At 38.2% G+C, this 144,179-nt stretch overlaps 1 long non-coding RNA gene across 1 annotated transcript; it reads left to right on the top strand.

Moving 5' to 3' along the window:
• Positions 1 to 50,634: 50,634 nt before the first annotated feature.
• Positions 50,635 to 132,704, top strand: LOC139439890 (uncharacterized). Its single transcript, XR_011649993.1, has 4 exons — positions 50,635 to 50,699; positions 53,254 to 53,320; positions 93,343 to 93,474; positions 132,511 to 132,704. It is a non-coding gene; the product is annotated as an uncharacterized lncRNA (long non-coding RNA).
• Positions 132,705 to 144,179: the final 11,475 nt, after the last annotated feature.

Below are 144,179 nucleotides of genomic sequence, written 5' to 3'. Positions count from 1 at the left end.
CAAAGATTCTAGAGCTGATAAACAAGTTCAGGAAAGTAGCAGGATATAAGATCAACACGTGAAAATCAGTAGTATTTCTGTATACTAATAATGAGCAATCTCAGGAGGGAATCAAGAAAAAAATTCCATTTTCAGCAGCAACTATCTAGGAATAAGCTTAACTAAGGATGCAAAGGAGTTGTTCATAGAAAACTACACACTGTCAAAGGAAATTAATGAAGACCAAATAAATGAAAGAATATTCCATGTTCATGAATTGGAAGGCTAAACATCATTAAGATGTCTGTCCCATACAACTTGATTTACAGATTTAATTCAATCCCAATAAAAATTACCACAGCATTTTTTTTACTGCATTGGAAAATCCAATTATGAAATTTATTTGGAAGGACTAGGGGCCTGAATAGCCAAAAATATATTGAAAAAGAAAAATGAAACTGAATTGAGAGTTCTGCTATATATCCTCACATATGTAGTCAATTGATATCCTGCAAGGACACCAAGCCCACTCAACTGAGGCTCTTCAACAAATGGTGCTGGGAGAACTGGATATCTATATACAAAAGAATAAGAAAGGATCACATCTTATACTCAAGATGGATCCAAGAACTAAATATAAAAGCCAAGACCATAAAGCTCCTAAAAGATATTGTAGGGAAGCATCTATGAGATCTTGTAGTAGGAAATGGTTTCATAAACTTTATACCCAAAACACAAGCAATTAAAGAAAAAATAGATAAATGGGACCCCCTCAAAATTAAAAACTTTTGCACTTCAAGGAGTTTGTCAAGGAAGTGAAAAGGCAGCCTACTCAATGAGAGAAAATATTTGGGAAGCACAATTATCATAAGGGTCTAATATCCAGAACATATAAAGAAATCCCACACCTCAAAAATAAAAAGATAAATCATATAAAAATGGGCAAGAGATTGGAATAAACACTTTTCCAAAGAGGAAATACAAGTGGCTAAAAAGCACGTGAAGAGGTGCTCAACATCATTAGCTATTAGGGAAATGCATATCAAAACTACAATAAGATATCATCTTATACCTATTAGATTGGTGGCTATTAAAAAAAAAGAGACCTACTAGTGTTGGAGAGGATGTTGAGGAAAGGGAACCCTCATCTACTGTTGGTAGGAATGTGGAAATTTGTAGCCCTTGTGGAGGATGGTTTGATGGTTCCTCAGGAAGCTGACTATAGAATTCCTCAAAGTAGACTATAGAACTGCCATATGATCCAGCAATCCCACTTCTGCATATATACTCAGAAGAATTAAAAGCAGGGATACATGTACACCAATGTTCTTAGCAACATAATTTACTATTGCCAAAAGTTGGAAGCAACCCATGTGTCCATCAACAGATGAAGGGATAAGCAAATTTTGTTATATAGATACAATGGAATATTACTCAGCTGTAAGAAGGAATGCACAATTGATACACATGACAACATGGAATCTTGAAGACCTTATATTGAATGAGGTAAGCCAGTCACTAAAGGACAATTATTACATGACTTCACTGATATGACTTAAGCACATTGAGCAGACTTACCGAGATAGATTCTGTAAGATAGGTTATCAGGAGACAGAAATGGAGTGGAGTGGAGTGGGCTGATGCCCCATATGGGCATACCATATGATAAGGTGAAAGGGTTTGGCAGTGGATGGGGATGATGTTGGTGCAGGAATGTGAGTGGATCACCTGTGCTGCAATGTGATGGTGAGCAGGGGGAGTTGGGTTGGACTATCCATGGAACCGAGGGAAGGGCCAGAGGAAGGAACAGGAGAACACTGGGCATTTGTAGGTCTGTGGTTGAAATTATAATGGTGGAGATGTTCTTTTGGCAAATATGGTAGGGGAGGGTCACTGATGCAAGATATCAGTGGTATGTAGGAATATACATATATATATATATGCTTTCTGGAATATGAAAGTGTTTTCATTAGCTCAGTGGTTGGAGAGACACACAATAAACAAGAAAATATTAAACTCCCATCCTGGAGAGTCCTGCTACATTTTCAAATGTAGGGGCAAGAATCTCTTGAGTATATAAGCAGTGCCTAATTAAAGAAAACAGACCAGTATGTTAAGCCCTCAATATTAATGTATTAATTATGAAATTTACTGTTGAAAAGCAGATCCACGGATCTGTGCAGTGCATCAGTGGTGGGGGTTGTGTGGAAAGGATGGACCTTGGTCATGCCTCTATGGAATATGAATGTACTTATGACAATAACCAACAAAATATTAAATTCTCACCCTGGGGAATCCTGCCACATTCTCTAATAGATTGGCAAGAATTTCTAGAGTACATAGACAGTGCCTAGTGAAAGAGAACAGATCAATACACCACGCTCTTAATACGAGTTACCTACTGAAAATTTTGTTAGTCAAATGTGGCCTCTCTATAAGCCAAGCCCAGCATGGAACATGACTCTTGGGGATGGACCTCCTTAGGCAACAAGGCATTATTATCAAGCACCAACTAGTGACATGTTTTTAAAAAAGACCTTGACCAAAAGGGGGAAATATTAAATGCAAGTGAGTTTTTAAGGCTAAGAGATTTTGAAGTGAGTAAGGAGGTTATTCTAGAAGTTACATTTATATAAGTCCCAGGAAGATTTCATTGACTGCCACAGTAAACAGTGCCTCAAGCAGGGGGTCTCCAAGGGCTCTAGAGCCATCTGGACTCTATAGGCAGGGCAGATAACCCCAGGGTTTCAGCACCCCATCGGTGCTTGAATTATATGATACCTTGAATTATAGGAAAATCTATCTTCCCAGTGTATGAGAATTAGACCTGTTTATAAAATTTCCTATACCGGGCTCTTCTGCCCTTTTTGTTTGAACCTGTAATTAGCACTATATCCATTAAATATATGTGCCAGAAACTTAAATATTTGTTCTTTTCATATGCCAGTTGAGCCCTGAATCTCAGTAGAGTTGCCACCAACATGTACTCTTTAGTTCATTTGACTCACCAAGGACAACTAACAAAAGGATGATGATGGACAACACCCATCCCCCAAAACAGAGTACCTACAACCACAAGAAGGTAAGTTCCATCCATCTGCTCCATGGATCTAAGCTCCCTCTCAATTGGAAGCCTAGTGGGCATCACCACTGCCAAATCCTCAAGACTGAGGACTGAACAAACCTAAGGGGGAATGCAAGTATGGATCAATGTAGCCATTATTATTCTAGTAATGGAAGAACTTATAACACTGATATAAAGACAGTGATCTCCTGAGGTTCTGATGGGAGGGAGAAGAATAGGTGTAACATGGGGCATTTTGTGGACATTGGAATTGTTCTGCATGATATCGCAATGAAGGATACAGGCCATTATTCATTTTGTCCAAACTTATAAAACTGTGTGGTGCAAAGTTTAAACCATAATTTAAACTATAGACCATGGTTAGTGGCAATGTTCAATATTCAACAATTGCAACAAATGTACCAGACTAATGAAAGATGTTGTTAATGAGGAAAATTGTTAGAGGGTGAGGAAGTGGTGTATATGGGAATCCCCTATACTTTCAATACAACTTTTGTATAATCTAAAACATCTCCAAAAATAAAGCTTATTATTACAAAAAGTTACTGGGTGTTATTAGATGATGCCACATCATTTGCTTCAAATTGAGTTGGAGGTTTGCAGGGAAAAGAGGCATGAAGGTTTAAGGAGTGAGGATAGCTACCTACTTCGAAAAGCACCACTATTTGATAAGGCAGCAGGAGAAGACTTTCACCCATGAAATAAAAGTGAAGGGAATGTAGCAAAAACAGTTGAAATGACTTGGGGAGTGGTGTAACGTAAGACAGACTAAGCGTTTTTATGGTCCAGTGGAAATTTCTGGGAGCCATGGGGGAGGAGGAAGATACAGTGTGTTTTAGTCAACTTTTGCTGAATTATTTTATTAAAAATAAGAATATGCATTCGTTGAAAATAAAAATGTCTTCATTGCCTTTTAAAAAAGAAACTAGAATTTTTGCTTTTAAGAATTGTATATTATTTTCTATGATATTTTCAGATTGGTTTTGATGGTGATGAGGAATGATATTAATATTTGTAAATTGGTTTCAGATTCAGTGATAATGATATAATCTTGTAATAGTTTGTCTCTGATTCTTCTGAATTTTCTGTGTAAATTAAATTTTCTTCAAACTTAGAGATCTGTCTCTTCCTTTCTAATATTTTCTTTCATTTTTGTTTCTTATTGTTTTGAGTAGAACTTCCAATACTGGATTAAAAAGTAATAGTGACAACAGGCAAGCTTGCCTCATTAACAATGTCAAAAGGATGCAATTAAGTTTGTCCAATATTGATGCTAATTCCTTTAGTTTTTTGATAGTCCTTTCAAGTTAAGGGTATATCATGTTTTTCTAGATTTCAAAATGTAATTAATAATTAAATGTAAATATTAAAATCAGTCCAATGTTTTCCTTTTTTAATTTTTTTATTAGAGAAGTTGTAGGTTTACAGAAAAAAAATCATGCTTAAAATACATATTTCCCATATATCACCCTAACATTAACATGTTACATTGGTGTGATACATTTCTTACAATGAATAAAGAACATTTTTATAAATGTATTATTAACTATAGTCGATAGTTTATATTAGGGCACTGCTTGCCTTTTACAGTCCTATGGTTGTTTTCTTTAAAAAAAAATATTCAAATCACGTATCTACAACATACTATTTCTCAGGGCAAAGCTTTAGTTAACTTCTCTTGCTTTTTCACTGTGGGTGGGAAAGGCCTTGACCCAGCCCAAGAAGGTGCCTATTATTACTAATAAGTACCTATACCCTCGACTTGATTTTATCTTTGTAACATCCATTGTTAAGTTTTCAAAAGGGGCAGTTTCTGTGTGTTGGATGCTGCCTGGGGACCCTGGGAGGGGTTGGTTTTAGTGCAGGTGTGGCATTGGCTGCTAACGGTGCTGCAGAGTGAGGCCATCTGGGCAATGCAGTAATATATTCTGAGCAGGGCTTTTGAAGCAGTTTTTTTTTCCAGGTGGGTGAGCTGGTGGTATTTTTGAACAAGGGTGTAGGTGGCCCCCTTTGGGATGAAGACTCAGCTATCTGGGAGAAGCCAGTTTCCCCCTGGGGTCTGGTGCCTTCCTTCTCTCTTTGCCCACTCCTGTTTTCCCCAGGTATAATTTAGTGTTTCAATGTGTTGCCCTAAAAGGGACGTGTGAGTTGCTGGTGGTGGGGCTTGCAGTTTGAGGACTTTTTGGCTGCCTGGTGAGCGACTTCAACAGCTAGTATATTTTTTTTAGTAACTGCATCCATTTTTTTCTGATGTCCCTGACAGTGGATGATGGTGGCCCTGCTTGGCTTCCAGACTGCCTCCAGTAGTTGAAGGATTTCTTCTTTATTTTTCATTTCTTTCCCCCCTGCAGTTAGGAGTCCCCTCCCCTTATAAATTGCTCCATGGATATGTACAGTAGTGAATGCATACTTAGAGTCAGTGTAGATGTTTACTGTTTGCCGGTGGCCAGTTGTAGGGCTTGAATTAGAGCTCACTGTGCAGACCACCTTTAGGTAGGAGAGCTGCTTCCACTATTGTTCAGCCATGGTGACTGCGTATCCAGCCAGCCTCTCTTCACCTCTGATAAAACTGCTGCCATCTGTGAATAGGGCTTGGTCTGGGCAAGGAAGGGGCCTGTGCTGGAGTTTGGGGCACCTGGCATACACTTCTTCTGTGTCACTAGCCAGCAAGAGCTTATCTGTGTACTGAAGGAGAGTGCAATTTAAGTTCTCCCATGGGTAGGGAGCCATTTCCATCACCAGGGCTTCTCCAAAAAGGATGGGGGAGTTTTTGGAGCCCTGAGGGAGTCAAGTCCAAGTTAATTGAGTCTTTCATTGATTTTGGGATTCCCTCATTTAAAAGCAAATAGGGATTGGCTCTGGGGAGCCACCTGCAGGCAGAAAAAAGCATCCTTTAAATTCAAACAAGTAAACCAGGTGGCCCCAGGTGATAACTGGTCCATTCAGGGGTATGGGTTAGGGGCCATGGGGGTCCTGTTAGGGTTTTTACTGGCAGCAGCAGAATGTTCCAGGGTGAACTAATCCTTTCTCGATTAGTTGGGTCTGAATTCTTTAAGGCTGCTGCTAATCTCGAGACCTTGCTTCCCTCTCAGCAGTTTTGTCCTGAGTGATGAATGCTTTGTTTGTGACTTTGAGGAGCTGGGAGATAATTATCTCTGCAAACCTGTTCAGCTTCTGAAGTTTTTGTTTGATGTCTGGTGCCACCTGGGCAAGGAAAGCTGTGTTGACCATTCTCTGGCTTTCCGGAGCTTCTGGGTTCAAGGAAGTGTAGATGCTGAAGGCTTTGCAGAGTTGCTCATAAAAATCTCCTGGAGCGTCTTCAGGCTTTTGGGTGACGGATGCCATTTTGGACATGTTTATGGGTTGCCTCACTCTTTTCTGTACCCCTCTGAGGCAGCTTTTTCAATACAGCTAAAGGGCAGCCTGTCCCTGACCAGTGTTTAAGTCCCAGGCCAGTTGAGCTTCCAGTGCCACCTCTTGGGCCCATTCCTCTGGCTCCAAGACACCTGCAGGGGCCTGTTTTTGCAACTATCTTCTGGCTTCCTTGAGGATCCAGCATCTCTCCTCTGTACTGAACAGGGTTAGGAGGAGTTGGCAGCAATCATCCCAAGTGGGGCGGTGGGTTTAGAAAATGGACTCAGTGGGGTCAATATGAGACTGAGGCTTTTCTGAATATGAAGGGGCATGGTGCTCCCAGTGTGAAAGATCTGTAGTTGTGAAAGGCTGATAAAACAGGATTGGCCTCCCAGGTTGGGCCGTCCCATCTGCACTGATCTGGGCTGGACCCAGTGTTTCATGGAGGGGCATCTGAAGTGCAGGCTGTGCTGATTGAAGTCTTCTCACCAAAGAGGCTTCAGGATCCCCCTTGAGGGGGTGCTGATAGGCCTGGAGAGACTGAAGGTGCACGAGTCTCAGGGAGATCTGCTCATGGAGGCTCTGGGACAGATAGATGCCCTGGAATGGCTGGAACCTACAGTGGGGGTAATGGGTCTTTTTCCAGAGATCTTTGTAGAATAATAGGTTTCCAAAGTCCAGCTGTTTGAGTTCCTAGGACCCTGCTCTGACCCTTCCTTTCAACACAGAATCAAAGCTAAGGGGGCAGGGTTTGGAAAATTTTTAACTAGGAATCGATGTAGGGAAACTGATCAGGGTGGCTGGGGGTCCCAGTGACCGCCTGCCAAACTGCACGAACCTTGGCTACCTCTAGGGTTCCCTCTGAGGGCCAGTCAACACCAAATTTAGGCCACTCCAACTCGCACAGAGTCTGGAGAGTTCTGAGGGACATACAGACACTATAATCCCCAGAAAAGCCCTTCTTGAAGTTTTTTAACATACAATTTAAGAGTGTGAGTCTGGATTGTGATGATCCATCCTTGAACTGGTGTCACAGGACAAATAAAGGAGGGGAGCCTCTCACGAGGCCACTCAGATGCCCGCCTGTCTGTGTCTCTCATGAGAACTTGGGCTCGTCTTAGCTAAGGTGTCCGTGTAGAGTCCAGATTAGCCATTATGCCATATGGCATAGCCGTGGAATGCAGGTTGGGGCCCACTCAGACTACATAGCACAAGCTGTGGAGCCGCAGACTGGATCAGCAGAGGCAAGCCTCTGCAGTCCCCATTCATTCACTCAGGGGTTATACAATCCCACCCAAGGAACTGCCCTATCCTGGAATCCCAGATCTCGAGATTTTGGGAGGTGACCAGTCTCCCCTTCCATCCAGAGAGGGCCTGACTGGGACTCAGAATGCCAGGGTCTTACCTTTCTGGCATTTTCTGATGTTCAATCCACCTCTCCATCGAGTCCGACCAGGACAGAGGATGCGGCCCACAGGAATCCTTCCCCTGAAGGAGACCTTGTCAAGTGGACAGATGGCGCTACCTCATTTGTGTGGAGATCACCCGGCCACGCCTGCCAGTCCCAAACTGGATGCTCAAAGGGCCAGCATGGTTGGGTTTTCCAGTCAGGAAACCACATGTTGCAGCAAAGCCAGGAGTTCTGAGTGGCAGAAAAACCCAAATGGGACTTGGAGAGGCAGAGGAACAGATTTATTATATGCAGGCTCAGAGGAGAGTCAATCTCCAAATTCTGAGAGCCCCATTTCTCAGTTTTCATAGGTTTATATAGGATTTTATGTGGTACTGGCATGGCTCTTGCTCATTGGCTAACGCATTGTTAGGTGAAATTCTGCAAGTGGGGTTACAGAAGCAGAAGGCAGGTGAAAGGTCATGCTTTCCTGGGCTGATTTACAGAAGCAGGCAGGAGTGTCTTGTTAGATAGTTTTGCAAGGTTATGCTTTTTTATTTCTCAACACTAGTGGGTGTGAAATGGTATTTCATTGTGGTTTTGATGTTCACATCCATAGTGAATAATGATGTTGAGCATCTTTTCATGCGCTTTTTGGTCATTTTTTATCTTCTTTGAAGAAATGCCCATTCAATCTTTTGCCCATTTTTTAAATTTGGCTGTTTATCATTTTTCTTTTTGTTGTTGAGTTGTCATATTTCTTTTTATATTTAGGATATTAAACCCTTATAAGATATGTAGTTTCCACATGTTTTCTCTCATTCTCTAAGTTGTCTTTTACTTTCATGATGAAGTATATTGAAGCAGAAATGTTTTTAATTTTGATGAGGTCCCATTTATCTATTTTTTCTTTTGTTGCTTGTGCATTGTGTGTAAAGTCTAAGAAACCATTGTTTAACACAAGATCCTAAAGATGGTTTTTATAGTTTTGCTTTTATATTTAGGTCTATGATCCATTTTGAGGTTTGTGTGTGTATGGTGTTATACAGGGGTTTACATCTATTCTATTGCATATAGATATCCAGTTTTCCCAGCTGCATTTATGGAAGAGAGTATTATTTCTCAACTGAGTAGAGTTGGTACCCTTGTCAAAAGTCAATTAGCCATAGATATGAGGGACTATTTCTGATCTTTCTCAATTGGATTCAGTTGGACTATATGTCTGTCCTTGTACTAGTATCATATATTTTGATCACTGTAGGCTTGTAGTAATTTTTAAAATCAGGGAGTGTAAATCTTCCAACTTCATTCTTCTTTTTCAAGATTGACTTGGCCATTTAGCCAAAAGCCCCTTACTGTCCCATGTAAATATGATGATTGGTTTTTCCTTTTCTGCAAAGAAGGCTGTTGGAATTTTAATTTTGGATTTCACTGAATCTGCAAATACCTTTGTGTACAATTGACATCTTGACAATATTGGGTCTTCCAATCCATACCATAAGCATGGTGTATCCTTTCCATTTATTTGGGTAGTTTTTATTTCTTTTAGTAATGTTTTATAGTTTTCCTTGTATACATCATTTACATCCTTGGTTAAGGTTTTCTCAAGATATGTGACTCTTAGTTGTTATTGGAAATGGATTTTTTCTTAATTTTAGCTTTAGATTGTTTATTACTAGTGCACATAGAAACACTACTGATTTTTGTGTATCGATCTTGCATTCCATTTGCTGAATTAATTTACTAGCTCAAGTAGCTTCCTTTTATTTTTTGCTGTGGATTTTACATGCTATTCTGTATATAGATCCATGTCATCAGTAAATAGGGGAAGTTTTACTTCTTCTGTTCCAATTTGGATGTCTTTTATTTCTTTTTTTTGCTTAATTGCTTTGGTTAGAACTCAGGTAAAATGTTGCATGACTGTGGTGATATGGACATCCTTATTTTGTTCCTTATCTTAAAGGGAAAGCTTTCAGTCTTTCACCATCGAGTATCATGTTAGTGGTGGGTTTTTCATATGTGCCCTTTATCATTTTGAAGAAGTTTTACTTCTCTTCCTATTTTTCTATGTATTTTTTTATCAGGAAAGGCTGCTGACCTTTGTCAAATACCTCTTCTGCATAAATAGAAATGATAATTTTTTTCCCCTTCTCTCCATTTATGTGGTATATTACATTAATTGATTTTCTTATGTTGACTCACCCTTGCTTATTTCAGATGTATCACACTTGATCATAGTGTACAATTCTTTTAATGTACTGTTGGATTCAATTTGCTGGAATTTCATAGGATTTTTGTTTTCATATTCATAAAAGATGGTTCTCTGTTGTTTTCTTTTCTTGTTGTATTTTTATCTTGTTTTTGTATGAGGGTGATCTTGGCCTCATAGACATGGTAAGGAGTTATCCTTCTTCTTCAGCTTTTTGGAAGAGTTTGAGCAGGTTTGGTGTTAATTTTTTTTTTTAAGATTTATTTATTTATTTATTTCTCTCCACTTCTCCCCCCACCCTGCCCCGGTTGTCTGTTTTCTGTGTCTATTTGCTGCGTCTTCTTCTTTGTCCGCTTCTGTTGTTGTCAGTGGCATGGGAATCTTATGTTTCTTTTTGTTGCTTATTTTGTTGTGTCAGCTCTCCGTGTGTGGGGTGCCATTCTTGGGCAGGCTGCACTTTCTTTTGTGCTGGGTGGCTCTCCTTATGGGGCACACCCCTTGCGTGTGGGGCTCCCCTACACGGGGGACACCCCTGCGTGGCACGGCACTCCTTGTGTGCATCAGCACTGCACATGGGCCAACTCCACATGGGTCAAGGAGGCCCGGGGTTTGAACCGTGGACCTCCCATGTAGTAGATGGACACACTAACCACTGGGCCAAGTCCGCTTCCCTAATTCTTTTTTTAAAAAAAGATTTATTTATTTCTCTTCCCTTCTCCCTTCCCCCAGTAGTCTGCTCTCTGTGTCCATTCGCTGTGTGTTCTTCTGTGATTGCTTCTATCCTTATCAGCGGCACTGGGAATCTGTGTTTCTTTTTGTTGCATCATCTTGTTGTGTCAGCTCTCCGTGTGTGGTGCCATTCTTGGGCAGGCTGCACTTTCTTTTGTGCTGGGTGGCTTTGCTTAAAGGGTGCACTCCCCTACACGGGGGACATCACTGTGTGGCACGGCACTCCTTGCGCGCATCAGCACTGCGCATGGGCCAGCTCCACATGGGTCAAGGAGGCCCGGGGTTTGAACCGCGGACCTCCCATGTGGTAGTCGGATGCCCTATCCATTGGGCCAAGTCTGCTTTCCAGTGTTAATTCTTCTTGGAACGTTTGGTAATATTAACCCATAAGAACTTCTGGTTCTGGGGCTTTTCTTTCTTGGAAGTTTTTGATTACTGATTCAATCCCTTTGGTAGTTATTGATTTGTTTAGATCTTCTATTTATTCTTGAGTCAAGATAGGTAGTTTTATGTTTCTAGGAATTTGCCTATTTCATCTAAGTTATCTCATTTTTTGGCCTACAGTTGTTTATAGTATCCTCTTATAATTCTTTTAATGTTGTTTGGTCAGTTTTAAGGTCCCCCATAAATTCATTTTTGATTTTAGTTATTTGTGTCCTTTCTCTTGTTTCCTTTTCAATCAGCTAATGGTTTGCCAATTTTATTTTATGATATATTCAGAGTTCTAACATTTGGTTTTGCTGATTCTATTTTTTTATTCTATATTTCATTTATCTCTACTCTCATATGTGTTATTTCCATCCTTCTCAGTTTAGGTTCAGTTTGCTGTTGTGTTTCTAGACCTTCCAGTTTTGAGATTAGGTCTCTGATTTGAGGTTTTTTCTTTTGTAATGTAAGTATTTAGAACTATAAATTTCCTGCTTAGCACTGCCTTTGCTGCATCCCACAGGTTTTGGTATGTTTTGTTTTCATTTTCACTTTCCTCAAGATATTTCCTAATTTCTCTTGTGATTTCTTCCTTGACCCATTGGTTGTTTAAGACTGTATTTTATTCCCACATATTTGTGACTTTTTCATTTTTACCTGTTATCAATTTCTATTTCCATTCCATTGTGGTTAGAGAAGATACCTTGTATGATTTTACTAATTTTAAACTTATTGAGACTTTTTTGTAAAAAATGGTCTTTCCTGGAGAATGATTTATGTGCATTAGAGAAGAATGTGTATTCTGCTGCTGTTGAAAGGAGTGTTTTATATATGTCCATTTAAGTCTAGGTGTTTTGTAGTATCTTTCAAGTCTTCTATTTCCTTATTAATCTTCTGTCTGGATGTTCTATCCATTATCAAAAGTGTTATATTGTAGTCACCCACTGTTAATGTAGAACCGTCTATTTCTCCCTTCAAATCTGTCAATATTTGCTTCATATACTTTGGGGCTTTGCCATTAGTTCATATATATTTATAATTATTCTATCTTCCTGTTGAGTTGAACTTCTTAGCTGTGTATATTGCCCTTCACTGTCCCTCAAAAGTTTTTGACTTAAAGTCAATTATATCTGTTATGTGTATAGCTACCCTAGTTCTCTTTTGGTTGCTATTTGCATGGTATATATTTTTATATCCTTTCAGTTCCATCCTACATGTATCTTTGAATTTAAGTTGAATTTCTTGTAAGCAGCATCTTTTTGAGCTTTGCTTTTTTCACCTCTATTCTGCTAATCTATGTCTTTTAACTGGAAATTTTATCCCTTTACATTTAAATCTATTATGGATAATGCAGGACTTTTTTCTGCAATTGTGCTATTTTGTCTTTGTAAATCTTATACTTTTATTTATTTTTTAAATTTAAAAATAATTCTAAAACTATGTTTGAAGCCTCTGCGGGGCTTCGTGGGGTCGCAGGAGGCGAGGACGACCCAGCCCGGCTAGAGGAGACAGACCACGGGGACTGGCTGATGGTGAAGATCCGATTTATTGAGGAAGTGTTTGACAATATAAGCCCGAGGGAACGGGGGTGGGGCTAGTGCGGGGTGAGAGCTGATTGGTGAGCACGGGGTTTTTGCCTTTCTATGGTATGGGAGCTGAGGCGCTGCAGGCCGGCGCGGGGAGGGCTATTGCTGGCCCCGGCTCCCTATTGGTCCAGGCGGGCTGAATGCCCTTATAAGGTCAGGCGGTCGGCTCGGCAAGCAGGGGGGGCATGAGATGACATGCGGTGGGAGGGCCGAAGGGCAGGCCGAGGGCGGTGATGCCCGTACCAGCCACCCTTACCCTAGCGGAAGCGATACCTACTTCGCGCCAGAGCTGGCCAGAGAGGCAAGCCAGACTGTTTATCTTTTATTAAAGCAGTTGTAAGTTTACATAAAACTCATGCAGAAAATTCAGAGTTCCCATATACACCCACACACAGAATTTCCCTATTAACTTTTTGCATTCGTGTGTTAACTGTATTATAAGTAAAGAAACAATATGATTGTAACTACATTGTTTACTATGTCCATAATTTACATTAGGGTTTACTCATTTTGTGTTGTACAGTTCTATGTGTTTTTAAAAATTTTTATTCTGGTAACACATACACAACTTAAAATTTTCCATTTTAGCCACCATCATGTGTATAATTCAGTGGTGTTAATTACATTCACAATGTTATACTTTCATACTTTATACTTTTAATGTGTTTTTTATACTTAATGCTTTTCTTGGCCCTCAGTTCTTCCATTGACGCCTACTTCCATATTTACTTATTTATTTGGTATTTTTCCATTCTGAGTCCCTTCTCATTTCTTTCTTAAGTTATTTTTTCATATGTTTTATTTTTGGTTTCCATTAGGTTAAAATTTAGCATCCTAAATCTGTAATAATCATATTTGATTTGATATCAACTTAACTTCAAAAGCATAGGCATACACAATTCCTGTACTCCTCTCTCCCCACATTTAAAAAATTATTACAAATTATGTCTTTGTACAGAATTGTCCAATACTATAGTTTCATCATAAATTGTTGTGCATTTGCATTTTAGCACCTGTAAGAAGTAAGAATTGGAGTTATATATTGAAAAATGTAATACAATAGTACTGAAGTTTATAATTACCCATATATCAGTTTACCAGAATGTTTATTTGTTGCTTCAATCCACTGTCTAGTGTCCTTTCCTTTCATTCTGAAGAAATGCCTTTAGTATTGCTTCTAGGGCAGGTCTAGTGGCAATGAAATCTCTCAGATTTTGTTTATCTGAGAATGTCTTAATCTCTTCCTCTTTTTTGAAAGAAAGTTTGATGGAGATAAAACTCTTGGTTGCAATTATTTTCTTTCAGATTTAAATATTGCCTGACACTTGTCTTCAGGGTTTCTGATGAGAAATTGGCACTTAATCTTCTTGGTATTCTTTTGTACATAACTTGTTGCTTTTCTCTTGCAGCTTTCAGAATTCTCTCTTTATCCTTGGCATTGGACGGCTTAATTTCTATGTGTCTGGGAGGTATTCTATTTGAGTTTATCCTATTTGAGGTTTCTTAGACTTCCTGAATGTCCATATTTCTGTCTTTGTTTCAGTTTGGGACGTTTTCTGCCATTATTTCTTTAAATATATCTTCTGCCCCTTCCTTTCATTCTTCTCCCTGTATGCATGTATTGATATGGTTGATGGTGTCTCCAAGGTGTTCTTAGGCTCTGTTCATTATTTTCTATTCTTTTTTCTTTCTGCTTCTCAACCTGAATCATTTAAATTGTCATGTCTTTGAGATCACTTATTCTTTTTTTCTGCTTCTTCAAATCTGCTGCTGAAACCATATAAGGAATATTTCATTTCAGTTACTGTGTGCTTTAACTCCAATATTTCTGTTTGGTTCCTACTGAAAATCTCAAAAAGATTCCCATATTGCTCATTCATTGTTTTCTTCATATCCTTTAGTTTTTTCTCTTGCTTTCCTTTATGCTCTTGAGCATTATTAGGATAAATTTTTTTTTTTTTTTGAGTTACTGGAACCAGGGGTTGAACCTGGGACCTCATATGTGGGAAGCAGGCACTTAACCATTGAGCCACATTGACTCCTCTGAGTTGGCTCCCTTGTCTGTTTTGCTCATTGTCTGGTAGTTGTTTTTGCTCATTGTCTGTTTGCTTTTCTTTAGGAGGCACAGGAAACCAAAACTAGGACACCCCCATGTGGAAGGTGGGTGCTCAACTCCTTGAACCACATCCACTTCCAGGATCACTTTTGTATGTCTTTATCTGATAACTCCAAAGTTTGGTCATCTTCATTGATGGTTTCTGGGTTTTAATCTTGTTTCTTTGAATGGGCCTTCATTTTCTGTTTCTTTGTCTTATAATCTTTTGTTGCACACTGTACCTTTTAACTTTTAAAGCATACCTATGGGAGTTTCTGTTTCTTAAGTTTATACTCAGTGATATGACAGACTTTTTTGAATGTCATGAGCTAATCAAAACAAATAAAGCAGGGCAAAAAGCACCTTATAGTCTTTGCAAATTGGCTCAGCTATGGCTGGCTATATCCTTCAGAGTTTAGTCCTCCTTCAAGACCATGCATAGGCAAATGCAGAGTGTAGGGCTTTCTCTACCTTATCTGAGCCTTGATGGAGTCAGGGAGCATGCTTCTTTTCCTGGGCCTGTGCTTGTGTGTGGCCTTGGAATTGCCCTGTTTGTAGTTTACACAAGTTCCAAGGACACATCCCCACTTACTCCCTTGAAGCAGACTATCGCCCCTCCTGGTTGTTCTCTTATGTGACTTAATATTGATAGTCCTTTGCCCAAGATCACTATTACTTGTTTTCCACACTGTCCCTGCTGTCTTAAATCACTTTTCTGCCCTCAAGACAAACGGAGGGTTATGAGCTGAGAGAAGCTCCCTGGCTCAGTCCTTCAGACTTCCACCTGATAGTTTGTCATTGACATATATATATATATATATATATCACCCAGTATGTATGCAGGGGCCACTCTGCTCCCTCTGGAACTGGGTGAAGAACCCGTGATGGCACCACCCTGTATTGTGTATGGGTTAGGGGAGGGACCAGCAAGTGCACCAGCAGTTTCTTCTACAGCTTTTGAAACTGCATTTCCTTTAATCAGTGCTTGTCGGGTTAATGCAATCCTTTCACTGTAGTTTGAGGAAGGTGACAGTCTTTAAGTTTCCTCTGCTGCCTTTGTCTGAGAAGGCAGGAACAATGGCTGCCCTCTGAGCCAGGCTCCAGGGATCTGGAGTAGCAAGTCAAAAGCAATGATCAGTGATCAGAGCGCCCATCTCCAGAGTTTGGAGGACTACATCCATCTTTATGTCCCATGCTGGCACCAGCAAGCTGCACCACAAACCCAAGCTGCAGTCCCCACCACTGCCCACCATGAGACTGGGGGATGGGAGTTCATGCCAACTGCAGGGGGGCTGGGACTCACGGTATTTACTGCAATTTACCAGCCTCTTCCTCCTGCTCCTTCCTGAAGGCTACACAGTGTTTCACTAGACTCCAAAGTTTCAAAATAGTTGATTTAGACCATTCCTGACAATTCAATAGTTGTTTTGGTGAAGGACTGGTACCTGAAACTTTCTACTCTGACATCTTCCCACAATATTCTCCTAATATATTTCTACATCTGTTGTAGTGACTGCATAATTTTTAATTCACAGTTTTATTAACATAGTGAATAGCATAAATAGTCTCTGTTATAAGAATCTTTGGATTTTTATGATAAATTCTAATTTATCATGACATTATTTTTAAATGCACAAATGGATTCTGACAGCAATATTTTATTTAGGATTTTTTTCATCTATATTTATAAATAAATGATTCATAATTTTTACAGTATTTTTACATTGTTTGAGGGTATTCACATCTTTCCTTCTTTTTCTATTTTCTGAAATCTTTTCATTGGGATACAGATTATATGTTCCTGGAAGGTTTTGTACTTCTCATTTGTGATTCATCTTGGCTTGGAGCTTTTTCCATGGGGGAAGACTTTGACTATTATTTGAAAAAAGATTATTGATCTTTTCCAATTTTCTATTCTTGTTCAAATCATTACATTTTAAATTATACCAGAAATGCATTCATTTCATTTAAGTTTTCAAATATATTTATAGTTTTACACAACATTTTATATCATTACCTTAACCTCTATTATAATAGTATTTATTTACCTACTTTAATTTTGTATTTTATTTTATCTTCTTTCTGTATATATATTAGTCTGCCTTTCCAGAATTTTGTCTTACTTCACCTTTTTAAAGGAAAGAGATTTTGACTTTTGCAATTTAAGTGATTTCTAAACTACCTTTACTATTTCATTATTTGCATCTTTCTTTAGGTTTGCTCTGTTGCTTTCTCCCCTCTAGCATTTTAAAGTGAAAGCTTAGCTATTGTTTTACAATTATTCTTTTTAAAATATGATTGCGTTTAATGCTTTTATGTCTGCCATTAGTGTTTAAATATTGGAAGTAAAAAAGGTTAGCCAACATAATCAGTGTACGTGCCTAGACACTGGTAGCATTCTCCAGGGGACAGATGAATTGAAGTTTCCAAGCCCCACAATTGCTGAAAATGCATTGATGTGTGAGCTTCACATCCAAACTTCTGAGCACAAACACTGCCCTCCTGGGCTCATTCTTTTATACATATGACTTGAACATATAGGCCAGTTGGAATGTGTGCTATGTTCTTCCCACCTGGATGAGAGATACCCCTCTCCATCAGTCACAGTATTATACAATATCATGTATATTTAGTATACATGATAATAATTTATGATACATTAAGGTATATTCATCCTTCTCAGGATAACAGAGCCTGGCCCAAGTACATTACTAGATCCAGTGCTGAATACTTGGAACAGGAGTCCATTACCAAAATATCTCTGGTCCTTAGATCAGCTTTGGGATCTATTCTATAAACAAAACAAATTTTCCTTTGGGTAAACTATAGCTTCATAACAGAGATTCTAATAGTCAGTTAATTACCATTTATTCATGACTAATTCATTGATAAAAACACTTATTTTGCAATTTCACTAAAATTTCTCACTGACTTGAATGCTGTCTAGCGGTGTGTTTCTCAATACACAGTCATGAGATTTAAAAAGCTACTGCATTACTATTTATTTTGAATTTTTACATATAATAATCAGAGATTGTAATCTACATGTCACTGATCCTTTGGAATTAACTGAGGTTCCTTTAGTTGCTTGGTGTGTTTGTTTTCTGTGAACCATGTATATTGCACATCTTTTAGTTGTAAATGTCTCTATATAGTTAGTTTGAATTTAATAGTCAAACTTTTCTATATTTGCCTATATTTTGGTCTAATTGCTCTATCAGATTCTAAATGGGTGGATGTTCCAATATTCAGCTACAATTTTGTTTTATCTTTCCTCTACGTATTTCTGTCAGTTGTTTCTTTAAATAGATTGAAACTATACTGTTAGAGTTATATGGTTGGTCATTAACCCTTTACCTCCTGCAGATTTTAGTAGTATGTTACATCTCTTTTTTGTGACTTTATGTTGTTTTCATAATATCCTTCACTAGCTTACTTGAGGTTTGTTATGCTTATTTTGAATTATTATTTTCACTAGCTTATTAGTACTGCTTAAAATAATGTAGGCTGTTAAATTTGCTGTTTTGATTTTATGATATTTGTATTCTTTAGATGTTTCATAATCTCTTTTTGTGAGTGAATATTCCCTTGGAGATACAAGCTAGTTTGATGGATAATATCTATCTGCAAAGAAGAATAAAATTTCATGGGATGCAGCCCTCTTTTACTCTAGACTGTCAATTCTGTCACCAATTCCCAGAAACACAGACATACATACACTCAGACAGGTAGGTATAGACATACAGACACACATATTCCACCATAACCCAACTGTCTCTCCTGGAATGTTTCATAGATTTTAGTTTAGTATCTAGGATCCATAAACTTCCTTATTAATTCTCTGGTATCTCTAATTAAGTGTTCAGGAAAAGAGAAAAATCCTATTATTTCATCATCTTATGAACTAGTTGGAAGTAAAATGTCTTCAAATACATATCTGCCTGTCTTTTTCTTATACATCCTGTAGGCTGGAGAGTACATATTATTCCTGTTGAGTACCCATATATAAGCACTCTGTAATCACTGAGTACAGACTTGCCTAGTGGAGAAATAAAAGAAACATTTTTAGAAAAGTCTAATCCTTAGGGAATGCAAACACAAACTTGACATTTGTACAAGTCAACATGATATTGATTAACTGTAATATGTCAGAAAGGACATTTGATGAATGCTCAGTATCATTTCAATCTGATTGCCCAAAATCCTAAAATAAATTAATTTTTTTCACTCGTTTGGTATGGTAAGATTGGCATAATTCACTTGGATAATTAAAGATTTTTAAGGGTAGAGGAAGAGGGTTATCAAGAATTATCCATAGTTATCTATAGCTACTTTATAAAAGAAAACTCAAATGAATGTATTTTTAAAAAAATTTTTATTTTTGAATGTATTATTTTGGATACTGCAGGTCTATTTTAGTTAATTGTCTGCAGTTATGTGTTTATTTTTGCCTTTGGCTTTCCCTCTACTTTGTTCCTCCATCTTAACTGGGGGCAATTTTGTCCTTTTGGCAATGTCCTGAGGCATTTTTGGTAGTCACAGTTGGAGAGGACGTTACTGGCATCTACTGAGTAGAGGTAAAGGATCCTACACAGGACAGCCCTCCTCCCCCATACAAAATATTATCCAGTCTAAAATGTCAATATAACCACTGCTGAAAAAACCTTGTCTACAGGACTACTGATAGCTTAGCTAATTCCTAGCCCTGAGCACCTCTTGTTGAATTGACTGTGGTAGTGAACTCAAGAAAATAACTTTCAAGTATCCATTGCTATAGAAGTTTATTTGGATTTCAATTTTAGTTACTAGAAGTTTATATTTATAGGGATACCTGCAATCCACCCCCCACACACACACATGGACACACACACGCATGCACACAAACACACAGGTGTCGGTAGGTATTGCAAAGATACCAACTTGGGTTGCATGGAATCCGGAGTCATTGTAATGATTCCACAACACTGGTTTTCAGTCCTTTCTAGGGTGTGGCTTATTTTCTACATCCAGGTTTTCTTTCTCTTGACCACTGAGTAACTCGCCTAAGATGTTCTTGGGCACCATCCATTTGTGGGCCTTCAGTGATGCACTTTATCAAATGTCACTGCATAAATGTCAAATATCACCTTATCAGATCCTTCTTGACTGTGTGGGTTAAAAATGGTCCCATCCTTTCACTTTTAGTCCTTAGCCTATTCTAGTTTTCTTCATGCTAATTGTTCTCATCTGGCATATGCTTGTTATTTTATAATTTTCTTTCTCCCTCCACCTCCGTGAACTTTAGGAAGCACCTGTTTGGTTTACTACTCTATTCTAGGACCTAGAGAACATAACAATTGCTCAATATCAGGTGTCAGCTTCTGGTGTACATGCAAAAGTTAGTGGGCCATGGTCTTTGCTTATGGTTTGGAGGAGGAGATGGATAATTATAAGGCATCAGGATAAATACTATACAAAATGAGTATTCAGATGATATCACTGTCTTTACCTAGCATAACTAAAAAAGGGATTCACAGAGGAGGGAACTCCTGAAGTAGACCTTGAGAGATACATGGGATTCACCAAAAGGTGGAAGGGGAGACAGCATCTTGGGTACTGGAATATCATGTTTAAGTATGATAGTTTTGAAAGTGTACAGAGTGCTTTAGGAATAAAGGACCTAGCACTGCAAAAGTAAGCCTGGTCCATGTTGTGAAGGACATTACATGCCATAGGAGCATAGGAGGAAGGTTGGATTTCATAGTGTGGAAAACTGAGAGCCCTAAAATATTTTGAGCAGTTTTTTGTATGAAAATGATAATGATAGTAGCACAGTGGAGGCTGGATTTGATAATCAGAAGGTGGTGATGAAATTCCATCATGGAGGAATTTAAAAATTAATTCAGAGACTCATTTATTGCCTCCTGCTGAGGCCATTTATTTTCTGTGACCTTCTCTTTCCTCCCAGATGATTTACTTTAAAGCCCAATTTCTTGTACAAACTACTTTTTGATTTCTAAAAATTATAGTCAGTAACCCTATGGTCAAGTATCTGATCAATCATTTGACACATTTCCAATTCATCTCATGCATTGCCATTGGAATAGATCTAGCTTTGACTCTCTTCAGGGAAATTCTTAGTTCTTACAGTCAATGTTGATTAGAGCTCAGTCTTAACCATCTATCAAGAGCTTCCCAGTTAATTTTGCTGAGCCTCAAAGTCATTTATAATTACAGTCCTGTTATCTGAATATGTCCTCCTTATCTTTCACTAACCCATGCTTCATTCTTGGTTCGACTACTGTGGATGCTATCTTATTGGTAAGCCATGGTCTGGTAGTGTTTAGCTCAAATTGATTAACTACTGCTCTTCTCCTGTTATATAGGATGTGACTAGCATTTGTATTTCTCAGATAGAGTTTCTATTACATATATTTATTTCCTTTAATATTTCAGGAACAGCTCCATCTGCACAGTCAGAATGATAAGATTTCAGTGTCAAATCTGATAAATGATAGTTCTCTTTTCTGGCTAATCTACAGGTCTAGACACTAAAAGAATTAAAAATCATCTTTATCAGTCTCAGTGGTTATTTGCAGGTCATAGTGATGAGGAGGAGAAATCTGTAGCTCTTATTTGTCTATAATTCATATTCATATTAACGAGCATGGGTTTGAAATTTAGCTTATCTAGAAGATTATGGAATGGCCTTTGAGTGATTTGATTAAGCACTTTGAGCCTCAGATTTCTTTTATTTTAAAATGGTAATAAAAATGCCTATTTCATTGGGTTTGAGGATTAATGAGACAATAGAGGTGAAGCACCTAGTATGTTTTCTCATCCATAATATGTGATTAATAAATGCTCACCTCCATTCAATTGAACATGTATCTTATGAGTCTTATGTGTCAAATTCTATGGTAATTGTTGGTTATATAAAAATATATAATATAGAAATCCCAATTTCAAGGAGATTGTAGCCATGGCAGAGACAAGTATATAACAGATAAATGCCATTCTCCATATAGGATAGAGATATACAGTGGAGATGAAAAAGAGTTGGTGGTTATTTCCACCTTGGTGAGAAATCTCTCCATAGTGGGTGACAGGGGATCTGATATTTGACTGGTATGTAAGAGATCACCAAGTGAACAGGGATCTTGATATTTGGATGGGATTGGTGGGTTTGAGAGGCAGTTGGAGAGATAGAGAATCCCAGTGTAAGGGGATGACATTTGTGAAATGTATTCCTCCTTTCCTTTCCATTATTCCTCCTACTTTATGATAAAATTCTCTTATAATAATTAATTGTATCATTAACTATAGACCCAATGGCTTATATTAGGGTTCACTATTTCTGTTGTAAAGTCTTGTGATTTTATAAATTTTTATTCTGGTGATATATATATATACACACACACAACCTGAAATTTCCCATTTTTACAACATTCAAAAATATGATTCAGTACTGTGAATTATGTTCTTAATGTTGTGCTGCCGTCACCACCATCCAGAATTTCTATTTGGGGTGAAGGAAGAGTTTTGGCATGGATGTTGGTGATGGACTATTTATTTACTTATTCATTCAGCAAAGTTATTGCCTACCTACTCCATGTGAGGCTCTGGGTCAATGTAAATACAGATGACTTTTAAGAACTTAAAGAAAAAAGGAGGGCTATAAATGAACCAACAAAGAATAATAGTTATCAATTACTGAATATGTATATGTTCCAGGTCTTCTGTTACAAGCTGAACATATCCTATATCATTTTATGCTAAATAATTCTATGAAATATTTCCATTTTACAAACGATGAAGGTGAAGCTAAATTACTTACTCAATTCTAAATTCTACTAAACATGGAAGTTGGCATTAAGAATCATATCATATCCTACTTAATGTATGAGGATAATTTGACCACTTGGCATCACAATTCTAAGATAACATAGCTTCAGGAATAATACTCTTGGGTTTCTCGCCTGTGACAGTTAGAAGTTCTTTTATGAAACCTCAAAAGAAAAAAAAATTATGATTTTGAACTAATCCATTCCTGTGGGTGTGGGGTACTTTTGGTTAGACTATGGCACTGAGGCATGACACAAGTTGGGTTTCCACCCTTTTTTTGGGCCTTATGTAAGTGGAGACACAGAGGGAAGAGATACACAGAGAAAGGGAGGTCTGTCATTTTGCACTACCATGAGAGAGAGTTCTCCAGGCTTGCCTACAGCTGTAGAAAGGCAGAGAAGCCCTGATAGGTTGAGAGAGGTTCTGGAGTCTGGAGTCAACAGGACACAGATGCCTGGGAAGTGGCCCCTCAGGGCTGGGTCCAAAGAGCAGCTAAAGGCTGAGGAGACGAGCTCTGCCACATGGCAGGACACCAGGGTCACCAGTAGCTGATTTTGGTGAGAAAACATCTCTGATGGTAGCTTGATTTGGACATTTCATGGTCTTAGAACTGTAAGATTTTACCATAAATAAAATTCCCATTATAAAAGCCAACCCATTTCTGGTACTTTGCATTTGTAGCCTTGTGGCAAACTAAGATACTTACTCAGGCATGAATATCCAAAATGTTCATATCTAATTTGTTAATAGATACTGAGTCACTGTGTTAGACAGGAGATATTTGTTTTTGACAGAAACTTTAAATTAACTAGCTTATAGAATTTGTTGGCTTGAATAATATAAAATTCTAGAAGAAGAGTTTGGGTACGCCTATATTCAATGAACAAAAGGTACCACAACAACTCATTTTCTTTATTTTTTCCTTTGTTTCTTTCTCCATCTCTTGATTCTACCTCCCTTTATGTTAGCTCCACTTTCGGAAAGGGTCTCCCCTCAAGTTTTTAAGATGGTTCCAACCTACATCTTTTCAAATCCCAGTATAGAAGAAAGAGCCAATACCTTTTCTCTGTCACTCAAGCAGAGTCCCCAGGATCAGCTTGTATTGATCTAGATTGATTTGGCTTAAATCATAAGCCTATCTGTATTAGTGGGGGTTGTCCAGAGAAATGGAAGTCAAAGGATATATATATGTTAAATATTATAAGGCTTATGGGAATTGTTGGCTCACACAACCATTAAGATTGGCAAGTCCAAATTCCTTAGGGTAGACTGCCAGCTAGGAATGCCAATGACGGTTTTGATGAATTCCTCAAGAGAAGCTGGCTGGCTGAAGTAGAGATAAGATTTTCTTCTTTCTGATTGCTGAAATCATCAGTTCTCCCTTTAAGTCCTTCAACTGATTAGATGAGACTTCTCTTATTGTTGAAGGCAATTTCTGTTGACTGTAGATGCAATCAGACATAAATATAATCAGCCATAGATGCCATCAACTTGCTGATAGTTTAAATCTATGAAACCATCACAGTAATCAGTAGGCCAGTACTTGCTAGACCAAATAAGTGGACACCATAACATAGACAAGTTGACACATGAACTTAACCATTGCTCTATCCCTAGATAATGCTGGGGTCAGGGTAGACTAGGTTCCATGTTTGATCTACATCTGAATCATATTGACTATCTATGAAGTGTGGGATCCTCTAATGTAAATCAGAGTGAGTGGATTCTTGGTGTCTATTGTCTATGTTCTCTGAATATGAAGGGTTTTGAACAAAATGTACCATGATAAAATTTAAGGCTCTAAAATCTAGAGATTGACAGAAAGAGACCAAAACTTCTTTTTTCCCAAAAGAACATGACCCAAGAAAGTGGAGCAGTGACATTTAGGTCTAACATTCTATTCTATTCTATTCTATTCTATTCTATTCTATTCTATTCTATTCTATTCTATTCTATTCTATTCTATTCTATTCTATTCTATTCTATTCTATTCTATTCTATTCTATTCTATTCTATTCTATTCTATTCTATTCTATTCTATTCTACTCTACTCTACTCTATTCTATTCTATTCTATTCTATTCTCCGTTTTTAATCTTTTTTTTTCTTTTTGTGTCTCATTAAGACACTCAGTCATTCTAAAAACATCTTTTATGGAATGAAGACAACTTCCCATTCATGACAAGATTGATCTTTTCAATTTCCAGTGCTGGTGAGGGTATATCAAGCTTTCAAATAAGACTGAAGCTACTCATTTCTTTTTATGGATAATTAATTCACTCTTATGAAATAGGATTTATGCAAAGTAAGGAATCTAATTCTGGGTGTAGAATCATTTTCTTCAATGGACCGATATTAAATTTCTTCTCTTTCAACTTATGGTTTTTAAAATAGTCCAATAAAATATTAAACTCTGTAGTGTGTGATTGCAAAGAATAACCAGAAAATTTAGGGGCATGAGAGTTTCTGTGGCATTTGCTCTGTTCCTGAGGATGTTTCTTTGGGACACTATCAATTGTATTATTAAGGGCCTCAGGAAAGGCCAGGACCTGGATTTTTTTTTTTACTTTAGAGAATGGTCAACCTTTTTACACATATGCATCACAAAAGACATATTAAGTTGCTCAAATGATGGAACATCAAATTTAAAAAGGACTTCACATTTCTGCTCTGCATTTTTTTTTAAAGTATAACAAATAATATGGGAATATATTCATTCACCATTCAGGATGAGTTGTGTATTGAACTAGATAGATGGACATGTTCCATGAAGATTTTAGAGACCATTTTGTTTAGAGTTAGGTTTGGGATTGCAAGATTGAGAATCAGGAGATACATGTTTTAATATCAATCATTTTTTATCTTTAAAATAGGTTCGTAATGATAGTTAAAATTTATGTCACAGATATGAGAATCCCATATATTTTCCTTGTAACTTTTCTGTAATAAAACTCCCTTAAAAATAAAGTTTAGGGAAGCTGATATGGCTCAACTGATAGAGCATCTTTTTACCATATGTAGGGTCCCTGATCCTCAGGGCCTCCTGACCCATGTGGTAAGCTGGTCCATGCGCAGTTCTTCCATGTGCAAGGAGTGCCCTGTCATGCTGGGGTGCCCCCGTGTAGGGGTGCCCCATGCACAAGGAGTGCACCTTGTATGGAGAGATGCCCCATGTGAACAAAGTGCAGCCCACCGAGGAGTGGCACCACACACATGAAGAGCTGACACAGCAAGATGACACAACAAAAAAGAGATGCAGGAAGTGGGGCAAGATCGCATCTGAGTGAGTGCACTGCATAATCACTCCCACAAAGGACCAGCTGGGTAGGGTTGAAATCTCGCCAGAGTGGGCTGTTTTGGGGGTATTGCAAGACAGGAGGTGTTTGGACATCGATTTGGAGAGACTGCGACAGAAGTAGTGCTTGCTAAAGGTAGAATTGTGGGTTTCTAGCACTGAGGTCGGAAGTTGAGGGGAGGTGGGGCCCCTCCCCCTAGGGCTGGCTGCTGCAGCATTCCCTGAACTGTAGGTAGTGCAGTGGCATTCCCAAGCCCTGTGTTCCCGAGAAGCGTGGTCCCCAGGTCCATGACCTCTAAGCCCCTGTAGCCCACGTTCCACAGACCCACATACCCTGAGTCTGCAATATCCCGGACTTCCCTCTCCCAAATCCAGCTCACCCTGAGGTACAGGATTACCCTAGCCCTCCAGTTTTGGACTGACACTGTGAGTCAGAGGGATTTAGTGGGATGTGCAGAGCGACCAAATGAGTGTGGGTTCAATTTTCTGGTCCCCACCCCCCTGCTCTTTTTTGTTTTGAGCTTGGAGGAGCATACCAGCTGGCTTGGGAAGAGCTGGGGAAGACAGGAGAGGCAAATCTTCTGAGAAAGCCCAATTTGCCTAAATGCCCTGGGATAGGAAACTTGGTCTGTGAGAAGGTGGAGTCAGAAAACCAACTAGCCTTCCTGTAGCAGCATACCTAAGGGAGAGGGATGTAGGACATGTTTTGAAAACTTCCAATAGCATATTTGGGGTTCCTGGTGAGGTGTGGGTGCTCTGTCTTTGGAAATTAAGAGTCATTGTTTTCCTTGGTGATTTGGGTCACTAAGGACCCACTTGAATCTCCTACTGGACCCCTCACACAGCTTTCTTGCAGCCCTGGGAGAGAAGGAAGTGAGAAAAGGAGAGCAGGGGAAGGTCAGACTCCTAAGCATTTTATTTAACTGCAGAGAGGATTCCTTGCTTGAAATGTTGTCTGGTCTTTTTTGTTGGTTTGTTTTCTTGTTTTTCCTTCCTCTTTATCCCCCCATGGCCCTTTCTTTGTCTTCTTCTTTTTTTCCCTCTTTTTCTTGCTTGCTTTCCACCCCCCTTCCCCCCCCCCCCTTTTTTCTTTCTTTCTATTCTTTTTTGTATATTTTATAATAGGTGCTGCAGGGAGTGCTCCACATTTGCTGTTTCCTCATCCTTGATTTCCTCTTTTTTGTGTGTATTGATTTTGGCTACCAATGCTAACCCCTTTCCTCTACACCTTTCTATCCGCCATCATTTATTGTTTCTCTTACATTCCACCTCTCTTTGTTTAGTCCCCAATTTTTCTGACTTTTTATTTCTAATACCTTTGCACTGTTTTCTGTCTTACATTCACTCTCAATATTATTGTCCTTTCTTTTCCCTTTCCCTCTATCCTGACCACACTGGTCTTTTAATTCATACTATATTCCTCCCCATATTCAGTTTACTGTCTCATAATAGGTATTCCACTTTTCTTAATGTTATAACTCTACACAGCTTACATGAGTCTAATATCCTTTCTCCTAGATCTCACATGGTTCTTCTGTTAATGTTTGCTATCAATACTATTATTATTCTTTTTCTTTTCTTACTCCTTTTGCCTTCTCTTGCCCTAATATTTTCCTTCAAGTGAACTTAGCTGACAATAAGGAGATAGAATAAGAAGAACAAAGTGACAAAGAGAAGATTTAACACACACACAAAAACAACTAGCTAAACCTTGAGACTAGACAAAGAAGCTAGTCAACTGAATAAACCCACCAAGATAAAATGATGACCAGACAACAACAAAGAACTACAAACCAAATCAATAATCATGAAAACATGGCCCAATCCAAAGAAAAAAATAAAAACCAGGAAGAGCAGAACATCAAACAAGTAATTAAAGCTCTGAAAATATATATTAGAAACCAAATGAATGAAGAGAAGGAAGAGATTAAGAATATGAAGAAAACACTTAGAGAGAATACAGAAGAAATTGCAATCATGCACAAAAAGATAACAGATATGATAGGGATTAACAGCACAATCCAAGAAATCAAAAATACCCACACAACAAATAACAGCAGCTTTGAAGAGGCAGAGGAAAGAATTAGTGATGTGGAAGATAGTACATCTGAAATCAAACAGATAGTAGAATTGATTGATTAAAAACATAGAAAAAAAATCAAGCAGGGACTTAGGGAACTGAATGACAATGCAAAATGCACAAATGTATGCATTATAGGCATCCCAGAAAGAGAAGAAAAGGGAAAGGGAGCAGAAGGGGTGTTGGAGGAAATAATGGCTGAAAACTTCCCAAACCTATTGAGGGAGATGGATGTCCATGTCCAGGAAGCACAACACACCCCAAATAGCATAAATCCCAATAGGTCTACCCCAAGACATATACTTGTCAAATTATCCAATTCTCAAGACAAAGAGAAAATACTAAAAGCAGCAAGAGAAAAGAGAGCTATCACATATAATGGAAGCTCCATAAGATTAAGTGCTGATTTCTCATCTGAAACCATGGAGGCAAGAAGGCAGTGGTATGACATACTCAAGGTACTAAAAGAAAAAATTTCCTACCAAAAATACTCTACCCAGCTAAACCAGCATTAAAAAATGATGGAGAGTTCAAAATATTCACAGATAAACAGAAACTAAGAGAGTATGCCAACAAGAAACTTGCCCTTCAAGAAATACTAAAGGGAGTTCTGCAGGAGGAAAGAAATAAACAGGAGAGACAGAGTTGGAGGAGAGTGTAAGAACAACTAAAAAGACAAAAAAAAAAAAAAAAAAAGAAAAAATCAAACAAAATATGACAAACATAAATCCAAGGAAAATATGGCTAATGTAAGTAATTCCTTAAAAGTAATAACACTGAATGTCAATGCATTAAACTCACCTGTTGAGAGACTCAGACTGGAAGATTGGATAAGGAAATATAATCCATCTATGTGCTGTCTACAAGAAACACATCATAGACCCAGGGATTCAAGGAGGTTGAAAGTGAATGGCTGGAAAACATCTTACAGGCAAATAATAACCAAAAAAAGGCCAGGAGTAGCTATATTAATGTCAGACAAAATAGACTCTAACTGCAAAACAATTGTGAGAGACAAAGATGGACACTACATATAAGTGAAATGGATAATAATCTTTCAAGAAGAAAGAACAATCATAAACATTTATGCTCCTAACAATTATGTAAGGCAAACACCGGAAAAATTAAGTGAAGGAATAGATGCCTCTGCAATTATAGTGGAGGATTTTAATACACCACTAAGACCTTTGGACAGAACTTCTCAAAAGAGAATCAATAAAGAAACAAAGACTTTGAACAAGTTATTAGAGGAACTGGACCTAATAGACATATACAGAACACATCCAAATACTGCAGGATAGACATTATTCTCAAGTGTGCATGATTCATTCTTCAAGATTGACCACATGCTAGGCCATAGAGAAAGTCTCAAAGAATTCAGAAAGATTGAAATCATACAAAATAATTTTTCTGACCACAGCAGAATGACACTGGAAATCTATGAGGGCCAGAGGCCCAGATTTGGCACCAAGATATGGAAGTTAAACAACACACTCAGAAAAACAGTGGGTCAAGGAGGAAATCTCAAAAGAAATCAATAACTACCTTAAAATGAATGAAAATGATAACACAACATATCAAAATTTATGGGAGGCAGCAAAAGCAGTACTGAGAGGGAAATTTATAGCCATAAATTCATACATCAAAAAAAAAAAAGAGAAAGAGCTAAAATTGAAGAACTAACTGCACACTTGGAGGATTAGTAAAAAAACCCAACAAACTAAAACCAAAGGAAGAAGAAAGAAATAACAAAGGTCAGAGCAGAACTACATGAAATAGAAAATAAGAAAACCTTGAAAAAATAAACAAAACCAAGAGCTGGTTCTCTGAGCTTCCAAGAGCTGTCAATAAAATTGACAAACCCTTAGCTAGACTTAACAAAGAAAAAAAGAGAGAAGATGCAAATATACAAAATAAGAAATGAGAAAGGAGATATTACCATTGATCCCACAGAAATAAAGACTATCATAAGAGGATACTTTGAAAAACTATTCCAACAAGAAGGACAATTTAGAGGAAATGGACACATTCCTAGAAACACATAAGTAACCTACATTGACAAAAGAAGAAATTGATGATCTCAACAATCACAAGTAAAGAGATAAAATCACTCCAAATTTATAAGAGCCCTGGATCAAATGGCTTCACAGGTGAATTCTACGAAACTTTCTGGAAAGAACTAACACCAATCTTGCTTAAACTCTTCCAAAAAGTTGAAAGAGAAGGAACATTGCCTAACATATTCTATGAAGCCAACATTACCCTAATACCAAAGCCAGACAAAGACACCACAAGAAAGGAAAATTATAGACCAATCTCTCTAATGAACCTAGATGTGAAAATCCTCAACAAAATACTTGCTAATCATATTCAACAACATCTTAAATGAATTATACACCATGACCAAGTGTGGTTCATTCCTGGTATGCAATGGTTCAACATAAGAAAATCAATTAATGTAATATACCACATAAACAGATTGAAGGAAAAAAAATCACTTGATCATATCTATAGATGCAGAAAAAGCATTTGGCAAAATACAGCACCCTTTCTTAATAAAAACACTGCAAAAGATTGGAATAGAAGGAAACTTTCTGAACATGATAAATGGCATATATGAAAAGTCCACAGCTAACATTATTTACAAGGATGAAATCCTAAAGTTTTTCCCTCTAAGATCAGGAACAAGACAAAGATGTCCACTATCACCCCTTCTATTTAACATTGTGTTAGAAGTACTTCCTCGAGTACTGAGGCAAGAATCAGACATAAAAGACATCAAAATTAGAAAGGAAGAAGTTAAAATTTCACTATTTGTAGATGATATGATCCTATACATAGAAAACCCTGAGAAGTCTACAACAAAGCTTCCAGAACTTATAAATTAGTTCAGTAAAGTTGCACACTATAACATCAATGCACAAAAATCAGTAGCATTTCTGTACACCAATAATGAGCAATCTCAAGAGGAAAGCTAGAAACAAATACCATTTACAATAGTAAATAAAAAATCAAATATCTAGGAATAAATTTAAGTAAAGATATAAAAGACTTATACAGAAAACTGCACAACACTCATCAAGGAAATCAAAGAAGACCTAAATAAGTGGAAGACTATTCCCTGTTCATGGATAGAAAGACTACATATTATTAAGATGTCTATCCTACCAAAACTGATCTATACATTTAAAGCAATCCCAATAAAAATCAACACAGGATTCTTTAATGAACTAGAAAAACTAGCTATGAAATTTATTTGGAAAGGAAAGAGGCCCTGAATAGCCAAAGACATTGAAAAAGAAAAATGAAATTGGAGGACTCACACTACCTGACTTCAGAACATACTACAAACTACATTAGTGAAAATGGCATGGAATTGGCACAAAGATAGACACACTGACTGATGGAACTGAATTGAGAGTTCTGATATAGATCCTCATATATACAGTCATATGATATTTGACAAGGCCACCAAACCCACTCAACTGGGAGAGAATGGCCTCTTCAACAACGAATGGTGAATGGAGAACTGGATATCCATATGTAAAAGAATGAAAGAGCATTACCAACTTACACCTTACACAAAAATCAAGTCAAGATGGATCAAAGACCTAAATATAAGAGCCAAGGCCATAAAGACCTTAGAAAGCAACATAAGGAAACATCTATAGGACCTTATAATAGGAAACAGCTTCATGAACTTCATACCCAAAGCATGAGCAGTGAAAGAATAAATAGATAAATGGGACTTCTTCAAAATTAGAGCCTTTTGCACCTCAAAGGAGTTTGTCAAGAAAGTGAAAAGAAAGTTTACCCAATGGGAGAAAATATTTTGTGCCATATATCTGATAGGAGACTAATACCTGCATATATAAAGAACTCCTATATCTCAAAAATAAAAAGACAAACAACCCATTCAAAAAGTGGGCAAGAGACTTAAACAGACAATTCTCCAAAGAAGAAATACAAATGGTTAAAAAGCACATGAAGAAATGCTCCAAACCACTAGCTGTTAGGGAAATGGAAATCAAAACTACAATGAGATACCATCTTACTCCCATGAGACTGGCAGCTATTAAAAAAACAGAAGTCTACAAATGCTGGAGAAGATGTGGAGGAATGGGAACATTCATCCACTGCTGGTGGAAATGCAGAAGGATCTAGCCATTCTGGAGGACAGCTTGATGGTTTCTTAAAATACTAGCTATGGATTTTTCATATGACCCAGCAATTCCACTGCTGGGTATATACCCAGAAGAACTGAAAACAATGACACAAACTGATATATCCACATCTATGTTCATAGCAGCATTATTCCCTATTGCCAATAGTTGGAATCAACCCAAATGCCCATCAACATGAATGGATAAATAAAATGTGTTATATACATACAATGGAATACTACTTAGCTATAAGAAGGAATACAATACAAACACACGTGATAACATGGATGAATTTTGAGGACCTTATGTTGAGTGAAGCAAGCCAGGCATTGAAAGACAAATACTACATGACCTCTCTGATATGAAACAAGCAAACCAAGCTGTCTCAGAGAGCTAGAGACTGGAAGATAGGCTTAAAGGAATTTGAGGGGGAGAGGAAGGTTGCGAGCTGACATCTACATGGGTGAAGTCTATGATAAGCTGGAGGTAAGTATTTATACAGGGAAGGGATTAGATGGGGGCATAGGGATACCTTTGGGTGGGGCTTTGTGGATTTGAGGGACCTAGGGTTGGGAGGATGGGTCAGATGGTCCAAGGAAGTGGGGGGAGGGATGGGGGAACAGTTGAATGTGGGAGGCTCTTAGATATATGGTTGAAACTATAATGTTGAGAAAATATAATAAGGAAGGATTACATGTCTGAGGTGCTTAAAGGGGGCATCTGGTACAGGGGCAGGCTTCTAGGAGTGTGTGAATTCTCATCTTTTCATAGTGTGTTATATCACTTGGTGTAGAGCCATACAGTGAGTGGGAATGTGTTGAACCACCATCCTGGGGAGACCTGATATTCTTAAACAGTGGGAACAGTTTAATTCTCTTGAGAGAATTGGTGGCTCCCAAAGGGGGAGGACAGTCTAGTGTGTCAAGCCCTCAGCATTGTTGCAAGTACCTGTGAATCTGGTCCTTCAAGCAGTGAAGCTTGGTCGTCACTGTGGGTCCTGAGGGGAGGGGGGAGAGGAATTGAGTAGATGGAAGAGCAGGTAACTGGGGGGCAATGGAAGTGTTCCACAAGATTATGCAATGATGGATATAGATCATGTTAAATTTCACCAAAAATTTATAAAAGTGTATAGTCTAAAATGTAAACCATAATGCAACTAAAAATTTAGAAAACTGTACAGTCTAGAATATAAACCATAATGTAAACCAAAATGGAACTGTGCTTGGTAGCTATACTTCAATATCTGTACATCAGCTGCAGCAAATATAACAGGAACATGTAAAAAGATCATTGCTAGAGAAGGGAGAAAAGGGTTTGATGTTGTATATATAGGAGTCCCCTATATTGTATATAGGACTTTACTGTGATCTAAAAACTTTTTTGAAGACAAAATTAAAAATTTTTTTAAAAAGGATATAAACACTGAGGAAGGAATGAAAGAAATTGCCCTGTCACTGTACATACAGGGCAACACCTATTACAGTGATGAAAGACAAAACGTCAAAAACAAAGGTTTATGATATTTTTCATATTTTAATACTCCAATTTATTTTCTGCTTATTTTAGTTTTTCTAAATTATTATGTATTCTTTTTCTAATCTTTAAACTTATCATTACTATTTCATTTATATACTAATTGAATTTGGCAATATATTAGGCTTCATTTTTGAAGATGGTTTGGACCACAGAGGGGTTCAACTATGGCAGGGGAGGAACACTGGTGTGGGGTATTACTGATGGGGAACACATGGGTGGTAGGGAGTTCTCCATGGCATGTATATAGGGTATATAAAAATGTCCAGATATTCATTGGGTATTTTCATAGTAGTTACATTCACAAACAACAACTGAGGTAGTTCTGAGTTTCTAGCCAGGAGAGCTCTGTCACATTCCCCAATGGAACAGCAACACATTCCCAGGTGCCAGGGTAAAGATGAGTGAAGAAAGATTGTCCAGTGATGGACCCTTGATACTGATGACTATGCTTATGAGACTGTGTGCCTGAAATTTCAACTGGGCTTAGAGCTGCAGGGTGCCTAAGAGTTACCTCCTGAGAGCCTCCATGTTACTCAAATGTGGCCACTCTTTAAGCCAAATCAGCATGTAAATGCATTACTTTCCCCCCAGCGTGGGACATGACTCCCAGGGATGAGCCTCCATGGTGCCGAGGGATGACTACCAACCACTTGCTGGTGATGCAACTAGAAAAGACCTTGAATAAAATGGGGATAATGGTTAAGATAAATGAGTTTATATGGCTAAGAGTCTTCAACAGAGTTGGGAGGTCATCAGAGGGGTTGCACTTACACATGTCTCAGCAGGATCCAAGAGACAGCCAAAGTAGATGCAACCCCAGGTACTGGTGTTACTTAAGGCTACAGAGACTTACAGCTTCTATGGTAATGGCAGATGGCTCTGGAATTAAGTGCCTTTTCAGTGGGCCTACTTTGGAATTTGTGCTCCTGAGTGTGATGGAGTTGGACTCAAATGTGACCTTTCTACACATGCCTCTTCTGTCACTTTTACTGAACCTGTGTTTGATACTGGGATGATGTATACTTGGGAGACCTAAGTCTCTGGACTGGTTCTGTGTCAGTTGGGCCCTAAGCTACAGCATAATTGCACCTCTTACTCTCCGTTTCATTGGACTTACCCAGGTCAGCTAACAGGGAGGTGAAGATGATCAACCACCACCCCAGGGAATGAGAGTGCCTACAAATGCAAGCAGGAGAATCACAGCCATCAACTATGTGGGATCTTAGCCCCTTCTCAATTTAGATGTGGAGTGGACTTCAGCATCCCAGAATCCACAGGATGTAGGAGTAAAGTATGAATTAGAGTGGACTTACTGATATTCTACAATAGAACTGTTGTGACTCTAGCAATTGAAGAAACTGCATCATTGTTATGGAGACAGTGGCCACGGTAGTTGCTGAGGGCAGGGAGTGGGAAGAAGAGATGTGATGTGGGGGCATTTTTGCGATTTGGAGTTTTCCTAAATGATATTGCAGGGACAGATGCAGGACATCATATATCCTGCCAAAATCCACTGAATGGACTGGGGAAGAGCATATACTACAATGTCAACTATAATTCATGTGGTGCAGCAGTGCTCCAGAATGTATTTACCAAATGCAATGAATGTGTCACAATGATGAAAGAGGTTGTTGATGTGGGAAGAGTGGGGTGGGGTGTGGGTATATGGGAACCTCATATATTTTTAACATAATATTTTTTATTATCTATGTATCTTAAAAAAGACAATTAAATAAAAAGAATTTAAAAAGTTACATGATAATTTGGGTCTTGCTATCACCTGTAATTGCTTACCTAAAACTATCATTAAGTCAAATTTCCAGCTTTTTCACCACAAACTTCTCTTCCTCAAGCTTTAATTCCTTACCCTATCACCATTCTTCAACTTCAGAAAGACCTCCATTCTGTTTGTTCTTCATTCTCCCAACTGTAACCCCCCTTTTCTCATTCAGTTTTGATTCCAAGCTGTCACTACTTCAACAATACTTTTGATAATGGTATAAATTCCTTTGCTCTTCTAAATTTTATCACATCCTTCTGGCAAAACACAATCCTGGGTGAACCTAATCATCTGTTTTCTTCATGCCTACATCTGAGCAGCTAGATTATCCTAGAGAAATTCCTACTACAGACAGACTCTTTTCTATATAAATTTAGGATCCTTGGTAGTCTGGGGCAATCTTATGTTTTTCTTGTCCTCTTTTCCACTCTCTATAATGGCTATTTTAAACATTCTCCTCATTCCTCAATTCTCTGAATATATGCTTCCTCTCCAAACACTTTCAGCTAATGACTTTAGCTCCCATTTACAGTGGAAAAAGAATAGGATTTATGAGAGTAGGGGTGTATTTTTTTTGCCAATGCCAGATACAAACCTTCATATATCTGTGTGTATCCCACCCATTTCTTTTCTTTTTATAGTAGAGGAATAAACAGTCCTCCTAGTTTAGACCAATCCCTTCATTTATGCTTTATGTTCCACCTCTTCCATTTCTCAAAAACTTTATTGCTTATCTCCTCTTTATGTTCAACCTCACTCTCTGCACTAACTCCATCTCATTAAAAATAACAATAATAATAAGGATAACTAACACTTAGATGACTCATTGTGCTAGACAATGTCCAGGTTATTTCATATATTTAACTCATATCTTCATAACCACCCCATGGAGTATTATTATTTCCTGCCTTTAATAATAAAGAAACTAGGGGTACAGAAAGGTTAACTGCTTTGCCCAAGGTCTTTTATGGTAAGTGATGAGCTGGGATTTGATATCTGCCATTCTGGTTCCAGAGTCTTTATTCTTAATTACCATGATATGCTGCATTTTAAAGATCCCCAAATATCTCCTCCTTATTTATCATCCTTATTCTCTTTTAGCTTTGTCTTATTCTCTTCCATTTCACTGGATTTTTTTTTGTCGTCTCTATTTCCTTACTTTCTACTCCTTCGTCAGCCCACTCCAATTTGGTTCATCATGTCACTGAAACTGCTCTAACTAAGCTCACAAATTATCTTCAGGTTGCTTTATCCAATGGGTCTTTTCCAATCCTCATCTTAACTTCTCAGCCATCTCAAAAATGGTTGGCTGTTTCTCCCTGAAATATCCTCCTTCTTGACTTTTTTGATAGGGAAGTTTCTTTGTTTCATTCCTACCTCCATCACTCTCTTCCAATAGTCCGATATTTTCTGCCCAGCATGCTGGGCTTCCTCAAGTATTGGCCCTAGGACTGTTGCTCTCCTTATGTTTTTTCTACAGGTGACTTGATTAACAGCCACAGGTTCAATTCTGTTTACTTGCATATAATAGACCAATTTAAGACTACTCATATTATTTCAAGATCCTTATAATCCATTGCTTACTTGTAATCAACTTCTCTTTATTCCAAAGGCAACTCTAAGTCAGGGTTTCCAAACTGAAACTAATGATTATTCTCTTAACTTGGTTCTATCCTAGTCTCTATGTCAACTTTCAGTGACCGAAACTAGAAAATCAGGAATTATCCTTGACATACCCATATGCCCCATCACCTACTTCCAATCTATAATCAAGTCTTACTGGATTTTCTTCCTAGATATATTTCAATTGTATCCATGACTCTTCATATAACATCATTTAATCTAGTCTAATTTCCAATTTTCATTCACCTGACCATTATAATAATTTCACAACTGATCTTAATTCATATACTTACAATTCTAACCTCTCTCTACTTTGTGCCTATAAAGAAATGTCAAAATATCATGTTATCTTGCTTCAAACCCTCAGTGACTTTTCATTTTTTTAAAGTAATGACAGAAGGCCAAGACTTTGCAAGATCTGAGCCCTACCAGTCTCAGTTTGTACTACACTTCCTCTCCTCCTCTGTCATATCGGCTGTCTTTCAGCTCTTCCTATTTACTCTGCTGAGAGGCTCATTCCTCTCCTAGTCACCTAATGAACTAATCCTTCAGCATTCCATTTAAGTTTCAGTTCCTCAAGGGGGGGTCATTATAATGTGGTCCAATCCTTCAGTTAGAGATGCATGGCTCTGTGTACCTCTCTGTGGAGTTGCTGCTTGGTGCTTAATGGGAACACAGCATCAGGCACAAAGATTTTCAGTAAACAATTGTTTTATTACTTACACAGTGCAAAGGGGATTGTGGCCCATCCCCTGGGAAGACCAGCTGCTCAGGTTAGATTTGGTGGATGGAAACTCCACAGTGCTGCACTTCACATCAGAGAGAAGAGAGCCTATACTGCTTGAGTATTGAGTTATTTCTGCACCCCACGGAGAGGGCCCCTGCCCCTGAGCAATAAGCATGTATTGAGAAAGTTTGTGCAGAGTTCCCACTCTTGCAAACAACTGGGGCTGGTAGTTCTTGGTTTTGGGTTCAAGCTATAGCCCAGTGGTTCCATTACTTCTAACATCTCCTCTGAGTTGCAGAATGGAAACATATTGAGACATCTGTACCAAAGAGAAGGAGGGGAATGGTAAGTGAGGATTGGGAGAGTCCCTTAGGCATATCTGCGACTTCCCCAACACTCCTGCATGGACACTGTCATGGTTAAAAATTTGCAATTATTATTGAGATTATATGATTAATGTCTCGCACTAGAATGTAAGCATCACGAGAGTAGAGAATCATGTCTGCTTGTGCTGTCCATTTCTTTATATCTAGTTTAGTGCCTAGGACATGAGGAAAGCACTCAATAAATCATAAATAAATGCGAAATCTGCATGTAACATTGAAGATGCAAAATAAAACAAGATATAGTTCCTATAATTAGGGAGATCCTAATCAAGGGTATGGAGGCCACCACATAAACAAAATGAATTAAGTCCTAGGATATCTATTTGGGAGTATCACAGCTTTGCATGTCTTATTGTATATTGGAAGGTACATGGCTGATGTAGGACTGATAAAAATTACAAAATAAAAAACAAAACTTCAATGATGTTACATTTACATTGTTTTGAAGGAAGAAAGGAGTTTAAAAGTGAGTTCTCATCCCTGGGTCCAGTCCTGCCAGGCTGAAAATTAGAGAGAGATAAAGTGATCAACTAGAATTAGAAACCAGAGCCCAACTGAGGATTTGATGAAATTTTATGCAAATAGAGTATCAGAAGAAACAAGATGTTATAAGCTGAATAATAATAGAAACAAGGCAGAAATAGGGTAGTATAATACAAAATCTTTCTCAGAGGTCAGACCATTTTACATTTCCATCAGCCATTAATGAGTGTTTGTTATTTCTCTCCACCTCTCCAACACTTGTTAATTTCCTTTTTAAAGAAAATATTAATTCATCTAGTGGGTGTGAAATGATATATCATTGTGGTTTTGATTTGCATTTCCATAGTGGCTAATTATGATGAGCATCCTTTCCTGTGCTTTTTGACTATTTGTATATTTTCCTTAAAGAAATATCCATTTAACTCTTTTGTCTATTTGTCCTTTTTTTAATTGGGATGCTGTCTTTTTTTGTTGTTGAGTTATTATATTTCTTTATATTTTGGATATTAAAATTTTATCTGATATGTGTTTTCCAAATATTTTCTCCCATTCTGTATTTTTACTTTTATGAGAAAGTCCTCTGTAGCACCAAATATTTTAATTTTGATGAGGTCCCATTTATTTATTTATTTATTTTTTCCTTGTTGCTTACGCTTTGTCTGTAAGTCTAAGAAATGGGGTCTTGGATATGCTTCTCTATGTGTTCATCTAGAAATTCTACCTAGTTTACATTTATTTTTTTGCCTATAACTTATTTTTCTTTTTTTTTAATTTAGAAATTTTTAACTCTTTTTTTAAAGATACATAGATCACAAAAAATGTTACATTAAAAAATAGAAGAGGTTCCCATATAACCCACAACTCAAGTGCCTACTCCTCCCACATCTTCAACCTCTTTCATCATTGTGGCATATTCATTGCTTTTGATGAATACATTTTGGAGCACTGCTGCACCACATGGATTATAGTTTACATTGTAGTTTGCAATGTACAATGTGGTTACCGCAGCACCAACCATAGGTTCAGTGAAAGTAACAGAAGCGGCATGTGTAGAAAGGTCACTTCTGAGTCCACATCTGAGTCAGGAGCACAGATTCCAAAGTAGAGCCCCCTGACAAGACACTGAACTCCAGAGCCATCTGCCATGACCATAGAACCTGTGTGTCTCCTTAGCCCTCAGGAGCACCAGTACGTGGGGTGGTATTTACTTTGGCTGTCTCTGGGATCCTGCTGAGAGGTGCCTAAGTGTGACCCCTCTGATGACCTCCCAACTCATTTTGAGCCATATAATTTATCTTTACTATTTCCCCATTTCGTTCAAGGTCTTTTCCTAGTTGCATCACCAGCTGGTGATTGGTAGTAATCCCTCAACACCAGGGAGGCTCATCCCCAGGAATCAGGTCCCATGCTGGGGGAAAGGTACTTTTGGGTCTTTGACCCATTTTGAGTTGATTTTTGCATATGATGTGAGGCAGGAGGTCCACATTCTTTGTTCTCAATATGGATGTACACTTTCCCTTACACAATTTTTTGAAGAGACCTATCTTTCTCAATTGAGTGGAATTGCACCCTTGTCAAAAATTAGTTGTCTATAAATGATTTCTTATACTGATATCTGAATTCTCAATTCAGTTCCATTGGTCTGTCTGTGTCAGTACCATGCTGTTTTGATTACTGTGGCTTTGTAATAAGTTTTAATATTGTGAAGTGTGAGTTCTCAAAGTTCATTCTTTCTTTCAAGATGACTTTGGCTATCTGGGACCCTTACCCTATCATATAAATTTAATGTTGGCTTTTCTGTTTCTGAAAAGAAGGGCATTGGAAATTTGACTGGAATTGTATTGAATCTGTAAATCATTTTGGGTGGAATTAACATATTAAAATATTTTATCTTCTAACCCATTAATACAGACTGTCCTTCCATTGATTTAATTTTCTTTGGTTTCTTTCAGAACATTTTGTAGTTTTCCGTGTTTAAGCACAACTCCTTACATCCTTGGTTAGATTTATTCCTAGATATTTGATCTTTTAGTTGCTATTGTAAGTGGATTTTTTTCCCTTGATTTCCTCTTCAGATTGTTCATTACTATTATATAGAAACACTACTGATTTTTATGTGTTGATCTCGCACCTCATGCTTTGCTGAATTAATTTATTCACTCTAGTAAATTCGTTGGGGGTTTTTCAGAATTTTTTGTTATAAGATCATGTCATCTGAAAATAGGAAAGGTTTATTTATTCCTGTCCCATTTGGTTATCTTTTTTTTCTTTTTTCTTTCCTAATTACTCTGGCTAGAATTTCAGTACAAGTTTGAATAACGGTGGTGAAAGTAGGGAGTAGTTCCCAATCTGAAAAGCTATCAGTCTTTCACCATTGAGTATCATGTTAGTGGTGTTTTTCTCCATATATGTCCTTTACTATGTTGAGGAATTTTGCTTCTATTCCTAGTTTTCTAAGTGTTTTTATCAAGAAGCATGCTGGGTATTGTTAGATGCCTTTTCTGCCTTTACTGAGATGATCCCATGGTTCTTTTCTTTCATTTTATTAATATCGTATATTATGTTCCTTGATTGTTTTATGCTGAACCATTCTTGCATACTTGGGATAAATCCCACTTGATCATGATGTATAATTCCTAAAATGAACTGTTGGATTCAGTTCGCTAGTATTTTTTTTTTATTTTTGCATCTATATTCATAAGGGATATTTATCTGTATTTGTTTGTGGTATCTTTATCTGTACTTGATATTAGGATAATGTTGGCCTCATAAATGATTTAGGGAATGTTCACTTCCTTTCAAATTTTCTTTTTGGAAAAGTTTGAGCAGTGTTGGCTTTAATTATTCTTGGAACATTTGGTCAAGTTCTCCATTGAAGCCATCTGGTTCTTAGCTCTTCTTTTTTTGGGAGGTTTTTGATTATTGTTTCATCTCTTTACTTGCAATTGTTCTGTTGAGATCTTCTATTTTTTCTTGAATTACTGTAGGTAGTTTTTGTGTTTCTAAGAATTTGTCTATTTTCTAAGTTATCTCATTTTCTTGGCATAAATTTATTCACATTGTCCTCTTAAAATCCTTTTTCTTTTAGTGGGGTTAGTAGTAATGACCTCTTTCATTTTTAAATTTTAATTATCTGTGTCCTCTTTTATTCTCTGTCAGTTTAGCTAAAATTTTTTTATATTTTCAAAGAACAAACATTTGTTTTTGAGGATTCTTTCTATTGTTTTTATATTTTCAGTTCGCTTTTCTCCACTCTAATCTTTTTCACTTCCTTCCTTATATTTCCTTTGGTTTGGCTTGTTCTTCTTTTTCCAGATCCTTCACTGTTGACATTAGGTATCTGATTTGAGTTCCTTCTCTTTTTTAATATAGGCAGTTAAAACTATAAATGTACTTCTCAATTCTTCCTTTGATGTATCCCACAATTTTGCTCTTTTGTGTTTTTGTTTTCATTTTTCTCAAGATATTTACTAATATCTCTTGTGATTTATTCTTTCACCCATTGGTTGTTTAAGAGTGAGTTGTTGAAATTCTACATATTTGTGAATTTTCCATTTCTCCCTGTTATTGATTTCTAGCTTCATTCTATTATAGATACTTTTTACGATTTAATATTTTTTAAGTGTATTGAGACTTGTTCTGTGACCTAAGTTATGGTCCCATGTGTACTAAAGAAGAATGTATACTTTGCTGCTGTTAGGTGATGTGTTCTATATATGTGTGTTAAGTTGCATTGTTTGAGAATCTTTCAAGTGTCATACTTCTTCATTGATTCTCTGTCTAGAATTTCTATCCATTGTTGAAAGTGGTACATTGAAGTCTCCTCCTAGTAATGTGATGTCATCTATTTCTCCCTTCAAATCTGTGAATATTTGCTTCATATGTTTTGTGGCTGTGCCATTGATTCATATATATTTAAAATTGTTATGTATTCTTGTTGAATTGACCCCTTTATTAGTATTCAGTGAACTTCTTTTTCCTACGTGACAGTTTTTTATATAATGTCTGTTTTGTATGACACTGGTATAGGTAAGTCTGCTCTATCTTGGTTCTGTTTATGTGGTATAATTTTCTATCCTTTCACTTTTTTATTATTTTCTAAATTTTTAAATTTAAGTTTATCATTCATATATAAACAAGTTAACAGTTGTGGGTTATGACCAGGGCTCCTTTACTTGCTGCTTCAACCTCTCTGCTTCCTACATCATTTCTCAACTATCTTTAAAAAGAGAGTAATATAAAAAGTATGTATATTTTTATATTTTTTGAATATAATATTAAAAAAAAAAATGAGAGGGGAAAAAAAAAGCTTCAATAGAGAACATTTCCTAGTGCTATGGAAGTGTAGCAGAAGCCAGATCAGGACAAGATTCCTAAAGGAGGCCATCTATCAGAACAATTGTCATTCTACCAAGTAAGTAGGTATTTGCTGCCAAGACTGTCCCTTAAGCAGAGCCTTGTACTACTACCCCATGTTCCTGAATGGTCATTGAGATTCTATCAGTGTTCTCTTTGTCATCGTCACAAATAAACCACTGCTCTTCCTTTCTGCCTTTTTATATTTTTAAATAAAATTTTATTGAATTATATCATTCATGCATGAACATACATAGCAGTAAGTATATAGTAAAAATTATGAACTTACAAAACTAACATATGTATCATCATACAGGGTGTTCATACATCACCCAACCACCAATACCTTGCATTGCTGCGAAACATTTGTTACAAACTATAAAATAACATCATCAAAAGATTACTACTAACTACAGCATGTATCTTACATTTGGTGTATTTCTCCTCAAACCCACCCAGTTGATAAGACCTTGTATTAATGTTATATACTTGTTATATAAAGAGAGAATGTTCTCATATTTGTCCTGTTAAAACACGATCCACCTTCCACCACAGGATTCGTTGTGTCATACAGTCCCAAGCTTTGAATAATCCATTGAAAGTATACACTCAGTGGCTCTCATATTCATCACACATCCACTCCATCCTTTCACTTTGAACCTACTTGTATCATTGTACACAGCACATCATTGGGTCATGCTTTTTATCTATTCTAACAATCTTTGCATTTTGACTCAGGAGCTTAATCAGTTTCCATTTAAAGAAACTACTGATACGGCAGGACTAGCTTTTGCTATTTTTCTATTTGCTCTTTGTAATCTTATGTCCTTTTTACCCCTCAATTTTTCTATTCATGCTTACTTTCATATTTATTTGAGTTTTTGTAGTAAACCATTTTGAGTCATTTCTCATTTCTGTCTGCAAATATTTTTCATACTTTTTCTTTGTGGGTACCATGAGGATTAAATTTAAGATCCTAAGTCTATAAAAATCATGTTTGATTTGGTACCAACTTAACTTCAGTAGTATATGCATACTACTCTGTTGCTATAATCCTCCATCCCCTCACCTATTTGCTACTCTTGTTACAAATTATATCTTTATATGTCGTATATCTGAAATCATAGATTTATCACTTTTCTTTACACATTGCATTTTAGAACCTGTCAGAAGTAAAAGTGAAGTTATATACCAAAATATAAAATACAATAATACTTAAAATTATACAGAAATTTACCTTTACCTGAGATCTTTATATCTTTATGCCACTTTGATAGAATGTCTATGCTCTTTCTTTTCAGTCTGAAGCACTTTCTTTAGCATTGCTTGTAGGGCAGGTCTAGTGGTAAAAATCTCCCTCAGATTTTGTTTATTTTGAAATGTCTTAATATTTCCTTCAGTTTTGAAAATCAGTCTCTCCAGATTTAAAATTCTAGGTTGATGTATTAGTTAGCCAAAGGGGTGCTGGTGCAAAGTACCAGAAATCTGTAGGCTTTTATAAAAGTTATTTATTTGGGGATAAAAGCTTGTAGTTACAAGGCTCTGAAGAGTCTAACTCAAGGTAATTTTCTCACCAGTCTATGAACACATGTTGGAGCAAGATGGCGGGCGATGTCTGAGAGGGTTCTTCTTTCTCTTCCCTCTTAAGGTTCCATGGCCCAGTTTCTTCTGATCTCAGCTGTAGGCTGGCACAGGGCTTAGCTACTCTGTTTTCTTAGTTGCAGTCTAGTAGGCAAAAGGCTCATTTCTCCCTGGGGCTGCAGGATTAAATCTCTCTTCTCTTCCATGTCTATGGAGTTCTCTCTCTTCCTCTGTGTATCTCTTTCTGTGTTTTCCTGGATTGAATGTCCATTTATGCAGCCTACCCAGGGGGCAGAGACTCAACCCTGCTTGTCCTAATGACATGGTCAAATCAAAACCCTACTCTTGGTTGAATCAAATAAATGTAAAGTCTTTGAATTTAAATTGAAGGGTATCATGCCCAGAGAAACAGACCAGTTAACAAACATAATCCCTCTTTTTTTGGATTTCATAAATAATCTCAAACTGCCACAGTTGGCAATTGTTTTCTTTCAGCCATTGAAGTATTTCCTCCCACTCACTTCCTTCTTGCCTCTATGGTTTCTGTTGAGAAATTTGCACTTAATTTCATTGAGACTCCCTTTTACACAACATCCTGCTTCTTTGCTGCCCAGCTCCAAAACTCTCTTTTATTGTCCTTGTCATGCAACAGCTTGACTTTTGTCTGGACATGTTTTTCTCAGAATTTATCCTATTTCATTTGGAAGCTTGAATGTGTATATTCATGTCTTTCATTAAATTTATCATGTTTTCTGCCAGTATTTCTTTGAATATTCCTTCTGCCCATTTCTCTCTTCTATTTCTGGAACTCTCATAATATCTGTATTATGTGTGTGGGATACCATTAAGAATATACACCTGATGGTGTCCCACACGTCTCTCAGGCTCTGTTCACTACTTTTTATTTTTCGTTCTTTCTGCTCCTCAGCTAGAATCATGCCATTTGTTCCATCTGAGATAACTGATTCTTTCTTTTGCCACATCCAATCTGCTATTGAAACCTCTCTAGCATATTTTTCATTTAAGTTATTGTGGTCTTCAACTCCAGAATTTCTATTTGGTTCCTTTGTAACATTTCTAACTCCTTACTGAAATTATTGTACTCCTCATTCCTTGTTTCCTGATGTCCTTTACTTCTTTCTCTGGGTTTTCCTTGATCTACTTAAGCATATTGAGGATCATTTTTGAAATGTCTCTATTTGGTATATCAAAAACCTGATCTTGTTCCTTGATATTCTCTGGATTTTTATTTTATTCCTTTGGATGGTCCATTATTTCCTGTTTCTTTGTTCATATTGTAATTCTCTGCTGTATACTGTAAATTTTAATACTTTAAAGTGTTAAATCTGGAATTTGGTACCTACGCTGTCTGTTCCTTAAGTTTGTATCCACTTAGTGATATGGTACAAGGGTCCTTTCTGTCTTTTCTGAGTCTGTCTCTTGTCCTGGTCTTGTGCTACTTTGAGGCCTTAGCTATTCCTTCATTTACAGGAATTCAAATGTCCTCTCTACTCCCTATGAAATACTCTTTCCCCCTCCCTGGTACTTTATTGTGTGACTTAATGCAGGTATTCCTTTGCTTCAGGCCACTTCAACTTGATCCTTTCTTGCACTGCTTTAGCTATACACAGGCAGCTTTTGCATGCAAGCCAAGTTCTTGGAAGGTAATCCAAGTGGGGTTTCTGGTTCAGGCTTTCAGGCTGCCACCCAGTAGATTGGCATCGACATATTGGCACTCTGTATGTGCATAAGGTTACTGTCATCCCTCCATGACGGGGCCTGGGAGCACAGACCTGCTCCACCATGATGGCACAGGCTGTCTTCACATCTTGCTGGGGAGGTGGTAAAGGAAGAGCCGGCAAGGATACCACAAGCTTCTCCTCCTGTCTGCAAATCTGTGTTCTTGATTTGGCATTCACCCAGTTACTGCAAACCTGTAACTGTTTTCCAGAGCTTGAAGGAAGATGACTCTACCAGTTTTTGTAATTGTTCAAAGACTGTGGGGGAAATAGCACCATGGAGTGTCTTATACCACCATTTTTTCCCCTTTTACATAAGATATTGCAGAAAGGGCCCATTAAATAATATACCAATTTTCATATAGTTCCTTTCTTTCAGTATAACCTTCAAACCCACTCCAACCAGAACAGTGGCATTTATTGATGTGAACTGTGCCTATGCCCGTGAATCCTTTCTCCAATATGTAACTACACTTTTCAAAATTCTATGGGCTCATTAATCTGTTTCTGATGAGGACCACCCACTGATATCAGCATGACCTTATTAATATCCACTCCATTAGTATCGAGGCAGAGAAGGAATGAAGAATTGCTTCCTATTTAATGAATATCATTAGCAAGTATGACAATAATATGGTATAAAATATCACCTTCAAATGACAGTGAAAACATAACCTACAAATGCCATCTTATCTGCTTTGTCAGCCTTCTTCCCTAGATATGCCAAAAGCTTCCTCATATCATAGGATACTTCAAGGAAAAGAAAATCATGATCATGCTTCTGCAGTTCTGATATTGAATGTGTATCTGAACCAACTGACTCTTATCCACCTTCCAGAGTGATTCCCTTGCCCATACTCTACTAACCACTACCCACTCTCAAAGCTTCTTTTTCCTTATTGGCAATTACATTAAACCTCCATTACATTACATTTTACATTCAAAGTGTATTTATTTTCATATTATTGATTATTTATATAAAATTGTTTTTGTTGTTCAGAAATTGTATATTTTCTATCTGTGAAAGTTGTATGGGTATCTTTGATTGTGATGAAACACATTATACTTTTGTACATGTTTTTTTTTTTTTCATTTAACAGACTTTTACTTAGTGGCAAGGTTTTAGTAATATATTAAAGTCAGTAAGCAAGAAATCTTTGTACACATATCTGGAGTCTGAAATTGGACTCCATGGTATTAGCAATTTGAGTATGTTTTTGATAAGTAAGCTTCACTTCTTTTTTTACTGCACTGTGTTCATCTTAAAGATGTCTCACTCATAGCTTTCTCTTTATTGTCTGAGATATTATTAAGAATATAAAATGTAATTGTAAAATAATTATCATGAGAAATATAATTTATCTTGCTGTTCACCACAGGACTGTAGTCTTACTTCATTAATTCACCATTACTTATTTATTTAATAGTCCTCAGTGATACAGATGATGGTGGAAGTGGTTTAAACACTTGGACAAAGTTTCCAGGATTTTCCAGGTAGAGAGTGAGTTGGGGAAGCACTTATTTATTAATGAATAAATAAGTGAATTTGGTAAAATCATCTTAAAAACACCTTTTTGTTTAAATTAGAGAGACTGAGAAGATTGTCATGGTCTCTTAGTCACTTGTAAGTATATTCTTAGTTGTGTGCAAATTGATAAAAATGAAAACCTTTCTTCCATTCTGATGGACAAATGACTTTGATTTTTATGCTTGACTCAAGACTAAGTGTAAGTATCCTTCAATTGGCATGATTTTAGAATTTGCTGAAAACTCTAGAGCACAGGTCTGCTAAGAATTCTGGTTGCCATGTTAGGCTGGGTAACTTGTTGGAACTGACTCATCTTGTACATCCAAGATGTACAATTCCAGATGATAGGAGTTCTCAAAACCTTGGGGTAGGAAACTTTGTTATCAGAACATGATCAGTGCTGTCTTTGATGGTGTTTTGGTCAATTGATGCTTATGCCATTTTGATCTTTACATTGTTTCTCTCAAATTCTTCTCAGAATTAATTTCTTTTCCAATTGCAAAGTGGGGATAAGTAGGCTAAGTGTGTTATGGGTTCTTAAGTAAAATATTTTGAGAATTGTTGGTTTGAATGCTTCATTCCATTTATGGATATTTTATCTTTGTACCAATGCAAAGTACAATGAGATGCCCCCCCACCCCCACTTTCCACATATCCATCCTATATGCTTTTGGTGTTTTACTTGGGTTTTTTTTTTTTTAACATTTTTAGAAAATGGGATGAAATTGGGGTGGGAAGTATATATGATTAAAGGAAAATATTCAAGATTTTTCTACAAGACTTAGCGTTTTTATTCTCAGTAACATCTTTAAATATTTAGAAATCTGGAAATAGTTATTTGAATGCTGAGCACCAGTTTAAGGCCAGTGACAAGGTTCTGAATGTTATGTCCTTTTAAATTTGTCAAGACCAAAGAAGGAGCAAACTGACTTTATTATTTATTTCTATTTCTCTTTTTATAGAAATCCCCATCCCAAATAATCCCTTGAAAGCTTTCCTTGCCTTCTAAAAAAGAAAGTTATTATTGAAAAGATCAGTTCATATAACTTAGATTTAGCACTTTTATATTAAATAATTTTCCTGTATAGTACAGTACAATGATATACCTGCTTTCTCAAATGAGGCTCCCATTTTGACAAGAGCATTTAACAGTTTCCACTGAAGTACCCCCAATGGCAGAGTATAGATTAGCTCTTCCCTTATCCTGACTCTAGTTCTCTTTACCTTTTTCTGGAGTTGTGGTTCTGTGTGACCCTGTAAAAGCATGAGATAATTTTTAAGTCTTTTGTTTATCTTCAAAGCTTATGCAAACTTTGGCATCTACTAAAAATATGCCTGTTTTAAAAGAACATGAAGTTCTAAATATTACAGTAAAGTAAAAGTACAGGAAGAATCACTCTTCCATAGCTTTTCATTCCTCATGCATATTCATGCAGGTTTTTACAGATAGCCATATCCCAGTTTCAGAAGGTGGTATGGGAGAGCCAGTCCAAAGAGAATAGACCAGAGAACTTCCCTATCTAGTCAGCTCTGACAATAGGTCAATGTTTGCCAAAATTTTTTTATTTTATTATTTTATTTATTTCTCTCCCCTCCCCCCAGTTGTCTGTTCTCTGTGTCCTTTTGCTGCGTGTTCTTGTTTTTGCCCACTTCTGTTGTCAGCGGCACAGGAATTGGTGTTTCCTTTTGTTGCGTCATCTTGCTATGTCAGCTCTCCGTGTGTGCGGCGCCATTCCTGGGCAGGCTGCACTTTCTTTTGTGCTGGGTGGCTCTCCTTACGGGGCATACTCCATGCGCGTGGGGCTCCCCTATGCAGGGACACCCCTGTGTGGCAAGGCACTCCTTGCGCGCATCAGCACTGCACATGGGCCAGCTCCACACGGGTCAAGGAGGCCCGGGTTTGAACCGTGGACCTCCCATCTGGTAGACGGATGTCCCAACCACTGGACCAAGTCTGCTTCCCTGTTTGCCAAATTTTTGTTGCACACTTTCTTCACAGTCTACTATGGCAATGTGTTTGATCAAGATATGTTGAAGTTTATGGAGATTTTATACAGCCTGAAACATGATTCTTCTACTGTAAATAATTTTGATGGTTTATAGTCCTTTTATTTTGCTCTTATGACATAAAGCCATGTAAGATTAACTTATGTTAAATTTTAAATAATGATATGACTTCTGTCTTGAGAAGTTCACAGTAAAAGGGGAGATAAAAATATAAATAGATAATTTCAAAGTAATAAGAAAAGTGTTCCTGTAGAGAAATCCCAATGGAACCTTGGGAGCTCAGTCAATTCTGGTGGTATTGGGAAGACATTTTATGAGTTAAACTCTTAAAAGTTTCTCCACAGTACACCTAGTTTTCATGCCAGAGGCAGCTCTTTCTTCAGTAGTTTACCTTTTTATTAGGAAGTACTTACTCTGTCCTTTCCAATAAAACACAAGCTCCTGAATGTCTGGCATACAGTAAAAATTCAATAAAATATATTGAATACTTCTCAAAGAAATTTTATTTCACAAATTGTATTTATTAAATAACTATAGTTTTTCCATTTTATTAAAGATCTATGTAACAGACATTCATTAAAATCATTCTAAATTACTCCCTACCCAGGCAGAGCTTCTGGGCAGTATCAGAGAATCGATATCACTGCACAAATTGATATTCTTGGGTTAAGGCTGTTCATTGCCTTTGCTCTTACGGGGAGTCCAGGTGGCTACGGGATCCATGAGGCCAAGCTAGAGGGTAAGTTTATCTTAACCACAGTGGAAATTGAGGAAGAACACAAGGTGACTATAACAGTATATTTCGGAGGGAGAAGTGAGGGTAGAACTACAGGAGAAACAGATCCGAAGGGGTCACCAAGGTAAGGAGAGACCAAAGTGAGAAAGCCTTAAAATTAGAAACGCGAAATGCCCTTTCATAAGACCCTTTTGTTCACTTCTTGGAAAGAAATCTGAAGGGTAGTTTTCTTAGTGCTCTTTTCATCTTAGAAAGCTTCACTGAAAAACTGTCAGAAGTTAAATATTAAATGATGTTCAGAGGTTTGGCAAACAGGCAAGGAAGGGCAAGTAAATAGCACAGATCAGCATGGCATATTCAGAGGCTACAAGAAGTTGTACATTGACCGGAGTGTAACGTGCATATAAGATGCAAAAGAGATGTAGGGGCAGAAATAACTTAGATCTGTGTATAGAGTATGACCACCTTAATGTGGTGTTGCTCACCGAACTTGGAGTTGTTTCTAAGCAGCTTTCTAGGTAGTAAATGTTACCTATATTTCTCTTTACCAGGAAACTAAAGATTACAATTTTATCCTTATAATCATCAGGCTGTCACTCTTTGATGAGTTAGAGAGCAGTTATTAATAGCTCTAGCTGTACTAAACCGAAGGGGCTAAACCCGAATAAATAGTTTATATACTATCAAACCCAGGCATCTACCTACCTTATGAATGCAGTAGATAGCTGGCTCAGCTGAGGAGTAGTCCAGTAAAAAGTTTGGGTTCCATGATCCTACTACTAGGTATCTGTTTTCTTTCTAGCTATGTACAAATCTATCGCTAGTCTCCTCTCCTCTCCCTTCCCCTTCCTTCCCTCCCCTTTCCTCTCTTCTTCTATCTTATCCTGTCCTAATTTATCTTTCTCTGTTTTTGTATATAATCTATTTAAATAGCCTAGATTAAACTATCACAAAGTGACAGTTGTTTTACCTGTATTATCTCACTGAAATCTGCCCAAAATCCTTTGAGGACGGTACTTTTGTCTTTATTTCACAGTTGAGAATATTAAGACTTAGTGAAGATAATATGTCAATCATCTTTAAACTAGCAAGTAGAGTCACCTGACTCCAAAACTGATGCCCTATGACTTTGATCTAGCAAGTTATTCTTACCAGAGGCAGTCATCTCCCTTAGTTCCTTCAAGTCTTTGCCTGAATATCACCTTCAGAATGAAGCCTTCATTGAAGACCTCTCCCACTCACTTTCCTGCTTTATTTAGTTTTTCTCTTTAGTACCTATCCAGTCTAGTAATTCATTTGGTTTACTATCTTCTCCACTCCACAGAATGTAACCTCCATGAGATACAGATTATTTTCCTGGTTTGTTTTTGGCTATTCCCTGCACTTAGATTAATGCCTTGCAATATTAGTATCCAATAAAGATTAAAAAAATAAATAAATTGGATGAGTCAAATTTACATAGTTCTTCGTTGAAACGGAGGTTATACCAGGAGAGCTCAGGCAGCAACACAAAGTTCACATTGCAAGAGCCAGAGGTAAACATTGAAATCTGGTGGTTGTTGAGTGGGAAAAGGATCAGAATGAGAGCAGCCCAGGAATAAATACCTGGGAGGAAAGGATCCAGGTTTATTGTCATGGGCACAACAAGGATTTTAAAACAATTTTTTGAATTAAATAAGTTGTAGGTTTACAGAAAAATCATGTAAAAAATAAAGTATTGTCATATACTCCCATCCCCATTATTAACACTTTGCATTAGTAGTAACTTTGTTACAATTGATGAAAGTATTTTATAATTGTACTATTAACTATAGTCCATAGATCATGTTAAGGTGTATTTTTCCTATATTCCACCTTATTATTAACACCAGGCATTGTTAATACAATTTTTATAATTCATGACAGAACATTTTTATAATTGTAGTATTAACTATAGTCCATCATTTAAAATAGGGTTCACTATATTGTATAGTCCTATGGTTATCTATTAATTTTTATTCTTGTGACTTATATATGACCTAAAATGTTCTTTTTTGACCACATTCAAATAAATAATTCAGTGCTGTTAATTACACTCACAATGTTGTTCCATTACCACCATTCATTTACAAAGCTTTACCATCAACCCAAATGGAAATTCTGTACAAATTAGCATCCTATGCCAAGCCAGCCCCCGGTAAACTATATTCTAGATTCTAACTCTAGGTGTTTTGCTCATTCTAATTATTTCATCTCAGTAAGATCATACAATGTTAGTTCTTTGTGTCTGGCTTAATTGACTCAACATAATGTCCCCGAAGTTCATCCATATTGTCTCATGAGCCAGAACTTCATTCTTTTTTAATATTGAATGATAATCCATTATGTGTATAAACCACACTTGTTTAATACATTCATTGGTTGATGGACACTTGGGTTGCTTCCATCTTTTGGCAATAGTGAATAATGCTGCTATGAATATCGGTGTGAAAATATCTGTTCCAGTTCTTGCTTTCAATTCTTTTGAGTGTATACCTAATAGAGAAATTGATAGCTAATATGATAATTCTCTACTTAGCTTTCTGAGGAACTGCCAAACTGTTTCCCACTGAGGCTATGCCATTTTACATTGCTACCCACAATGAGTGAGTATTCATACTTCTCCACCTCCTCTCCAGCACTTTCTATTTTCCATTTTTTAATAGTAATGGTGTAATTACTATTAATTACACTCAATAATAGTAATGAGTGTAAAAATGTATCTAATTGTGTTTTTGATTTGCATTTCCCTAATAACCAGTGATGCTAAGCATCTTTTCATGTGAATTTTGGCCATTTGTATATCCTCTTTGGAGAAATGTCTATTCAAATTTTTTGTGCATTTTTAAATTGGGTTGTTTGTCTTTTTATTGTCGAATTGTAGGATTTCTTTATATAATCTAGATATTAAACCCTTATTGGATATGCGGTTTCCAAATATTTTCTCCCATTGAATAGGTTGTCTTTTCACTTTCATGACAATGTCCTTTGATGCACAAAAGATTTTAATTTTGATGAAATTTATCTATTTTTTCTTTTGTGGCTTGTGCATTTGGAGTAAAGTCTAAGAAACCATTGTCTAACATGATATCTTGAAGATGTTTTCCCACATTTTCTTCTAGGAGTTTTATACTCCTTGTTCTTATATTTAGTCTTTGATCCATTTTGAGTTAATTTTTGTATATGATGTGAGATAGGGGTTTTCCTTCATTCTTTGGTATATAGATACACAGTTCTACCAGCACCATTTGTTGAAAAGACTATTCTTTTCCAATTGAGTTGACTTGGTAGCCTTGTGAAAAATCAATTAATCATAAATAATTTTTGAATTCTCAATTCTATTCCATTAGTCTATATGTCTACCCTTGTGCCAGTACCATTTTGTTTTGATCACTGTAGCTTTGCAATAAGTTTTAAAGTGAGAAACTGTTGAGTCCTCTAGATGGTTTTGGCTATACAGGACCATTTATCCTTCCAAATAAGTTTGATATTTGGCTTTTCCATTTCTGCAAGGTAAGCTATTGAAATTTTGATTGTGGTGAATGTAAATCATTTTGGGTTGAATTGACATCGTAACAATATTTAGTCTTCCAATTAATGAGCATGGAATGCCCTTCCAATTATGTATATCTTCTTTGTTTTCTATTAATTAATTAATTAATTTGTTTTGTAGTTTTCTGTGTATACATAATTTATATCCTTCGTTAAATTTATTCCTAGGGAGACCCCCCAAGAAAAAGAAGAAATTCTCTTTAAAAACCCTTTCAAATTGAGCAGCCTATCCTTCAGGAGAAATCAGAAGGAGGGTGGGAGTAATTCCTCTGCCTTCTCAACCACAGAGGAAGAGCAGGGGTAGGGGGAGATGGATGTCTGCAGCTATGAAGCACTGCCTGGGAGGGGAAGGCTGTTGCTACCCCTGAGAGCCAGGAGCCCCGGGCCAAGGGGCCAGAGGCTAGTGCTGCCTCCAAGGGAGGAGACACAGAGGAAGAGGTCCAGGCTGCAGAGTGCCAGGCTACAGAGACTTCCATTCCCTTGGGGTGGGAGAGTGACCCTATACCTGCAAGTGAACAGAATGAGTAGATGGGTTGGGGGCAGGTGGGTGGCAAAAACTCTGTCCTTGTGAGGTCACTGCCCGGACCTGGTGCCCTGGCTGCCTTCCTGTACTCAGAAAGGAAGGGGCTGTTTCCTCCTCCCCGCCACGTTTCCTCTCCTCTCCTTCCTGTGGATTCTCCCATCATCCATCTGGTCTTCCTCTGGAGGCCAGTTGAAGATGATCCCTTGCAGTTTCACATGTTAGGTTAGTGATGTGAAATGCTGCTGGCCCTGGTCTTGCCTCCTTATTTTGCCATCTAACATGTGGTCTATCCTGTGCAATGATCCATGTGCACTTGAGAAGAAAGTATATCCTTTCATTTTGGGGTACAATGTTCTGTGTATGTCCATTAGGTCTTGTTCATTTATGATATTAGTGAAGTTTTCTGTTTCTTATTGAGCATCTGTCTAGATCTATTGATGAGAATGGTATATTGAATTCTCTAACTATTATTGTTGAGCTTTCAGTTTTGTCAGTTTCTGCCTCAGTATTTTGGGGCACTGTAGTTATGTGCATAAGTATTGATGATAATTATTTTTTTGGTGGACTGACCCCTTTTTAAATATATAATGTCCTCCTTTGTCTCTTATAATAGCTTCTGACTTAAAGCCTATTTTGGGAGATATTGGTATAGCTCCCACAGCTCTTTTTTCATATTTGCATGAACTATCTTTTCTGACCTTTCACTTTCAAACTACTTGTGTCTTTGGGTCCATAGTGAGTCTTTTCTTAAAAAGATAGAGTTGGACCTTGCTTTTTTATCCATTCTGCCAACCTGTGTCTTTTGATTGGGGAGTTTAATTCATTAATATTCAGTGTTGCTACTGTAAAGGCAGTACTTACTTTAGCCATTTTGTCCTTTCATTTTATATGTTGTATCTTTTTTTGAGGGGGTATTCTTTCACTGCTAGCTCCTTTTATGTGTGGTTGATTTATTTTTTATATATATATTTGAATGATTCTTTTCTCGTTTTTGTTTGTGTGTATTTTAAAATTATTTTCTTTGTTGTTACCCTGGGATTGACGTTACATAACCTACAACTATAATCTATTCATTTGTAAAGATATCAATGTAGCTTCAATCGTATACTCATTTCCTGCTCCCATGTCCCTCTTTTCCCCTTTCTATGTTCCATGTTACCTCTTTATATTTTACCTGACCATTATCAGGAAATATGGCTTTTTCTTATTCAATTCTATTCTTAATCTACAGGAATTAAAGAATAGAGTTTTATATTGAAGACACAGTACTATTGAGTTTTGCCTGTAGCCTTTTAGTTACCCTTACTGATATACTTCATTTCTTCACACTACTCCAAGCCACTCTCCCTGGTCTTTTCCTTTCAAACTGCAGAACTCCCTTTATTAATCCTGTAGGGTATGTCTCTTGTTGATTAACTCTCTCAGTTTCTATTTAACTGTGAATATTTTAGTCTCCCTTATTTTTGTAGGACAGTTTTGCTGGAGAAAGGATTTTCTGCTCTCAGATTTTCTCTTTCAGTGCCTTAAATATATCATATCACTGCCTTCTTGCCTCCATTGTTCCTAAAGAGAAACTGGCATTTAATCTTATTGAGGATCCCTTGTGGGTGACAAGACTTGAAATTCTGATTAGGATGTGTTTTAGAGTGAGTCTACTAGATTTTATTCTGTCTGGAGTATGTTGGGCTTTTTGGGCATATATATATGTGTGTTTCATAAGAATTGGAAAATTTTCTGCCTTAATTTCCTCAAATATTCTTTCGGTCCCTTTTCCCTTCTCTTCTTCCAAGACATCCATGATGTGTTGTTTATATGCTACATGCTGTCATGCAATTCTCTGAGACACTGCTCAATTTTTTCTATTCTTTTCTCTATCTATTCTTCTGAAAGTATGATTTCGATTATACTGTTGCTACTTTTCTGATTCTTTCCTCTGTCTGTTCAAATCTCTTTTTGTACCCCTTGAGCATATTTTTAATCTCCATTATTTTGTCATTAACTCTATAATTTCTTTTTAACCTTTCAAATTATTCTTTATGCTCACAGATGGTCTTCTTAATATCTTTTACCTCTACATACATATTTTCCTTCATCTCCTTGAATTAAATAGGAGATTTATTTGAACTTCTTTGTTTAGTTCTGCAAATCCTGTCTACTCTGAAGTTTTAATTTGTTCCCTTGGTTGAGTCAGATATTCTTCTTCCTTAATATGCCTTTCAATGTTCTGATTATTTTGCTGGGTTAATCTGAAGGTCAATTTCCCTGTCTTATGTAGGGTTTTATTGTTGATTGGTTTTGGGTTAAGGCTTTTCTCTGATGCTTGTTACAACTTATTCTGGACCTTTAAAGTAGCCTGTGTTTAACTGTTCAGATTTTCTCAGCTCCTCTTCATCTTTTTCTTGACCTGGATATGTGGTACCATTTTTAAGATTGTACCTTTTGTGCAATTGTTTCACCCCCAAGAGAAAGCTTCCTTTCCTCTGATCTTTTCCCAAGGATCTTGATCTGTTCTCTTCTGTTTTTTTTGTGTGTGTGTGCAGATTTTTCTCCCAAGCTCCTATGATTTGTTTAAATTCTCTCTATCACTCAGTGTCCCCATTTCCTTATATTTTTCAGTTCTGGGACTTGTCCCTTCTGCTCCTTTCTTTTTTCTGTGAGGCTTCTCCACCTCTTGTTTCTACCCCATTATTGTATCCTGCCCCAGTGACCCAGATGGGGTCAATTCAGAAAGGTGTTTCAATCCAGAATGGTGCATTTTACATTCTGATGGTCCAGCAAACATTCATTGGATTGACTGTGAGCACCTCTTGCCAACAGTTATCTGGAGTTTCTCTCTCTCTCCCTTTCTCTTTTGCTTCTTTCTTTATTTTTTTAAACATATGAAATACTTTGCTTCTATCTATCTATCTATCTATCTATCTATCTATCTATCTATCTATCTATTTATTTATTTATTTATCTCCCCTCCCCTCCACCCCCCAACCCGGTTGTCTGTTCTCTGTGTCTATTTGTTGTGTGTTCTTTGTCCACTTCTGTTGTTGTCAGTGGCACAGGAATTTGTGTTTCTTTTTGTTGCATCATCTTGTTTTGTCAGCTCTCTGTGTGGGCAGTGCCATTCTTAGGCAGGCTGTACTTTCTTTTGCACTGGGTGGCTCCCCTTACGGGGTGCACTCCTTGTGCATGGGGCTCCCCTACGAGGGGACACCCCTGCATGGCACAGCACCCCTTGCACGCATCGGCACTGCACATGGGTCAGCTGCACACGGGTCAAGGAGGCCCGGGGTTTGAACCACGGACCTCCCATGTGGTAGACGGATGCCTTAACCACTGGGCCAAGTCTGCCACCTCTTTATTTTTTATTTACATCTAATTCACCCCAATAGAATTTAATCTTCTTGTCCCCAACTTAATATGTTTCTTTTATTGGGAAGGGGGATTATATATTTTTTCTCTTTTATTTTTAGAGAAGTTTTAGATTACATAAATGTTGCATTAAAAAATTGTGCGGGTTTCTCTCTTTATTTTCCAATGGGGTACTTTTGTATGCGGGACTTCTCAGATGTTTGTATTTTGCCTTGTGTCTCTGTGGACTTGGGTCCCTTTGCCTGGTATGTGTGGTGTTCTAACTCTCCACTGTGAGTGGTTTCATAGTCTGCATCTGTGGAGGTAGGGACCTGAGCCATGTTGCCTCTTTGCTATTCCCAAGGTGTGGGTTAGGGGTCCAGACTGGGGGTCTGGGATGGAAATCTACCTAATGTTGAAGATTATGTTTTCTTTTTCTTTAATTCAGCATTTGTGGGGTCCTTCTCCAGTCTCTACCATCCTCCAAAGTTCCAAGCAATTGGAATTTGTCATTCTAGTAGTTGATTCCGTGGGAAGAGTTTTCCAGGGGATGTCTTACGCCTTGTAGCAGCGTGTTGATAACATTACCAACACAGGGGCATAGCCAGTGTTTTTTACTTGCCTTTGTTGGTTCTTATAGGCATGATGATTAGATGGATAAAACTCTCCTAAAGGATAGGCATCATGGCAGTTGGTAGACAAAGTATTGAATTTGAAGACTCCAATCCTTACCCAATAAGGGCCCAAAAGTTGGTATTAGGATCTCACTGGTATCTATATCACTCTTTGTGTGTGTGTGTGTTTTTGGGGGGGGGGGGGGGCTACAGAGGGATTAGAAAATACTGCCTTTACAGAGGAAAAGTGCTTCAGGATGGTGAAATTTTACTGTCCTATGCATGCTCAGTACTTATGGAGGCAGAATTACAGAAAATGGAGTGAGCAAACTAGAAATAATCTTGCAGATTCTGTTGGCTTGTTTGTGGATTATTGAGGTCAGAACCCTGGAATGAATTCTACTAAATTGCACCTGATGTGGAAGTTGGTAGGTTAGATGATGAGGGTCTGAACTGTAGAGTTGTAAGTTGTGTAGCAGATTACAATTTGATATTCTAGAGACAAGTTCATTAAAGGCTTTATTCCAGTTGACAGAACAGCATTCGGGTAAAGCTGCCAGATTCGATGCTGTAAAGGAAGCACACCACTTTTGAAATAAATTACATTTTGTATTAACTGAATGATATATTAATCTTTTCCGCCATTGAAGCAGGAGAGAGAATGAGCAGTGAATGTTAACTCAGCATTATATAGTTACCCATTTACAGTTCCAACTTTGATATTCATGGACACAGAATTCAGAAACTGTTTTGAAAGAAAGTTTAAGTTTCTGCAATATTTAAAACAGCTTTTCTTTTGTGATCCATTTAGTTTCAGGAATTTGAGAAGCTTACAAATTTCAGATTCCTTGGGATCCTGAGTTTCCCAGATTTCTAATTTTTAAAATGTGTCTCCAATAAAAGGTATCCTTGGACCTTGCTTTTTTCTGAAAATTTTGAGAATAATAAGGCACTTGCCATTGAGGAAAAATCACAGCTCCTACCAGGGTGGGCGATTACAAATAATACATGACCCAAGTCATACAGACCTGAGTTCTTGCCTTATTTCCATTATCTGTAAAATGAGGACACTAATTCCTTTTCTTACAGAGATGTCGTGAGGATAAATGAGATACTGTATATGTTTATCAAATACACACACAATAGTTTATTTTGTCGTTCTCCTCCCCTCTTTTGGGAGAAGCGAGATAGTCCCCCAAATAATCACATTGTATATCTGAATCGTCATCTTAAGAATTCAAACTGGGAATTTATTTATTTTTTAAATCAAGGTTTTTCTGAAAAAGATTCAAAGCTAATGGGTTCTGCCTCTGACCCCTTTATCCAACTTGCATGGTTCCCTCAAATAAAACAATTTATTATTATCATCAATATTATGAACTTTCCTGAAAATGTGGTTTTAAAGCAGCTCTCTAGCACTGGTGTTCTAATTTGGATCCTGGAATGTGGGTGGTTTTGCGCCCATTCTACCCTCAACACTTCTCCTTCTTCACACCTCTAATTTATTTCTTTGTGTGCATGTTACCTTCTTCTTCTCAATGAAACTCCTTTATGATGGGACACCTTTTGTTCATACCTCCAGTGCTTAACCCAGAGCCTGGCAGTTAGGAGGGGCTATTAAATGGTGGTTAAGTAAATAAACCAGAAAGAAGCATCAGAGTGGAGAGGGCAGGAAACCTTCCCAATTTTCCTCCTGGCTGGCCGACATGGTGGGAAGGATGATATTAGTGGGCACCCAGTTAGAGCAACATCACCAGTTGCATTCATTAAGCAACTACTTACTGTGTGCCAGGCACTAGAACAAGCACTTCCGTCTATTATCTGATTTAAAACTTGGCCCATAAGCATTCTTTTTTCTCCCCTCATAAGCATTCTTGTGCCCAGTTGATAGACGAAGAAATAAGGATCAGAGAGGTTACGTAAAGTTACCCGAATTTCACAGCTAGAACTCGAATGGACCCTAGTGTGTCTGGCTTACAGCCCATGCGCTGGAGGCTGTGAGCTACAGGGTGTGTTCAGCATGCTGTAGAAATCCCTGAAGAGATCATCAGGAAGCCGATTCGTTATTCAGATCTGAGTTAAGAAATTTGTCAAGCAATGGAAAGCACCACCTTGACAGAACCTTGATAGATTTGTAAACACCTATATAAAATTTTACACACAAAAATAGAAGGTATCATATCACTCATATTTTCTATTTTTTGGGTTCAATTCAGATTTTCTTTTCCTTGCCCCTGCTTCCATTATCCCGCCTTACCCACCCTCCACCCAATTCCCTCCAGAGCTGTAATAATATCATGTTGTTAACAATGTAGGAAATATCCTTTTGTAATTTGCCCATGCTTATATAATTTTATGTAAATACCCATGTATATATATTTATATATTTGCATACATATACTTGTTTATACATGTGACTAGGTGTCTCCAATCACTAATGTCTATTCTGGCAAACTTAGGTCCTCTTTAAAAGTTCTCAGCTTTTATTTCAGTAGCGAAATTTGGCTAAAGCATCATTGTTTTCCCAAGTCGCCCCGTTTCCCTGACTAAGTTACTGAATTGAAGAGCCCATGCAAAAGCTTGATGTTTTTAATTTGAAAATCCCATTGTCGTTTCTGTCACCTTAGAGTGGGGTGTTAAGAAGAGGTCATTGGCAAATTACTGACTCTAGATGAACATTTTGCTCTTAATTAAAAAGCCTGATGAAATTCTCTCTGGGAAATGAACTCATTCAAATGGGAAATAATTTAAGCTTGTCTACTCAAGATATTTTCTCTCTATTTTTCCTTCACCCAGTACATAAAATTTTTATTTCAACTTGTGATATAAATTGAATTTGACAAGAGCAAAATTTTTTTCATTCAAACCATAAAATTATTATGTTGTCTGAGTTAACATTGTGTTTTCCCTTCAGAAAAATAATGAGTTCCACTTTTCCCTAGAGTGAAGGTCTGGCAGCAGTGGAGAATGTAGCAGAATTACTCCCTGCTGGGGTTTCATAATGGAAAGGCAACCCTGTATCATTAAATACTCACAGGACTCTAAGTTAGAAGCTAGAGTTCAAGCCCAGTTCTCCCACTTAACAGCTAGATGACCTTGGACAAAGAGCTGAACCTGGATTTCCTAATCTGTAAAAAGAAGAATAATTCCTGCACTACATCATTAGTTGTTCTAAGGTCAAATGAAGTAATTGTTGTGAAAGGGTTGAATGACTGTAAAGTATGATGTAAACATATGGGTTGCCAACATTAATATCTCCTCATGCACTGTGAAAAATGAGGGTACCCTAGAAAACTGATCAGCCAATGGGTGAAGATGATCACCAGTGGAAGATGATCCATTAGAATGGAAAATTAACCCAATCTCTTTGCTGATCTCAATATCAGCATGAGTAAACTGATGCCTGAAGAGGTGAAATTAACCAACCAAAAGTGTACAGCTCTAGTGGCAGAAAAGGACTGAATACCCTACTTTCTGTTAAGTATTCTTTTTCAAAACACCCTGCTTCTAACCTTATTTAATAAATAGTAGCACTCCAGCTTGGTATGAACAGTTAGAAAAGGAGAAGTGGGTAGACACTGAAAGTTTGTTCCAGCTGTCCCATTCCCTTTTGTCTCTGGAGGCTCACTTTTGCATGTTGCTTGAGGTGACATAAAGGAGACCTTTAAATGAAATACCAAAATACAGACAGTATTTTGACAAAAACCCTCATACCCTGGACTGTACATACCCTAGACTGTGCCAGTGACTATGTATTGGGACAACATTTCCCAAACTTGTCCTTGTCAATATTAATTAGTGTCCAGAGGACAAAGAGTAGATATTTGCTGCACTGATACACCCCTGTTGGAGATTCATAATCTGCATCTTAAAGCTACTAAAAAGCTCCACAATAAAGAAAGTTTGATTCATTTTGTTTAAAGGTTAAGAGGATGAAGTTATTTGTGCAGGGAAGATTACCCTTTTCTCCCTTGAAATACCTAACATCCTCCCTCCCCTGATTCATTCTTCTTCCCTAGTTCTAGCAGAGCTATAGTAGATTCTTGCAGACTCAGAGAGTATGCTTTGAGCCACAGAAAGTTTTTCTGCTTTATTGTCTTTAGAAATGTACGTAGAAAATCCATCTCTTTCAACATATGATGATCCCATAGTTTCACAATGTGATCTCTTCTAGCCCCATACCTCCCTCTAAAATAAATTCCGTATGGTGAGTGAACATTGAGAAATATGAACAATTCTGACTTTTCTCTCTCCCACAGTTCTCAACATGTCTCAAAGGGGAGAGAGACATCTAAATAGAAACAGAAAACTTGAAAAGTTTAATTGTAGGATGAAAAGGTTTCAGAAAATAAATGCTGAATCATTATTGCATCCTTTCTGTCCCCTCATTCTAATCCCCAGTTGCCCCCAACCCAACACTCAATCTCCCAAATCAAGAAATTATGTTTGGCTGAATAGAAGAAAACTAGTACCTAAGGAGAGAGAATAGTCATTAGATGCCAGTGTCTGTCTCCATGGAGAAGTCCTGCACAAGAGCCTTCCAACCCCCAGGGCAGAGCAGATGTGGGATGCTAAGAGTTTTGGGACCTGGGAGAATTTTCATTCAGGAAAAGGGGAAAAGTTCAATACCAGGCTGAACTTTTCACCATCGATCACTGACCATTGACCAAATGCCAGATCACGCAGATGAAGTCATGCAAAAATCAAATTATATTATTTCCCTCTCAGTGTACACCTGTATGGACAGAATATGTACAGTTCCCAACGTTATTTGCCCCCAGTGCCTTGATATATGAAAGTTACTCAACCCTTCCTCCTTCAGCTTAGATGCAACAAAGAGGAAATTGGGTAGAGGAAACCCTGAATTACCATCCCAGCTCTGAATTCCCTGGGATGGGGGAACTCCAAGAACTGAACCAAGAGCAATTCTTCACTACCAGTTAAATGGGTACTCAAAATAAAAATCAGGTTCAGAAATGGAAAAATTTTGTACCTACTATAAATTTCATGCTCAGATCATTCTCGAACCCCATACCCATCTCCACAGTTGTAGAAAATTGTCATTTAATTCATTAACATATGAAAACATTTTTAACATCTGTTTTGAATGCCTTTTTATGTAAAATATATAAGGCATGATTTTTATTTTCAAAATTTTCAGGGACAAGTAACATACAAATAAATATTTATGATAGAAGCTTAATTGGGGAAAGAGGTTTACCCTACCGTATTGATCAGTGGAGAAATTCAGAAAAAGAATACTTTTGTAACTGGAAAGAAAGGCATTGAAGTTAACTAGAAGAAATAAAAGACACGTTAGTAAATTAAACAAAAATAAACAGCTTGACAATACCTAGTAGAAAGACAAAACCGGATTAATAAAAAGCTGCCAGGATGCTTTAGATTCTTTGGACTGTATGAAGGAAGAGAACAAGATGACAGAATTTCACCAACTGGTGTTAAGAATTCCATAATTCCTGAACTACCATGCAGCATTTCTCATTACTCTGGACTTGAGATATGATTCTTCTATAATGCTTGGGAAATCATCAATTTTAGCAACTTGTTGTTTATATTGCTCTCTTCATCTCTTACTTTGATTCTGAAAAGCTAAAATCACCTGGATGAGCATGTATGAGTAAACCTGGAATAAATGACTTGGTGTTTGAGTAGGGTATGATTAGACTATGATGGGAACCCAGTTATCAGAGCTCAACCAACCTGAGCTGTGTGGGTATAATTGAGCTGAACATTGACACATCAGGAATAAACCATATGGAATTCTCAAAGGATTACTGTTTTCAGGTCATATATTATTTACTACAGATTTGATTTTGGAATTGAATGTAGATGTTCATGTCCATAAAGAAACTTGCAGGGAGTAAGTTCAATGAATAGATTTGGCAATATCATTTAGGAAGTAGAAAGAGTCTCCAGTGTGTGGATAAGGGTAGGGATGGGTGGCTGCAAGATAATAGGATGCTACTGTAAGATTTGGACAAGATGGTAACTAGAGTGACTAAATAAGCACTGCAATGGCGAGAAAGTCAGGGATGACCGTACCAGTGGCAGCATCTTTGTAATCTCAGAAAATGCCTAAACCATTTGAAGAGGATGTTATGCTATATCTAAGAGAAAGTGTAGGAGGGCAGAGAGGAACATCCTTTGGCAGAGAATACTGCAAAGGTTATGGAGGCTTTGGTGGCCATGGAGTATATATCCCTGTTGTTACATGTGGACCTCTTCTGAAGTTCCTAGTCATCAATCTAGGATGAACAACCAGGTAGGACAGAGCCCTCATCCATGAAAGCTGGAAGGTAAAAGTTTTGACAGGTTCCTTGAGCCTGGCTTCCCAGCCTCAGGACTACTGGTCCTCATGGAGGAGGTTAGCATGCAGGAAGAGAACAGACAGGGAAAAATAGGTTTGCAATAGATTTGCACTTTTACTTATTTGAGAGTGTGACTATTCAATGAAGCTGAGACCACAAACCAAAGAAGATTTAAAAAATCCCAGCAATTTAGAGGTGCTGTTAGGGTAGGGAAGCCTCTGACTTTCCTGATTGTTTCCCACAAGTTTGTTTGAAAATATTAGTTTCAGATGGGGTGTGGGGTATATGGGAACCTTTTATATTATTTAATGTAACATTTTTTTTTTGTGATCTATGTGGTTAGATCTATGTTAAAAAAATAAAATTAAAAAATATTAGTTTCAAGTCAACTGTTCATATATGTATTTTTAGGATGCACTTGGGATCGAACCCAGGACCTTGCACATGGGAAGCAGATGCCCAACAACTTGAGCTATATCCACTCCCCAATAAGTATTAATTGTAGTCTATAGTTTAATTAGGGTTCATAGTATTGTACAGTTTTATGGTTAAAAAATGTTTTTACTCTAGTAACATTATGTACAACATAAAATTTCTCATTTTAACACTTTCAAGTGTTAAACCACAGTCTGTGGTGTTAATTACATTCACAGTGTTGTGGTACCATCACCACTATCCATTATCAAAACTTTTCCATCACCAAACAGAAACTTTGTTCCAATTAATCATTAATTTCCCATTACCTACATTCACTCCATCACCTGGAAACCTGTATTCTAGGTTCTGATTCTATGAATTTGAAATAAAATTATTTCATATGAAATTTTAAATCATATAATATTTTTCCTTTTGTGTCTGGCTCATTTTATTCAACATGATATTTGAGGTTCATCTATGTTGTTACATGAACTAGGACTTCATTATTTTTTATAGCTGAATAATATTCCGCTGCATTTATATATTTTATTTATCCATTCATCTCTTGATTGGACACTCAAGTTATACTTGGATTGTTTTCATCTTTTAGCAATTGTGAATAATGCTGTTATGAACTTTGGTGTGCTGATACCTGTTTGAGTCCCTGCTCTCATTTCCTTTGTGCATATACCTAGAAGTGGGATTTCTAGGTCATATGGTATTATGATCAGCAATCTGAGGAAATGTGAAATCATATTCCACAGCAACTACACAGTTTTACATCCTACCCATAATTAGCGAGCTTTCCTATTCCTCTACATCTTCTCCAGCACTTGGTATTTTCTATTTAAAAAAAAATAGCAACTATTCTAGTGGGTATGAAATGGTATTTTATTATGGTTTTGATGTGCATTTCCTTAATGCTGAGCATCTTTTCATGTGCTTTTTGACCATTGCAAACCTTTGGAGAAAAATCTATTCAAGTAATTTGCCCATTCTTTAACTGGGCTATTTCCTTTTGGTTTGTATCTTCAGGCTATTAAACCCATATGTTTAATATGGTTGATTTTTTTGTGTGTAAAGTTCCATTTTGAGTCCCTTCTCAAAAAAAAGCCTGACCAAAATGTATGCTGTTTATAAGAGACTCAACTTAAATTCACAGATATAAGTAGCTGAGGTGAAAAGCTAGGAAAAATACACCATGCAAATAGTAATCAAAAGTGAGCTGGAGCAGCAATACTAATACCATGTAAAATATATAAATAAAAAACTATTAAGAGAGACAGAGAAGGACACTATATACTGATAAGGATGTCCATCTATGAAGACATAACAATTACAAATACATATGAACCTAACAGCAAGGCCTCAAAATATATGAAGCAAGTAATGACAGATCTGACCAGAGAAAAAGATATATAGAACAATGGAATCAAATTGAGTATTCAAAAACAAGCCCTCATATCTGGGGCCAATTGATTTTGACAAAACTTTTTTTTTATCCATTCTGCCAGTCTCTGCTTTTGTCTGGGCAGTTTAATCCATTTACATTTAAAGTAATGTAGGATTTTCATCTGTCATTTTGCTTTTTGGTCTTTGTAAGTTTTATACCTTTTCTGGCCCTCAATTCTTGCATTAATGCCTACCTATATATTTATTTGATTCTTTTGATAATACTTCCTTTTGAGTCCCTTCTGGTTTTCTTCTATGTATATTTTTCAGGTTATTTTCTTTGTGGTTACCATGGGGCTTAAATTTAACATCTTAAATCTCTAACATCATGTTTGATTTGATGCCAACTTAACTTCAACAGCATAAACAAATACTTGACCTATACCCTTCTGTCCCCCAACCTTTTTATGTATTTGTTACAAACTATATCTTCATACATGTTTGTCCAGAATCATAGATTTATCATTACCTTTTATGAATTTGCATTTTAGAATCTGTAGGAAGTAAAATATGGAGTTACATAACAAAAATTAAATACAATAGAGTTGGCATTTATATTTACCCATATGATTAAATATACCAGAGATCTTTACTTCTTTATGATGCTTCAGTACACTGTCTGGTATCCTTTCTCTTCACCCTGAAGAACTTGTAGGGCTGGTCTAGTGATAACAAACTCCCTCAGTTATTGTTTTTCTGTGAATGTCTAATCTCTCCCTCATTTTTGAATCATAGTGTTCCCTGGTATAAAATTCTGGGATGGAAATTATTTTATTTCAGCCCTTTAATTATTTTATCCCATTGCTTTCTTTCTTCCTTTGTTTCTTATGAGACATTGACATTTAATCCTTTTGGAATTCCATTGTACATAACACGTTTCTTTTCTATTGTAGTTTTCAGAACTTTCTTCTCATTCTTGGCATTAGACAATTTGACAGCAATATTTCTGTTTATGGTTCTCTTTGCATTAACCTGTGTGGGTTTTGTTGGGCATTGTGAATGTGCACATTCATGCCTTCATTATATTTGGGAAAATTTCTGCCATTCTTTCTTTGAATATTTCTTCTGTCTTTATCTCTCTTTCCTTTCCTTCTGAGATTCTCGTAATGAATAAATTAGTATGCTTGATGGCCTCCCATAGGTGTAATAGACTCTGTTCACTTTTTTCTTTTTTTTTTTCCTGTCTGCTCCTCAGTTGGAATCATTTAATTGTGTTACCTTTAAGTTATTTCTTCTTCTGCCAGCTCTAATCTACCATTGAAACACTAGCAATTTTCAAATTTCACTTCGGGTGGTCTACAAATCCAGTATTTCTTTTTGGTTTCTTTTAAAAACTTCCATGTTTTAATTTTGATTCTTATGTTTTACATTCACCATTTTTCTGATATCTTTAGTTCTTTCTCCATGTTTTCCTTTATTTTTTAGCATAATGAAGGTATTTTTTAAATGTCTTTGTTGGTATATCCAATGTCTGATCTTCTTTGTTAATTTCAGAAGTTTTATTTTTCTCCATTAGATGGTCCATTTCCTGTTTCTTTGTCTTGTAATCTTTTGCACACTGTAGGTATTAATATTTCAATATGTCCCAGAGCTTTCTGGTCCTTAAGTTTATACAGCTAGGGATATGACAGAGATTTCCTTGAGTGCCAGGAGCTAGCAAAAACAAACCTAAACAAAAAACACCTTTCACAGGCTTGAGAATTGGCCCTGAAACGGCTGGTGCTCTCTTCAGAGTTTAGCCTTCCTCCCAAGAATATCAACCCAAGGTAAAAGCGTGGGACCCTGTCTTTCTCTTTTCAGAGCCTCAGCTCTGTCCTAAGCATACATCTGTGGCCTTAGAAGTGTCCCCATTTCCAGTAATCTTTGTGAAAGCCCCCTCTAGTCATTATGAAATAGACTTTCCCTGACTCCAGGGTGCTCTATTGTTTATCTTAAAGCTGGTAGTCCTTTGCCTCAGGCCTTTGGACTTGATTTTTTCTTATTCTGCTTTAGCTGTCTGCAAACTGCTTCTGTCTACCAGGCTAGTTCTAAGGGAATGAGCCAGAGATGAGTGTCCTGGTTCACTCCTTTAGGAGTGATTTTCCAAAAGATCTTTATTAGGGAAAAAAGTAAAATTTTGGAAGACTTTATATTTTAAGGTGTCTCCATGATTTAACTGAATACACAACGGTGAGTACAGGCATGGCAAAATATAATCCATGCAAAACTTGCCCTAAACTTTTCTCTAAATGTATTTTTCAAAATTGCTTTTTCATGTGGCAATAAAATCCTTTGGGGATATACAAAATATTCTGCCAATTAGGTATGAATTGTAGCTAAGTAATATAAATATAATGGCAATATAAAATAGAAATAGAAATGGGTACATTCTGTAATTCAATTGTGTTATTCTGTTTTTTAGCAGTCAATTGGCAAATTTTACATTAATCTATATAAGTTGTTTTACATAAATTTTTACAAAGCAAGTTTCAAAATGCAAAAATTAAATATATGGCATATTTCTTTGATAATTCTGGATAAGAGTTTGGTTTTATTTCTGTCATTTTAAAAATTGATTTCAGAAAATTGTCCTTTTGCAACACTGGATATTTGGTATTATGATTTTAAATGACTTTACTAGAAATTGATATTAAAAATAACAGTAAAAAGGAATGGACAATGACACTACACAGTATAATAAAAGTATAACAATAAAATATATTAAGTTATAGATTTCATATAAAAAGAAGCTGGGAGAAATTTAATCCTCAAAAGACAATGCTTATTTTTAATAAACTAAGTGCATAGCAACACTATTTGAAGTGCTAAATAATGTTTGCACCTGGTGTTTTGGGGTGGTGATATTGGAAGTCTCTGTTTTCAGAGTTGGTGTCGTGCTTAGGTGATGCCGGATATAACCACTTTCCGTATTGCCTGCGATTCAAGACAGAAGATGTTAAAGAAAAGGCAAAACTTTCAGCCCTTAAATTAAACACATCTTGGTTTATGACCCTTTATAGCTATTTGTCCAATATAGTAACTGCTGTATTGGCTAATTTAAAATTAAAATTAATTAAAATAAAATAAATCACTTTCTCGGGCACACTAGCTACATTTCACATGCTCAGTAGCAACATGCGTTTAGTGGCTACCATAATGTATATATATAATCTATATTATAGAACCTTTCCATTGTCACAGAAAATTTTTTGGTAATGTTTCTCTATTGGATGGAAGAGCTATATTAATGGCCCAAACTGGTGGCCTTTAGAAGTATAAAATGGAATTTACAATCCTATTTTGGAGTAAAGCAAAAAGAAAGTGATCAATTTGCAACGCCAGCATAAATTTATGAGCGCTCCCCTCCTTTATAAAGGGAACTCTTCCCTGCTACTATGAGATTTCAGCAGCCTCTGCTCCTTTATTACAGCTGCCTGCCAGTAATGGTGTAGAACAATTTAATGGGTACCCCTGGTCTCTGGATTTTGTCCAGTAATACCATTTTCTACTAAAAGGAACTGCATTTCCTTGGGGAGGAATCAATTTCACATCTCGAAATAGAAAATACCAAGATAACCTTGGATCATCTGGTTTTTGTAGAAAGAAAGAAAGAAAGAAAAAAAAACAGCCTGAAAAGAGGATTCCCAATGGCTAAACATTGGCAACATAAAATTAAGAAACAATGAGTACAGTCAAATGATAAAACAAAGATAGGAACGGTAACACAAAATGGGCTAAAGATGATTATAATGCATAGAAGAGTTTACAATATTGTACATAAGAATGCAGTAAATGGACCAACCTAAATTCTGAGAGTCCAATACTGGAGTTTAGTCCAACAATTAGGTTTTTAAATACAAATGATAGATAAATAAGAAATGAGAGGAGTGCTGATCAAAACATAAGGATGTAGAAATTACCGAGGAAAATTTTTTGCTAAAGGGAGGTGAGCATTTTATAAAGACATATCTAAAAGGTAAAAGAATGTTGAGTGTGAAGTATTGATCAAAGGAAGAATCAAGTGGGGAAGTCATATTTTATAGAAGAGGGAAGGCATCAACATTAGCAGAAATAAAAGGAATTGTTAGATATAAAAATTTTCTCTCTCTCTATTGTAGATATAAGTAAAAATTTTGTGGAGAAAGATAATGAACAGGGATGTACTAGCAGAACAGCAGGCTCCGTGAGTGAAGGGACCAAGAACATACACTGCTAGTCGAGTGGCATTATCTTTCATTAAATGGATTTTCTGTAAAGCCAGAAATTTACAAGTACTGCTCTGGCTGGTGGCATCCTGCTTCTTAAATGTTTTTCTCTGTGTTGTCCTATTGGCCAGTGAGGTTGAGACAATTTATAGCAGTAAATGGAGAAGAAGCAAGAGTCAACAATGTATGCAGGATACGGTAGGGACACCAAGCGGGGAGGACTGTCGCTAATTCCACCACCTGTGGAGTCCAGAGGAGCCTCATGAACTTGATGACATTCCATGTTTGGGTCCTAGAGAAAGAGTGGGCATTCTCTATTCTAATAATGAGGGGCGGGGGGCAGGTAAGGGAGAGTTTTTCAAGGAGCAAGCACAGTATTTGCAAAGACGTGGCAGCCAGAAATGCCAGCTGGATTTGAGGAAGTGCATCTATCTGGAAAGTCTAGAGTATAGGGTGTCAAGTGGAGTAAGAGGAAGTACGTGTCAGATCATGGCAGGTGATGAATGCTGGTGCAGCGCAGCTGGGACTTACAAGACAAGCATTCCTTTGAGGAAAAGTGAGTACATTTAAATGGCTTCAAATATTTGCATATGCAAACCAAATTTTAACCTCAAGCCATAAAATCTCAAATTCATTGTCTGCACCTTTCATTGCAAACTGATGAAAGAACAATATTCACCTCATATTTAACAATGATGGAGAGTACACAAGGAAGTACATTTAAATTTGAAAGCAATCAATATGATCTCTTCTATTGATGTAGACAATTGAGATTAAGTGCCAGCTAAAGCAAATATAATCAATTATATATCACAGGTTAACAATAGAGTAGCCCCTTCTGTCTTTTGGTAAGGCAGGACTCATCAGAGCTTCCTACACATTGCTTGATGGTCAACTGTGATTATTCCTTCTGTTCTGAGGAATATACATGATGAAGACAAAGTACATGACCTCTTCAGATCCCAGAAGTATACACCCAAGCACTATTGCTTTGCTTTGCATGTTGTACCTCATGTTTTTTTTGTGTTAGAATCATGTTCCAAAACAGGAGGTGTATCAGTTTTCTATTGCCACTGGAACAAATACCACAAAGGTAGAGGCTTTAAACAATGCAATTTTATTCCCTTCGGGTTCTGGAGGTCAGGAGTCTGAAATCAATTTCCCTGGTCTAAAGTCAAGATGTAGGCAGGGATGGTTCCTTCTGGAGCCTCTAGGAAAGAATTTATTCCCTTGCCCTTTTCAGCTTCTGGCAGCCACCTGAGCTCCTTGGCTCATGACCCCTTCCTCACTCATCACTTCTCATCACCTTCTCCCCTTCTGTTTCCAAGTATGCCTCTGCCTACCTCTTACAAAAGGACAACTGTGATTACATTTAGGGCCCACCCGGATAATCCAGGATAATCTCCCCTCCCCAAGACCCCTAATTTATTGATACCTGCAAAATTCCTTTTACCATATAAAGCAACATTCCCAGGTCCTAAAGATTAGGACCCAGACATCAGCCCCCTACGGGCTCCTCCCTCTCAGAACCACCAAGCTTTTGAGTTGGAAGTTTGCTCAGGGGTAATGGCTACCACCTGTGTTGGAAAACCATACTCTAGGCCACCGAACAGAGGAGCATTCTTTGTCTGTTCGGTCATTATGGCCTTAGGAATTAGTTCAGTCGCCTCTTCTTTTGAAAACTGTCTTCTAATGACTGCTGTCTTGGGGATAATCATTCAGCTCCCTCTTTGCTCACAGGACAGGAAGAAAGAAAAAACCCCAGATCTGCAGGTCCTCCAATTTTAATTTCTACGGGAAAAACACTGAATACCTTTTCTAGCCCAGCCTCTTACTTTCCTCCTTAACACTCATGGAAACACAGTGAGATGGGTAGATATTGCTACCATCTTGCGAATAAGGAAACCAAAGCTCAGAGAAGTTGTGCACCCAAGGTCACACTGGAAATTCCAGGTGAGTCCAGTTTTAAAGCACGTTATCTTTTTGCTGCACCATGCTGGTATCATTGCCTGGAGATGGGCAGTTTTAGAATGATGACTTTAAGGAAATCATGACATTGCTGAAGATATTGCTGAGCTCCTGGAGTACTGTGCCTGGCCGATCGTTTCTGGTCTCTCTTCGGGAGAAACATTAATGTCCCGCTGCTTTTCTCTTTGGTTCCTGAGGGTGGTATCATGACCTTATTTTAAAAGGGAGGGAACAGAGGTACTGTGAGGGGTAGTAACTCGCCCAGGATCCTGGAGAGACTGCTGGAAAATGCATCCAGTTGCTTTAATCAATGCCAATTAAAGATAATGAACAGGAATATACTGCAGAACAGAACTGGCAGGCATTTTTTTGAAAAAGTAACAGCCTTTCTACTTTCCAAGCAGTGATTAGAAGAGGCATTTCCACAATTAGGTGTCAAGTCATGGGCTTTTACTTGCATTTTGATCCATTAATAGAGAGGAAATTTCAATGGATACTCCTTAGCTACTGTGGAATCTGGAATTCCGAGGAATGCTACTTTCAAGGGGATTTCCCTTTATCTATAAAGTATGAATTGAGAAGAAAGGGCAGGTAGATGAGGGTCAGTTTAATTTGAATAGCATGGACAGCTATGATATGCCAGCCAGACACTGCACAAAATATTTCATATACGTTAGTTCTAAATCTCACAGCAACCTATAGAGTAAGAGCTCTTAGCTGCACTTTTCAGATGAAAAAATTGAGGCTAAGTGAGTCTGAAATTACATGGCTAATTAGTGACAGAGCTGGAATTCAAAACTCCATGCGTTATCTATTTCTGCCTGTTGATGCTTGTGACATGTATTGTCATATCGTAAGAACACAGACAGAAAGTAGAGTTGGAACATAATGAGTGTATTGAGTGAAGAATCTGAAATGGATTTATTCTTGAACTTATTAGAACCAGCAAAATAGCTTATAAGTAATATAGTGGAAAAAGCCAGACAGACCTGGGTTAAAATCCAAGCTCTGCATTTGCTTGCTGTGTGGCCTTGGCTAAATTGCTTAACCTTGGGAAGCTTCAGATTCCTCACCTACGAAAGAGGAATAACAAAACCAGACTGACATTGTTATTGGGAGAATTAAAAGATAAAGAACAGGAAGGCAAACATTCTAAAGTAAATAATAAATTAAGACCAGTGATACATAAAAAAGATAATACAGCATGACCAACTACGATTTATCTCCAGAATGTAAAGTTGGCTTAATACTTCAAAAATCAAATAATTTAATTTACCATGGTTATATAAAGGACAAAAGCCTTATGATCATCTCAGTATATGTAAAAAAAGGCATTTGATTTTGTGTGATCTATTTATCTTTTTTAAAAAAGACAAAAAAAGAAAAAGGCAGTTGATAGAATTCAACACCTCTACATGATAAAATTATTTATCCATTATTTCTGATAGTCCTTAGTTCCTACTTTTCATATCATTTACCCATTCATTGACTCAGTCCACCCAGTGATTGAAGTACTCACTTATTGAATCATTGACTCAGTTGGTTTACTGCAAAGACAGAACACAATGAAGAATGAGGTATCATTACTTCGATTTGTATTTTAAAAATCCCTAGTGAGAAAATAGACCAAAGTCAAATTTTTTTTCTTTTCTTTTTTGCATTTTCCTGTTTATTTTCCTTTCAGGAGTCAGTTTTATTGATAGAGAAAGGAAAAATTTTCCCCTGTTAAAATTTTGAGGCTTATACATGAAAATCCAAGCCTCAAATTCTGGAGCACAGACCTTTATTTGTTCTTTACTTTTTCAAAAAAGCACAGATCTAGAAAGGGAATGTTTTTACACAAGGTATTTTCCTGTAACGTAGGAAGTAGAAAACTCTTCTGGTGTGTAGAGGAGGAGATGGGTTAGAGTGGGAGAGGAAGAGAGTATTAACTGAACTTACCCTCAGTGTTAAAACATCAGCAAAGGACTGGGGAAAGTGGATAAAAATTCTTAGATAGGTTTGAAGGGAATATAACACCTGGTGGTTGGTATCCTGCCTTACAGGATATAATACTAGTGAGACTGAACGCTTTTCAGGGAAGTCTTGTGTTTGCTGTGGTGCTGAGTCCAATATGGTTTAGGAGGTTTGAGAAGCAATGGGAAATGTATCAGAGGGAGAAACTGTGCGCAGATAAGTAGAATACCCCATGCTCCAGTAAGATGAAAAGAAAAGCAGCTGAGATTTTCCAAGAAATAGTAGTAAGAAGCTGCTCCTTGGAAGAGGGCTGAGAGCAGAGTAAAATGGACTTTACCCAATGGATAGGGCATCCGTCTACCACATGGGAGGTCCGTGGTTCAAACCCCGGGCCTCCTTGACCCGTGTGGAGCTGGCCCAAGCGCAGTGCTGATGCGCGCAAGGAGTGCCGTGCCATACAGGGGTGTCCCCCGCATAGGGGACGCACGCAAGGAGTGCGCCCCGTAAGGAGAGCTGCCCAGTGCAAAAGAAAGTGCAGCCTGTCCAAGAATGGCACTGCACATGCAGAGAGCTGACACAACAAGATGACGCAACAAAAGAAACACAGATTCCCGTGCCGCTGATAAGGATAGAAGCAGTCACAGAAGAACACACAGCGAATGGACACAGAGAGCAGACAACTGGGGGGGGGGAAGGGGAGAGAAACAAATAAAAAAATATAAATCTTTTTTTTTTTAAAAAAAGAGACTACAGAATGCAGGAACTTCATGCCTGTCCGTGTCCTAGTTTCCAAGTTGCTAAAACAAATACCACACCATGGGTTGTTTGGACAAAAGGAATTTGCTGGCTCCTCGGTTTCAGATGGAAGCCTGGCTTCCTCCCAAGGCCACTATCTTCTCACTGTTCAGTGTCTTAGGGTCCCTTCGCTTTCCCATCACATGGCAATGCAAATTGGCAGTGAGTTCTTCCTCTTAAGGCTTCCATTGGCTTCCAGCTTCTGACTGCTCACCGAGGCTTCTTCTGTGTCCAATTTCCTTCCCTTTTAAGGACTTGAGCCCTGTTGGATTAAGGCCCTGTTGGATTATAGTCTGGGCAGACTATAATAATAGCTTTGGAGGTTCTGTTTAAAATGGGTTCACACCCAAAGGACCAGCGGTTGGGACTTGAACATGCCTTCTTGCTGGGGGCATGATTCAGTCCCCAGCAGCTTGCAAAGGGTTTCTTCTTGACTGCTCTTCAGAGCGGGGGCAGTTTCCTAAGGCAGACCCTGCCCATCTGAGGGAAACTTGGGGATGTCCAGCTGTGCTGGTGCCTGGGGACTCCACGCCTCTTGAAAGAGGCCATTGAATGTGTCCTTTTCTCCTGCATGGGCCCCAGGCCAGCTCTCTACCACTGGGCACCTCAGCTTCTACAGCATGGTCGTCCTGGTAAGTGAGAAAGCTTTAATATTTTTCATAGGCCTCCTTCGATCATTTTTCTTTGGACCTTGTTTCCAAATGTTATTTTATCCATATAAAAATATTTTTCAATGTGTCTCAATATTTTAGCCATAAAAGGAAACACTACTTCATTTGTGGTCAGCACAAAGCAAAGTGGGATTGTCAATTCTTTTATGTGGCTACTACACTTCCACTGTAGTCTAGGATTATTAAATTAGGTGTTTTGGTGTCACAATATCAATTCATATTAGGCTTAATGTCAGTTAAAATGTCTAGGTAGTTTATCCATAAATGCTGGTTACTTAATATGTTAATCATCATGTATTTATATATTTGATTTTTGGAGGCTCAGTGGATTGTTTAGATTTATCTTCATTAAGTTTCATCATCATCTTCAGCAGCATCTCCTTAACTTGATTTGCTAATCTTATCTTCTGATACGGTATTCGGTTTGAGAAGGAAACATTGACTAGCATAGAACAAAACAGACAACTTTGTAATCCACTTGGATATAAATATATTAATTAGTGGACTAGTTAATATATTTTAAAATATGGTAATTTATTTATTCATCCCCTTATATTATCATCCAGGGTATTTCATTATATATTAACAATATACTAATAGGACTAGAGACATAATGGATGCCTTGGTAGAATATCACCTAATATACTACCTCACTGAGGTAGTCCAAGCAAAAGCCCTAAACTGATCCTATCAAGTAATCTAATCAAAGGGCCCTCAACTGAACTTGATGCAATCAAATGTCATCATACCCACAGGAATAGGTTAGTTAAAAAACATGATCTTCCTCTTTTGGGGATTTATAAAATAATCTCAAACTGCCACATAACTACTAATTTCTTTTATCCTTCTTTTTTAACCAAGTCTATCTTTGTGTCCAAAGATACTCTGTGCTATATCAGTTCTTCTGTCTTTAGGAAATTAGAACATCTAGTGTGTACATGTCAAGTAGAAACCCAACATTATTTTCAGGTGTGCTATACCTTGAAGAAGGTTTACACTAAAGGAATAATGTATTCAAATCCTCATTTTGAACAGTTGCCTTTTACTTATTTTTTCATCCACAGGTGCATTTTATGTCCATGTACAATCACAGAATTGCCCCTTCTGCAGTAACAGTTCATAGTTGCCAAAATTCATAGAAAGTGGGCCATACACCTTTGCAGAGTGGCCAGGTTTCCTGCTTCAAAAGTGCCTGCACTGAACTTGGTGCTTAGACCCCTCCTTTTCAGAAATTTCTATAGAGTATACTTTTTTATGTTATTAATTGATCGAAGCAACAAACATGAGTTTCTCCTGAGTACATTTTCAAATAACTTTGTAACAGGAGGAAGGCTTTGTGCATGTTCTTGGAAACACTTGTGTCTGTACGGGAGGGAGGGGCTGATTACTATTTTTTTCCTACAAAGTACTTTATGATTTCTAATTTTCTAATGTGCACTGGGTATGTACTAAAGGATGTAAAAGAAAGAGTGAGCTTTATGATTCTTAAAAAAAAAACAAAAACAAAAACCAAGCAGAACTTGTGGAGCTGAGCCAAGGCTCCAGTGTCTCCTTTAGAGCCCTGCCACTGTTTCCACTGCTTCTGCCCTCGCCCGCTCTCGGCCCTCCATGACAACCATCTTCCCAGGCAGGTGCCCCAGAACTACAACCAGGATCTGGAGGTTGCCCTTACTGCTGGGCCAGCCTGAAGCTCTATGCCTTTTACGTCTACCTGTTCATGTCTTACAATTCTGACCTTGATGAACTCTGCCAAATATTTTCTTTTCCAGTCTAACAAGGAGTGGGACCACACTGAGAAACAAAGCAGCGGAACCAAGGAGGTGGGCAAATCCACTTTCAGTATATCAAGAAACCTGAGTGTAGCATCTGGGAGCGCAGGCTGAGTGCAATCGAGTGTGTGTACACTTGAGAAAAGGGTGGACCAGGGGCTACCAGAACTGTGCAAACTTGCCACTGACAGAAATGACCTGCACTTGTGTGATTTCATTGAGGCACATTAACTGAATGAGCTGGTGAAATCCATCAAAGAATTCGGTGACTAGTATCCAACTTGCCCAAGATGGAGACCCCAGGGTCTGTCCTGGCTGACTCGCTCTTTGACAAGCGCATCCTGGGAAACAGTGCTGGCAGGAGATAAGCCCTAGACTGACTTCCTCCTAGCCACAGGGGTGACTTCCAAGGGCAGCATGGCAGTGTGCACAAGTGGGGTTTAGCGTCACCGTTTCTATAAGTTGTGTCAACATCAACCAAGTTTTAAAATTTGTACTATTCCTTCAAATAAAGTAATTTGGTACCACTCTCCCCCCCGCCAAAAAAAATCAAGTAGCCAATTTTTATTACAGTCGAAAAACTGGAAACTTCAGTGGTAGTTTCAGAGGTTGCAGAACCACAAGAAGTGACTTTTTCAAGGCTTCGCCCTATAAAATACTTGATTTGTTCTCAAATTTGCTGTTGCATGAAATTTTGAGAAGGCCAAATTTCATTTCATACCTTCTTTAGTCAGTTGTTCCTTATTTTTTTCTCCAGACAATGTTTAGTGAAAGGACAGACATGAAACTTTTGGGTCTGAGATATTCAAATCCCAGCTCTGAACCTACAAGCTGATTGTCCTTGGGCAGGTTTTTATACTTTCTGAGCTTTTCAACTCATCACTGATAATAATAGTGATTTTAGGAATCTCCTGAGAATAAAGTAAAAGAATGTATGGAAAGCAGTAAGCAGAGTTGGGGGAACATTTTGGAAGCTAAATAGTTATCAGTTTCCTTTTGCTTTTCTTCCCATAGCAAATTTATAGCTTTAGTCATTCTTTTCTAATTATTAGATTAGTATAAGTGCAATTATAGAATTACTCATATTAATCACACTTCATAATTGCCACCGTACTTTACTAATAGTAATAATAAAATTCTTCATATAAATTGATACCAACAATTACTGTTTCAATTGCCCATGTAAATCTACCACTATCCCAGCCATTGTTATGACTCATATAGATTCATGTTTAACAACTGAGTTCAAAAGAAAAGTGTACTCTCTCCTCGGTTGCCATGATTGGGCTCAGAGTAACTAATTAGTCAATCTTGAAGCTCCTAGGGAGGGATGAGCACTTTGGATATGCAGTTTTGTTAAAATTATTATTTTTTCCTTACTGTTCTTATCCTCTGGCAACCTTTCATAATTTCTCATATAAACTTTCCCTTTCATTATTGATTTAAAAGCATGTAATTATTTTCCTAATTGTTAAAGTACTTCTCATTTTATGCATCCATTAAAAACTTCCATCACTATAACTTTCATAATGAGTATCAAAATATGGCACTTAAGTTGGTACTCAGTATTTGTTGAATTCAAATTTTGCGAGTACCATAACTCATTGCATCAGACCCCACACTTATTATTAATTGCTTTTCACAGAATAGCGGTCATTCCACAACTGTAGGAGTAGGTGGTAGTTACAGAAGTAAGTCACAAATGAGTGGTGAAGAGTCTTAAATACCAGTCTAAGGAAGTGGCATTTGATTTGCCATACAAGAGGAAATCATCAGAATCTGTGGAGAAGGTTCATGTGGACAGCATAAAGACGTTCTAGGAAGGCTAACCCTTCACTAGGGTGTAGGTGGAGAAGGGAGGGCAGTTAGGCTGGCGGGCTTGTCTAAGTGGTAGCAATGGGATGGAAAGATCCTGATAAATGTGAATGTTGTTTCAAAAGGGAATTTCATTCACGCATTTATTAATTCAGTTTTTGGACAAATGATTAAAGAGTCCCTGTTGCGAGCCAGGTGCTGACTGGCACTGAGGAGCTACCAGTAAATTAGACATTTCTCACTTTGCTGTAGAGTCATGTGAGGTAGAGATGATTATGTTATGGGAGCAGCTAAGGGGGTGGGATACCCAAGTCTGCATTAGTGTTCTTCATACTTTGGATTAATTATTTCTCTGGAAAACTTATTTGAATCTGAAGCTCAGGCTGTAGTAGTTGGCTATTATTTATGAATTCCAAAAAGAAATATAAATTATGCCTGTAAATGGGTCAGTTCCTCTGGCATGATAACCTTTCAATTGTATTAGATTCTGAGCAGCTGTCTGATTAAATAATGCTAAGATTAAGGCTCTGATCCAACCATGTCATTAGAGTATGACTCTGGGTCAACTGTCAGCCCCCTTGGGGATAAAACAGACTCTCACATGGAAGGAGACACACAGAGAAGAACACAGAGGAAGAGAGACAGGTCATTATACATGGCAGAGGCCCTGGGAAGAGAAATGAGCCTGATAGTCTACAGCTGACCTCGTGAAGCGAACTGAGCAGCAGAACCCAGAAAGAAATGAGGCCTGGAGAGAGAGATGAGCCTTATACCAGCTGCAGCTGAGACTGTAAGAAGCAGGGACCATGGAGCCTTAAGAGAAGGAAGGAAGGTTGAACCCTCGCGTACATTGTCCACTATCTTGCTTCAACATGTGGCAACAGATTTTGGGTGAGGAAGTACCTCTTATGATACTTTGAGTTGGATTCTTTAGGGCCTTGTGACTGTGAGCTTCTATCCTAAATAAATACCCTTTATAAAAGTCCACAGATTTCTGGTACTTTGCATCAGCACCCTTTTGGCTGATGAATACACAGGCTACTTTTAGTTTCCAGAACTATGAGAAAATTTTAGTAAATTCTCCTTTTATGCGGTCTATGCCTTTCACCAGTCAATCTGAAATGAAAACAGTATTCAGTAAGTAGCAGTTTTAAGAACACCTTTCTGTTGTGCAACATATAACCACCTCTTGCTACATTAACACTGCTTTGAATATGTGTGTGGAGTGTTGCTTCTTTTTTTTATATAATTTTCTTTGTTTTCAAAGGTGATTTAGGTTATATAAATGTCCCATCAAAAATAGAGGGGATTCCCCATATACTCCATTCCCCTCTGCCTCCCACACTTTCCTCCATTAACAATGTCTTTCATTAGTGTGGTGCATTTGTTACAATTGATGAACACACATTGAAACATTTCTACTAACCATGGTCTATAGTTTACATTATGTTTTACACTTTGCACCATACAGTTTTACAGGTTTTGACAAAATGGATAATGGCTGATATCTGTCCTTGTAATATGCAGAACGATTCCAGTGTCTCAGAGAGTTGCCATGTTATGCATATTGTTCTCTCCTTCCCCTCAGAACCTCTCGTGACCACTGTCTTTATAGTAATTTTTATTTCAGTATGTCCAGTGTCTTAGCAGAAGGCCTGGCATAGAGTAGATGCTCAAGTAATGCCTATTGAAATGTCATTGAATCAGGGTAACAACAAACGTCTGTTGTCGTTCTTTGTCTTTTTCTCTCTAGGCATTGAATGATGATATGTTTAAAAGAAACTTTTATGACTTGACAATCTATCAGCAAATCTACTACCTCATTTAAATATGCCCACCTTGGCCAAAGCTCAGGCCTTGAAAAACAAACCCAGGCCTTTTTATATTTCTTCATATTTTGTCCATGCATCTCAGTTGCAAAATATTGGTCCCCGGCCAGCATTCCTGTGACAGTTTCCCATATGAATGCTAAACAGGCAATGATGATGCTCTATAATTACAGGGCTTGAAATGATTGGAAATAAATTGGCACTCCAATTATAGATGCAGGAAAGAGGAGTCAGTATATCACAGTTAGTCCATTAATTTCTAAAGTGGTTCAGGCCATCTCACTGTTTCAGTGACATTCTTTATTCACGGCTGCAATGAATCACTCGGAATTGTGGTACCTCAAAATTAACAAGCTGAAGGACATTTTTTTCTCTTAAATATCCAAGTTTATTTTCTGCTAAGGGGGGTGGGTGGTGAGAGAGAGAGAGACCAGGAAGCCAAGACATACTATTAGATTCTCTAATTGTGTATGTAGATGCTTGAACAGTGGGAACAATAGGATATTGATAGGCTTTATTTTAATTCTTTATTTTGGAAAGAGTGTAATTGTTTTCCTCAACATACCTGAACTCAAAACACTTTTCAAATCTGTCTAAACTAAATTAAGAAAGTAGCATTCTTCAGTGTTTAATTATTTTGTTCTTCTGTCATGTTTATTTGCGTGTGTCAGACCTAAAATATCACCTTTCTCATAAAAGCAACCTAAGAAAAATCTTAAATGGTTCCAAAAATATCTCTGCAATGGTCATATCTTGCTAAACTTTATAGGCTAAAATTACCATGCACATGCTTTCAGAAGTTTCTTTAGACATTTGGTTGACTGCTTCCCATGGATTTCACTAAAAGAGGCCATTTATTTGATTCTGATTAACTAACCTCTGTTAATACAGTCTTTTCAGGATATAGCCATAAAATGTAGGGGGGAGTTTCAATGCAGCCATCAAAATGCCTAAATCTGTAAATGACTAGTAGACACCTATGTTCTTCTACTGTGTAACGTGTTCCTTGAAGACCAGACCATGCCTTATTCATATATTGTGCAGCCACTTGGCATGTGGGAGGTGTTGAGCAACTATTTATTGAATAAATGTTCTTGATGTTGGCGAAAATATAACTTAATTGCCCATAAATTTAAATACGTGTAAAGCAGGTAGAGGAAAATTTTGGAGAAAAGATGAAATGACAATTAACGTCAGATTGGGTATTTTATTTTCTAGACTTAAATTTTAATTATGTAAACAAGTCATGAAGGTGTTCTTATAAAAAATAAAATACTACAAATAAGAATAAAGTTTGCCAGCATCATTTATATAAGAGAATTTTCCACAGTGATGCACCTTTTCGTCAAGGTTTTTTTTTTTTAATATCAAATGTTTTCTAAAGGCACTTATTCTTTTGTGTTGTTAACATTTGTTGTAGGAGTTTTCAAACTTAGAAGTAGGGAAAGTACACTATGAACCTCCATGTATCCATCACCCATCTTCAACGGTTACTAACACATGGCCAACATAGTTTCAGTAACAGTCCCATTCACTTTCTGTCCTCCACCATAGGATTATTTTGGAATATTACCCAACATTATATCATTTCATGTGATGATATTTCAGTAGGCATTTCTATAATATAGTAATTTAAAAACATGACTATAATACCATTATCACATAAAAGTAACACTTCTTTAAAATCATCATATAGTGTTCATATTTCTCAGATACTCATATTTTTCCCTTCTCTTATTTTTATAATGTAATTTTTATTTTTAAAAAGACACTTAGATTACACAAAATGTTACACACAAAAAATAAGAGATTTCCCGGTTGCCCCATTCCCCACACCTCCAACATTTCCCCATGTTTTTTTTCCCCTAATTCTACTCAATTTATTCATTTTTTGAGAAGATATTACATTAAAAAAAATATGAGGTCCCCATTCACCCCCACCGCCCCCACCCCACCGCCCCCACCCCACCACTCCCCCCCAATAACACTCTCCCCCATCATCATGTCACATCCATTGCGTCTGGGGAGTACATCTCCGGGCATCGCTGCACCCCATGTCCCGTGTTCCACACCATAGCCCACACTTTCCCACGTTCCATCCAGTGGGCCATGGGAGGACATACAACATCCAGCAATTGTCCCTGGGGCACCACCCAGGACAACTTCAAGTCCCGAGAATGCCTTCACATCTCTTCTCTTCCTCCCCTTTCCTGCACCCAGCAGCCACCATGACCATTTTTTCCACATCAATCCCACATTTTCTCGATTATTAACCACAATAGTTCATGAATAGAATATCAGTAAGTCCACTCTGATCCTTACTGTATTCCTCCTTCCTGTGGACCTGGCTTGGTTGTGTCCATTCCACATCTATGTCAAGAGGGGGTTTAGATTCCACATGGATATTGGATGCAATCCTCCTGCTTTCAGTTGTAGGCACTCTAGGCTCCATAGTGTGGTGGTTGACATTCTTAAACTCCATGTTAGCTAAGTGGAGTAACTCCAATAAATTAGAGTGTAGGAGCTGAAGTCTGTTGAGGTCAGGGCCTGGCTATCATATCGTCAGTCCAGAGATTCAAATCCCCTAGATATATCTTAAACCCCAGCACCAAGTACAATTCCATGAAGGAGCATGAAAGTCTTGTGAAAAGGGATCCCATCTGAGTCCAGCTCCATCATGCAGAAACACCAGCTCCAAAGAAGGGTCAACTGGCATGGCAGTGAACCCCATCTGCCATGACCATAGAACCTGTGGGTCTCTTTAGCCCTCAAAAGGACCAATACCTGGGGTTGTATCTACTTTATCTGTCTCTGAGACTCTGCTCAGGTGTGCATAAGGACAATCCTTCTGACAACCTCCAGACTCTTTTTTAGAGACTCATAGCCATAGAAACTCATTTGTCCTTTCCATTTCCCCCTTAATTTAGGTCAAACAGCATTTTTAACTCCTGTTATTATATGTAGACAGGGATATTCTGTGGTCCGCATTGAACCTTTAATTCAAGGTCATTTTCTAGTTGCATCATCAGCTGGTACTTGGTAGTGATCCCTCGGTGCCAGGGAGGCGCCTCCCCGGGTGTTATGTCCCACGCTGGGGGGAATGCATTGCATTTACATGCTGAGTTTGGCTTCGAGACTGGCCACATTTGAGTAACACGGAGGCTGTCAGGAGGAAACTATAGGCACAGTGCTGCTCTAGGCCTTGTCCTTATTTCAGGGGTATAGGCTCACAAGCATAGTCATTAGTATCAGGGGCTCACTGTTGGACCCTCATTTCTTCCTGGACCTTACCGTTGCACCTGGGGGACTGCTGCTGTTCCCCTAGGGACCACGACAGAGCCCCCCCAATCAGTAACCCAGTACCCCCCCATCTGTTGTTTCTACTATGAGTATATCCAAACATTACCATGCACCCTGGACATATGCCCTGTATAACTTCCTGTCAACCATATATCGCCTGTCAATAACATTCCATATCAGTATTCCTCCGCTGCCATTGTTGAACCACTCTGTGATCCAAAACTTCCTGAAAAGTGAAACCCAATATAATGTCAGGTTCCCTTACTAGTAAAATGGAATATAGCAATGAGTTTAAAGGTTAGATATAGAATACGTATTGATTTGGAAAAATTCTACATCCTATCTTCTTCTTTTCTTTTTTCCTAATTATTGAGCTTCTCTTCACAAGAGCCTTAGATCACAGTAATTCATATATACAATATAGAGTACTCCCACACATCCACCATAAAACCTTTTCCCTTCCACAGAGATAATCTTTTAACTTATTCATATAATATTTTCTGAAACTGATGTACAGACTCCAAGACAATAGTTTTCAAACAAGGTGGCATCTGTGCTTACATTGTGGTCCATACTTTAGGATATATAGTTTTCTAAATTTTTAGTTATCCTATGTTTTACATTATGGTTTACATTATTAGTCTGTCATCCCCTATCTGTTTTTGGTGTAATATTACATGTTTTATATCCATCCTTGTGTACCCTCGCGAAACTCCTCTCTTACCCCCACATTTACCTTGGTTCCATCCATTCAACATCCATTTTCCCTTCCCCTTGGGGCCCACAGCGACAGCCAATCTCCATTTCCCGGGGAGCCACATTCAGAGATACTTGCAACAGTGTTTAGGCCCTGACTTGCTCAACTGCCCTAATGCCCTGGGAGCCACCCTTTCTCTCGAGAGATATAGTTCCTTCTTTTTTGATGGCATTAGTCCTCCCCAGGATGTGGGTCCACCCCAACTCTCACTACTTGGGTCTCTACCCAATGGTACAACACACCCTGGCAAAATGAGCATTCAGACATTCCCCAGGAGTCCATCCCGCGTCAGACCATCCCTCCAAGCATCCTAAACAGGTAACGCTCCTAATTATATTTTGATACGGTTCTCTCAGCATTTTAATCTCAACCAACACCTGACACTTTCCTATGTTCATATGTTGCCCCTCCCTCCCCCCAATTTTGTGGGCAATATTACCCATCCACCCATCCCCAGCCCCCATCAAACCTGCAAAGCCCCACCCAAAGGCAACCCCTTGCCCCCATTTTATCTCTTCTTTGTGCTCATACTTACCACCAGCTCATCATAGATTCCACCCCTGCAGACGTCGGCTCACATCCTTCCTCCACCCCCCGATTTCCTGTAAGCCTATCTTCCAGTCTCTAGCTCTCTGAGGCAGCTTGCTTATTTCATATCATTGAGGTCATGTAGTATTTGTCCTTCAATGCCTGGATTGCTTCACTCAGCATAAGGTTCTCAAGATTCATCCATGTTATCACGTGTGTTTGTAGTGTATTTGTTCTTACAGCCAAGTAGTATTCCATTGTATGTATATACCACATTTTATTGATCCACTCATCTATTGATGGGCATTTGGGTTGATTGCAAATTTTGGCCATAGTGAACAATGCTGCTATGAACATTGGTGTACATATATCAGTTTGTGTCCTTGTTTTCAGTTCTGCTGGGTATATACCCAGCAGTGGTATTGCTGGGTCATATGGCAAATCTATGGTTAATTTTTGAGAAACCGCCAAACTGTCCTCCAGAATGGTTGGATCCTTCTGCATTCCCACCAGCAGTGGATGAGTGTTCCCATTTCTTCACATTCTGTCCAGCATTTGTATTCTTCTGTTTTTTTCATAGCTGCCAATCTTATGGGAGTAAGATGGTATCTCATTGTAGTTTTGATTTGCATTTCCCTGATAGCTAGTGATTTGGAGCATTTTTTCATGTGCTTTTTAGCCATTTGTATTTCTTCTTTGGAGAAGTATCTGTTTAAATCTTTTTCCCATTTTTTAAGTGGGTTGTTTATCTTTTTATTTTCAAGATATATGAGTTCTTTATATATGCAAGTTATAAGTCTCTTATCAGATATATGGTTGCCAAATATTTTCTCCCATTGTGTGGGTTCCCTTTTTATTTTCTTGACAAACTCCTTTGAGGTGCAGAAGGCTTTAATTTTGAGGAAGTCCCATGTATCTATTTGTTCTTTTGCTGCTCGTGCTTTTGGTGATATTCATGAAGCCATTTCCTATTACAAGGTCCTGTAGATGTTTCCCTACACTGCTTTCCAAGGTCTTTATGGTCTTGGCTCTTATATTTAGGTCTTTGATCCATCTTGAATTGATCCTTGTATAAGGTGTGAGCTGGTAATCCTCTTTCATTCTTCTACATATGGATATCCAGTTCTCCAGGCACCATTTGTTGAATAGGCCATTCTCTCCCAGTTGAGAGGGTTTGGTGGCTTTATTGAATATTATATGGCTATATATGTGAGGTTCTATATCAGAACTTTCAATTCGTTCCCATTGGTCTGTTTGTCTCTCCTTACGCCAATACCATGCTGTTTTCACTACTGTAGCTTTGTAGTATGTTTTGAAGTCAGATAGTGTGATTCCTCCAATTTCGTTTTTCTTTTTCAATATGTCTTTGGCTATTTGGGGCCTCTTTCCTTTCCAAATAAATTTCATAGTTAGTTTTTCTAGTTCCTTAAAGAAGGCTGTGTTGATTTTTATTGGGATTGCATTGAATGTGTAGATCAGTTTTGGTAGAATAGACGTCTTCATAATATTTAGTCTTCCTATCCATGAACAGGGAATATTCTTCCATTTATTTAGGTCTTCTTTGATTTCCTTGAACAGTCTTGTATAGTTCTCAGTGTATAAATTTTTTACATCTTTAGTTAAATTTATTCCTAAATATTTGATTTTTTTATTTACTATTGTAAACGGTATTTGTTTCTTGATTTCCTCCTGATCTTGCTCCTTATTGGTGTGAAGAAATGCTACTGATTTTTGCACATTGATCTTATAACCTGCGACTTTACTAAACTCGTTTATGAGTTCTAGAAGCTTTGTTGTAGATCTCTCAGGGTTTTCTATGTATAGGATCATGTCACCTGCAAATAATGAAATTTTGACTTCTTCCTTTCCAATTTGAATGCCTTTTATATTGGTTCTTGACTCAGTGCTCGAGCAAGTACTTCTAAGACAATGTTAATTAGAAGGGGAGACAGTGGGCATCCTTGTCTTGTTCCTGACATTAGAGGGAAGGATATTAGGATTTCTCCATTGTAAACAATGTTGGCTGTAGGTTTTTCATATATACTCTTTATCATGTTCAAAAAATTTCCTTGCATTCCAATCTTTTGGTGTGTTTTTATCAAGAAAGGATGCTGTATTTTGTCAAATGCTTTTTCTGCATCTATAGATATAATCATGTGATTTTTTTCCTTCAATCTGTTTATATGGTGTATTACATTAATTGATTTTCTTATGTTGAACCATCCTTGCATACCTGGAATGAATCCCACTTGGTCGTGGTGTATAATTCGTTTAATGTGTTGTTGAATACGATTAGCAAGTATTTTGTTAAGTATTTTTGCATCTAGGTTCATTAGAGAGATTGGTCTGTAATTTTCCTTTCTTGTGGTGTCTTTGTTTGCCTTTGGTACTAGGGTAATGTTGGCATCATAGAAGGAGTTAGGCAATGTTCCTTCTGTTTTGATTTTTTGGAATAGTTTCAACAGGATTGGTGTTAGTTCTTGCCAGAATGTTTTGTAGAATTCACCTGTGAAGCCATCTGGCCCTGGGCTCTTCTTAGTTGGGAGGTTTTTAATGACTGATTCTATCTCTTTACTTGTGATTGGTTTGTTGAGATCATCAATTTCTTCTTTCGTCAGTATGGGCTGCTTATGTGTTTCTAGGAATTTGTCCATTTCCTCTGAATTGTCATTTTTGTTGGAATATAGTTTTTCAAAGTATCCTCTTATGATAGTCTTTATTTCTGTGGGTCAGTGGTGATATCTCCTTTCTCATTTCTTATTTTGTGTATTTGCATCTTTTCTCTTTTTGTCTTTGTTATTCTCGCTAAAGGTTTGTCAATTTTGTTGCTCTTCTCAAAAAACCAGTTCTTGGTCTTGTTTATCTTTTCAAGTGCTTTCTTATTTTCTATTTCATTTAGTTCTGCTCTTATCTTTGTTGTTTCCTTCCTTCTTCTTCCTGTTGGATTACTTTGTTTTTTTTTCTCTAAATCCTCCAAATGTTCAATTAGTTCTTCAATTTTTGCTCTTTCCTCTTTTTTTGTTACATGAATTTATAGCTATAAATTTCCCTCTCAGTACTGCTTTTGCTGCATCCCATAAATTTTGGTATGTTGTGTTATCATTATCATTTGTTTCAAGGTAGTCATTGATTTCTTTTGAGATTTCCTCTTTGGCCCACCATTTTTCTAAGAGTGTGCTGTTTAATTTTCAAATCATGGTGTGAAATCTGGGCCTCTGTCCCTTGCAAATTTCCAGCTTCACTCCACTGTGGTCGGAGATATTATTTTGTATGATTTCGATCTTTCTGAATTCATTAAGCCTTTCTTTGTGGCCTAGGATATGGTCTATCTTGGAGAATGATCCATGTGCGCATGAGAAAAATGTATCTCCTGCTGTGTTTGGGTGTAATGATCTATATATGTCTATTAGATCCAGCTCCTCTAATATACTGTTCAAATATTTTGTTTCTTTATTGATTCTCTTTTGAGATGTTCTGTCCAGAGTTGATAGTGGTGTATTAAAATGCCCCACTATAATTGTAGATGCATCTATTCTTTCACTTAGTTTTTCCAGCATTTGCCTCATGTATTTAGAGGTGCCCTTGTTAGGAGCATAAATATTTATGATTGTTCGATCTTTTTGACAGATTGTCCCTTTCACTAAAATGTAGTATCCTTTTTTTGTCTCTCACAATTGTTTCGCATTTAAAGTCTATTTTGTCTGATATTAATATCCTGCCTTTTTTTGGTTATTGTTTGCTTGTAAGATTGTTTTCCAACCATTCACTTTCAGCCTCCATGAGTCTCTGGGTCTAAGATGTGTCTCTTGTAGACAGCATATAGATGGGTCATATTTCCTTATCCAATGTCCCAGTCTGAATCTTTTGATAGGTGAGTTTAATCCATTGACATTCAGTGTTATTACATTTAGAGAGTTATTTATGGTAGCCATATTTTGATTGGACTTGTGTTTGTCATATTTTGTTTGCTTTTTTCCCCCTTCTCTTTTTGTCCTTTTTGTTGCTCTTACACTCTCCTCCAACTCTGTCTGTCCTGTTTTTTCCTTTCTTCCTGCAGAACTCCCTTTAGAATTTCTTGAAGAGGAGGTTTCTTGTTGGCATACTCTCTTAGTTTCTGTTTATCTGTGAATATTTTGAACTCTCCATCATTTTTTAATGCTGGTTTAGCTGGATAGATTATTTTTGGTAGGAAATTTTTTCTTTTAGTACCTTGAGTATGTCATACCACTGCCTTCTTGCCTCCATGGTTTCAAATGAGAAATCAGCACTTAATCTTATGGAGCTTCCCTTGTATGTGATGGTTTTCTTTTCTCTTGCTGCTTTTAGAATTTTCTCTTTGTCTTGAGCGTTGGATAATTTGACAAGTATATGTCTTGGGGTGGGCCTGTTGGGGTTTATGACGATTGGCGTGCACTGTGCTTCTTGGATATGTACATCTGTCTCTTTCAGTAGGTTTGGGACGTTTTCAGCCATTATTTCCTGCAACACTCCTTCTGACCCCTTTCCCTTCTCTTCTCCTTCTGGGATGCCTATAATATGTATGTTTGAGCATTTTGCATTATCATTCAGGTACCTAAGTCCTAGCTGGATTTTTTCTATCTTTATCGACCAATTCTACTATCTGTTTGATTTCCGATGTACTGTCTTCCACATCACTAATTCTCTGCTCTGCCTCTTCTAGTCTGCTGATATTTGCTGCAAGCGTATTTTTGATTTCTTGAACTGTGGTGTTCATTCCCATCATATCTGTTATCTTTTTGCATATTTCTGCAATTTCCCCTCCAAGGGTTGTCTTCATGTTGTTAACCTCTTCCTTTACTTCATTAAATTTGCTGGTGATAAATGTTCTGAGATCTGTAATTGCTCGTGTGAAGTTCTGCTCTCCTTCCTGGTTTTTACTTTGTTCATTGGATTCAGCCATGTTTTCCTGATTACTGGTTTCTTTTGTAGATTTTTGTTCCTGTCTGGTCATCATTTTATCTTGACGGGTTTAATCAGTTCCTTAGCTTCTTTGTCTAGTCTTGGGGATTAATTAGCTGTTGTTTTTGCATAAGTGTTATGTCTTCTCTTTGTCACTTTGTTCTTCTTTTTCTAATTTCTTATTGCTGGTTGAGTTCAATTTAAAGGAAATTATTAGGGCCAGGGAAAGGCAATTGTGTAAGCAAGGAAAAATGTAAAGTAGTATTGGTAATAAATGTTAACAGAGCAACAATATGAGATCTGGGAGGATGGATATTAGATTCATTTAAGTTGTGTAGAGTTATAGCAGTAGGTATAGTATCTATAATTAGGTAGTCAACTGAATATGGGAGGAATATGGTATGAATTAAAAAGCTAGTGTTTTTTGAGAGAGGGAAAGAGAAAAGAAAGGCAATAGTTTCAAGAATGGATGAAAGACAGAAAACAAAACAAAGGTATTAGAAATTAAGAGTTAGACACTTTGGGGATCAAAGAAAGGGAGTTGGAATATAGGAGAGACAGTAGATGATGGGGGATACCAAGTTGTAGGGGAAAGGGGATAGTGTAGGTAGCCAAAATCAATTCACACAGAAATGAGGCAGCGGAGGATGAGGAAACCCAGCAAATGTGATGTGTTCCCTGCAGCACCTATTGTATAAGTAAGATAAAATAAAATAAGAAAATGAGGGATGAGAGAGAGAAAAAAAAAAAAGAAGAAAGGAAGAAAGAAAAAGGGGTTGGGTAAAGGGCGGGGAACAGGTAGGGAAAAGAAAAAAGATACAGAACAACCACAACAGCAACAACAACAACAAAAAACCCCTAAATACCTGAAAAAAAAAAAAAAAAAGAAAAGACTTTGGGGGATATGCTGGGAGAAAAAACTAGGAGATAATGCAATGTTAGCAATCAGGACATTAAAAAAATAAAAAATAAAATAAAAATAACAAAACAAAACAAAACAAGAAAGAAAAAATGCAAATATTGAGGGTTTAGGACATTCAAGGATCTCAGATGGACCTCCGGGCATGATGGATTCAGGGATGGAAAGTCTGAGATATTGAAGACTCAAGAGGTGTGAGTCTCTGGGGTGTGGGCCACCAGGGTTTAGGGGACTCAGACCTGGCAACCTCAAATCTGGTTAACAGGGAGCCTGGAAGCACCGCAGTGCAACACAGCCTGCAGGGATCCCTGCAGCTGGGTGCCAGCCCTGTGGGTGAGGTCACATCCGCAAACTCTATCCTGTGTGTCTGAACCCCGCAATTCACTCACTCACTGGGGTCTATTCTATGGATGTATCACCAATTTGACTTCAGGACCCTTCCCACCCTCGAAGCCCCTGAAACGGCCACCTGGGGGCGCCTCTACACTGCAGCCAATTTAATGACGCAGACCAGTAGCCAGGCCCAGGGGTGGCGCTCCAGCCGGAAACACCGATAACAGAGTCCAAAACCGAAATTCCCACGCTTCACAAAATATTCCCCTAATCAGCTTCCAGACGTCTCCCACCCTGCAACAGCCTCCTGGTGGCGTCTCTTTATTGCTATCAATTTAAGCCCGCTGCAGATTGGCAGCTGGGCTTGGGGGGGGCGGGCAGGGCTCTAGGTGGAAGCGCTATTGTTTGTGTCCACAATCAAAAATTCCCCTCTTTGCAATAAAACTCCTGTTTGTCTTCCCAAATCGGTCTGCAAAGGCCTCCTGTCCTGTTAACCCCCCAATAGGCCACTCAGGGCTTATGAATTCCCCAGTACTGCAGAGCCTCCTGAAAATGCTGCCGGAGCGCCAGTGCCGCAGCTCCATCTATCACAGGAGGGAGCGTCCCGTGCACAGCTCCCACCTCCGTGTAATAGAGTCTCAATTATATCTTATAGACGCATTTTCTCTGTTACCTTCCCACCAAATCGATGTCCAGACACTTCCTGCCCTGCAAAAAGCCTGAAACAGCCTGGTCCTGAAGAACCTCCAATGCTGCCCAGCCGCTTCTTTGCAGGAGATATTATCAGGTATGCTCACTCAGCCACCATCTTGCCCCCAACCCCCTCCCCCTGCCTTTACTTTTCCCCATGTTAACAACTTCTTTTTTTTAAGATTTATTTACTTATTTATTTCTCTCCCCTCCCCCCCACCCTGGTTGTCTGTTCTCTGTGTCTATTTGCTGTGTCGTCTTTGTCCGCTTCTGTTGTTGTCAGCGGCACGGGAATCTGTGTTTCTTTTTATTGCGTCATCTCGTTGTGTCAGCTCTCCATGTGTGTGGAGCCATTCTTGGGCAGGCTGCACTTTCTTTCACGCTGGGCGGTTCTTCTTATGGGGCGCACTCCTTGCACTCCTTGCACGCATCAGCACTGCACGTGGACCAGCTCCACATGGGTCAAGGAGACCCGGGGTTTGAACCGCAGACCTCCATGTGGTAGGTGGAAGCCCTAACCACTAGGACAAGTCCATAGCCAACAACTTCTTTCATTAATGTGGTACATTCAAATTAAGGAACTGAGAGAGTCTACAACTGCAAGCAAGAGAGTCCCATCCATCAGCCATAAGGGATAGAAGTCCCTTCTCAATTAGAGGTGGCATGGGCATCGCCATCCCGGAATTCTCATGATTGGGGAATAAAATATGGACTGGAGTGGACTTACTGGTATTCTACTATAGACTTATTGTGATTCTAGCAATGGAATAAATTATATCAGTGATAGGGAGAGAGTGGCCACTGGAGATGAAGGCAGGGAGAAGGAAAAAAGGGTGTAATATGGGAGCATTTTTGGGACTTGGAATTGTCCTGATATTGCAATGACACATACAGGCTATTATATATCCTGCCATAACCTAAAGAATTGAGAGGGAGAGAGTGTAAACTACAATGTAAACTATAGTCCATGCTTACTGGCAATCTTCTTTTTCATCTCTTTTTAAATTTATTTTGAGCCAGAATTTAAAGTATATACCTCCAAGATATCTGCTCTGATTGGTACTTATGCCTTAAATCCTCATTCTCTCCCTCTTACCTTCTTTCCTTCTCTAGCCATTTTTCCTCCCCTTTACCATTTACTGTGAAGCAAGTGGCAAATATCTTTATGTACCTGAGGTTCCACATACACAAACATGAATAAAATATAGTTCTATTGTATTAGGCTCTAAGATCTGGGTTCCTATAAGGGAGTAGCCTTCCAGTAGTCCATCCACTAGTTCCAGATACTTTTCAGATATGGGCTTATTATTATTTTATTTTTCCTGCTTGGAAGCTTCTATCTTCATTGGCCTGCCTATTTTTCTCAATTTTTGAGGCCCATTTCAAATATTACTTCTTTCGGGAAGACTTCCTTATTATCCAAATAAAACTCACCTGCCTCCTTTCCCACAGCTCTCTTAATTATACCACGGTTTAGCACTTATGTATCCCTGTTGTGCTATACAATTATTTGTGTATCTTCATCTCCCTCACCAGATTAAAAATTCCCTAAGTGCAAAGAGTGAATCTTTCTCATATTATCTAACACTGTTTTGAGGTCTACAATGGGTTATTCAAATTGACAAGTAATTTTTCTGCCTGTCTTTGTATCAAAGACACAAAGAGCAGCTTCAAGGAAGAAGCATTGCACCAGTCATAGTGAATTGCACAAAACAGGTTCAATTTTGTGTTGATGAATTAAATCAAATGCTACATTTTAAATTTCTGTGCAGTTTTTAAGCTAAAACTATAGTGCAGTCCAATAGTCATTTTTAGAGTGTAACACTTCTACTTAAGTTTTGCTAAAGATAAGTTCAAAAAGAAGTTATGACAGCTGTTCCTTAATGATAACATGACTAATTTGACCTAGATGCCTAAAATGAGGAAAGAAGCAACTAAAACATTCACTACTTTTTCTTGCAGTCTCTAGCCCCCTTCCCATTTTCCAGAGCAGTGGCCACACCTAAACCATTCCTAATCATGGTGCCTTGCACAGGGTTTTCTTCTAATAATTACTACTTAAAGAGACCACGATAAAAGAAGGGAGCTCATACAAGAAGTTTATATTTATTTAAGATTCATTCCAGTTAAGAGTTTGATAAACTATGGGCTACATATGTCATGTTTCACAGCCCAAGGTCATGTTTCTGCCCGGAAAATTTCTTTGGGCAATTTTTGATCAGTCTTTAGGGTGTAGCAGAAACACTCTGCAAAGGCAAAACAAAAGTGTCATTCTGAATTGATTAACTTGGAGTTTAAATTTGGGTTTGGGTGGAGGTCTGATGTGACGCCATGGGAAACTGAGGCTGTAACGCATGTGGAAAGATGGTTTGTTACTTACAGCTTCCAGAGAGAGAGGAACGCCACGAGGAATTGTTGGGAAGCTTGAATGGCTCCGGTGGCTCAACCAGCAGGTGGGGCACCCACAAGGAGAGGGAGAGGGACCCATGGGCTTGTGCCTTTACATGGACCAGCGGTGGGTTAGTCCATTTCCGCTGAGAGTTGAGGATTGGTTGGTTTACAGCAAATGCATGTGAAAAGGTGAAGGGACTGGGGGTGTGAAGATGGTAGGGATGGTTAGCTATTTGGGGGGAGCAGTTGTGGGTTTGAGATGAGGTATATGTATGGTGTGGGTGGTGGCCACAGATACGGGTTTGGGCCCTGGGGAACTTTATGCCCAGGGCTGCAGAGCTGGTCATTAACTAGGCCAAAGGTCAGTGTTGAGACAGGTGGCTTAGCCAGAGGAAGATGGAGGCTGAAGCAGCACACAAAAAATTGTGATAGTTATAACAAATGGCAATTTCAATTTTGGGTCATGTATCTTATCTCGAATAGACTACCCATTTCTAAAGATGGTGTAGATATTAGACAAGGAGCTGTTAGGAGGAGATCCAGTTACACGCTTAATTAGCTGTCTGATCTGAGTATTCCTAATCGGTAACACTTTTTGAGCTCTCCACTAGTGCTTTAAATCTCATTTAATCCTCATTAAAATCCTATGAGGTAGGTACTATTATTATCCTGATTTTGCAGATGAGGTAATTAAAATTTAGTGCAGTTAAGGAACTCACTTAGGGACAGAGTTATGAGTAATGCTCTAACATAGTACATCTTATTCCAAAGTCCATGTTCAAGAGAGGGCCTGTGAAGAAAGCACTGGTCTCTAAGCACCCTTCTACCTAGCATGCTGTGTCTCTTTATCAGTTTTATATTTCTCCTTGAATCCACCAGGAGTGTGATGCATATGATAGGTGTTATAGAGTCTTTGTAATCCAGAACTTCAGTCCCCATAATATTTATTAGCAAGGGATTCTAATTCTCTGTGGGTTGATGAGAAGTTCGTTGTGAAATATTTGCAGTTTCTCTAAGCAAAGAACATACCAATGTTGTGGAATGAGTGGGGTATCTCATTTTGGGTGAGGTAAAAATGAACTAAGGAAGTCTTTGGAAATTCTTGAACAATAGAATAAAGAATCAGTATGAAATCAAGTGAATTTCAGAATTTTGGTTGAAAAGGAAATAAGGTAAAGGATGACCAGAGATGTACAGTAAGAAATGGGTAAGGTATTGAGGATGAGGAGTAAGTGCTGTAGACTTACATCATGGGGGGTGGCTTGGAGTGTTTGGAGGGAGATGGGGTAGACATAAACCATCAAATTTTCTCTACTTCTATTGTGACTCAGCCATGGTCTTGACTTCCTATAAAATATCATACCAAAGTAGCATGCTTAAATTAAGAGATGATAAATAGGAACTAACAGAGTTTGGTCTTAATAAGAGAGACATTTATAGAGGGACCGTGAGAGAACATGTGGCTAGCATTTGCTTCTGGGTGCTGCATTCTCATTAGTGTGGCAGGGATGACGGCAGTGCCCTTGACTGTGATGGAGAATACAGGAGGAGGAGCACATTTCCAGGGCAAAATGGATATGTGAGTATTCAGCCTGTTGAGATTGAGGTATTTGTGGGAAATCCATGAAAGATGATGAGCAGATAGTAGGCTAAATGCATCCAGAGCTTGGTAAGTGGCCTGAGCCAGGGATATGGGCTAGGCACTAGAGGATCATATTTGTGGTAGTTACAAACCACCAAAACCAACGAGCTCACCCAGGAAACACAGGAAACATGACTGGTGTTGGAGAAGTGGTCAGTTTACTCTCCTAGAAGTAGATTTTATGGAGCCTAGGAGATGAAAGTCTTGCTCTGCCACATTGCCAATATGTTGTGTCAACTATGGTGTAAGGTTCGCATCACTATACAGGAAAATAAGTAAAGGGAATAGTAAAAGGACATTTATAATTGGTGTGTTCAGAGGAGAGTGAGTAGGACAGTGAGAATCACTAAACCAAGCTATGGGAGAACTAGAATGTTGGCTCTTTAGCTTAGAGAAAAAAAAAGAACATCCTCAGGGACATGATAACTGCCTTAAAGTATTTGAAGGACTGTCATCAGAGAATGGGGATTTACCTTTTCGTGTTTCTCCTGAGAGCATGTGTAGTTAGATTTTCGACCCAATTAAAGGAACCAATTTCTGAACACTTGAGCTTTCTAGAATTGAAAGGGGCTTCCTTTGGGAGGGAGGGAGCTCTCCATTCCTGGGTTTGTTTGAGAATAACCTGACAGGGTGTTGCTGAGGGAAGTGAAACTTCAGACAAGAGAGAGATTAAGGGGCAAAGGATCTCTAAGTCTAACAAAGTTTTGCAATTCTTTCTCAGAAGATGCCCTTTGTTTAATAAATTTTGTACTCAGATAAAAATGGAATGGCTTCTTTAGCTCTGGGTTTTTAAAATATTTTGTTTAAATTAGGTTCAATTTAAGACTCTGAATTCTTTATTTTATTTTATTCTATTTTTAAAGAAACTTTAGATTACAAAAATCTTACATAAAAAATATAGGGAAGTTGCAAACTTACAAAACAAACATGCACATGTGTAATAGGGTGGGTTGGGGGAAAATACACTAAATGTAAGATATGGACTACAGGTAGTAAGATTTTGATGATACTCTTTCATAATTTGTAACAAATGTCTCACAACAATGCCAGGTGTTGGTGGTGGGTTGATGAATGGGACCTGTATTAGTCAGCCAAAGGGATGCTGATGCAGAAATCTGTTGGTTTTGTAAAGGGTATTTATTTAGGGTAAAATCTTACAAGGCCCTGAAGAATCCAACTCAAGTTTACCTCTTTACCAAACTCTGTTTCCACGTGTTGAAGCAAGAAGGTGGGTGATGTCAGGGAGGGTTCAGCCTTCCTCTTCCCTCTTACGGTTCCATGGGTCCAGTTTCTTCTGATCTGGTGTATTAGTCAGGGTTCTCTAGGGAAACAAAATCAACAAGAGTTATCTGTCGATAGTATGCAATTCTATAAGAGTCTCTCATGCAGCCGTGGGCATGCACAAGTCCAGGTTCCACAGGCAGGCTGCAACCAGGGGCTGCAATGAAAGTCCAATGAAGCTTCTTGATGAGTTCTGGGAGATGCTGGCTGTCCAAAGACGAGCTGGGAAATTCTCTCTCAGTGCTGGAATTGCTTCCCCTTTTAAGTCATTCAACTGATTGGGTTAAGGGTCACTCATTGCTGATAACGATCTCCCTGACTGATGTAATTATAACCAGCTATATATGATTTACCACTGCAGTAAAGTCAATGGTGACTAAAGTTCATAAATGCCCTTGTATTACAGTTAGCCAGTGCTTGCTTGACCAAAAACTGGGCACAATTACCTGGCTGAGTTGACACAATAGCCTAACCATCACAGCTGCCGTAGGGCTCATCTCTCTTCCTGGGACTCATTTCTTTCCTGGCTCAGCTGCTCTAGTTTCTTCACAAGGTCAGCTGTAAACTCTTAGGCGAATGGGTCATTGCTCTTCCCAGAGCTTCTGCCATGTCTATGGAGCTGTCTCTCTCCCTCTGTCTGTCTTCTCTGTATGTCTACTTCTGTGGTCTTGACTGAATGTCTATTTGTTCAGCCCACCAAGGGGGCAGGAATTTTCTCCCTAATGATGTGGTTGAATCAAAGTCCTAATCTTAACATAATTTAATCAAAGTCATCTCAGCTGAATCTAATGCAATCAAAGGGTTTCATATCCAGAGGAACAGACCAGCTTATAGACATAATCAATATCTATTTTTGGAATTCATAAATAGTATCAAACTGCCACAGGACCCCTTTATGATGTTATACATGTTTGTTTTGTAAGTTCACAACTTTTGCTATATACTTATTGCCTATGTATGTTCATATATGAATGATATATTTCATTAAAATTTTAAAAATATATATATTAAAAAATATATATAGGGAATTCCCTTATGCCCCACTCCCTCCCCTTCCCACACTTTCCCACATTAACAACATCTTTCATTAGTGTGGTGCATTTGTTACAATTGATGAACACATATTGAAGCATTGTTACTAACCATGGACTATAGTTTAAGTTATAGTTTACCCTCTGCCTCACATGATTTTATAGGTTATGGCACAGTACATGTTACAGGCTGTATTAGTCAGGGTTCATTTGAGAAACAGAATCAAGAAGAGATATCTGTCAATAGTAAGAGATTTTACCTCATGTGACAGTGGGCATGCACAAGTCTAGCTTCTGCAGGCAGGCTACAGTCCGGCTGCAACCAGGGCTCCAGTGAAAGTCTAATGAAGGTCCTTGATGAGTTCTGGGAGACACTGGCTATCCAAAGACAAGCTGGGAAATTCTCACTTAATGCTGGAATCACTTTCCCTTTTAAGGCATTCAACTGATTGGATAAAGCATCACTCATTGCTGATGGCAATCTCCCTGATTGATGTAAATTGTAATCAACTATGATTTACCACCGCAGTAAAGTCAATGGTGACTAAAGTCCATAAATTCCCTTGTATTACAGTTAGCCCAGTGCTTGCTTGACCAAACAACGGGCACAATTGCCTGGCTGAGTTGATACATTAACCTAACCATCACACCGGCCATTATACATTTTGTCATAACCTACTTCTGAATAAGGTTGCTCCTCTCTCACTAAATATTGGTTACCTTTTCTTCCTATCTTCTTTGACCTTGGCCAAAAGAAGACATATTAAATATTAAGCAGTATTAAAACATTAATGTTCAAAAGACATATGACAATCCTTTTTGTTATCAACTGGAAGCTTTAGTGGTGAAAATGGCAGTCTCTTGTGTAGCCTACAGATTAGCAGAACTCGATTCTAATAGTTTCGTGAAATCCATACTTCAGGAGATATTTTAACAAGCGTTAGCTTGTGCGTTAGTGTACTAGTGCCTAGTCACGTTGCTCTTTCCTACCCTGATCCTTTGATCCTTTTCTCTTGTCTTCTTCTTTGCCATCCCTGGATAAAGCCTGAATCAGATGTCATTGCTTTTCCAGTTACCATTAGGTCCCAAGAAACTCATAATCACATGATTCCCAGGGCTCATTTAATCAAAACTTCTATTCTCCCCTTACTCTGTCTTGTCTCAGGCCAGCAATGACACACAAAGCCCGGGGCGGGGGGGGCAGAAGCTTATGCTTTCTTCTCTGTTTTACCAGCTTGCTCTGTTTTTCCCCCCAACCGTGGGGCTGCTCTTGCTCTTCCAGGGTTGGGGGAGATTGGAAGGGAGGAGTAAGGGACAGAAGATTTGACCTGATTTGTAAAATTACAGCATTGCCTTGGTGACTGTAGCAGTCTGTATAATCAGGAAATAGGAACTACACCATAGGTTAAACAGGGGAAATTTAATATGAAGAATTACTAAGTAGGATAAAAGAGTATGTATAAGATATAAGGAAATATACCGTACCCTAGGGCTGAGTAAGAGTACCCAGGGAAGGACAAACTTAGAAAGGGTTCAGCCACCAGAAAGCAGAGGAGTTGGCTGTGGAACAGGATGGGAGCTGGTCTCCAGCTGTTGGGCAAACAGTAGTCAAGTACAGGTGCAGAAGCAGGTGCTTAGCACCCAGGCCCCAGTGTGGACAGGAGGCCTTGTGAGCAGCAGGGCTGCGTGGGGGCTTGCAGGAGGAGCAGCGGGGCATGCGAGCCTCCAGGCCAGCCGCCGTGGGCGCAGGTTGTGGTCTTGCAGAGAGTCCGGGAGCTGGTGTGGGCAGGAGACGTTCTGAATGAGTGGGCTGAGTGGGGGCTCTGGTTCCCATGTTCAGGAAAGCTCTTGACAGGCAGAGGCTACAAGGTCTGGGAAGAATCGTGCCTGTGGCTGGATCTGGGATCCAGACGGTCTCACTCCCACACTGCTCACCCCCGGCCTTTGGGGAAAACTGCACGAGAGCCTCTTTCACATGCAGAGTCCCTCCAGCACGCTGTACTGAGAGAGCTGAACTTTGTGCTCACTTCAATGGAGAAATGCTCAGAGACCTAAATCTAAACGAAATCCTTCGTTGTTGATCATTGCATGTATATTGAAGGGTGCAGTCTGAACTAAGTTGCAATAAATTAATAACTGACACATCCGTGGGAGATGTGGAAGCTTCCAAATATTGAGTTGAGTTTCTCAGGATGTGCTCTGGGAGTTATTTGTAGATTCCCACCTGCTGTCTCCAGCCTATTCCGGTTTGCAGAATTTTCCTGTTCTGCTGTGTCATAGCTCTTCTCTAGCTTATGTGGGGAAACCCGAACTGGCTCTCGTCCAACTCATGGAAAACCCACGCCTTTGCTCCACTTTCAGGGGAAATGTATAGCTTCTCAATGCCACCCTTTCTAAGCCACAGCCTCTAGCCTTCATATTTTCCAGTTTTCAGTCATGTATCAATCCTCGGTTCCCTCAAATTCTAGGAACACCTGTCATGGCCTCGGTGATGAAACCTCTCATTTTGGAATAGCAGTCTCCTTTCCATCCCTGTGGGAGCCCCTCTGCAGCACACTGACCACTCTCTCTGAACACCTCCCTACTGCCATTCTCTCCAACCTTCTCTCGGTGCAGCTTGGATGAAGGTGATGGGTGAACACTAGCAGAACCGACCCATGGTCTCACAGCATGTCCTGCACATGGGATCCACCACCTCCCTGTGTGGCGTGCAGGTGCTCAGCACACCTGAGCTTTTTCCTACCTTTGGGGTCTCAGTCAATCATGGAAGGAAGGAAAAGTCACATTTTAACAGCTTTTTTTCAGTACATCATTTCCACATACCCTCATGGCCCTGTTCCAACCTTTGTGTCTCTGTAGTTAATAGCTGAAACTTTTATTTTCTTCTTTTATATCTCCCTTGGCCCACAGATGGGACCCATTGCCATATTCAAATCAAATAACTGAGCATTTCTTTCCTATTTTAGGAGTCATTCTCCCTTGCTTTTTTTCTTATTGATATCACAAGCTCAGGTTTTTCCTTAAACATCTGCCTTGAAGAAATTAATCACCACCCATTTGATTCTCTGCAGCGGGCTATGACAGATATATAGGAGAACAGAAACAGACAATGCAGGGTAACTTCAGTCAACCTGCCGGCACAAACTTCCCCAGTTACCACTTGGAATAATGCCCAATGTACAGATTACCTTCTAAGGCGTTGGAAAATTCTTTTAAGATTCTCTCGTGTCTCTTGTATGGGGGTGAGAGCCCAATGCCAACAGGCTGACTTTCAGTCTCCCACCATGTCCCACATTTCACTTTAGGGTGTGGACTGCTTGGAACTCTTGATTATTTTTGCTATTTTCCAAGTGACTAGAACACTTCTTGGTCATTTTCATACTGGCCAAATAATCACTATTGATTTGGAAAATTTTAAAAGCAAAATTTTAACCATATTGTGAAGTGGGCTGCAGTACATTTGAGTACCAAAGAAGAGCCCTCTGGTCATCGTGGAGAGTTATTTACATTTTCCATCGCACACGGCTGGTCACTTGGCAGTACTGGAGCCGTTCTTGCCATCTGCAGCCTGACTCAGAGACTTATTTGGAGGTTTATGTGGCAGATTCTGAACCGCCCACACAGTGGGGGCTTTGCTATATTTGCCAAATTTGTGCCAGAGATTTAATTACAATTTCTACATCAGAGATTAAGAAAGGTTGATCATTGCAAAAAGGAAAAACAAAGGGTTTTATTGAATTCATGATTTAAATATTCACCTTTTTTTTTTTACCTCCCCATGGAATGCATTATTTACTTAGAATAAGGTGTTTTATTTTCTCTGAAAAAGCTGTAATGTTCCCATCGCTAATTTGCTAGGAGGAGGGGAGAAACTTTTAATATTATTATTTCCTGGGACTGTTGGGTAGCCAAAAAATAGTATGAGGTTCCAGAAATGAGATGAAACTATAACAACATCTAAGTCAAAAGCTACTGTACATCACAATTTAGCTCAGGCTGATTATAAATCAGAGGCATATATCCAAGACGTCTCTTCCTCATTAAAAAAACAGTGGGATCTCTTTACTGTTCAACTACTTACTACCTTCTTCTCCCATTCTAGTTCCTGTAAACCTATCTTCCTGACTCTAGCTCTCTGAGTCTGCTCGATATGCTTGATTCACATCCGTGAGGTTATGTAATAATTTTCTTTCAGTAGTGGTAGAAAGTGTAAGCTACAATGTCAACTATAATCTATGCTTAGTGGCAATCCTCCAAATGTGTTCATCAATTGCAATGAATGTACCATACTAATGAAAGAAGTTGTTAATGTTGGGAAGGGTGGGAGGCATGGGGAGTTGAGCATATGGGAATCTCTTATAATTTTTTGTGTAACATTTTGTGTAATCTAAGTATCTTTTAAAAAAATAAAAATTATATTTAAAAAACCAGAAATAAGGGGAGATGAAAGGAGGGTGTTACCCCACTGAATTCACCACTGCCCACTCTATGCCCTGTGTTTTTCTTAATTCTAGTTGTGTTCTTATTTGTTTTGCTGCCTCTTATTAAACAAGTCTGGAATTTCTTCCCATTTTCTTCTCTAATTATAAAGCTTCTCTTCATCTTTCAATGCCCAGCACTTATAGTCCTTCTTCTGTAAAGTGCATGCTTGCATTCCAGGTAAAGTTTGATGATCTATCCTCTCTGTCTGATAAAGCTTCTTAGTCTCTTGTTTTAGAACTTGCTATGTTGACCAATGTATTAGTGTCCCAGAGCTGCTGTATCAAAATACTACAAACTGGGTAGCTTAAAACAACAGAAATTTATTCTCTCAGTTCTGGAGCTAGAAGTCTGAAATTGAGGTGCCAGTAGAGCCATATTCTCTCCAATAACTCTGGAGAAGAATCCTTCCCTGCATCTCACCTAGACTATAGCGGGCACCGGCGATTCCTGGTGGCCCTCAGCTTGTGACTGCATCTTTCCAATTTCTGCTTCCAGCTTCAGATAACTACCTTATCTGCATGTGTGTTTGAAGCTATCTGTGTTTCCACATGGCCTTCTTATAAGGAGACCATTCATTGGATTTAGGTTGCACGCTAATCCAGTGTGACCTAATTTAACCTTAACTAATTTTACCTGCAAGTAACCTATTTCCATGTAAGCTCACATTCATAGGTACCAGGGATTAAGATTTTAACATATCTTTTTTGGGGACATAATTCAATCTACAGAACCAGTAATCAATCTATCAACCAGTCTCTATCAATCTAACTATAAATGGTCCATGTATTTATTTATCTATCTATATCATCATCAAATAATTGATCATCTCTTTCGTATCCATTGAAAGATGACCTCATCTAATGGAGGAACTGTACTTGATTCACTCTTGTGATCGCATTGCCTGGTATATAGTAATGCTCAAATAACTGAATAATGGAAGGTCTTCTGAGCAGTTTGGAACACTATGAATATTTTGAAAGGAAGTTATAGGTTGTTTGGTTTCTTTTCTCTTTAGATTTTGTGACTTCATTAGCCAAACAGTTGGTTCTGGCTGCTGTCAAGCTCTCTGAATCAGGGACAGGAGATTTCAATACAGAGCTGTGTACATTGCAGCACAGATGCTTCTCATTGTTTTTCACCCCAAGTCCCTTCTTTTCAAGGGCACAGATTTGTGCCAAGAGAAGGCAGCCAACAAAACAGGAGGCAACGCATGTGTCCATGTTCATTTTAGAGCCGCTTTCCCAATTCATGTGGTCAAGGAAAAATAAGAGTTTGAGGTACCTACAGTTTACTAGGTACTAGGGATTAAATCTACCTGAATAAATCATGAAATGGGACTTTGCCAGCAGTCTATGGGAAAATGCTGATGGGTTGGATTTGGGAAAGCTAAGGCAGAGCTGCTTTTTCTTAAGTAAGCAATAAAGGAGAATTTGCAATTGATTTGGATATCTCTTTCGGCAGAAGTTGACATAAAGGAAGTCTCCATTCCTTTTACCCCTACTTTAATTCAGATCCTCTTCGCCTCTGCATAAGCTTCTTTTCCTTTTGTCTCCACACTCACCTTATATCTATACTGTGAACAGTAGCAAGGAGATTATTTCTGATCACACTGCTACCACTCAGATGAAAACCTTCAACGACTCTGTAAACCTCCTTAACGTGGTTTACAAAGCTCTGTATCACTAGGTCCTCTCCCACCTCTTCATCCACATCTCTGCCACTCTCTGACTTGTATTTTTTTTTTTTAGCTGCAAAATCTCTGCACACAATCTTTATTTTTTATTTTTTATTTTATTTTATTTACTTTGTAATAATATTACATTAAAAATATATATATATGAGGTCCCATTAAACCCTACCTCCCCCACCCCACCTCTCCCCCCCCTCAGCAACACTCCCTCCCATCATCATGACACAGCCATTGCATTTGGCAAGTATATCTTTGGGCACCCCCGCACCCCATGGTCTGACTTGTATTTTAAGTGATGATTTTTGTGCCTTTCTTCATTGGACCATAAATACCTTGAGTACAGAGATTGTATCTCATTAATCTTTTTATCCTTATCTCCTGGCGTACTATCTGGCATATAACAGAAGCTCAATAAATGTAAGTACATTGGTTTCTTGAGGTCAGAAACCGTGCCTTAGATGTTTCTATTTCTAGCCCCTCGCACACTTCTTTGTATATAGAGGGTATATCAAACCACTTTATTTAAGTGATCTGAACTGAAATGAAGCCTTTCACAGCAATAATTATTTGTAAAGAATAAATTAATTCCTTTTTCTGAACCTGGCATTTGTCCCCTTTGCAGCAGGTGTCTTCATCCTCAGTGTATGACAAGTCTTATTCCTAGGCTTGATCTTCTTGGTCCCTTATTTAGGAGAGTCAATATTTATGTTCTATTATACTTCCTGGATTCACATTGGTTATTTGAAATCTAACTATCCCAATGTTGAGTCTGCAAGTTCAATTCAGTTCAATTACTTTCAATAGCTAGGTATCCATTAATTAAGCACATAGTATTAGGTTGAGTCATATGAATTTGCTGCTATCTGAGCATTCTTGACTTGCAAAACTTGCCATTTTGTATTGCTGGTAAAGAGAATTTAATCTTTGCACGGCTCCTCTGTTCTAGTAACCTGATAAAAATAGAATGTCAACAATATTGCTAAGCAACAATTTGATAAAAATGACTCAACACTGCCATTAAGAATGAAGGAGCTATGTATGAACTATAAACATCTTATGCAAATGCTGTATTTGACTTCCCTGAGTGCAGTAACACGTTTTTTGGGGGAAAGCTGGAAGCTATGCTTACAGAATTGTTACAAGTGATACTGTCACCTGTGGGAAGTACGGCTTTGAAGCAAGGCTAGCTCCCACTCTGCCTGTGGTCGACAGCTTCTAAGATGGCGCCCAGGGATTCCTGCCTCTTGGAAGGCACACCCTTCTGTGATCTCTTGCCCTTGAGTGTGGACTGGACCTGATAAACTTGCTTCAAACAAGTAGAATTTAGCAAAAACAATGGGATGTCAATTCCAATATTAGGTTACAGAAAGAATGTTTTCCCTTGCTCGCCCTCTCTTGCGCACTTGTTTGCTCACTGTGGTGGAAGCAGCTGCCCTGTTGCAAGCTGCACTGTGGGGAGACCCACGTGAACAGGAAATGAGGGAGGTCTCGAGCCCAGCCATTAGGAAACTGAGGCTCCAGGCCCGTGAGGAACCCGATTCTGCCAACCCCCAAGTGAGTGGACTTGTAAGCGGATCCTCCCTGGGTTGAGTCTTTTTTTTTTTTCAATTAAAATTTTATTTCAAATTGAAAAAATAAAATAACAGACAAAAGGCAGCTCAAGAAGTTATGGAACCTTTACTCCTAAATAGATCTGTCCAGGTACTTTTATCTCATCTAATTCCAACAACTAACTCAATTGTTCCTCTAGTGTTTAGAAAGATACGCAGCTTAAATGACCTAAGGTCTCCATAGTAATGAAAAAAATGAAGAGTTGAGTCTTAAGACAACTGCAGCACTGACTGACACCTTGATTACGCCTTATGGGGAGACCCTGAACCAGAAGTCCAGCTAAGCCGTGCCCAGATTCCTGACCCACAAAAACTGGGAGATGAGTTTGTAGTTTGAAGTGACAGTATTTGGAGTAAGTTGTTATGCAGCAGTAGAAATCCATATATTGTCTGCTGTGACTCTCATCTCCCTGGACCAGAGCAGATACCTGGAAAGTAGATATTTCCTAGAGACCTGTGCATCCTGAAAGGCTGGATGACTAGGAGGACTCCTGCTGAGGGGGACTGCTGACTGCCATCCTGCTGACAGGTTTCTGTTCTGTATCCTCCTGATGCCAAAACACAGCTTCCGCTAGCCTTGTGTGTCAGAATTTTAGTTGTATTTATGAAGATCCCCTGGTGAGAACTGCAGACATATATTTAAATCTAATACATGTGATAGAAACTGGAAGTAGAAACCGAAACCATGGAATAGACAGTCCATGGGTTTAAAAAAAGAGTAGACGTGTAAGCTAGTAGAGGATTATGTTAGATTTATCATTATTACATGTCTATACTATTTTAGGCTATGTTCCAGGAATTTGAGCAGATGTGTGGCACATTCATGATCCTTAATTATCACTATAGCTCCTGCAAGGTAGATATTATTGCTATTTAGCGGGTTGGAAAACAGAAACTAAAAGAAGTTAGTTGTTTTGGCCAATATGGCAAACCTAAAAAGTGGCACATCATGCATAGAATCCCAGGCCTTTCTGAATGAAAAGTTTGTTCATTTGACCTATCTCTTGTTAAGCATTACGATATCACAGAACATAATGGTATCTAATCTATACAGGTGGGTCAGGGATTTTGATTTAGACTTTGAAGAAAGAAGAAAAATTGGCCGGCTGACAAAACAGGGTTTTCCACAACTCTCAACTAGTGCCGCAAAAACGGACTGCAGTGCCTTGGGGAGCTCTGCCTCATCTCTTCATGGGTCAGTGTGGGCAAACACCATCTGTTCCTCTTTACATCCCCACATGTTGCTTGAGAGTACATTATTTGCATAACTGTCAGCCTTAAGCTCTGTTGACCACTTCTCTCTCTTGGGACTCTCCATCCTGCCTCCGGTTTCCATGACACCACACTTTCCTCACTTCCTGATTGTCCTTCCTGGGACACATTATAGTGGTAACATGTGCATATAGCAACATTTGTTGTTTTAGCCACTCTAATTGTACAATTCAATGACATTAATTACATTCACAGTGTTGTATAATCACCCTCACCATCCATTACTAAAACTTTTCATCACCCCAAATAGAAACTTTTTACCCATTTAACAGTAACTTTTAATTACCCTCCCCCAGTACCTTGTAACATCTAAGCAAATTCCTAGCTCTTAGAAGAGCTTATCTAAAGGTTATTTTAGATCTTACATGTAAGTAGACCATGCAATACTTGTCCTTTTGTGTCAGGCTTATTTCAGTTATCATAATGTTTTTAAGAGTCAGCTATATTGTACTACATACCACAACTTCATTCTTTTTTAAAGCTGTTTTATTGAGATATGTTCCTAAACCACAGAATCCATTCAAAGTAAATGATCACTGGCTCTCAGTACAATCCCAGAGTTGTCTATTCATCACTATAGTCAATTTTAGAACATTTTCATTACTTCAGACAGAAAAATCCCATACCCCTTTTACCCTCTATTGCTGACACTTAGCATTTCCCTAATAGCTAGTGATATCAAGCATCTTTTCATGTGATTTTTAGCCATTTGTATTTCTTCTTTGGAAAAATGTCTATTCATGTCTTTTGCCCATTTTTAATTGGGTTATTTGTCTTTTTATTCTTTATACATTCTGGATATTAAACCCTCATCTGATATGTGGTTTCAAAATATTTTCTCCCATTAAATAGTCTTTTACACTTTCTTGACAAAGTCCTTTAAAGCACAAAATTTTTTAATCTTGAGGAAGTCACATCTATTTTTCTTTGATTGCCTTTGCTTTGGTTGTAAAGTCTAAGAAACCATTGCCTACCACAAGATCTTGAAGATGTTTCCCTGTACTCTCTTCTAGGGCTTTTATGGTCTGGGCTCTTATATTTATGTCTTTGATCCATTTTGAGTTAATTTTTGCAAAAGGTGTGAGATAGGGGTGCTCTTTCATTCTTTTTGATACGGATGGCCAAGAATTTCTTTCCTTTTTATGGCTGAATAACAGATCTTTAAAATATTGATTTTCTCCTGTTTCATTGTGGGCCTTTGCTTTCATCTTCTGCCCACCCTTTTGGGTAATCTTATTATTTCCATCACCCCAAATCTGTGGCTCTGCACCTGATTTCATCCCTTCATCATGGCCCTAAACCTAATGTTTTTTGTACATTCACCTTTCTGCCCTACGTGTATTTCAAGCTCAGCATCGTATAAGCTGAAATGATCAGCCCCACCCCCTGCACACCTGTCCCTCCTAGTGACTCCTTAATTCAAGTCTTACAGACATTGCTCTTCTCATTGCTCAAGTCAGGAACAGAGGAATCATTCATGATCCTTCTTCCTCCTCACCCTTCACATCCAAATATTGAGTCCTACTGATTTTATCTCCTGAAAAAAAAATATGTGTTGGTTCTGTCACCTCCTTTTAATACCCACTGCTCTATTTCAGGTCACTTACACCTGCTTTTTAAATTTTGTATTGTTTTGTTTACCTCTGGGTAAAAGCAACATGTTTCTAATATCTTACTGTGTATTTTCTCTTTTCCCACCATTCCTTTTATTCTTTTTTTCCTACATTTTTAAAATCATTTTGGATTAAACAATTTTAATCATTTTATGTTTTCCTATATTTATTAGTTTCCTATTGCCATTGTAACAAATTACTGTGAACTTTGTGGCTTAAAACAGTATAAATCTATCCTCCTACAGTTTCAGAGGTCAGTAGTCTAAAACTTTCTTCTCTTCTCTCTCACAGTGCCGTATTTCCTTCTGGGTCCATTTTTGACTGTGAACTGCTTGTGTCCCTATGCAGTTTCCAGGGTAACATTCTTTGTGGGCATAGGATGTGTTGCTTTCATCCACACAGCCTTTGGATTTTCTACGTCCAGGCACCAATGGGCACTTCTTACCTAGACTCTGCTTGAGATTTGCACAACTACAAAGCTGATGAAAATTGTAGCCACAAATCATGTTGAGGTCTTCTTGTAGCCTTGTGACCTGGTTTCCACCCAACATTTTCCTGCCTCTACCCCAAAACCAAAGGTTTTGCCTTTCCTTGTTATTGCCTATGTGTGGCTGTGGCTGGGCAGGCTTACCCATATCATTCTTACATGAGTGACCATATGCCTTGAGGAAGGAAGCATATATTTTATTGCTCCTGAGCTGGGACCTCTCAATCCAAAGTCCAAGGAGACTTTCAAAATATAAGCTTTTTCCAGGTTTGGTGAAAGTTTTCAGAGCTAAAGGGGTTTTGGTGCTTTACTCTCCACCTAGGATTCTTACTTTTGATCTTATTTTGGCATAATGATTCATTAGTCTCTTGTCAGTTCCACATTTTTTTAAAGATTTATTTTACCTACTTCTCCCCCCTCTTGTTGTTTGTGCTTGCCGTCTACTCTCTATGTCTGTTCATGGTGCATTCTCTGTGTCTGCTCATCTTCTTTTTAGGAGGAACCAAGAACCAAACCCAGGAACTTGCATGTGGGATGGAAGTGCCCAATCACTCGAGCCACCTCTGCTCCCTGCTTGTTGTTTCTCTCATTGTGTCTCCTTATTGCATCATCTCGTAGTGTCATCTTGTGCCAGCCCATCACATCAGCTTGCTCTCTTGCTCGTCTTTTTTAGGAGACACCAGGAACTGAACACAGGACTTCCCATGTGGTAGGCAGGTGTCCAACTACTTGAGCCAGATCCACTTCCCTACGCATTTTTAAAAAATTAAAATTCTTAAAATATTTTAACCTGAATTTTAATTATTTGTTAGCAAAAAGTTGATCGAAATATCCAGCTTATCAAATTAATAGGAAAACTTTTCTTTATTACCATTTCTTTTTATTTTCTTATCTCTGCTCTCTCCATGCTTTAGTTTGTATAATTTCTCAGATCTAGTTTCCATTTCTCAAATTGTCTCTTGAGATGTTATCAGTTGTTTAGCTTGTCCATTGATTTTTTTCCTGGGTGGAGAGGGGCAGGTAACTTGTCATAAAATATACAGATTTAAGTTTATGGTTTGAGGAAATTAGACAGTTGTATATTCTTGTAGAATTCCCACCCAATTAGGATCTAAAATATTTCCATGCCCCAGTAAAGACTACATTTGGCTGTGCCTTTTTCAAGTCAATTATCCCCTCACCAGGGCCACATGGTTCTAATTTCTACAAACAAAGTTTAGAGGGGGGGGAGGCAAGATGGCGGCTGAGTGAACTTCCCGGTTACTAGCTCCTGGGGGGAATCGGCTGGGAGGCGTCGGAGACTCTTTGGGACCGGGCTGTTTCGGGATTTTTCTTGGTCTGGAGGTGTCTGGACATCGATTTGGAGGGAAGGTAACAGAGAGGATCCGTCTGTGAAATATACACGGAGATCCCAGCTACATGTGGAGGATTCCTCCTTGGGTAGGCGGAGCAGAGGCAGCTAGCACCACGCCGAGCCCCGGCGGGCGGTGGCCAGGGTAGCCTAGCCCAGCCGAGCCCAGCCAAGCCGCGGGGGGCGGCGGGCGGGGGACCGAGCCCAGGCGAGCACAGCCGAGCCTGGCAGCGGGGTTTCTGTTCTTTGTTTTTTTTTTTTTTATTTTTTATTTTTTTTATTGTTGTTGTTGTTGTTTTTTTTAATCCTCTCTTTCTTGTCCCCAATATTCTTCTTATACTATTTTATCTTAACAATACAATAGGTCCTGCAGGAAATACCTCACATTTGCTGGGTTTCCTCACCCTCCACTGCCTCATTTCTCTGTGAATAGATTTAGCCTATCTACACTATCCCCTTTCTCCTGCAACTTGATATCCTCCACCATCTGCTATCTCTCCTATATTCCATCTCCCTTTCTTTGATCCACAAAGTGTCTAACTCTTAATTTCTAATACCTTTGTTTAGTTTTCCATCTGGTATTCGTCCCTGAAACTATTACCTTTCTTTTCTCTTTCCCTCTCTCACGAAAACAATAGCCTCTTAGTACGTACCACATTCCTCCCATATTCAGTTGTCTACCTCATTATAGGTACTTTCCTACTACTATAACTCTACACAATTTACATGATCTAACCTCCATCCTCCCAGAACTCATATTGTTGCTTTGTTAACATATATCACCAATACTACTTCACACTTTTTCCTTCCTTACACAATTGCCTTTCCCCAGCACTAATACTTTCCTTTAAAGTGAGCTTAACTAGCAATAAGAAATTGGAATAAGAAGAACAAAGTGACAAAGAGAAGATATAACACTTACACAAAAACAACAGCTAATTAATCTCCAAGACTAGACAAAGAAGCTAAGGAACTGATTAAACCCATCAAGAAAAAATGTTGACAAGACAGCAACAAAAATCTACAAACCAAACCAGTAATCAGGAAAACATGGCTGAATCCAATCAACAAACTAAAAATCAGGAAGGAGGGCAGGACTTCCCACAAGCAATGAAAGATCTCAGAACATTTATCACCGACAAATTTGATGAAGTAATGAAAGAGGTTAACAGCATGAAGAGAACACTTGGAGGGGAAATTGCAGACATGCGCAAAAAAATAACAGATATATGATGGAAATGAACACCACAATTCAAGAAATCAAAAATACACTTGCAGCAAATATCTGCAGACTAGAAGAGGCAGAGCAGAGAATTAGTGATGTGGAAGACAGTGCATTGGAAATCAAACAGATAGTAGAAGTGGTCAATAAAAAGGTAGAAAAAATCCAGATAGGACTTAGGGACCTGAATGATAACGCAAAATGCTCGAACATACGTATTATAGGCATTCCAGAAGGAGAAGAGAAGGGAAAGGGGTCAGAAGGAGTGTTGCAGGAAATAATGAATGAAAACTTCCCAAATCTACTGAAAGAGACAGATGTACATATCCAAGAAGCACAGCGCACTCCACTGGTCATAAACCCCAACAGGCCCACCCCAAGACATATACTTGTCAAATTATCCAATGCTCAAGACAAAGAAAAAATTCTAAAAGCAGCAAGAGAAAAGAAAACCATCACATACAAGGGAAACTCCATAAGATTAAGTGCTGATTTCTCATCTGAAACGATGGAGGCAAGAAGGCAGTGGTATGATATAGTCAAGGTACTAAAGGAAAAAAATTTCCAACCAAGAATACTCTATCCAGCTAAACTAGCATTCAAAAATGATGGAGAGTTCAAAATATTCACAGATAAACAGAAACTGAAAGGGTATATCAACAAGAAACCTCCCCTTCAAGAAATTCTTAAGGGAGTTCTGCAGGAAGAAAGGAAAAAACAGGACAGTCAGAGATGGAGGAGAGTGTAAAAGCAACAAGAAAGACAAAAATAGAAGGGGAAAATAAAATAATACAAACAAAATATAACAAACACAAATCCAACCAAAATATGGCTACCATAAATAACTCTCTAAATGTAATAACACTGAATGTCAACTGATTAAACTCACCTATCAAAAGATTCAGACTGGGACACTGGATAAGGAAATATGACCCATCTATATGCTGTCTACAAGAGACACATCTTAGACCCAGAGACTCATGGAGGTTGAAAGTGAATGGCTGGAAAACAATCATACAAGCAAACAACAACCAAAAAAAGGCAGGAGTAGCTATATTAATATCAGACAAAATAGACTTTAAAAGCAAAACAATTGTGAGAGACAAAGAAGGATACTATATTTTAGTGAAAGGGACAATCTGTCAAGAAGATCGAACAATCATAAATATTTATGCTCCTAACAAGGGCGCCTCTAAATATGTGAGGCAAACGCTGGAAAAACTAAGTGAAAGAATAGATGCATCTACAATTATAGTGGGGGATTTTAATACACCACTATCAACTCTGGACAGAACATCTCAAAAGAGAATCACTAAAGAAACAAAACATTTGAACAGTATATTAGAAGAGCTGGATCTAATAGACATATATAGATCGTTACACCCAAACACAGCAGGATATACATTTTTCTCAAGCGCACATGGAACATTCTCCAAGATTGACCATATGCTAGGCCACAAAGAAAGGCTTAATGAATTCAGAAAGATCGAAATCATACAAAACAATATCTCTGACCACAGTGGAGTGAAGCTGGAAATTTGCAAGGGACAGAGACCCAGACTTCACACGACAATTTGGAAATTAAACAGCACACTCTTAGAAAAACAGTGGGTCAAAGAGGAAATCTCAAAAGAAATCAATGACTACCTTGAAACAAATGATAATGATAACACAACATACCAAAATTTATGAGATGCAGCAAGAGCGGTACTGAGAGGGAAATTTATAGCCATAAATTCATATATCAAAAAAGAAGAAAGAGCAAAAATTGGAGAATTAACTGCACTTTTGACGGAATTAGAAAAACAACAACAAAGTAACCCAACAGGAAGAAGGAAGGAAATAACAAAGATAAGAGCAGAACTAAATGAAATAGAAAATAAGAAAGCACTTGAAAAAATAAACAAGACCAAGAGCTGGTTTTTTGAGAAGATCAACAAAATTGACAAACCTTTAGTGAGACTAACAAAGAAAAAAAGAGAAAAGATGCAAATACACAAAATAAGAAATGAGAAAGGTGATATCACCACTGACCCCACAGAAATAAAGACTATCATAAGAGGATACTTTGAAAAACTATATTGCAACAAAAATGACAATTTAGAGGAAATGGACAAATTCCTAGAAACACATAAGCAGCCCATACTGATGAAAGAAGAAATTGATGATCTCAACAAACCAATCACAAGCAAAGAGATAGAATCAGTCATTAAAAATCTCCCAACTAAGAAGAGCCCAGGGCCAGACGGCTTCACAGGTGAATTCTACAAAACATTCGGAAAGAACTAACACCAATCCTGTTGAAACTATTCCAAAAAATCAAAACAGAAGGAACACTGCCTAATTCCTTCTATGATGCCAACATTACCCTAGTACCAAAGCCAAACAAAGACACAACAAGAAAGGACAATTACAGACCAATTTCTCTAATGAACCTAGACGCAAAAATACTTAACAAAATACTTGCTAATCGTATTCAACAACACATTAAACGAATTATACACCATGACCAAGTTGGATTTATTCCAGGTATGCAAGGATGGTTCAACATAAGAAAATCAATCAATGTAATACCCCATATAAACAGATTGAGAGAAAAAAACCACATGATTATATCTATAGATGCAGAAAAGGCATTTGACAAAATACAGCACCCCTTCCTGATAAAAACACTCCAAAAGATTGGAATACAAGGAAACTTTTTGAACATGATAAATAGTACATATGAAAAACCTAAAGCCAACATTGTTTACAATGGCGAAATCCTGAAATCCTTCCCTCTAAACTCAGGAACAAGACAAGGATGTCCATTGTCTCCGCTCCTATTTAACATTGTCTTGGAAGTACTTGCTCGAGCACTGAGACAAGAAACAGATATAAAAGGCATTCAAATTGGAAGGGAAGAAGTCAAAATTTCATTATTTGCAGATGACATGATCCTATATATAGAAAACCCTGAGATATCTACAACAAAGCTCCTAGAACTCATAAATGAGTTTAGCAAAGTCGCAGGTTATAAGATCAATGCGCAAAAACAGTAGCATTTCTGTACACCAATAATAAGCAAGATCAGGAGGAAATCAAGAAACAAATACCATTCACAATAGTAAATAAAAAAATCAAATACTTAGGAATAAATTTAACTAAAGAGGTAAAAAACTTATACATCGAGAACTATACAAGATTGTTCAACGAAATCAAAGAAGACCTAAATAAATGGAAGAATATTCCCTGTTCATGGATAGGAAGACTGAATATTATTAAGATGTCTATCCTACCAAAACTGATCTACACATTCAACGCAATCCCAATAAAAATCAACACAGCCTTCTTTAAGGAACTAGAAAAACTAACTATGAAATTTATTTGGAATAGAAAGAGGCCCCGAATAGCCAAAGACATATTGAAAAAGAAAAACGAAATAGGAGGAATCACACTTCCTGACTTCAAAACATACTACAAAGCTACAGTAGTGAAAACATCATGGTACTGGCATAAGGAGAGACACACAGACCAATGGAATCGAATTGAAAGTTCAGATATAGAACCTCATGTATATAGCCATATAATATTCAATAAAGCCACCAAACCCTCTCAACTGGGAGAGAATGGCCTATTCAACAAATGGTGCCTGGAGAACTGGATAGCCATATGTAGAAGAATGAAAGAGGATTACCATCTCACACCTTATACAAAGATCAACTCAAGATGGATCAAAGACCTAAATATAAGAGCCAAGACCATAAAGACCTTAGAAAGCAGTGTAGGGAAACATCTACAGGACCTTGTAATAGGAAATAGCTTCATGAATATCACACCAAAAGCACGAGCAGCAAAAGAACAAATAGATAAATGGGACTACCTCAAAATTAAAGCCTTCTGCACCTCAAAGGACTTTGTCAAGAAAGTAAAAAGGGAACCCACACAATGGGAGAAAATATTTGGCAGCCATATATCTGATAAGAGACTTACAACTTGCATATATAAAGAACTCATATATCTTGAAAACAAAAAGATAAACAACCCATTTAAAAAATGGGAAAAAGATTTAAACAGACAATTCTCCAAAGAAGAAATACAAATGGCTAAAAAGCACATGAAAAAATGCTCCAAATCACTAGCTATCAGGGAAATGCAAATCAAAAGTATAATGAAATACCATCTTACTCCCATAAGATTGGCAGTCATGAAAAAAACAGTAGAATACAAATGCTGGAGAGGATGTGAAGAAAGGGGAACACTCATCCATTGCTGGTGGGAATGCAGAAGGATCCAACCATTCTGGAGGACAGTTTAGCGGTTTCTCAAAAAATTATCCATAGATTTGCCATATGACCCAGCAATACCACTGCTGGGTATATACCCATCAAATCTGAAAACAAGGACACAAACCGATATATGTACACCAATGTTCACAGCAGCATTGTTCACTATCGCCAAAAGTTGGAATCAATCCAAATGTCCATCAACAGATGAGTGGATCAATAAAATGTGGTATATACACACAATGGAATACTACTCAGCTGTAAGAACCAATACACTACAATTGCACATGATAACATGGATGAACCTTGAGAATCTTATGTTGAGTGAAGCAACCCAGGCATTGAAGGACAAATAGTGTATGACCTCAATGATATGAAATAAGTTAACTGCCTCAGAGAGCTAGAGTCTGGAAAAGTGGCTTACAGGAAATCGGGGGGTGGAGGAAGGATGTGAGTTAATGTCTGCAGGGGTGGAATCTGTGATGAGCTGGCGGTAAGTATGAGCACAAAGAAGGGACAAAATGGGGGCAAGGGGTTACCTTCGGGTGGGGTTTTCTGGGTTTGAGAGGGGCTGGGGATGGGAAGAGGGGTAATATTGTCCAAGAAATAGGTGGGAGGGAGGGGCAACATACGAACATGGGAGAGTGTCAGAAGTTCGTTGAGAACTAAATGTTGAGTAAAACGTATCAAAGTATAAGTAGGAGGGTTACCTGGTTAGGACGCTCAGGGGGTATGATCTGATGCGGGATGGACTCTGGAGGGAATAGCTGAAGGCTCATTTTGCCAAGGTGGGTTCTACCATTGGGTGGGGTGGACCCATATCCTGGGGAAGACTAATGCCGTCGAATAGAGAGAACTGTATCTCTCGTGAGAAAGGACGGCTCCCAGGGCATTAGATTGGCAGGCGTTGTGGGCCCTAAGGGGAGGGGAAAATGGATGTGGAATGGATGGAACAAAGGTAAATAAGGGGGCAAAAGAGGAGTTATGTGAGAGTACACGAGGATGAATATAAAACAGCTAATATTACACCAAAAACATATAGGGGACGACAGACTAATAATGAAAACCATAAGACAAAACATAGGATAACTAAAAAATTTAGGAAACTGTACCACCTAAAGTATGGACCACATAGTAAGCACAAATGTCACCTTGTTTGAAAACTATAGTTTCGGAATCTGTACATCAGTTTCAGGAAATATGATATGAATAAGTTAAAAGATTATTGCTGTGGAAGGGAAAAGGTTTTATGGTGGATCTGGGGAGATACTGTATATTGTATATATGAATTTCGGTGATCTAAGACTCTTCTGAAGCTGACATTATGTTGGGATTCACTTTACGGGAAGTTTTGGATCACAGAGTGGCTCAACAATGGCAGCGGAGGAATACTGATATGGGATGTTATTGACAGGATATATATGGTTGACAGGGAGTTATACAGGGCATATGCCCAGGGTATATGGTAATGTCTATATATACTCATAGTGGAAACAATTAAAACAACAGCTGGGGGGGTACTGGGCTCCTGGCCGGGGGGTCAGTGTTGTGGGCCCTGGGAGAGCAGCGGCAATCCTCCAGGTACAACGGCAAGAACCAGGAAGGAAGGAGGGCCCAACAGTGGGCTCTTGATACTAATGGCTACACTTTTGAGCCTATACACCTGCAATAAGAACAAGGCCTAGAGTAGCATTGTGCCTGGGGGTTTCCTCCTGACAGCCTTCATGTTACTCAAATGTGGCCACTCTCACAGCCAAACTCAGCGTGTAGATGTGATGCATTCCCCCCAGCGTGGGACACGACACCCAGGGATGAGCCTCCCTGGCACCGAGGGATCACTACAATATACCAGCTGAAGAAGCAACTAGAAAATGACCTTGAATTAAAGATTCAATGCGGAACAGCAGAATATACCTGTCTACATATAATAACATGACTTTGGGAAGCTGTTCGACCTAATGAAAGGGGGAAATGGAAAGGAGAAATGAGATTATAAGGCTGTGAGTCTCTAAAAATGAGTCTGGAGGTTGTCAGAAGGAATACCCCTATGTACAACTGAACAGAGTCTAAGAGACAGATAAGGTAGATACAACCCCGGGTATTGGCTCTTTTGAGGGATAAAGAGACCCACGGGTTCTATGGTCATGGCAGAAGGGATTCACTGCCATGACAGATGGCCCTTCTTTGGAGCTGGTGTTTCTGCGTGATGGAATTGGACTCAGAGGATCTCTTTTCACAAGACTTGCATGCTACTTTATTGGAATTGTAGGTGGTGCTGGGTTTAAGATATATGTAGGGGATTTGAATCTCTGGACTGATAATATGACACCCAGGCCCAGAGCCTCAACAGACTTCAGCTCCTACACTTTGATTTATTGGACTTATTCCACTCAGCTAACATGGAGTTGAGGAAGGTCAACCACCACAACATGGAGCCTAGAGTGTCTACAACTGAAAGCAGGAGGAGTGCATCCAGTATCCATGTGGAATCTAAGCCCTCACTTGACATAGGTGTGCAATGGACACAACCAATCCAATGTCCACAGAGAAAATGTGGAATGGGTGTGGGAACGGTAGCCATGGGGGCTGCTGGGTGTGGGGAACGGGAGGAAGAGATGAGATGTGGAGGGGTTTTTGGGACGTGGAGTTGTCCTGGATAGTGCTTCACGGACAATTACGGGACACTGTAGACCCCCCCAGGGCCCACTGGATGGAATGTAGAGAGAGTCTGGGCTATGATGTGGACCATTGACTATGGGATGCAGTGATGCTCAGAGATGAACTTACCAGGTGCAATGGATGTGTCATGATGATGGGAGAGAGTGTTGCTGTGGGGGGAGTGGGGGGCGGTGGCGGTGGGGTTGAATGGGACCTCATATTTTTTTTAATGTAATTAAAAAAAATAATGATTAAAAAAAAAAAAGAACATTTTGGTTGCAGGAAATGGAGGTCACTTAAATTACCACAGGGATAGAAGATTTATTTATGGGAAAAAAAAAAAGTTTAGAGTTTTCTGTTCTAAAATCTTATATAAATGAAACGTATGGGATATATTAAGTTGTGTCTGGCTGCTATCACTCATCATAATGTTTTTGAGATTCATATCATTGTGCTGATCCGGACTTAATTCCTTTTTATTGGCAAATAGCATCCCTGTCTGAATATATCACAATGTCTTCATCCATCTATTTCCTAATGGATATTTAGGTTGTTTCCAGATCTTAATTGTTATAATATTTCTTATATACATTTGCATGTGTGAGTGTCTGTGTGTAGCTATGTTTTCAGTTCCCTTGGATTAATACCTAAGAGTAGAATTGCTATGGAAATTTGCTTGACAAAATATTGTTCAAAGATTTTCTAAATTGGATTTTAAAACAAAACAGAAAAATCAGGGAATGTATGTGGCTCAAGTGATTGGGTTCTGCCCACATGGGAGGTCCATGGTTCTGTTCCTGGTGCCTTCTAAAGAGGACAGTAAGCTGGAGTGACAGACATGTGTGGTGAGCTGACACAACTTGATGATGCAACAAAAGACACAAGAAGAAAAATGTGAGTGACACTGCAAAGCATGGAGCAGAGGTGCCTCAAGCAATTAGGTGCCTCCCTCCAACATCGGAGGTCCCAGGTTCAGTTCCTGGTGCCTCCTAAAGAAATAAGGAAGACAAACAGATAGAGCAAATGCAAACAACAAAGGCGTGGGGAGAGATTAATAGTAAAATAAATCTTTAAAAAATCAGTGAAAAGTACTTAAGCTAAATGCAAACACAATTAAATCATAACAAAATATTTGAAAAATCAAAGATGTAGAACAAATGTTAAAGGCAGCCTGAGAATAAGGAAACTTTATATATAGGGGAACAGCAATCTGAATGACATTCCCTTTATAAGAAAAACAAACAATGAATGCCAGAAGACAGTGGAATGACATTTTACAATGCTGTAAGCAAACAATTTAAGTAAGAATTCTATATCCAGCAAAAATAAATTTCAAAAATGAGGATAAGAATATTGCAGCATTGCTGTTAACCACAGCCCATAGGTCATACTAGCTGTAATTTTTCCATGCTTTACATTCCCACCACCCTGCATTAGTGATGTACATCTGCTGTAGCTCACAGAAGGACACTCTTGCATCTGTACCATCAACCACAATTCTTATCCTCCCTGGGTTCACTGTGCTATTTAGTCCCTAGATTATTCTCTAGCTTTTTTTCAATTGACATTTACATAACTAGACTACCCTTTTCAACCACAGTCCCATTTATAAACGAGTTACTACTTACTATAATGTGTCACCATCAACTCTATCCATTTCCACACTTTTACAGTCAAGTTAATTAAAGCTTCTGCGTACATTAAGCATCAGTAGTCCTTCTCAGTCCTCTTTGTTGATAATTGGGGGGGTATGGAAAAAGAGTGCCAAATGTATACTGTGGACCCAGTTGGTGGTAACAGTCTGATGATATTATCTCATAATCTGTAACAAATATTCCACCACAGTGTGGTATGTTGATGAAGGGGTGTTGCATGGGAATTCTACATGTGAGCATGATTGTTTTGTAAGTTCACAAACTCTGCAATAAAAATATATTTTAAAAAGTAATAGAGTGGGTTGGGGGGAAATACACCTCATGTAAGATATGGACTATACTTAGCAGTAACATTTTGATGATGCTCTTGCACAGTTTGTAACATATGTTTCACAACAATGCACGGTTTTGGTGGTGGGGTGATGTATGTGAGCCCCCTATGGTGAGGCACATGTTTGTTTTGTAAGTTCACAGCTTTTACTATACATTTATTGTTTATGTATGTGCATGTATGAATGATATACTTCAATAAAAATTTTAAAAATGAGGGTTAGATAAAGACATTTTTCAAATATTTAAAAGTTGAAAGAAATTGTCAACAGCAGACCTGCAGTACCATCCACCCTGAAAGCTGCTGGGTGTGCTGTGCTCTCTGCAGTAGTCCTTACCCCCTGCCACTTCAGCTGCCACGAGCTTATCTCCCCTGCCAGGGGCATGCTGTCTCCTCTGTGGATGAGGGTCTCCTAACACCTTCTTGTCCTTCTGGTACACCTCTGCTGCTCCTCATCTGGCCTTGCTATTATTTAATTTGACTTGCTAGGCGTTCCTAATTCCCCTTAATATTTTTTTCCTTAAACATTGACTATACCTATTATACTGTTAATTTTTATATCTGAGATCAATGGTTGCCTAAATACATAAACTATTCATTGTTTCTGATGAAATGTATGGTGCTTTGTTTTCATTTGTGTTTATTCATTTAGGCTTAATTTAGTCTGCAGGTAAGCTGGGGGTATAAATTTATGATGCTTTCCTTCAGAGGTTTCCTCTGCTCCTGCTGGGAGCTGGTGGGCACTGCTGATTTAGCACCACATTAGTCCTCTTTGAGGGTCTGGATTTAAAGTGAGGGTTTCCAGCTTCATCATCCTCATCTTCAAGTGGGCTGAAGACAGAATCCCTCCCGGTGTAGATGCTTACCCTGGGGCAACCTGGCTCCTATATTCACTTACACCTTTGCCAAATCTTGTTTTAGCTCTCTGTTGTTCTTCCTTCCTTCCTTCCCCTTTTCCTTTCTTTTTTTTCCCCCTTTTATTTTCCTTACTTCCTTATATGTTTGGTAATTTATTATAAAGCATGGTTGTTGTGATATAGCCAGGATCTCTTGCCATTGTCATGGGAAGGTCCTTCTAGATGGTCATAGTGCAGGAAGTTGAAGTGCAGAGTCTAATTTTTCTCTTTATTAGAAAAGTTGTGAGTTTACAGAATAATCAAGTGTAAAATACAGGATTCCTGTATACCACCATATTATTAATACCTTACTTGGTGTGGAACTTTTGTTACAATTGATGAAAGCACAATTTTCTAGCTTTGCTACTAATTATAGCCTGTGATTTAAATTAGGCTTCACTGTGCAATGCTGTTCTAAGGATTTTAAAAAATGTTTTATTTTGATACCCCTCTTAACCGCACTCAGGTATATATTTTAGTGTTGTTAATTTCATTCACAATGTTGTGCTACCATAACCCCCATTCATTACCAAAACTGTTCCACAGTTTCAAATAGGAACCCAGGCATTTCAGGCCTCAACTTCCCATTCCCTAAGCCGCCCTGTCCCCTGACAACTATTTTCTAGATTCAGACTCTAGGAGTTTTCTTATTCTAATTATCTCATATCAGTGAGACCATACACTACTTGTCCTTTGTGTCTGCCTTATTTCATTCAACATGATGTCTTCAACGTCGTTCAACAGGATGTCCGTAGTGTTGCATGTATCAGAACTTCATTCCTTTTTATAGCTGAATAATATTCCATCGCATGTATATGCCACATTTTGTTTATTCATTCGTTGGTTGATGGACATGAGTTGCTTTCATCTTTTGGCTACTGTGAATAATACTGCTATGAACATCAGTGTGCAAATATCTGTTTGCATCCCCGCTTTCAATTCTTTGGGGTATATACCTAGAGATGGGATTGCCAGGTCATATGGTAATTCTATACTTAACTTTTTGGGGAACCACCAAACTGTCTTCCATAGTAGCTGCATCATTTTACATGGCCACCAGCAATGAATGAGTATTCTAATTTTTAAACTATGTATGTTACATCACCTTAGTTAGTCTCAGTTTCCCCTGCATGAAATAGGGCCACCTCAAGATTATGTTAAGGATTGTTGAGGTAGTATTTGGAAACACATTTTGCAATCACTGGTTACATATCAGTTAGCATGTAGCAGATGTTACATTATTCCTTGTTGAATGAACCAGTAGATGAACGTAAAGGTTTACCTCCTGTGGACATAGAAAAGACATGCTGGAAACAAACTAGAAACAGAAAGATGGAAAGAGAATGTTGCTTGTTTATGTGGGATTCTACTGGGGATGTTTGAAAAGGGTAGAGATAGGAGAGGATGTGAGAAACATGATGACAGGATAAATCACAAGCAAGATGGCTAGTGAACTTGAGAACAGCTGTGAAAAGAATGAACACAGAACAATAACAATCAAAAATTCGCCAGGAGGAAATACCAAAGTTGTTGCATGTTGTTTTTCATCATAAACCCCAAGTGTTTGAGAAGCAGCTGTATGTGGCGCTCACACTCTATTTTCCTTACTTCTTCCTTATTAATGTCACAAACAATTGTACTCTTGGATGCTATTTGTATAGCTTAATTTTCACTAACTTTAAAATACCCAACTCTGCCAAGCCCTTTTACACACATTAACTAATACTCAAAACAATAGTGAGATGAGCATTTTTAAACCCCTTTTCCTAGTTAAGAAAATTGAGGTTACTTTCTTATAATTATTTCCTTTCATTTGCCTGATGAGACTGAGACCCAGTAATTTTTCCTTAGATTTCCTCTCCTTGAACCACAGTTCGGAATTCTTGCCAATAGACATGGCATAAAGCAGGTTCTACTTTTTTTTATACCTGGGTTTTGCCGTGGCTTTTTGTACCTCTTATATATTAAGAGAGATTGGGCAAATCTTTAGCATTTGGAGTTTCATTACTTGCCTGGTTGCTTTTATATTCTCGGTTTCTCTTGGTTGACAGATATTTTCAAGAATCTGCTTTTTACTGTATTCTTTTTTGCAATAATAAATCAATGCCAAAATGCCAATATAAGGGACCTTTGTTTTAATGAGGAAAAATAAGGAAACTAGGAAGTTATGTTGAAATACAGAATGCTTGCTTTTTAAAAAAAAAAATTATTTTTTATTTATTTCTTTCCCTTTCCCGGCCCTCCCCTCCATTGTCTGCTCTCTGTGTGCATTTGCTGTGTGTTCTTCTGTGTCCACTTGTATTCTTGCCGGTAGTACTGGGAATCTGTGTCTCTTTTTGTTGCGTCATCTTGCTGCATCACATCTCTGTGTGTGCAGCACCACTCCTGGGCAGGCTGCACTTTTTTGCACAGGGTGCTCTCCATAAAGGATACACCCCTTGAGTGTGGGGCTCCCCTAGGCAGGGGACATCCCTGTGTGGCAGGGCACTCCTTGTGCGCATCAGCACTGTGTGTGGGTCAGCTCACCACACTGGTCAGGAGGCCCTGGGTTTGAACCCTGGACCTCCCATGTGGTAGGCAGATGCTCTATCAGTTGAGCCAAATCTACTTCCCATGCTTGCCTTGAAGTCTTAGATTCATACAGGTTACAAAGCTCTGAGATACGTAGCAGTACCTGGGAGAGGGAAAAATGATCCTTCATGTGATTCAGGGACTATAGGGTAAAAACAAACACACTGTTCACAAGTAGCTCACATATTACTGAAATTTCTCTTGTTTATCCTCTTAGAGAGAATATTGTTTATCATGGTGAACAGCACACTCAAAAGCATCCCTTTGGAAAATACAACATGAGTGGATGAGGCTGCTTTTTATAATGTCCTTTAGGGGCTTTATGACAAAGCAAAAAATAAAGTACAGTTCAGTGAAAGCAATTCCATAGGGGCAAAGATGATGCAGTCCAGCTATGCAGCTCTTGACCTAATTAGGGACACACACATGCACAAATATGTATATATTTAATATTTATGTATTTTAAATAAATTTCATTGAGGTCTAATTTGCACACAATAATATGTGCATTTTTTTTTGAGGTAACAGAGCAAGGGATTGAGCCACTGAGCCATATTGACTCCCCCGAATTGGTTTTCTTTTTTTTTTTTGTTTGCTTGTTTGTTTGTTTGTTTTTTTTTTGTTGTTGTTATTTTATGTGACCTTATTTTTTTCTTTTAATTATTTTTAATTGTCTTTTTAAAAAAAGATACATAGATCACAAAAAATGTTACATTAAAAAATAAAAGAAGTTCCCATATACCCCACACCCCACCTACCCCCACTCCTGCCACATCAACAATCTCGTTCATCATTGTGGCACATTCATTGCATTTGGTGAATACGTTTTGGAGCACCACTATACTGCATGGATAACAGTTTACATTGTAGTTTACACTCTCCCCCAGTCCATTCAGTAGGTTATGGCAGGATATATAATGTCCAACATTTGACCCTGCAATATCATTTAGGACAACTCCAAGTCCCAAAAATGCTCCAACATCACCACTTCTCCCCTCTCTCTGCTCTCAGCAACTACCAAGGTCACTGTCTCCACATCAATGATACAATTTCTTCCATTGCTAGAGTCACAATAGTTTTATAGTAGAATACCAGTGAGTCCTCTATAACCCATATTTTATTCCTCTATGTGGACCCTGGGATGGTGATGTCCACTCCACCTCTAAATTGAGAGGGGGCTTAGATCCTACATGGCTGGTGGATGGAATTCTCTTGCTTGCAGCTGTAGGCACTCTCAGTTCCCTAGTGTGGTGGTTGACCATCTTCACCTCTCAGTTAGCTGATCTGAGTAAGTCCAATGAACTGGAGAGTAGGATTTGCAACTCTGCTGAGGCTCAAGGCCTATGTGGCACATGGCCAGTCCAGAGATTCAAGTTTGAGTATATACCAACCCCAGTGCCAACCACAGGTTCAGTGAAAGTGACAGAAGAAGTGTAGAAAGGTCACATCTGAGTCCAACTCTATCACACTGAGGAGCACAAATTCCAAAGGAGGGCCCTATGACAAGGCACTGAACTCCAGAGCCATCTGCCATGACCATAGAACTATGTGTCTCCATAGCCCTCAGGAGCACCAGTACCTGGGGTTGTATCTACTTTGGCTGTCTCTGGGATCCTGCTGAGCTGTGCATAATTGCAACTCCTCTGATGACCTCCTGACTCATTCTGAAGTCTTCTAGCCACTTAAACTCATTTGTCTTTATCATTTCTCCTTTTATTCAAGGTCTTTGTCTACTTGCATCACCAGCCTGTGATTGTTAGTAATCCCTCAGAACCAGGGAGGCTCATCCCCAGAAGTCATGTCCCACACAGGGGGGAAGGTAAATCATTTACATGGTGATTTTGGCTTAAAGAGGGGCCACATTTGAGCAACATGGAGACTCTCAGGAGGTAATTCTTAGGCACCCTGCTGCTCTAGGCCTAGTTGAACTTTCAGGGACACAAGCTCATAAACATAGTCATCAGTATCAAGGGGTACCAAAGGCTCATGATTGGACCATCCTTCTTCACTGGTCTTTGCCCTTCCACTTGGGGATTATTGCTGTTCCATTGGGGAATGTGATGGAGCTCCCCTGGCTAGGACCTCAGCACTTCCTAAGTTATTGTTTGTAACTCTAACTACAATGAAAATGCCCAATGAATATCTGAACATTTTTATATACCCTATATACATGCCCTGGTGAACTCCCTCCCAACCATGTATCCCCTTTCAATAACACCCCACACCAGTGTTCCTTCCCTGCCATGGTTGAACCCCTTTGTGGTCTAAAACTTCTTCCAAAATGAAGCCTAGTATGTTGCCAAATTCAATTAGTAGGAAAATGAAATAGTAACGATAGGTTTAAAGATTCAAAATAGAATACATACTAATTTAGAAAACTAAAAATAAAAAATAAATTGAGGTATTTAAAAATGAAAAATATCATAAAACTTTGTTTTTGACATTTTGCCTTTCATCACTATAATAGGTGTTGCCCTGTATGTATAGTAGCAAGGCAATTTCTTTCATTCCTTCCTCAGTGTCTTCATCCTTTTTTAAAAATTTTAAATTTTGTCTTCAAAAAAGTTTTAGATCACAGTTAAGTCCCATATTCAATACAGGGGACTCCCATATATCCAACATCAACCCTCTTCCCCCTCTTCTAGCAATGATCTTTTTCCATGTTCCTGTTATATTTGCTACAGCTGATGTACAGAAATTGAAACATAGCTACCAAACATGGTTCCATTTTGGTTTACGTTATGGTTTATATTTTAGACTGCACAATTTTCTAAATTTTTAGTTGCATTATGGTTTATATTATGGTTTACATTTTAGATGATACAATTTTATAAATTTTTGGTGAAATTTAACATGTCCTATATCCAGCATTGCATGATCTTGTGGAACACTTCCATTGCCCCCCAGTTACCCGCTCTTCCATCTACTCAATTCCTCTCCCCTCCTCCCCTCAGGGCCCACAGTGACAACCAAGCTTCACTGCTTGAAGGACCAGATTCACAGGTACTTGCAACAATGCTGAGGGTTTGACACACTGGCCTGTCCTCCCCCATTGGGAGCCATCAATTCTCTTGAGAGACACAATTCCCTCCGTATGAGAACATCAGGCCTCCCCAGGATGGGGGTACACCTTCCCAGGTTTTTGGTTTTGTTTTTCAGAGGCACTGGGGACTGAACACAGGAACTCCCTAGTGGGAAGCAGGTGCTCCCCAAAATGTACTATTTCAAGTATATATTTTAAAGAATTTTGATAATCTTATGTACTATGACAAACTTTAATTCACCACTACAAGTAAGACAGAACATTTCTGTCACCCTCAAAATTTCCATTCCAGTGAAAATACCTTCCAACCTCTGAGCTGCTATTGATTGGCTTCTGGCACTAAAGATACAGACTTGCCTTTTCTGGAGTTTCATCTGGATGGATCTTAACTGTGAAATATTCAGTGCCTGGCTTCTCTTGCTCAGCATAGTATTTTTGTGACACCTCCAGGTCATCATGTGTGTCTGTTCCTTTGCCTTCCTGGTGAGTATCATTCTGCTGTATAAATAATGACATTTTAAGGTCTATAGACAGTTCTTGACCCAGAATACCAATGTCCTGATCAGTTTTGGCTTAGCATATTTTTCTAGAGTTTAAATATATTTATTCTGAGGAGAAAATGTGTTGATTGTGCGATATACTTATATGCTAAAATAGCAAGAATTAAAATGAGACTTTTTCTATCTTTTTTGACTGAGTCCTCAAGAAAATAGGTGACACATAGGGCAAAACTTCAATATTCCAAAGTAAAGTGCTAATCTACCTAAGTGGAATTTACAAAACAGAAGTCTTCTTCAACTTTCAGTTTCCTCAGGCAACCAGAAGGGATTGGAGAAGCCTCAAGTGTGGTTGGAAACTAGAACTGCGTCTTTTACGGAAGGCTGTTACTGTGCTGAGTCCAGTGTGTGGGGCAGTGGCTCTCTAGTTCTCCCTTTGCTTTAAGCCATTTGAAAGGGACTTCATGGAAGCCACATGAAGACTCTGACCCCATGCCCCTGGAGTCTCTGAGGATGCAGAGCCTGGTGGTGGCCTGTGTCCAGGAGGCCTAAAAGTCAAAGTGTGTGGCTGGAGTTGCCTGTTCCACTGCAGATGGAGTGTGGTAGCTGCACTTTATAAGTACCCGTGCTGCTTTCTCATGAATGATGGGTCAAGGTGTTTCTGAGAAACAAAGGTGTGTGTGTCTGTGTAGGGGAGAGAGAAATCAAGGATCTGGAGCCATCTCATAGGGGCATTGCTCAAGGGGTGCCTGGAAGGATGAAGGACACCAGCAAGCAATAGGAGAGCGTGTATGTGGCCATTTCCAATACAACCAGGGATTGAAAGGAGGGTGCATTATTCATGTTAGGGAATTGTAGGAAGCTGGCAGTGATGTGTTGAAGGAGCTTCTCCAAAGACTCCACAAACACATCCTATGAGATAAGGAGATAGTTTAGACAGCTATTACCCAAATAGTCTAGACAGGACATGGCAAGGCAGCCAACAGCACCCAGACCAATTCCCCCTCCCCTGTCTTTTATCCTGATGATAACAGAAGCAATCTAGCAAATAGAGGGACAAGGAGGAAAATGCAGAGGAAGTAGAAACTAAACCAAAAGCTTACCTCTGAAGCAGGCCTCCGCTGGGGGCAGAAGAAACTTTGAATCTATGTGAAGTTTGGATTTTCTACTTGGCTGGATATACAGCCACAAAATGATGACTGTTTTGTGATTAGAAACCACATCAAGGAGCAGTTATGAAAAGGGCCTATCAAGAATGGGCACAGAGCAATTGGCAATGGGGGAGAAAGGAACTTTTTTTTCTTATTTAATTCCATAAGCCAAGCTTGTTCAAAATTCATGTAATTTTGGATATACTTGCATGATTGCAATTCATTTTCTAAAGTAGCTTTTATTAGATAAAACATAAAATGATTAACAATAACCAAAATTGGTGTGTTATCAGTGTTAAATCACTGTGATGATCAGTTTTGTGATATACACCAACCTACCCATGTAATAGATATTGGACCACCATGCCATCACTTACTGGTTATTTATAGCTTGTTGGACCTCAGCATCTTCTCCAGATGTACTAGAGAAAATAATGCTATAATTTAGAATAATTTGTGATTTGAATTATTTCAGTGCTTCGCCTCCTAGATATGCAAAATTCTACTATATCTAGGGTCATTTTCTGGCTGTGTGCTTCTCAGGCGATTATCCAGAAATTTAGTTCCATTTATGAGACATATTGGCCAACAGAGTGTTTGAAATGGCCAGGTATTTCTGGACAGGCAGCTGGATTTCCTATTCTGAGGTGGTGGAAGTTTTGTGATTTGGGGTATTTCATCTGATTTGGAGCACAACCCCAAGCAGTAGTTGGCTTTAATCCATGCCAGGAGAAGATGTTAGGAAAAAGGTGAGCTCGCACAGCCTCATCAAAGTCAGGACCTGAGAACCTAATCATGGGAGAGTCAGAGGAAAACTGCTGCCAGGTGAACAAGCAGGTGATCGCAGTCCAGTCCACATGCTTCTGATATCAGCCAAACAAAGAGCAGAAACCACCTGTTATATTTGGAGACTCAGTGTTTACCAATATTGCTTTTTGTCACAGTCACAAATAACCTCCAGGTGGTAAAAGCCAGTGGCCTATTTTTGGTCATTTACTTGGGGTGATAGCATACTTTGATGCATTTGACCCCTTCTTGCTTCTTAAATTGTTTACTATGCTTCTCTGATATGGGATTTCTGTACCCTCCTCCTGCCTCAGTGGTCACTCCTTCACCATCTCTTTTACTACAGCACTTGTAAATATTGGAGTAACTTAGGTCTCAGTCTGCTTACTTGCTGTATCCTCTATCTGAACACACCCTATAGGTGATTTCAACCAGTCCTTGGTTTTAAACACAATCTAATTCTGGATAGGCATACCATACCCAGAATTCCAGAGTTATATTTAACTATCTACCCAATGTGCCACCTAGATGATTTTTACCTCCAAACCTGCCAACAATATCAAGATTCCTAGTGCTCAGGACAGAAAAATTAAGGGTCATTCTGAAGTGCTCTCTTTCTTTGCAATCAACATGCAATCCATCAGCAAATCCTCTTGTCCCTGGTTTCAAAAGTGCATCACAAATCTGGCCATTACCCACCACCGACAGGGTTCCAATCATGGGCTAAACCACCGCACCTTTTAACATCCTCTCAACTGAAAGCCCTACTTTCATTCTTTTTCCTCTTTACTGATTTCTATCTAGTAGCCAGCGCTGTCATAGTTTTCCATAATAAAATCCAAAACCCTTACCCGTATAAGGCCTTAAGGTATTTGTCACCATCCCCTGTACTCTAGCTACTTCTTTGTTGTTATCCTCTTTCACCATCTGCTTGGCTTCCTCCTTCTTTCTGAGCACTCGAAGCACAGGCTCACCTCAAGGAGCATCTGCCTGGGGATCCACAGAACTTTTACTACCTGCAAGTCCTGCTCAAAAGTCAGCTCATCAGAGGAAAGTTCCTGACTACACCAAGTAAAATCGCTTTCCCAGGACAAAAAAATTGCTTTCCCATTCCAACCATTTCCAATTCCCTTGTCTGCTTTATTTTTCTTTGTAATATTTATCATATTATATGCCTATTCCTTACTATTAACCCATTCCACCTGCAGATGGAGGTAGAGGTGCTGCTACAAGCCAGGGGACACCAACGATTGCATGACCAGGAACCAGACAGAGGCAAGGAAGGGTTCTTCCCTGGAGTCCTTAGAGGGAGCACAGCCTTGCCAATACCAGGATTGTGTACTCCCATGAGTTTCGACTTCTAGCATCCAGAACAATGAGAGAATAAATTTCCATTGTTTTAAGCCACCAAGTTTGTGGTGCTTTGTTGTGGTAGCACTTGGGCACTAAGACATCCATCTGTTTGTATCTGTGCTTCTTCTCTCCTAACAGACCACTGACTAAACAAGAGCAGTACGTGGACAGTGGACAATGGACTGCTCTTGGACAATGATGGTACTTATGATACCAATGATTATGTTATCACTGATGGCAGAGTTTATTTCTGAATAGTAAAGAACTAGGGCTCTGAAATCAGACAGATGCTTATTCACCTCTCAGCTCCACCACCTACCAGCCATTTGAGAAATTCAAAATTACTTAATTCCTATGAACTTTAGATTCCTTATTTATAAAGGGGGTAATAATTTCACTTAACTTACTATGTAGAATCATGTTGATGATTAGTTGTTGCAAAGTACGTGAAACATCGAGCATAGACCCCAGCTCATAGTAAGTGTTCCATGTATTTTAGCCTAATATATAATATTAACTAACTAAAATAATAATGATTATTAATATTTTTGTTTGCCATTATAGCTGCTATAGAAAGCATATGTGAAGTGTGGGGGTCTATTGGGCTATGTTGCAGACGGGTTTACTTACCTGCTTGGTAACAGTGCACCAGCCTCCTCATGCTCTGGGTTCCATCTCAGTCCTCCTTCCATTCGCCATGCAAATTAGAGGCTAGCACAGGGCAAGAAGAGCCTTGGTGGAATAAACCGGGAGCTCTGCGAAGCCTGCTGGAGCGGTTGTGTGTCCTCATTATTGGAGAAGATAATGTATTCAGCATCATCGAGGCCCTTTTGTGCCTTCATTTCCATATTGATTAAACCTCACCATTCCTGGCTTCTTCAAATTGCTCTCTCATGCCTCATCTCCTTGTTGCCTTGCCATCTGTTTAATGTGTCTCTTGCTGGCCTGATCATCTGGGCTTCATTTTTCTTTGCAGGTTTTCTATTATTAATTATGCAAAAATAAAAATGATGAAGGGCCATTTATTGAGTGCCTACTATGTTTCTGGTTCTTTGCATAATGTTATCTAATTCTCAGAAACCCTATCAAATGGGTGTTACGGCTGTTTTCCTGGACAATGAGGAAATCTGCCCATGAGTGTAAAACTATCAAGAAGCAGAACTGGGATCTGAACTCCATGTCCACTGCTCATTCCAGAATTCTATTTGTTCCAATGCCTATATGGAATGCCATGTGTTAGGGTAATGCCATGTGTTAGGCTGTGGAAGAAGCTGAACTAAGTGAGACAAGGATCCTACTACAAATCAGGACAAAAAGTAGCAAAGGTCTGTAGATCCCACGTAGGGAATGGAAATTAAGGCAGCTGTCCATGGAAATGCAGTAGAAGAGGGTGGGAAAGAGAGCAAACTGGAGAATGCATGCCTCTTTTAAAGAGGGCAGTTGCTACTTAGCAATATGTAGCCATGGAAGACAGTGTACCCACTATTGCCAGACCTTCTGAATTTTTAAGAGAACTAGGAAATCTGGATTTTTGTATGCTATCATCTTATTTTTAGTTATTAGAAACTCATGTTTCTGGTTATGCAGTAATGAGTTCTGGAATATCCTCAGACCAGGACTCATTTAGTCTGGAAAGTACAAGAATGACACATGAAAGCTTGATTATGTATCATGTAAGCCATGCTTATATTGTGAGCTGTGGGACTTTGAGATTAATGGGTGCTTCAGGAAAAGGCAAGGTGGACCTGGCACATATCCAGGTTAACCTAACTTCACAAAGGTGAGCATGATGCCTCCAAGAGTTCTGATGCAATTCTTGTTGATACGGATGCTGTCATTTGCATCTCTGGGACTTTGGACCAGGCATCTGCATGTGTCCTTTTCTGCTGGCTACACTGACTATTCCTGAATTTATTTTGTACAACTAGATAACAGGTTTTTAGATAGTGAATGTCCTGAGGAGAAAGATATATGCCTCTTTAGGCTGCGAAAGAAGACCAGTTTGGCTGGAGTACAGAGAGAAATGGAGAGATTGGCAAAAAATGAGATTTGGCTGAGGTCAGAAGGGGCCAAAGGATTCTGCTTTTTTATTCTAAAAAAATGGAAAACCTTTAAAGATTTTAAATTGTGCAGTAAGATGGGGGAGATGACATGACTACACCTGAATTTCCAAAAGGTAACTGTAGCCAGACCTAGGAATATTTGAATCTTTTATCTTAGTTGGTCTTTTCCCTCATGAAGCATCCAAGAGGTCATAAGAACAAAGATGTCAAAGGAAAGCAAAGGAAAGTGTAGTTGGCCTTAGGAACAGTTTTGGGCACCTTTTTTGTAGCACTTCATTTTCCTCTCACCCATATCTCTTACATGGCAATATTGTAGCACCTTGAGGTTTTTGGCCAGGATCTTGCAGGTGCCCTGGGTCAGGACCTTGCCTCAGGCTTCTACGTGGTATCTTTCACTTCTTACCTTGGAACTTCTGTACCAATCTAGGGATCTTTCCTCATTCATTCACAGGAAGACTGTGTGTGCAGAGTTAGTGCCCTGCAATACATGGCAATAGATAAATGCTTCTCCATTAGTGTGCTGGAGCAGACAATTTTGGGCCAATTTTCCACGGAAGATATCTTATGAAGGCCAGTCCACCTGCTGACACTTTTTTTTTTTTTTTTTTGTATTCTATATTGCCTTTTCTTCCTGCTCTTTCTCACTGTCTCTGTCCTGTGTTCCTGTATGCTGGCTCCTTAGAATCACACATACACTACAAGGATATATGCTTTGGTATCAGGCTCTTCTTTCCAAGAGAACCCAAGCTAAGACTGAAGCTTTGTTTCACATTTCTAATATGGCAAATAAATTTTCATTTCTGTGTAGCTCAATACCTCCTTTAATCAATTATTTAACATATAGTATGCATGCACATGTGCATGTATGTTTGTATATATATAATTATGTAAATGGCCATTCTTCCCTCCTAGTAATAATGGGCCAAAGGTTGTCACTGACCTGAATTTTGAATTGCTTCAATATCAGACTCTTCCATTTAAACTATATTCTCTGACCACAGCGAAAGTAACTTAGTATCAATAACAACTTAACTAAAAATAAATCAGTTGGAAATTTAAAAACACATGTCTAAATTACTCTGAAGTCAAAGAAGAAATCCTAAAGAAATTAGAAAATAAGTTAGAGCTGAAATAGTAACAAAAATAGTACATATAAAAATATGGATGCAGTAAAAATGTTCCTTTGAGGGATACTTTAGCCACAAATGCATTTATTAGATAGAAAACAAAAATGCATTAAACTTACGACATTGGTAAAACCATAAAAGATTAAACCTGAAGAAAAATATAAAATTAAGTAATAAAAAAAGCAGAAATTAATAGAGTAAAAAACCAAAATAAACTAAAGTGGATCAGTAAAGTCGAAAACTGTTTCTTTTTTAAAGTCAAAGAAATATACAATCCTATGGCAAAACTGATGATGAAAAATATATCATGGTTTTGCTGGCTATAGGGAGTATAGATAGATGTTCAGGTTGAGGAGATATTGACAACAGTTTTCAAATTATGCTGTCATCAGTAACATGTAAGCATTTTGTTTGCTCCACAATTTCACCTTCCATAACACTTTATCAACAACAAGCATGATTTACCAGAACTAGTGTAGGTTTTGGAGGCAGGTAGACCCTGAGTTCAGATAGTGGAACTAATATTTATGAACTCTTCTCGCTTCTTTTTACCTTTCTGAGCCTCAGTTTCCTCATTTGGAAAAATGGAAAAATATTAGCCAAACCTGAGAGATTATTAGATGAATTAAAATGAGATATGTTTCCAAAGATATAATATAGTTCCTATCACATTCTGATTATTGAACAGAAGTATTATTTAGTGTTGATGATGTTTTAGTCCTAATACTAGATTAACATTCTCCTTCAGCATAGGGTTTGTATCTTATTCATCTTTTTATCCTATCAAGCTCAATGCCTCACATCAAAGTGCTCAGAACATATTTACTGAATGAATGAATTTTAACTTTTGATACCTACATGAAAGTTTTATATAATTGGTGCCACTTAAATATTCAGGCCAAAAGGATAGGCAGTTTTGCCCTTGGGTTTTACTATATTATTCTATGTTAATCCAATTGTTTGGATATATTTTTTGAATTATATGAAATTGCCACTTTTGTAAATAAGTAATGGTTTAAATTAAACCATTTTATATGGCTTAACCTAAACCCTTGGAGTATTTGTCTACAGCTGTTCTTCCTTGGTTTCTATTAATTTTTATTTTCTTGCCCTTTAGGCAACATCTGCTTAGAGGTTTCCTTGAACTTTTAAAAGCATCACAACTCTTACGGCAATTTGCTTCATAAGTTTTCGGTCATAGCTGAAGGAATTTTTCTAGTACTACAACTTGTTAACTAGTATACTGTTTAAGGAAGAATCACAGGTCTGGAATCAGATAAAACTGGGTTTCCATCCTGAATCAGACAGTAACTAGTTGTGCAATGCCATAGGGAAATTAGTTCACCTTTCTAAATTTCAGTTTCTTCTTCAATCAGGAGGCCTGGAACTGGGAAGATTATTCCTGAGTTTTTCCCAGTTATAAATTTCTTTCAGTCTAAAACATGAAGTATAGGTTATTGGGTACATTCTTTATTAAACCTATTTTTAATCAGACCATGAAAGGTGCTGGTGATACAAAGATTAGTAAGGCAAAAATGTGATGCAATACCAAGCATATAACAGAATAATGTAATTAATGGAGAAGTGGGCATAGTTAGAATTCTGTCTTTATGATATCCTTAAAGAAAAGCACATAATGTCATTTGACCTTATTTTCTAAACTATAAAAGGAGAACAATAATACTTGCTTTAGTTATACCCCAAAACTTTAATGAGTGTCAAAGGGGGAAATGTCCATAAAATGGCTACAAAATGTGAGAAGAGGAGTTTCCAGGTTTGGGATAACATATGTCAGAAAAACATTTTAAAAGTTAGGAAATTACATGAGATTATGGTTTATTGTTCTTTAAAATAATTTTAATTTTATGTTTTAGATACAGATAAAAATTGCAAATATAATAGAGTTCCCAAATAGTCCACATCCAGTTTCCCCTATTAACATCTTACATTTTTACTGTGCATTTGTTGTAATTAGTTAATCAATGTTGACACATTATTTCTAACTAAAGTCCACAAATACTTTATTCAGATTTCCTAAGTCTTTTTCTAATGTCCTTTTTCTGTTCCTGGATCACAGGCAGAATGACACATTACATTTGTTAGTCATGTCTCCTTAGGTTTGTCTTGGAGAAATATTTGTTCCTCCTTTTAAAACAAAATCCATGCTAAGTTTGGCTTAGAGAGTGGCCATATTTGAGCAACATGGAAGCTCTCAGGAAGTAACTCTTAGGCACCCTGCAGCTCTAGGCCTAGTTGAAATTTCAAGCACACAGGCTCATAAGCATAGTCATCGACATCAATGACCCATCACTGGACCATCCTTCTTCACTGGTCTTTGCCCTTGTACTTGGCAGATTGTTGCTACTTTCCCCCCAGCATGGGACATGACTCCCAGGGATGAGCCTCCCTGGTGCTGAGGGATTACTACCAAGCACCAGCTGGTGATGCACTTAAAAAAGACCTTGAATAAAAGGGAGGATGATAAAGAGAAATGAGTTTATATGGCTAGGAGATTTTAAAATGAGTTGGGAGGTCATTAGAGGGGTTGAGCTTATGCACATCTCAGCAGGATCTTGGAGACAGTCAAAATAGATATAACCCCAGTAGTGGTGCTCCTAGGGCTATGGAGACATCCAAGTCCTACAGTCATAGCAGATGTCTCTGGAGTTCAGTGCCTTGCCAGTGGGCCCTACTTTGGAATTTGTGCTCCTGAGTGTGATAGAGTTGGACTCAGATGTGACTTCTCTACACATGCCTCTTCTGTCACTTTTACTGAACCTGTGGTTGGCACTGGGATTGGTGTATGTCCAGGGGACTTGAATCTCTGAACTGTCCATGTGCCAGCTGGGCCCTGAGCCTCAGCAGAGTTGCAACACCTCCTCCCCAGTTCGTTGGACGTACCTAGGTCAGCTAACAGGGAGGTGAGGATGGTCAACCACCACACCAGGGAACTGAGAGGGTCTATAACTGCAAGCAGGAAAGTTGCATCCATCAGTCATGTGGGACTTAAGCCCCCTCTTGATTTAGAGGTGGAGTGGACATCGTCATCCTTGGGTCCTCAGGATGGAGGAATAAAATATGGATAGAGTGGACTTACTGGTATTCTATTATAGAACTATTGTGACTCTAGAAATGGAAAAAAACTGTATCATTGATGTGGAGACAGTGGCCATGGTAGTTGCTGAGGGCAGGGAGAGGGAAAAAGAGGTATGATATAGGGGCATTTTCAGGACTTGGAATTGTCCTGAATGATATTGCAAGGACAGGTGTAGGACATTATATATCCTGCCATAACCCACTGAATGGATTGGGGGAGAGTGTAAATTACAATGTAGGCTATAATCCATGCACTGTAGCAGTGCTCCAAAATGTATTCACCAAATGCAGTGAATGTGCCACACTGATGAAAGAGGTTGTTCATGTGGGAGGAGTGTGTGTGGGGGCGGGGAGTTGGGTGTATTGGAAACACTTATATTTTTTAATGTAACATTTTGTGTGATTTATGTATCTTTTAAAAAAGATAAACAATCTATACACAGAAATTTTGAAAACAAAACAAAACAAAAACCAAAATCCAGTAATCACTGCTATCAATTACATTACCTTTCCTCTAGCATTTTGCTTCATTGGCCTCTATCTTCACATCTTCAGTTTCTCCTTTGTACCTACTTCTCTCTCTCTGATTACAAAGTTGTTCAAATCAACACCACCACCAACAAAAAAATAGTCCCTTGACCCTGAGACACTCTGGGCACTTGCTAAATTACTTATTATCAAGTTCATACAATCTCTGGGAAAGAGAAAGCATTTTGCTACCTGCATTTATATAATTTATATTCTTTTAAAATTCTTAAGGAGTGTTTTATGATGAAGTATATGATCTATCTTGGTGAATGTACAAATAAGCTAGAAAAGAATGTGTGTTCTGCTCTTGTTGTGTGGAGTATTCCATATAGGTAAGTTAGATCAAGTTGATTGATGGTGCTGTTTAGTTCAACTCTATCCTTTCTGATTTTTTGCCTATTTGATATATCTAATACTGAGTAAAGAGTGTTGAAGTCTTCAACTGTAATAGTGGATTTGTCTCTTCCTCCTTTCAGTTCTGTCAGTTATTGTATCACATTTTTGAAGCTTTATTGTTAGGTGCATACAGTTTATCCTTTATTATGTCTTCGTGGCAAATCGATCCCTTTATCATTATGTAATACACCTGTTATCCTTGATAATTTTCCTTGTTCTGAGGCCTGCTTTGTTGGAAATCAACATAGCTATTCCAGCTTTCTTTTGATTGGTGTAAACATGGTACATCTTTCCCCATCTCTTTACCTTTGATCTATTTGAGTCTTATTATTTAAAATGAGAGATTTTGTAGACAAAATACAAGTGGATCTTGTTATTTATCCACTCTGACAATCACTGTCTTTTATTGATGCATTTAGACCATTCACAATTTGTGATTGTTGATGAAATTGGACTAGTATCTACTACGTTTCTGTTTCTGTTCATCACACTTGTTTTTTTTTCTTTTATTCTAATTTTTTTTGCCTGCTCTGATTATAATTGAGAATTTTATTTGATTCCATTTTCTCTCCTCTCAGTATATTAGTTATACGCCTTTTAAGTTTCTTTTAGAGTTTGCCATAGAGTACAAAATATACAGTCTTAACTGGTCTAACTCTCCCTCCCATAATGCTGTACTACTTCATGTGCAGGCCAGGTACCTTGTAACAAAGGATTCTAAATTCCTCCCTCCTGTCCCTTATGACATTTCTGTCATTCATTTCACCTATTCATATACTCTAGTCTCCCAAAACATTGTTAATATTATTTCTTGAAACAAGAAGTTACCTTTTGTATCAATTAAGAATAAAAAATAAAATATTTTATTTTGCTTTCATATTCCTTTTCTGATGCTCTTTATTTCTTTTTGTAGATCTGAAATTCTGATCTACAAGATTTTTCCTTCTTTCTGAAGAAATTCTTTTAACATTCCTTGCAAGACAGATCTGCTGGTAATATATTTCATGTTATCTATTACTATTTTGTTGATTTCTGTTTTTATCACTTTCTAATTTCTACTTTCTTTTGTTTAAAATTGTTCTTTATGTTTTTTTTTTTGAGATGAAACCTTAGAACATTGATTTAAGGCTGTTCACTATTCTTCTTTATTCACATTTTAATAATATTTCTTTTTTAAATTAGAGAACTTGTAGGTTTACATAAAAATATAAAATATTGAATTCTCATATACCCCCTATTACTAAACCATGCATTAGTGTGGTATATTTGTTACAATTGATGAGCCAGTACTGAAGCATTTCTACTGTACACATTTTGGTTGGTAGCAATGCTCACGAATTTTTAATCCTTGAGAGATTTCTCTCTCTTCCTGCCTTCTTAACACCACTACTTTTTGATTTGTTGCCACAAACCTAGTGAAGGCCCTTTGGGAAATAATTGACAGGCATGTATGAATTTACTGTGAATTTTGGATTTTTCAGAGATCATACCTATCATGCTGACTCATGTGTTGCCATTAAAAGTTTTACTTGTTTCTCCTTAAATCAGCAAAGTTCTTCATATATGGTGGGTTGCTACTCAACAAGCAGAATTCTCCTTCAAAGGGATTAATTGTACCTCTCTGGAACTTAATTTCTTTATAATTAATATCATCAACTCTCTGGTCAGATTAAAAACAAATACTGATTTTGTATCTTATTCAATGTTTTCTTTTCACTGAATGTGATGGAAGTTCTTTTGTGATCTCTATATCCTAACCGAAAAGTGACAACTTCCTCATTGTGTTATTTTAAAATATTTTTTGGAGAAGTTGTGAGTTTACCAATCAGGCACGACATGCAGAATTCCCATACATACCCCACCACCAAAGCCCTGCAAGGTTGTGCAACATTTGTCACAAAATATGAATGAACATTGTCAAAATATTATGGCTAACTATGGTCTAAAGTTTACATTTCACTCAGTGTTGGAAGACTATTGTAGTTAATATTTCAAATGGAAGAATGTTCTATGAACTAGAAAAAACATACATCGCTCTTACAGGGTGTTAAGAATATGGTGGTACATGGGAAAATACAAGTATTATAACTTGTGGGCTATAGTTAACAGCAATGTTGTAATATTTTAACATTAATGACAAAGAAGGTATTATATCAATGCTAAAGGGTCAAAATAAGGGGTATGGAATTTTTTCTATTGGAGCGAGGTAACTTCTAAAATTGACTGAGGCAACGATAGCACAACTCTGATGAAACTGAGAGCCGCTGAGTATATACTTTGGATGGAGTATACAAGGCATGAGACTGTAAAAAACAGAGAAATTTATTGTAATTTTAGTTTTATTTTTCTTGTTTAATTGTAAACTTGAAAATTCTGTTATAGGGAAGCATTTGTCTGTTGCCTGGTGATTGAGAATGACTGCTTTAAAACATTTAAAACATTAAAGTTAAGACATTTTTATTATTGTTTATATTTTGCATTCTTAATTGATACAATAAATAATTTACCAATTATTTTGAAAGAGATAGGCAAAAGGACTGAGTCAGAAGCATCAACCATACTGCTACAATGTTGAATAACTTATCCCAGAGACCCTGTTGGCTATAGGTGTAAATGAGTTGTGCATAGGATTGGGCACATTCAGGAAAATAAGTTGTAATTAATCATCATTAACTCCGTTCTGAATATCAAATCTTTATGTAGGACTCATTGCCATCAGTAGTAATAAGAAGCAACCTTAGTATTTATGTAACATCTCTTTTGTAAAAATGTATACTACAAAATACAGGGGAAAAAAAGGTATTATAAGAAATGTCCTATGACAATACTATGGCAGCCTGAGGAAGGAATAGTGTAGGGATACAGGGTGAAGATTTGGTGCCTGAATTCCATGTTTCTTACCTTCTCTTCTCTCATTTTGGATTTCCTGCCAAAGGAGTATATGTAGGAAAAACAAGAGTCAAATAGAGAGCAAGAACCATGCGTTCTTGTTCACAGGACACTCCTGCATTTGTGCTATTAACCACAATCCTCATCCACCTCTGAGTTCACTGTGTGATTCAGTCCCTAGCTTATTCTCTAGTTTTCTTTCAGTTGACATTTGCATCCCTAGACTATCCTTTTCGGCTACAATCTCATTATAAATCAGCTGCTACACACTGTAATGTGTTACCATCAACTCTATCCATTTCCATACTTTTACAGTTTGTTAATCAAAACTTCTACCTACATTAAGCATCAGTAGTCCTTCGCAGCCCTCCTCTTATCTTCTACTAACCAATGAATAGATAAAATCTGGTATATACACACAATGGAATACTATGCTGCAATAAGAAGACTTGAAATGGGGACACATTTGATAACATGGATGAATCCTGAAAACATAGATTCTTAGGCAGTGCTCCACATGATAAGATTTGCCTTTCATGGCTGCATGCTTGTGCTTGACCCCTTTGGATCCTGCACATTGAGCATTGCTGGACAGCTGCATTCTAGCTGTGCATGCATTTCCCAGGCAGCTGATGAAGAAGAGAGGTAATCCCAAAGCAGAGTTCCATTCATCTCTTATTCTTGAATTTGGGATGGAACAATTTTTTCTCTGTTTCTTTTCATCCTCTCTTCTAGTAATTTCAGGTCTGAAAACTCCCCAGTGGAAAGGAAGGAGGGGCAAATGAGAAGGGCTTATTGGAATTTAGTCTCAGGATGAAGCAATAATTAGTGATTATAATAAAGACATTTTTAATAACATCCATAGTTTATCTTTTAAATTGTCTTATTTGACACTTTATTTGACTGTGGTCTTTTCCACACTTTAGATTTACAATTAACTATCTAGTTTTTCATTTTCATCATTGCTTTGCTAGAGGATTAATTAACTTGACAGTTTCACAAATAAGCAACCATTAATTGTTCAATTTATTGTTATCAGTGACTTTTAGATAAATCAAGCAAGGGATAATATAATTTGGCTCAGAACATATTGAGATCTATTATTTCCCAATTGCAGAATTTGAAGTTTTATATTATCTCCATATAGGATCATAGAAGGGTTTTATTCTGATTGTTTCACTCTAAAGATGAGAAAACTAAGGTTCAAGGAGATATTAAGTGACTTCTTCAAGATCACATGTCTATCAACAGAAAAGCCAGTAGAATCTTTGTTTAAACCTCAGCGCGCTGCTATTGCATCATGCTCTCCTTCACTGGTCTTCTGTACATGCACCCTACCAAAAATGTTGAGAAAACTAAAAAATCCATATCATCTATTAATGGACAACAGAGTTACTAAATGTAAAAGGAATAGAAAGCTTGGAA

The sequence above is a fragment of the Dasypus novemcinctus genome, chromosome 10 (genome assembly GCF_030445035.2).
Source record: "Dasypus novemcinctus isolate mDasNov1 chromosome 10, mDasNov1.1.hap2, whole genome shotgun sequence".
Lineage (NCBI taxonomy): Eukaryota > Metazoa > Chordata > Mammalia > Cingulata > Dasypodidae > Dasypus > Dasypus novemcinctus.
The sequence above is the reverse complement of the archived record's forward strand: the minus strand, read 5'-3'. Positions and strand labels throughout refer to the sequence as shown.